Source organism: Ursus americanus, chromosome 32, assembly GCF_024610735.1.
Source record: "Ursus americanus isolate L20-20 chromosome 32, mUrsAme1.1.p, whole genome shotgun sequence".
Classification (NCBI taxonomy): Eukaryota; Metazoa; Chordata; class Mammalia; order Carnivora; family Ursidae; genus Ursus; species Ursus americanus.
In genome coordinates, this window is record NC_142158.1 from 28,856,244 (window position 1) to 28,996,475 (window position 140,232).

At 47.0% G+C, this 140,232-nt stretch overlaps 6 protein-coding genes and 4 pseudogenes across 14 annotated transcripts; 6 read left to right on the top strand and 4 right to left on the bottom strand.

Moving 5' to 3' along the window:
• Positions 1–3,685: 3,685 nt before the first annotated feature.
• On the bottom strand, positions 3,686–3,928 carry SMIM40 (small integral membrane protein 40). Its single transcript, XM_045795727.1, has one exon. It carries the CDS (start codon positions 3,926–3,928, stop codon positions 3,686–3,688), a length of 243 nt encoding a protein of 80 aa, XP_045651683.1.
• A 35,970-nt stretch (positions 3,929–39,898) lies between these two features.
• LOC123790920 (diphthine methyl ester synthase pseudogene) lies at positions 39,899–50,284 on the bottom strand (annotated as a pseudogene). Its single transcript, XR_015722628.1, has 2 exons — positions 49,894–50,284; positions 39,899–43,362 (listed from the first exon to the last, which is right to left on the bottom strand). The product of XR_015722628.1 is annotated as a diphthine methyl ester synthase pseudogene (transcript).
• KIFC1 (kinesin family member C1) lies at positions 50,283–62,114 on the top strand. 3 transcript variants are annotated; one of them, XM_045795507.2, is made up of 11 exons: positions 50,283–50,546; positions 54,799–54,939; positions 55,108–55,207; positions 55,892–55,945; positions 56,063–56,113; positions 56,318–56,715; positions 57,380–58,159; positions 58,806–59,096; positions 59,196–59,269; positions 59,417–59,492; positions 62,026–62,114. In XM_045795507.2, the coding sequence occupies exons 1-11, from the start codon at positions 50,535–50,537 to the stop codon at positions 62,068–62,070; spliced, it is 2,022 nt and encodes a 673-aa protein (XP_045651463.1). In that variant the 5' UTR covers positions 50,283–50,534; the 3' UTR covers positions 62,071–62,114. The 3 variants fall into 3 exon arrangements, with proteins under 3 accessions (XP_045651463.1, XP_087714267.1, XP_087714266.1); XM_087858141.1 differs by having other exon boundaries at positions 54,802–54,939; XM_087858140.1 differs by having other exon boundaries at positions 50,391–50,546; positions 56,321–56,715.
• A 1,272-nt stretch (positions 62,115–63,386) lies between these two features.
• On the top strand, positions 63,387–68,445 carry PHF1 (PHD finger protein 1). 5 transcript variants are annotated; one of them, XM_045795500.2, is made up of 15 exons: positions 63,387–63,516; positions 64,235–64,409; positions 64,502–64,583; positions 64,694–64,789; positions 65,222–65,322; positions 65,421–65,569; positions 65,751–65,846; positions 66,020–66,088; positions 66,226–66,349; positions 66,461–66,528; positions 66,692–66,796; positions 66,920–67,109; positions 67,199–67,293; positions 67,565–67,645; positions 67,807–68,445. In XM_045795500.2, the coding sequence occupies exons 2-15, from the start codon at positions 64,251–64,253 to the stop codon at positions 68,093–68,095; spliced, it is 1,704 nt and encodes a 567-aa protein (XP_045651456.1). In that variant the 5' UTR covers positions 63,387–63,516; positions 64,235–64,250; the 3' UTR covers positions 68,096–68,445. The 5 variants fall into 5 exon arrangements, with proteins under 5 accessions (XP_045651456.1, XP_045651457.1, XP_045651458.1 ...); XM_045795501.2 differs by having other exon boundaries at positions 67,568–67,645; XM_045795502.2 differs by lacking the exon at positions 67,565–67,645.
• A 91-nt stretch (positions 68,446–68,536) lies between these two features.
• Positions 68,537–70,133, bottom strand: CUTA (cutA divalent cation tolerance homolog). 2 transcript variants are annotated; one of them, XM_045795506.2, is made up of 6 exons: positions 70,030–70,133; positions 69,428–69,636; positions 69,197–69,256; positions 69,043–69,088; positions 68,878–68,927; positions 68,537–68,764 (listed from the first exon to the last, which is right to left on the bottom strand). In XM_045795506.2, exons 2-6 carry the CDS (start codon positions 69,607–69,609, stop codon positions 68,638–68,640), a joined length of 465 nt encoding a protein of 154 aa, XP_045651462.1. In that variant the 5' UTR covers positions 69,610–69,636; positions 70,030–70,133; the 3' UTR covers positions 68,537–68,637. The 2 variants fall into 2 exon arrangements, with proteins under 2 accessions (XP_045651462.1, XP_045651461.1); XM_045795505.2 differs by having other exon boundaries at positions 69,895–70,046.
• Positions 70,134–77,858: 7,725 nt separating this feature from the next.
• SYNGAP1 (synaptic Ras GTPase activating protein 1) lies at positions 77,859–103,714 on the top strand. The gene is made up of 16 exons (XM_045795499.2): positions 77,859–77,964; positions 84,174–84,265; positions 84,721–84,842; positions 86,631–86,784; positions 87,001–87,099; positions 88,561–89,187; positions 89,330–89,474; positions 89,701–89,845; positions 91,353–91,589; positions 91,728–91,929; positions 92,138–92,316; positions 93,428–94,502; positions 94,908–95,081; positions 96,731–96,942; positions 98,080–98,170; positions 101,778–103,714. Exons 2-16 carry the CDS (start codon positions 84,230–84,232, stop codon positions 101,922–101,924), a joined length of 3,645 nt encoding a protein of 1,214 aa, XP_045651455.2. The 5' UTR covers positions 77,859–77,964; positions 84,174–84,229; the 3' UTR covers positions 101,925–103,714.
• An 835-nt stretch (positions 103,715–104,549) lies between these two features.
• ZBTB9 (zinc finger and BTB domain containing 9) lies at positions 104,550–107,510 on the top strand. Its single transcript, XM_045795497.2, has 2 exons — positions 104,550–104,821; positions 105,008–107,510. The coding sequence occupies exon 2, from the start codon at positions 105,090–105,092 to the stop codon at positions 106,512–106,514; it is 1,425 nt and encodes a 474-aa protein (XP_045651453.2). The 5' UTR covers positions 104,550–104,821; positions 105,008–105,089; the 3' UTR covers positions 106,515–107,510.
• Positions 107,511–107,642: 132 nt separating this feature from the next.
• On the top strand, positions 107,643–110,301 carry LOC148107342 (pancreatic progenitor cell differentiation and proliferation factor pseudogene; annotated as a pseudogene).
• Positions 110,302–121,587: 11,286 nt separating this feature from the next.
• Positions 121,588–122,163, top strand: LOC123791047 (SRA stem-loop-interacting RNA-binding protein, mitochondrial pseudogene; annotated as a pseudogene).
• A 14,340-nt stretch (positions 122,164–136,503) lies between these two features.
• LOC123791046 (large ribosomal subunit protein eL29-like) lies at positions 136,504–137,190 on the bottom strand (annotated as a pseudogene).
• Positions 137,191–140,232: the final 3,042 nt, after the last annotated feature.

Here is a 140,232-nt window from a genome sequence, read left to right on the forward strand (position 1 = left end):
AAAAAAAAAAGTATGCAGGCATTCCTCATTTTATTGTGCTTCACAGATATTGTGGTGGTGTTTTTTTGTTTTTGTTTTTTTTTTTAAATAAATTGAAGGTTTGTGTTGAGCAAATCTTTTGGCAGCATTTTTCTTTCTTTTTTTTAAATTTTATTTTTAATCTCTACATCCAACGTGGGACTCAAACTTACAATCCCCAATATCAAGAGTTGTATGCTCTACAGACTAAATCAGCCAGGTGCCCCTATTGGCACCATTGTTCTAACAGCATTTGCTCATTTTGTGTCTCTGTGTCACATTTTCATAAGAACTGCAATATTTCAAACTTTTTCATTATTTTTACATTGGTTATGGTGATCTGTGATCAGTGGTTTTTGATGTTACTATTGTCATTGTTTTGGGGTACCACAAATGACACCCATATAAGACAGTGAACTTAATAAATACTGTGTGTTCTCACTGGCCCACCTACCAACTGTTCCCCCATCTCTCTCACTCTCCTCAGCCTCCCCAATTCTCTGAGACACAACAGTATTGAAATTAGGTCAATTAATAACTCTACAATGGCCTCTAAGTGTTCAAGTGAAAGGAAGAGTCACCTGTCTCTCACTTTAAATCAAAAGCTAGAAATGATTAAGCTTATTGAGGAAAGCAAGTAGAAAGCTGACACAGGCTGAAAGCTAGGCCTCTTGTGCCAAGCAGTCAGGCTGTGAATGCAAAGGAAAAGTTCTTGAAGGAAATTAAAAGTGCCTCTCCAGTGAATACATGAATGATAAGAAAAACAGCCTTGTTGCTGATATGGAGGAAGCTTGAGTAGTCTGGATAAAAGATCAAACCAGCCACAACATTCCCTTAAGCCACAGCCAAACTCACAGAGGCCCTAACTGTTCTCAATTCTATGAAGGCTGAGAGAGATGAGGAAGCTTCAGAAGAAAAGTTTGAGGCTTACAGTGGTTGGTTCATGAGGTATAAAGAAAGAAGCCATCCTTATAAAAGTGCAAGGTAAAGCAGCAGGTGCTGATGTAGAAGATACAGCAAGTTCTCTAGAAGATCTAGCTGAGATAATTAAAGCGCCACACTAAACAACAGATTTTCAGTGTAGATGAAACAGTCTTATATTGGAAGAAGATACTATCTAGGACTTTCATAGCTAGAGAGGAGAAGTCAGTGCCTGGCTTCAAGCTTCAGATGACAGGCTTACTTTCTTGTTAAGGGCTCATGCAGCTGGGAACTTTAAGTTAAAGCCATTGCTCACTTGCCATTCCAAAAATCCTAGAGGCCTTAAGAGTTATGCTAAATCTACTCTGCCTGTGCTCTATAAATAACAACAAAGCCTAGATGATAGCATATCTCTTGACAACATAGTTTACTGTTAAGATCTACTGCTCAGAAAGAAAGATTCCTTTCTGTTACCGCTCACTGAAAAAGCATTTGGTCACCCAAGAGCTCTGATGAAGATGTACAATGAGATTAATATTGTTTTCATGCCTGCTAAACACAGCATCCATACTGCAGACTATGGATCAAGGAGTATTTTGACGTTTTATGTCTTACTATTTAACAATACATTTCATAAGGCTGTCGCTGGCATACATAGTGATTCTCCTAATAGCTCTGGGGGAAATAAATTGAAAACTTTCTGGAAAGGATTCATCAGTGTAATTGCCATTAAGAACATTTGTGATTCAGAGGGCAAGGTCAAAATATCAACATTAAGAAGAGTTTTGAAGAAGTTGATACCAAACTTCATGGATGACTTTGAGGAGTTCAAGACATCAGTGGAGGAAATAACCACAGATGTTGTAGAAATGGCTAGAGAACTAGAATCAGAAATGGAGCCTCAAGATGGGACTGAATTGACTGCAATCTCAAGATTAAACTTCAACAGATGAGGAGCTACTTCTTATGGGTGAGCGAAAGAAGTGTTTTTGTGAGATGAAATCTCCTGGTGAAGATGCTATTAAGATTATTGAAATGACAGCAAGGGATTTAGAATATTACATAAACTTAGTTGACAAGGTAGCAGCAGGGTTTGAGAGGATTGACTCTTAATTTTGAAAGTTCTGTGGGTAAAATACTATCAAACAGCATTGCAAGCTACAGAAAAATCATTTGTGAAAGGAATAGTCAATTGATGCGACAGGCCTCCTTGTTATCTTATTTTAAGAAATTGACACAGCCATCCCAACTTTCAGCAACCACCACCCTGATCAGTCAGCAGCCATCAGCATCTAGGAAAGACCATTCACCAGCAAAAACTTTTGAAAGCTCATATGATGCTTGGCATCTTTTAGCAATAAAATATTTTTATTTTATTTTTTATATTTTGAGAGAGAGAGAGAGAGTGTGTGTGTGTGTGTGTGTGTGTGTGTGTGTGTGTGTGACTGGGCGGGGAGGGGCAAAGGGAGAGGGGGAGAGAGAATGCCAGGCAGTCTCCACACCTAGCGCAGAGCCCAACGTGGGGCTCGATTTCATAACCTAAGCAGAAATCAAGAGTCAGATGCTTAACCGACTGCCCCACAATAAAGTATTTTTAAATTAAGGTATGTACATTGGTTTTTTTAGACATAATGCTATTGCACACTTAATAGACTATAGTTCTGTAAGCATAACTTTTATAAGCACTGGGAAACCAAAAAAGTTCCTTTGACTTGCTTTATTTCAACATTTGCTTTATTGTGGTGTCTGGAATTGAAACAGCAAATCTCCGAGGTATGCCTGTGGTTGTCAATCATGAAATCTTACCTTGTCTTAAACAAAGAAACACATACTGGGGTGCCTGGGTGGCTCAGTCAGTTAAGCATCTGTCTTGGGCCCAGGTCAATATCTGGGCTCCCTGCTCAGTGGGAAGTCTGCTTCTCCCACTCCCTTTCCCTCTGCCCCTCCCTGCAGCTCGTACTTTCCCTCTCACTCTCTCTCAAATAAATAAATAAAATCTTAAAAAAAAAAAAGAAAAGAAACACAAAGCCTATTTCTTTCATCAAGGTACCATAAACACCCCCTCTCCTAGCTCACTAAAAGTGTACTTTTAATTTTTAACCATTTTAAAAATGTGTGCAATCTTTATGCCATTTAATCAGTTCTGTTCTCATAATAATTATAATGATAGCACAGAAGACAATTTTTTAAAAACGTTGCTGTCTGTGGTCACAAGAAAGAAAAATACTTTTCATCTCAATTAAAAAAAATATATATATATTATATGCAGGGAAGTATGACAGATTGGTCAATAAAAGACTTTCACGTATAAAAGCCTAAAATTGTGGGGAAGTGAACTGGTAATAGGTTTTCAAGGAGAAAAGAGAGTCATGAAAGAAGGAAAGGATAATCCCAATTGTTAGAGGAGTTTATCGATTTTTAAATGGGTAGTGGTGAGTATCCAGTCACTCTGATATTACCATTCCCCTGGACATTCAAAGGGTGATCTGTTTTATTTTTGTTTTCAATATGTCAGAAATTACATCCTTGAAACAATTTTAATTTATGATGAAAAATTTTAGATGGTTACTTAAAAATATATGAGAAGTACAAACTTTTTCAAAATTATTTTCCAGAGTATAGGTACAAAAAATTTAAGACAGCTGCTCTAAGCTATCCCAGTGTCCCCTCCACAGCCCCCAGCAGTCCCATTTCCCTCCCCTCTCACCTCTGTAGCAGGGGAAGAGAATGTTTATAGGAAAGGTGGTCACAATTCCAGCTCCTCCTCCTTCTGAGGTGTTCTCAGGAGCCAGTCCCCAAACTTTGCCCATGGCAGCAGCCACAGCAGCTTACAAACAGCCTCCAGTGTCAGTAGTGTGAGGATGAGGGCCAGGAAGGTAATGAAGACCTTGTCCAAGGCCCGGCGCAGGGGACTCCTCGGAGGACAGGGACCGTGGGCAAATGCCAGGAACACATCCTCCTCATCCACATCGCCTTCCTCCTCCGCCATACTAACTCATAGTCTGACAGCTGACTGGATCAGGGAGGCTGGGGTGGAAGCCCTTGCTCAGCAACACCAGGATTAAAGGGCATGGCAGCAGCAAGTCCTGCACCTGCCGGCTTGACCCTAATTCCCCCACCACAGACAGAGAAAGGAGAGTCTTCTGAGCCTTTGAAACAATCAGATAATCATCCAGAGCAATGTGAATGGTCTGGACTAAATGATTCATAAAGTCTGTCCGCCTTTACTATAACTGGGACCTGGCAGCTGAAGGCCCAGCACGGAGACATGCAAACTGGAACTGCTCGAGTCATTCTAGGTCTCTAGCCTCAGGGCCCAACGTCTTGGGGCCCTGCAGATAGAGGGTGAGCAAGCAGAGCTAGTATGCTACCGTGAGCCGCTGTCAGCCTATTCCAGCTTTACAGTGGGTGGTGAGAAAAGGCCTAGCCTAGGGGAAGGGCTCCCCTAACCCAGGTGGGTGTGGAAGGGCAGCGGCGGGCTGGAGGTTGCGCGGGACTACTTCTCCCCCCAAGTCTGGGGGTCGCTGAGCAGGCGGCGCTGAAACCCACACCGCTCACTTCCTAATTTCTGGGCTCTGCGTTCCAGAGGACAGGTATAATTGGACCGCAGGAGTCCAAGGGGAGGGCTATAGCAAGAAAGATCGTGATTGGTCAGTGGAGCCAGCGTGAGTAATTGGGACTTAAGTTTTGGGGCAATCATGAGGGAGAGTGAGGGGTCCTGAGAAAGAGTTGTTGGTTGGGAATGTCGTCCGGGAGCTTGTCGTTGGGCAAGGGCTGAAGGCCATTTCTTGGCCCTGTTCCCCAGGCACAGGCTGAAACGTCCATGATTGAAATCGAAGCCCATGTGGAGCTCTGCGGACCTCCTGGGATAAGAGGGGCAGTGGGGGATAGGGTAGCCAGCCGAGGAAGCAGTGTGTGCTAGTGGACCTCATACCTGGAGCCTTTGGGGTCTCTTACCTACCTTAATAGGAAGACCTTATTCACCCCCCAAAAGGTACCAACGATGTCACAATTTTGTTCGGAGTCAACTTTTGTTATTGTTTGCTGTTGCCACAAGCGGGTTGCCTTAAGAGTCAAAAAACCTGGATGGGGTCAGACTCATTACTTATGAGGTGTGTTAAATTTTTGTTTACTATGTGCTGCTGAAGCCAGCACGTGTGTTAAATTAATTAAACAAAGAGGCCATTAGACTGAGGTGGTGCTAATGGCGTGGTGACCTACATTAGCAAATCAAAATCTAAGCCTGTAAATTCCTTAATGTTAGGAAATCAAAACGCTGAGATCAATCATGGCCAACTAGGCTTTAAGCTAAACAGCCAGCCAAATAATTGTCTTCCTTTGCTTCTGTGCTTCATCCGTGTAAGTCTTTCCCCTGGCTCCTGTCTACAGAGCATGCCTAAGCACTTCTAGTTTGGTGCTTCCCCATTCAAATCCATTTTTCCTCAAATAAACGCTTAAAAATTTTAATATGCCTCAGTTTATCTGTTGTCTGTCTGTGAGTGTGACCTTGGGGAAGTCACCTGACCTTTCTGTAGTTGTATATTTTTTAATAAAATTGATAAATCTCTTGCCTCACAGAATTGTTATAAGGGGCAAATGACATAGGTTTTGTTTGTTTGTTTTCATTTTTTTGTAAATTGTGATGTGTTATGTTAATATAATGTACTAATTTCTGATACCCTCGCTTATGTCTCAGGCAAGTTACAATAAGGCTCTACAAACACCTGTATCTTTCCTCCCACATGGTAGGTTCGGCACCAAGGTCCCGTGTAATGTATATTCATGGGATTTTGTGTTTCAATTTTGAAATGATTTCAGGTTTACAGAAAACATTTAAGAAAGTTATCAAGAACTCTAGTATCCAGGGGCACCTGGGTGCTCAGTCTGTTAAGCATCTGACTTTTGATTTCCGCCCAGGTCATGATCTCAGGGTCATGAGATCGAGCCTCATTTTGGGCTCAGTGCTCAGCATGGAGTCTGCTTGAGATTCTTTCCCCTCCCTCTCCCTCTGCTTCTCCCCCCGATCCTGAGAGCTCAATCTCTCTCTCAAGAAAATAAATAAAATCTTTTTAAAAAATACAAAGAGCACAGGCTTTTCATTTCTGCAATGTCCCTCAACCCAATTGCCACATAAGGGCAAGAGAAAAACGATGTTGTGTCCTTTTCAGTGCATCACATCAGGAAGTGCAGGTGAACCCATCTCCCTCCTATGCTACCAACCCAGTTTGGCAGGTTTCTCCTCCATAAAGTCACCACTTGTCTCTTCGTAATTCCTAAGTATCTGCAACATCATCAGATCTCCATCTATCTGCCTTAGCATCATCCATCGATAACCCCCATGGGAATAGGCACCATGATAATGTTTATTAAATACTGATTTTTAATGCCATAATTTCTTCTTCAGCTTTTAGTCAACAACCTGTTATAAAAGAGAGCATTCCCTTTTCCGTAATTTATTCATTTTTTGATATCCTATGGACTCATGGATTCCTATCTTACTCAATAAACTGTAATCCATTACTATCATATTTATTGTCTGGGCCTGTGGATTTCTTTTTTACTTAATGAATTATAATCGGTTACTATCATTATTATTTTGATGCACAAATTATCCCAAATTTGGCAAATGAAAGAGCCCTTCAAGCTGGATCCCATGTCCTTTTGAAATGTCCTCAACATTATTTGAGCACTTCCTTACTTTCTCTACAAGAGGTTATCCATGCTTTCAATTTGTGCTTTTCCTGCCTCAGCCCAGGAATCAACCATGTCTTTTTCTGGCTTCTTCTAAAAGGATGGTACTTGGAAACCAAGATCTGGGTACTAGATGTCCTCATTGCTACAGGGATGCCATTGTTTCTAGGCCCCATCCACAAACCAAGCAAGGAAATATATGAACATATATATGTGTGTGTGTGTGTGTGCGTGCCAAAACACACACACGCACACACACACACACACACACACACACACACACACACACACTGTTCCAGATACCATTGCAGCCTAACATACCCAAAACTTAGTGGTATAAAACAACCATTTTATTATGCTTGTGGAATGCTGTCAGGAATTCAGAAGAACACAATAAGGATAGCTCGCCTTTCTCAGTGATGCCTGGATCCTCAGCTGGGAAGACTTACAGACTGGGGGTGACTTAACCACTGACGTGGAATCATCTGGAGACATCTTCTGGCAGTTGATGCTAGTTGTCAGCTGGATCTCTGCTGGAGCTGTTGGCCAGAACACTTACACAAGTCCTCTCCATGTAGCCTGGGCTTCTTCAGCATGGTTACCTTGGAGTAGTTAGAATTCTTGCATGGCCCTCATGGCTCTGAAAGGACGTGTTGCAGTGAAAAGGACAGAGGGTACATCACTTTTTAGATCTAGCCTCAGAAATCATGCAGCATGACTTCATTGCATTTTATTGGTTACAAGAGAGTCACAAAGCTATTCAAATTTATAGGGAGGAGATATAGATCTCATAAATCCACCTCTTGGAATGTGTGAAGAGAGTTTAAGAGAGAGTGGGGAGTGAATAAGAGGAGAACAAGAGCACAGCCAGTTCTTTCAAAGAATGTTGCCCTAAAGGGAAGGAGAGAAATGCAGCATAATGTAGAAGGAGATGTGGCATCAAGAGGAAGGATTTTTTTTAATTGGTATATTCTGGTATTTTTATATGCTCATAGGAAAGACTAAGTAGGGAGGGAGGAGACAAGGGGGTAAAGTCGTAATTGTAGTAGTGGTAGGAGTGGTATCCTTGAGTGAGAGGGCCTGAGGTTCAGTGCATAAGTAGAGCAGGTGACCTTGGATAGACACTTAGATTTGGTGCCTGGAGGGAAGACAGAGTCTAGGGGCAGAAATGTAGGTGGGTAGGGAGATGTAGTGTGAGGTGGAGAAAGCTCTCTTCTGTTGCTTCTGTTTTTCAGTGAACTAAGAAGTAACATAATCAGCTGGGCACCAGGGGGTTGATTCACCAGGGAGAGAAAAGAAGCTGTAGACATTTGCAGGGTCCCAGTGCAAGAGTAAAAATGGAGGCTTACATATCATAGGTCTAAATTTTTTAAAGCCATTAATCAGGCTTATGGACTGTTAAGTATGTTCTGTACTCATACCTTGACAAAGGTACCCTCATAACAAAATTTTAAAAATATGTGTGAAGCAACACAATTAAAAGAACATCAAAATGACTACATTTAATTATTATTACATGTGTCTAGGTATCCTATTTGTGGATCACATTTGGTTGGACGAGTAAAAAAGATATGTATTATTTACAAATTAATAAAATATGTTATTTTTAAAATAATTTATTTATTTTAGAGAGAGAGATCAGGGGAGGGGCAGAAGGAGAGGGAGAGAGAATCTCAAGCAGAATCCCCACTGAGCCCAGAGCCCAACATGGAGCTTGATCTCACAACTCTGAGATCATGACCCGAGCTGAAACCAAGAGTTGGACACAGCCGACTGAGCCACCCAGGCACCCCTAAAATATATATATTATAAAATGAATTTTAGGGGCACCTGGGTGGCTTAGTCATTAAAGCATCTGCCTCTGCCTCAGGTCATGATATCCCTCCTTCTCCCCCCCCCCCACCCCCTGCAGCTCACCCTGCTTGAGCTCTCTTGCTTGCTCTCACTCTTCTCTCTCTCAAATAAATAAATAAAATCTTTAAATAAATAAAATGAATTTATTTATCTTTATTTTAGCAAAGTCTCTATGTTGTTATAATCAAGATTTTCACTTTATCTGTGTTCTATTTGTGGCAATGGGTTAAAGAATTTAAAAGTCAGGGGGCGCCTGGGTGGCACAGCGGTTAAGCGTCTGCCTTCAGCTCAGGGAGTGGTCCCAGCGTTATGGGATCGAGCCCCACATCGGGCTCATCCGCTATGAGCCTGCTTCTTCCTCTCCCACTCCCCCTGCTTGTGTTCCCTCTCTAGCTGGCTGTCTCTATCTCTGTCGAATAAATAAATAAAATCTTTAAAAAAAAAGAATTTAAAAGTTAAATGCAACTGTATTCAAATTTTACATTATTTGAATATATTTCCATACAGATGTAAAATGAAATTAATGTAAGATTAAAATTATACTCATGCTTTCAAATATTATTTTTCTAATGTTTAAATCATCTATTCAAACTAAGTATAAAATGCTGGTACTGACACAAAAATAGACACTAGTTCAATGGAACAGAACAGAAAACCCAGAAATGGACCCACAACTATACGTTCAACTAATCTTCAACAAAGCAGGAAAGAATATCCAATGGAAAAAAGACAACCTCTTCAACAAATCGTGTTGGGACAACTGGACAGCAACATGCAGAAGAATGAAACAACTACTTTCTTACATTATACACAAGAATAAATTCAAAATGGATGAAAGACCTAAATGTGAGACAGGAAACCATCAAAATCCTAGAGGAGAGCACAGGGAATAACCTCTTTGACCTCGGCCTGAGCAGCTTCTTACTAGACACATCATTGGAGGCAAGGGTAACAAAAGCAAAAATGAACTATTGGAACTACATCAAGATAAAAAGCTCTGCACAGTGAAGAAAATAATCAACAAAGCTAAAAGTCAACCTACAGAATGGGAGAAGATATTTGTAAATGACACATCTGATAAAGGGTTAATATCAAAAATCTATAAAGAACTTATCAAACTCAACACCCAACAGAAAATCTAGTCAAGAAATAGGCAGAAGACATGAACAGACATCTTTCCAAAGAGGACATACAAATGGCTAACAGATACATGAAAAGATGCTCGACATCACTCACCAGCAGGGAAATAGAAATCAAAATCATGATGAGATAACACCTCACACCTGTCAGAATGGCTAAAATTAACAACACAGGAAACAACAGATGTTGTTGAGGATGTGGAGAAAGGGGAACCCTCTTTCACTGTCATTGAGAATGCAAACTAGTGCAGCCATTCTGGAGGACAGTATGTAGGTTCCTCAAAGAGTTAAAAATAGAACTACCCTGTGATCCAGCAATTGCACTGCTAGATATTTACCCAAAGGATACAAAAATATGGATTCCAAGAGGTACATGCACTCTGATATTTATAGCAGCATTATCAACAATAGCCAAACTGTGGAGAAGACCAAATGTCCATTGACTGTTGAGTGGATAAAAGAAGATGTGGTACCTATATATACAATGGAATATTACTCAGATAACAGAATGAAATCTTGGCAAAAATGATGAGATGACACTTTTTTTTTTAACAATGGATTTTTTTAAAGATTTATTATTATTTTTTTTTGACAGAGAGAGAGAGAGACAGCCAGCAAGAGAGGGAATACAGGCAGGGGGAGTGGGAGAGGAAGAAGCAGGCTCCCAGTGGAGGAGCCTGATGTGGGGCTCGATCCCAGAACTCCAGGATCACGCCCTGAGCCGAAGGCAGACACTTAATGACTGAGGCACCCAGGCGCCCCAACAATGGACTTTTATTAATGGTAAATTACAATATATGCCCTTTCCCATCTCCCACCTTCACTCTGCCTAGCTCATCCAAATTAACAAGAAAAGGAGCAAATATTCAGTAATATACCAACAGCAGTATTACTCTTTTTAAAGATTTCATGTGCCAGTAATTTTATTTTTTTTAAGATTTATTTATTTATTTCAGAGAGAGAGAGAGAGAGAGCTCTCACAAAGTGGGGTGGGGAGTGGAGGGGCAGAAGGAGATGGAGTGAATCCTCAAGCAGACTCCCTGCTAAGGGCAGAGCCTGACCCAGGGCTCATCCCAGGACCCTGCGATCATGACCTCAGCCAAAATAAAAAGTCGGATGCTTAACCAACTGAGCCACCCAGGCACCCCAATGTACCAGTAATTTTAAAGGGCCACAATATACTTCAGATTTTGCTGGCAAATATTTCTGGATTTCATGATAAGTCTTTCCAACATTTGTGGGGCCCGAATGGAATACGATCTTCCATTGTATGGCTCTGGCTTCGTGGTATCAGTTAGGTGGTATTCTTAAGTCACTGATCTTACCTAGGTCATCTTTACATTCCAACACAGGAAATACCTGTTTCTCACGTCTCAAGAAAAATGGAAATAAATCATCTACAGGAGCTGCACTGAAGCAAGTATCATTCAAAATAATGTAATATCCACATCCAGGGAATGAGGCTGCATGATATAATTCCTAAAGCTTATGAAAGCTTGGTGGAAGAGACTAGCATTGAGTCCTTAATCAACACCCAGTTTCTGAATTTCTTTTCTCTTGTAAAACCTGTCTAAGACCTTCTTTACTTCATTCTTGTCCAGATCGTGGGTTTTCTTGGCCCCGACATTGCCATCCACACTGGGACCCTGAGGTTTCACAGTTGGCTGCACAAACAGGGACGTATTCTGGGCTTTGGAGCCTTCTCAGTTAGAGGAGGAGGCAGAGGCAATCGCACACATGCCCCAGAGCCCCAGGAAGGGGTTCAATGTGCGCACGAAGGACAAAGAAGTCACCCGCCCAGTGGCCAGCCGGGCGCCACACCAGGAGCCAAGCCCATGACAGGGCACACTGGGGTAAGGACATCAAGGCTGCCAGCCCTAAAGGAGGGTGGCTGGAGCAGCCTGGGACTTAGCCTGGGATGTCACTTCTAAGATCGAGTTATAAAAGACATGATTTTCATCTTGCTGGCACTCTATTGCTGGCTTTGATGAAGCAAGCTGCCATGTTGGAGAGGCCCATATGGCAAAAAATTGAGGGTGGCCTCCGGACAACAGCCAACAAGAAACTGATGGCCTGAGTCCAACAACCTTTAAGGAACGAAATCTTGCCAACAACTGCTGGAGTGAGCTTAGAAGCAGGTCCTTCCCTAGATGAGCCTTCAGATGAGATCACTCGCAACACCTTGATTGCAGTTTTGTGAGATACCCTGAAGCAGTGGATCTAGCTAAGCTTCTCCCAGATTTCTGCTCCCCAGAACCCATGAGATAAGTATGTGTGCTGTTTGGGGCCACTAGGTTTTGGGGTAATTTCTTTTACAGTAGTTAATAACTAATACACTGTGCCAGAACTAAGTGTCAGCCCTTAATAACAGAGAAACTCATATATCTTTTGCAAACTTTTCCTTTCGTGTTATGACATGTGGGGACCTCTTAAATGTGGAGCTCAAGCCAGAGTCCCTTCTTGTGTGGGTATAAAGACAGTGCTAGGATTAGTCCAAATTTTTTGCTTGCACGTTTTCCTCATGAATTTAAAGAACTACGAAGAGTATAAAAATTCTGATGTCTTAAAAATCTTGACATTTTTAAGATTTTATTTATTTATTTGTCAGAGAGAGAAAGGGAGAACACAAATGGGGGAGCCACAGGCAGAGGGAGAAATAAGCTTCCCACAGAGCAAGGAGCCTGATCAAGGAGACTTGATCCCAGGACCCTGGGATCATGACCTGAGCCGAAGGCAGATGCTTAACTGACTGAGCCACCCAGGCGTCCCAACAAAATATATATTTTTTAATTAGTTCCTTTTAATTTTTTTTAACCAAAACATTCTAAAAGTTTCAATTTTTCTTCTGGATTCAGCCATTAGCAGTAGCACAAACTGATGAAAATCACATAAGTATATTATAAAATTTGATAATTATTAAATATTAATATAAAATGTTATCTAAAATGCATCCGTTAATGAGTTTTCAACTAGTTCATGTATCATTGAATCATGTTGCTGGAATGAGGCAGGATTAATTATCAATTCCTTTTCTATTTTTTCTTTTTCATCAGAGTAAGGGCTGAGAGTCCTTATTCACATAAATAAGTAAAAGGGAATGGAAATACTTTTATTATAGCAATAACACTCACTTCTTTGAACTCCTTCTGAATTATATGTCAAAAATCACATAATGAACCATCATTAAAAGTATTTTTAATGATATTCAAGCTGACAACTCAATTATATTCTCTTTTAATTTTGTTGAAAGCAAAGAATTGGAAACCACCTGACTTGCTAACGGATTCATTACTCAATCATTAAAGTCATTTTCTTTCAAAAACAATATTCCAAATATCCTAAATTGTACTTTTTTTGACAACCCAGATGTTTTCACATTTCCTCACCTTGAAAGAATGGCATATAAGCAATGGAAAAGAGGAGGAGGGAAAAGAGACTCGGCAGAACAGTTCTCAGGCAAATCATTTCTAAGGAAAAGGACATATAGCAATAGAGAACGCAAAAATGGGTACCTTCATAACTGGCCATGCCCTCATACCCCTTGTAAGGTCTTTGTGTACTCCTTGGGTTTCGAACACTCTCAGGTGAAGGGCACTGGAGTAGGGAAATGCAATATGATTGTCAGACAGCACGGAGGTCTACTTGAGGCTTACAATAAATTCAGAGTGAGATCAGCCAGCATGGTCGTGTGGTTTTCATTCCCTCTGGCTATGTCCAGCCACATGAGTACAGTGGCAGAGCTGGCAGAGTTAGAGCTTTGCCAAGAATGCCAGGAAAGAAAAAAGTAGCAAAGGAGTCCAGGCCATATGCAAAAGTAACATCAGAATTATTGGTGGAGGCCAGACAGGAGAGAAGTGCCAAAATTTCCAGTTATTTTGATGGTTTTTTTTTTTAAACTAAACTCTATTCAACATAGGGCTCAAAATCATGATCCCGAGATCAATAGTTGCATGCTCTACTGACTGAGCCACACAGGCACCCCTAAAATTTCTAGCTCCTAAGGATGAGATCTCCTGGGGCACCTGAGTGGCTCATTCAGTTAAGCATCTGCCTTCCGCTCAGGCCATGATGTCTAGGTGCTGGGATCAAGCCCTGCATCAGGCTTCCTGCTCAGCAGGGAGTCTGCTTTTCTCTCTCTCTCCCCCTCTGCCCCTCTCCACCACTCCTTCTCTCTCTCTCTTTCAAACAAATAAATAAAATCTTAAAAAAAAAAAAAAGATGAGATCTCCTAGGAGTGTAAAGTGAGAAGAGAAGAGGGTCCACGACCAAGCTTTGGACAGCTCCTGTATTTAATGTCAAGGTAGAAAAGGCAATGGTGATCAAAGGCAATCAGAGAGGTGAGGGGGGCATCAGGAAGGTGTTGGGTCACATAGGCTAAAGAACAAATGTCCCAAGAAAGTGGAAGTCCATTTGTCATCTGTTGCTGGAAACCAAACACAAGGAGGTTTGCAAAGTCCATTGGATTTGGTTATATGGAAGTCATTGGCAGAATTTAAAGAGAGTAAGAGGCAGAAGCCCAACCGGAGTAGGTTGTGGGAAATGAGTGGGAGGTGGGATATGGAAGCAGTCAATACTAACAACACTTACTGGGATGTGAAAAGGAGGAGGACAATAGAGTTTTCTTTATTGTTGTCTTTTGTTTTCACTATAATATTTATTATACTTTATAATATTTTTTTGTTGATTTTCTCTTCTTTATCTGTGTCTCTCCTTTCTCAAAACTGGAATCGAGGGCGGGAACCAACCCTGTCTTGTCCAGGCTGTGCAGTATACAGGATACTTGGAAATATTTTTTAATGGATTAATGAGTGAACCAATGCTAAATTAAAGGTTTACAAAAGTAGTCCTTCTCAAAACAAAGGTATATCTTGATCCAAGGACAAATTCTAGCTTCGTTTCTTTCAATACAAAGGCAATTTTAAGCTCTTTTGGTTAAATCTTGAGAATTGGACATTCAAGTTGATTTCTCCTCATGCCCCAAACCTCCCTAAGGTGAAGGAATAAAAAAGGCAACCTTTTAGGAATTGGAAAGCTGATAGAGCTGAGAGAAGAGTGTTAACTGACTTTGTCAACCTGGGAAAACAAAACCCTGTTGTAAGAGCAGTAGCTGTAGGTCACAAGACACAAGCTGATTTCTGAGGCAGAACTTGGGGAAGATACAGGAACAGAGGCCCCCGTTCCCTTTGAAAGCAAAGATACAATGGGAAGATGGATTAAAAGGTTTTAAAGAAGCAGTTAGTTCTCCCCACAGTTGGTAACCAGGCAACCTCCTAGGCCAGCACATCATGCTGGGGGAAGATCGGGGAAAGCCAAGCCACACAGATTCTGGCCTTGGGGACACCAGGCCCAACTGAGAGCCGAGGTGAAGTCCCATGCCAAGCACAGGGGCCTTTAGTAAAGTCCACATCCCTAGCAACGAACCCTTCAGCTCCCTTTTCTCAGCTGCTTCCCAGAAGATTGGCAATCTCCTTTTACCCCATGTTAGTCTGATTCTCTAAGGAAACTGAGCCCCTCAAGAAAAAATACCTACAGATTTTGACATTTGGGGATTCTTCAAATTTTTAAAAAATCTGGGTTCTCCTATAGTGAAGGTTACTAGTTCCCACCAAGGCCCTGAACCCAATTTTGATTTGCATTTTTTGAATTCATTTTTTAAAAATTTTCTTAAAAAGGGCCACAAGAACTGTACAAGTTTCAGGGCTCTCCAAACCTGGATCTACCAGAGATAGCGTGTCTTTATACACAAGCATGTATTCATACATATTCTTTAAGAACACATAAATGGTAGTGTATCATACTCATTCTCTGCCTTGCTTTTTTATACTTAATATCTTTATGTAAGATTATTTATTTATTTATTTATTTATTTATTTATTTGACACAGACAGAGAGAGAGCACAAACAGGGGGAGTGGCAGAGGGAGAGGGAGAAGCAGACTCCTTGATGAGCAGGGAGCCTGACTCCAAATCCGGGCTTGATCCCAGGACCCCAAGATCATGACCTGAGCCGAAGACAGGCACTTAACCGATTGAGCCACCCAGGCACCCCTTTCCTTAATATCTTGATATCAATATTTACAGAGCTTCTTCCTTTTTAATTATTGTGTTACATTCTATTGGAGGGATAAACAGTATATTATTTAACCATTAATTTATTGATGAATAATTAAGTTATTTCCAATATTTTACCAATACACACAATGCTGCAGTGAATATTCTTGCACATAATTCATAGTAAGAGTGACTCTCCATGCAGATATTCAGGTGAGTCCTTGTTTATAATAGTGCTCCCTTTGATTCTCAAAAATGTCCAGTGGAACTATATGGCTTAGAATTGTTAGCTCGAAGAATGTGTAAATATTTAATTCTGATAGATATTGTAAAATTGCCGTCTGGAAGTTTGCACCAGTGAACCCTCCCATCAACAATGTGTGATAGTACCATTCCCTTCTTCCATTCCTGCCAACTGAATATGCTATCTTTTTTTTTTTTTTTGGCTATCAAACTTTTTTATCTTTGTCTATCTGATGGGCAAAAAATAGTATGTCATTGTTATTTTAATTTACATTTCATCAGTTATGAGTGAAATTTGAGCATGTTTCTATTTCAATCAAATGGTTCAAAAACCATTTGGATTTCCTTTCCTATAGTTTATGCCCTTTACCCAGTTTTGATTGATTGTCAGTAGTTTTCTTATTGATTTGAAAGAGCTTTTTATATATTGGAGAATGCTGCCTATTGTTTAGAAATAGTAGAAAAGCTGGAAGTAACAATATATAGATACCTTATTTTAAACCCATGTTCCTCAAACTGGCTTACACACATCCCAGGAAATCCCTGTCCGTGTGGCAGGGAACAGAGTAGATAATGTTTAATAGCATCAGGTCTGGAGCCAGAATACCTGGGTTCACATCTCAGCTCTGTCTCTTGCTAACTGGGTGACTTTGGAAAAATCTTTTAAATGTCTTTGACTCAATTAGCTATCTATGAAACTAGGATAATAATAATCTCTTCCTCACAAGGTTGGAGTCAAAGAGCCTACGCCAAGAAAAGATAGCTCAGAAGACCAAAACAAACAATAATATTTGTCCTATTATTTGGTTTCTTAATAATAATCCTAAGGACATTGTTTTTGAGGAAACTCCATACTGTTTTCCAGAGTGGCTGCACCAGTTTCCATTCCCACCAACAGTGCAGGAAGGCTCCCCTTTCCCCCACATCCTTGCCAACATCTGTTGTTTCTTGTGTTGTTGATTTTAGCTATTCTGACTAGTAAGTAAAATAAGTCAGTTAGATAAAGATTAAATACCATATGATTTCACTCCTAGGTGGAATGTAAGAAACAAAACAAATGGGCATAAGGGAAAAAAAGAGAGAGAGAGAGACAAACCAAGAAACAGACCCTTAACTACAGAGAACAAACTGATGGTTACCAAAGGAGAGATGGGTGAGGGGATGGATTAAATAGGTGATGGGGATTAAGGAGGGCATTCATTGTGATAAGCACCAGGTATTGTATGGAGATTTTGAATCAGTAAATTGTATACCTAAAATTAATATTACACTGTGTGTTAACTGATTGGAATTTAAGTAAAAACTTTAAAAAATTAAAAAAAATCCTAAGGACACAAATTTAAAGAAAAGTCATATGGGACACCTGACTGGCCCAGTTGGTAGAACATGTGACTCTTGATCTTGGGGTTGTGAGTTAGAGCCCCCTGCTGAGGGTAGAGATTACTTAAAAATAAAAGCTTAAAAAAAATAAAGAACAAAAGCCTGGAAATACCAGCTCACAGTGTGCCCATCCCCATCCCCCCTCGCAGGGGACAGGGAGACTCTACCCAAACAGGGTTGCCTGAGTATCGGCGTGGCAGGCCCCTCCCCCAGAAGGCTGGCTGAAAAATCAAGAAGCCCACATCCCTAAGGTCCCTATAAAACAAGTGCACACTGCATGGGTCCTGGTCAATAATTTGGGCTCTGGACAACCCCGCAACCTCTCCTCATCAGAATGACGAGAAGGAGAAATCCCCCCAGCAAAGAAAAGATAATGAGTCTGTGGCCTCTGCCACAGAACTACTGGATATGGATATAACCAAATTATCAGAAATGGAATTCAAAGTAACAATGGTCAAGATGATGTGAAGACTTGAAAAAAATATTAACGAAAATATTAACGAGAATATAGAATCTGCAAGGGCAGAAATGAGAGTGAATCTGGCAGAAATTAAAAATACTATGAATCAAATGCAGTCAAAACTAGATGCTCTGACCACCAGGGTGAATGAGGCAGAAGAACGAATCAGCAAATTGGAGGATGGGTTAGTAGAAGAGAAAGCTAAAACAGAAACTTGGCTCAAAAAAATCCAATCTCAAGAACGCAGGTTACAGGAGATTACTGACTCAATGAAACGTTCCAATGTCAGAATCATCAGCATCCCCGAGGGGGTGGAGAAAAACAGAGGTCGAGAAAAGATATTTGAACAAATTGTAGCTGAAAACTTCCCTAATCTAGCAAAGGAAACAAGCATTCATGTCCAAGAGGCAGAGAGGACCCCTCCCAAGCTCAACCACGACAAACCTACACCACATCATGTCATAGTGCAATTGGCAAATATTAGATCCAAGGATACAGTATTGAAAGCGGCCAGGGCAAAGAAATTTCTCACGTACCAAGGCAAAGGTATCAGAATTACATCAGACCTGTCTACACAAACCTGGAATGAGAGAAAGGGTGGGGGGGGCATTTTTAAAGGTCTTTCAGAGAAAAACATGCAGCCAAGGATCCTTTATCCAGCAAGGCTGTCATTCAGAATTGATGGGAAGATAAAGACCTTCCAGAATCGCCAGTCACTGACCAATTTCGTAACCACAAAACCAGCCCTACAGGAGATATTAAGGGGGGGGTTCTATAAAAGTAAAAAGGCCCCAAGAGTGAGACAGAACAGAAAGTCACAATCTATAGAAACAGACTCCAGGCAACATGGCATCATTAAAATCATATCTCTCAATATTCAGTCTCAATGTAAATGGCCTTAAATGTTCCCATAAAACGCCACAGTGTTGCAGATTGGATAAAAAGACATGACCCATCCATTTGCTATCTACAAGAGACTCATTTTGAATCTAAAGATACTTCCAGACTGAAACTAAAGGGATGGAATACCATCTTTCATGCCAATGGACCTCAAAAGAAAGCTGGGGTAGCAATTCTCATATCAGACAGATTGGATTTTAAACTAAAGACTATAGTTAGAGATACAGAAGGGCACTATATTATTCTTAAAGGATGTATCCAACAAGTGGATATGACAATTATAAATATATATGCCCCCAACAGGGGAGCAGCAAGATACACAAGCCAACTCTTAACCAGAATAAAGAGACATATAGATAAAAATATGTTAATAGTAGAGGACCTCAACACTCCACTATCAGCAATAGATAGATCACCTTAGCAGAAAATCAACAAAGAAACAAGAGCTGTGAATGCCATACTAGACGAGTTGGACCTCATAGATATATATAGAACACTACACCCCAGAACAAAAGAATACTCATTCTATTCTAACGTACATGGAACATTCTCCAGAATAGACCATGTTCTGGGACACAAAACAGGTCTCAACCGATACCAAAAGACTGAAATTATTCCCTGCATATTCTCAGACCATGATGCTTTGAAATTGGAACTCAATCACAAGGAAAAATTTGGAAGAAATTCAAACACTTGGAGACTAAGAACCATCCTGCTCAAGAATGATTCGATAAACCAGGAAATCAAAAATCAATTTAAACAATTTATGGAGACCAACGAGAATGAAAACACAACAATCCAAAACCTATGGGACACTGCAAAGGCAGTCCTAAGGGGGAAATACATAGCCATCCAAGCGTCACTCAAAAGAATAGAAAAATCTAAAATGCAGTTTTTTTTAAAGATTTTATTTATTTACTTAACAGAGAAAGAGAGACAGCCAGCGAGAGAGGGAACACAAGCAAGGGGAGTGGGAGAAGAAGAAGCAGACTCCCAGCAGAGGAGCCTAATGAGGGGCTCGATCCCAGAACGCTGGGATCACGCCCTGAGCCGAAGGCAGACGCCTAACGACTGAGCCACCCAGGCGCCCCTAAAATGCAGTTTTTATATTCTCACCTCAAGAAGCTGGAACAGCAACAGAAGAACAGACCTAATCCATGCACGAGAAAGCAGTTGATCAATATTAGAGCAGAGATCAATGAATTAGAAACCAGGAGCACAGTAGAGCAGATCAACAGAACTAGAAGCTGGTTCTTTGAAAGAATAAATAAAATAGACAAACCACTGGCAAGACTTATCCAAAAGAATAGAGAAAGGACCCAAATTAATAAAATTATGAATGAAAAGGGAGAGGTCACAAGCAACAGCAATGAAATAGGAAGGATTATTAGAAACTTTTATCAACAGCTTTATGCCAATAAATTAAGCAACCTGGAAGAGATGGAGGCCTTCCTGGAAACCTATAAACTACCAAGAAGGAATTGATTTTTTAAACAGACTGATTAATTATGAAGAGATTGAAACAGTGATTAAAAACCTTCCAAAAAACAAAACACCAGGGCCTGATGGATTCCCCAGGGAATTCTACCAAACATTCAAAGAAGAAATAATACCTATTCTCCTGAAGCTATTTCAAAAAATAGGAACAGAAGGAAAACTACCAAACTCATTCTATGAGGCCAATATTACCTTGATCCCCAAACAAGGCAAAGACCCCATCAAAAAGGAGAATTAGAGACTGATTTCCCTGATGAATATGGATGCCAAAATTCTCAACAAGATCCTAGCTAACAGGTTCCAATAGTACATTAAAAGGATTATCCATCATGACCAAGTGGGATTCATCCCTGGGATGCAAGGGTGGTTCAACATCCACAAATCTATCAGTGTGATAGATAATATCAACAAGAAAAATACCAAAAATCATATGATCCTCTCAATAGATGCAGAAAAAGCATTTGACAAAATACGGCATCCTTTCCTGATTAAAACCCTACAGAGTGTAGGGATAGAGGGTACATTCCTCAATCTCATAAAAACCATCTATGAAAAGCCTACAGCAAATATCATTCTCAATGGGGAGAAGCTGGAAGCCTTTCCCTTAAGATCAGGAACACGACAAGGATGCCCACTCTCTCCGTTATTATTCAACATAGTACTAGAAGTCCTTGCAACAGCAATCTGACAACAAAAAGGGATAAAAGGTATCCAAAGAAGACTTCTTCCAAAGAGGAAGTCAAACTGTCTCTCCGCAGATGACATGATACTCTATATGGAAAACCCAAAAGAATCTACCCCCAAACTACTAGAAGTTATAGAGCAATTCAGTAATGTGGCAGGATACAAAATCAATGCTCAGAAATCAGTTGCATCTCTATACACGAACAATGAGACTGAAGAAAGAGAAATTAGGGAATCCATCCAATTTACAATAGCACCAAAAATCATACGTTATCTTGGAATTAACTTAACCAGAGATGTAAAGGATCTATATTCTAGAAACTACAAATCACTCTTGAAAGACACTGAAGAAGACACAAAAAGATGGAAAAATATTCCATGCTCATGGATCAGAAGAATTAACATAGTTAAAATGTCCATGCTACCCAGAGCAATCTACACTTTCAATGCTATCCTGATCAAAATACCAAGGACATTTTTCAAAGAACTGGAACAAACAGCCCTTAAATTTGTGTGGAACCAGAAAAAGCCACAAATCGCCAAGGAAGTGTCGAAAAGGAAAAACAAAGCTGGGGGTATCACAATGCCAGATTTCAAGCTATACTACAAAGCTGTGATCACAAACACAGCATGGTACTGGCACAAAAACAGACACATAGACCAGTGGAACAGAATAGAGAACCCAGAAATGGACCCTCGGCTCTTTGGGCAACTAATCTTTGACAAAGCAGGAAAAAACATGCAGTGGAAAAAAGAGTCTCTTCAATAAATGGTGCTGGGAAAATTGGACAGCTACATGCAAAAGAATGAAACTTGACCACTATCTCACACCATACACAAAAATAAACTCCAAATGGATGAAAGACCTCGATGTGAGACAGGAATCCATCAAAATCCTAGAAGAGAGCATAGGCAGCAACCTCTACAACATCAGCCACAGCAACGTTTTTCATGACACATCTCCAAAGGCAAGAGAAACAAAAGAGAAAATGAAGTTGTGGGACTTCATCAAGATAAAAAGCTTCTGCACATCCAAGGAAACAGTAAAAAAAAACAAAAAACAAAAAACAAAGAGGCAACCCACGGAATGCGAGAAGATATTTGCAAATGACACTACAGATAAAAGACTGGTATCCAAGATCTACAAAGAACTTCTCAAACTCAATACACGTGAAACAAATAATGAAATCAAAAAATGGGCAGAAGATATGAACAGACACTCTTCCAATGAGGACATACAAATGGCTAACAGACACATGAAAAATGTTCAAAATCATTAGCCATCAGGGAAATTCAAATCAAAGCCACACTAAGATACCACCTTATGCCGGTTAGAGTGGCAAAAATTGACAAGGCAAGAAACAACAATTATTGGAGAGGATGTGGAGAAAGGGGATCCCTCCTACATTGTTGGTACAGCCAGTCTGGAAAACAGTGTGGAGGTCCCTTAAAAAGTTAAAAATTGAGCTACCCTATGATCCAGCCATTGCACTACTGGGTATTTACCCCAAAGATACAGATGTAGTGAAGAGAAGGGCCATATGCACCCCAATGTTCATAGCAGCATTGTCCACAACAGCTAAATTGTGGAAGGAGCAGAGATGCCCTTCAACAGATGACTGGATTAAGAAGATGTGGTCCATATATACAGTGGAATATTACTCAGCTATCAAAAAGAACAATTTCTCAACATTTGCTACAACATGGACGGCACTGGAGGAGATAATGCTAAGTGAAATAAGTCAAGCAGAGAAAGACAATTACCATATGGTTTCTCTCATCTATGGAACATAAGAACTAGGAAGATTGGTGGGAGAAGAAAGGGATAAAGAAAGGGGGGGTTATCAGAAGGGGGAATGAAGCATGAGAGACAATGGACTCTGAGAAACAAACTGAGGGCTTCAGAGGGGAGGGGAGTGGGGGAATGGGATAGGCCGGTGATGGGTAGTAAGGAGGGCACGTATTGCATGGTGCACTGGGTGTTATACGCAACTAATGAATCATCGAACTTTACATCAAAAACCAGGGATGTACTGTATGGTGACTAACATAATAAAAAATATTATTATAAAAAAATAAAGAAAGAACTGTCATGCAAATTATGAACTAGAATCCAACTGGCACAGATAACTTTTTTTTTTCTTCAGCTGTTGTTTATTGACACACAGTTAGTTTCTATTAGCAACAGGCCTGGAGGGGGCCGCAGTAGTAAGGAAAACGGAAGGTAGGGGGTGGAGGGTAGGAACAGAAGTGCACCATGCACCACAAGGTAGGAGGGGAGAAGCTAGTAAGGGGCTGAGCCAATCCCGTTAAACTGGAACCACTGCCTATGCTGCTACTCTTGCTGGTTGTCTCCCAACCGAGCCCAGATAACTTCTTTTTTTTTTTTAAAGATTTTATTTATTTATTTGACAGAGATAGACAGCCATCGAGAGAGGGAACGCAAGCAGGGGGAGTGGGAGAGGAAGAAGCAGGCTCATAGCGGAGGAGCCTGATGTGGGGCTCGATCTCATAATGCCAGGATCACACCCTGAGCCGAAGGCAGACGCTTAACCGCTGTGCCACCCAGGCGCCCCTAGTCCAGATAACTTCTTAACAGACTTTATCAGTTAACTAATTGCTCTGATCTGATTTCTGCCACTACAGATTTTTTAAAATAGTTTTTCTCGATGCATCTGTCTAGGGGTTTATTGATGTTAATGATCTTTTTGAAAGCCCTGCTTCAGGTTTCATTGTTTTTTTCTCTACAGTTCTTCTGTTCTCAATTTTATTGATTTCTGCTCTTACTTATGTCCTTCCTCCTTCGCTTTGGATTTAATTTGCTCTTTTTTTCAAATTTCTGGTTTCTTAAAGTGGAAGTTTAGATTACTGATTTGAAAATTTTCTTGTTTTCTAGTTTGTTTAAACTTCCATTTAAGCACTGCTTTGGCGGTATCCACGAATTTTGATGATGTTGCTTTTCATTTTTATTCAATTCAAATTATTCTCTAATTTTCCTTGTGATTTCCTCTTTGACCCGTGGGTTATTTAGAAGTGTGCTGTTTGGGGCGCCTGGGTGGCACAGTCGTTAAGCGTCTGCCTTCACTCAGGGCGTGATCCCGGCGTTATGGAATCGAGCCCCACATCAGGCTCCTCCGCTGGGAGCCTGCTTCTTCCTCTCCCACTCCCCCTGCTTGTGTTCCCTCTCTTGCTGGCTGCCTCTCTCTCTGTCAAATAAATTAATAAAATCTTAAAAAAAGTGTGCTGTTTAATTTGCAAATATTTGGGAGATTTTCCAAATATCATTCTGTTATTGATTTCTAATTTAATTCGGTTGTGATGAGAGATCATACTTTTTATGATTTCAATTAATTTAAATTTGGTGAGCTTATTTTATGGCCCAGAATGAGATCTATCTTGATAAATGTTCCATGTATTCTTGAAAAGAATGTTGTTTTTCTAAAAAAAAAAAAAAGAATGTTGTTTTTCTGTTGTTGAGTGGAATATTCCCTAAATGTCAATCAGATCAAATTTATTGATGGTGTGTTCAGGCCTTTATATCTTTGCTGATTTTCTGTCTAGTTGTCTTATCAATTTCTGGGACAGGAATTGAAGTCTCCAACTATAACTATGAATATACCTATTTTGCCTATCACTTCTAGAAGTCTATAATATATTTTGAAGCTGTGTTCAATGCATGAACATTTAGGAATGTTATGTCTTCATGAATTGATTCCTTTATTTTTAGGTCCCCTCTTTATCCCTGGTAATATTCCTTATTGTGAAGTCTAATTTGTCTGGTATTAATATAGCCCTTCTGCTTTCTTTTGATTAGTGCTTGCATAGTATACCTTTTTGTATCCTTCTATTTTTAGCTTAAATATGGCTTTACATTTGATGTGTTTCTAGTAGAGAGCATATAATTTGGGTCTTGCTTTCATTTGTGCAACATAGTTCCAAAGTAAAATAGGTAGCCATTAGAGTGAGAGAAAATATTCACAATACATATAGGCAACAAAAGGCCAATAAGAAAAAAGGTGATGAATTTCTACAAATCAATAAGAAAAAGATAGAAAACACAATAGAAAAGTGAGCAAAAAACTTGGAGGGACATTTCATGAAACTGATATTTGATGGCCAATAAACTTAGAAAAAAGTACTTAACTTCATTAGTCATCAGAGAAATTCTAATTAAATAAAGTGCAATACCACTATGTATCCCCAGAAGGGCTAAAATGAAGAAGATTAACAATAGCAAGAGTTGACAAGGATGTGGAACAACTGGAGCTCTCATACACTACTGGTGTAAGTGTAAAATTTGTACAACTACTTTGGAAAATAATCTGGCAGCATCCAAATTGAAAAAAATAGATAGATGATAGATAGATAGATAGATAGATAGATAGATAGATAGATAGATAGATATCTTCTATGGCTAAACAATTCCACTCTTAGATACAAATGGCCAACAAAAACATGTATATAATGTCTACCAAAAACATTTACTAAAATGTTCATAGTATCACCACTCATGGTAGCTCCATATTGGAAACTATACAGGTGCCATTTATAGTAGAATGGATAAATTATAGTATATTCTCACAATGGGACATTATAGGAATGAGAATGAACTACAATGGGACAAAACAACATGGATGAATCTCATTGACATAATGTTGAATGAGACAAGTCAGACACAAAAGATGATGTACTGCGTGACTCCATTTATATAAAATACAAAATGGTCAACATTAATCTATATGTTAGAATCAGGAAAGGATTACCCTTGTGGGTAGTGATTGAAAGGGGTATACGAGGCCATCCCATAAGGTAATATTCTGAAATATCCTGTTTCTCTTGAGGGTAGTTGCAAGGCTGTGTTCACTTCGTGAAAAATATCAAGTTGTATATTTATGATATGTACACTTTGGGTATGCATGTTATACTTCAATAAAAAATTTTCAGTGAAGAAACTGAAAAACAAAAAGCCAAATAAATTTTACGAGCCTTTCAACAAAAAACAACAGACCACTGACCCTTACATTCACCTCCCTTCCTGTTTAGATTCCTAGTCTTTATTTTATTTATCGGTTTATTTGGGCATTAATTTCATAATTTTATTGTTTTTTTATCAAAGTTATTCATGCATACAGCTTAAATACTTCTACAAGGCTTGTTATGGAAAACAATACCCACCCCATCCCTGGCCTTATCTGCCACCTCTCATTCCCACCATCAGTCCAACATTGTTCATTTTGGTTAGATGGATAGTCACTATTTATCTATTATGACTGTGCAAGTGTTTCTTACTGCGTAAACTCTCATTTTCCCTTGACCTAATAATTGCCTTTTTGTATATTTATTTCTATGTTCTTTCCATGAATTCAATGCCCAAATATCCCCCAGTGCATATTTCTTCTCAATTTCTTCAAACACATTAAGTAGTCTGTCACTCTTCTGAACGAAACTCCCGTCTGACACCTCCAATGGGTACTGGCTGCCCTCCAGTCCTTGGGGTTTCCCTAAACTGTCTTCCTAGGAATTCTTTCCCTCCTCTCTTGTGGTGGATCCCCTGTTCCATACATATCAGGTCTTCTTTTTTATTTATCTCTTTGTTGTAGTAGAGCATATCCTCTAAAAGTTTCCTGAAAAAAAGGTGCATGGGAAGTAAATGCTTTGAGATCTTGCATGTCTGAAAAATGCATTTAGAACAGTAGACTGGAAAAAAAAAAATTCCCTCAGAAATTTGAAAGCATTGGGGTGCCTGGGTGGCTCAGTTGGTTAAGTGTTTGCCTTTGGCTCAGGTCATGATCCCAGAGTCCTGGGATTGAGCCCCACATGGGGCTCCCTGCTTAGCAGGGAGTCTCCTTCTCCCTCTGCCCCTCACCCTGCTTGTGTTCTCTCTCTCGTTCTCTCTATCAAATAAATAAATAGAATCTTTAAAAAAAAAAAGAAATTTGAAGGCATTGCTTCACTGTGATTTAGCTTCCAGTGGACAACATTCTGGCACTTGATCCTTTGCATAAAACCTGTTTTGTTTTCTGTAGAAGTTTTTAGGATCTCCCCTTTGTCCTCACTAGTGAAATTTTAAAATGATATAGCTCTGTAACTGGCATATTTTCCTTCAATATGTTGGGCACCTTCACTCTAGAAACTCATGTCTATCAGTTCTGGGAGATTTTCTTAAATTATTTCTTTGATGATATCCTTCCAAGTGTTCTCTCTAGACTGTCTTTATACAATTCCCCAGATCATATATTGGACCTCTTGGACTGCCTGAATTTTTTGTTTTTTGTCTAATTTTTCATATTGTTTTCTTTTTATTCTACTTTCTGGGGGATGTCATTGACTTTATCTTTCATATCTTCTTTTTCTTTTTTTATCTTCTTTTTGTCTATCTTCTATATTATGTTTTTCATTTCTGCTATCACATTTTTTTTTATTTTCAAGAGCTTTTTTTGTTTTCTGAATATTATTTTTTATAGTCTTCTATTCTTATTTCATGAATCTAATTTCTTAATTCTCTTGAAGATATTAATAATAGATTTTTGGGTAAGTTTTCTTCCCCCTTTTTAGTCTCTGTTTCCTCCAAGTTATTTTATTTTTGTTTTGTTTCATTTCCATATTTCAAGAGAGAATTTTTTCTTAAATTTCTGGCCATCCTTGACTGTTTATATTTAGAAGGGGACACTACAAAGCTGATTAGAAGTTCTATTCAATTTGCATGGGTGTTTTCAATTTTGATGTGATTGTCTTAGTTTGGGTTTTCTCAAAAGAGACCCTGGACATGTATTCTAAGGGAAGTACTCAGTGGAAGCACAGGTAGGGGAGCAAGGAAGTAAGACAAGAAAGAGAAGGCAGCCATAATGCTAGCTATAACTGAGAATGACAAAGGCTTAATCCTATGGAGAAATTCTGAAAAAATGGTGTAAAACACACACCTCAGAATTATTGCAAGCAAGGATAAGGGATATTTATCCTTGGGGGTATTTATACAACAAATCCTGACAGTCATTGGTTGAGAGTCACTCTTGGTGGGAGGTTATTAAATCCCTAGCACTTCCAGCCTGCCATATGCCTAAGCAGAGTAGCTTTCCCTGGCTTTGGACAGAGACCACAGGCCAAGAGACTCAGATGCTGGCATTTGGAAGTCAGCAGGAGTACACTGAAGTGGAACTGCCCAGGGGATATGGGGGGGGGGTAGTGACCTAGCTGGGCTATTACTTGGATACACCCATCTGCATTTTTAGGCCTTTTCTTTTGTCCTTGTCATATTTTTTAGACAACCTCTTGTCTGGAGGGTTCCAGTATAGCTGCCAGAGTACTGTGAGCTAAGTGGGGGGAAAGGCTGTGAATGTCAACTTTCAGTGGGAAACTCTAAACTTTCACACCCTCCTATTTTAGGATGATACCCTTGCTGTCTGGTGTCCTCCAGCCCAGAGACTCTCTACTTGGTAACTTCCAGGATATCAATTCTCAGACTTCTACTAATTTGGGAGGAGTAGTCACATACTTGGTCTCAGAGGAGAGGTATTTGGGGTTCAGCTGCTTCTTAAGTGGACTTCCAGCTAAACATTCTGCTTTTGGCCCCATACTCACCTCCATAGGTGACTGTGTCCTTTTGCAGCTTCCGTGATGTAAATTTAGTTGCTGCTCTGCTTTCCATAGCTCTTTCTAGTCTACTAAATTAGTTACTACTTGCTTTTCAGCTTTCCAGTTTCCAACATTTTGTTGCTATTGTCTCCTTCTCTATTCTCTTTGCTGTGTGATTTTGATCATTAAAAAGAATTCCTTAGCAGAATTCCTTCTGTGTCCTTTTATAACCTACTAATTTATTACAGACATGTGTGACATTTTACCTCAATTGCCTGGGAGAACTCTACTCCAGTAACTTCTTAGGAAGAGATTGTCATGACAAAGTTGTGTGAGTAACAGGGCATCTTGTCTGGCTGGTGCAGATGTGTTCCCCTCCTGCTTTCTGACTTCGTTGCTTTAGAAGCTTGAGAGCACTGATTGACATTTTGCTTTGTATCTACAAGAAAGAGAAAGAGATAATGTGATGTCTGCTCACCATCACCACAAGCCCCAGTACAAATTTGAGTGCCAGTGGTTCATAGGCCCCAGCTCATCAGCGGAAGGAGCTGTTTCCTGAGAGATATCAGGGACTCCAGACATAAGTCCCACTACTGTAGGTCTTATTGTCCCAGTTTGTCACAAACCGCAGCATTAATGTGGTGCTCTGAGGATTGGCTGATGTCATTTTCTGTAGAATATCAGTTGTAGTAACAGCAAAGCTTCCTTAGCAGCTTTAAAAACTATGAGCATTGAACCAGAATAGGAGAGGAGGAACATGGCAGACACTTCATGGTGGCTACAACTGATGTTTACAAACACACGTAAGGCTTCTTGTGGTCTCATGTAAAAACACCAAGGGAGGGAATTTTCTGCCGGACTGGCTGATGCAGGTTGAGACCTATGGTGGTCTGCTGCATTGGTGACCCCTAATGGATGCCTCCCAATATTCACAACATTGTGTAGTCCCCTCTCCTTGAATCTGTGCTGGCCCTGTCACATGATATAACCAATAGGGTACAGTGGATGTGACTATGACCCCGTTCTGAGCCTAAGCCTAAAGAAACCCTGGTAGTTTCCATTTTTCCTCTCTTGGGAACTTTGAGTCTCTAGGTAAGAAGTCTGTCTACTGTGCTGGAGTGACTGTGTGGAAAGGCCACATGGAGAGGGAGGGGCCCTGAGATTTCACAATAAAGAACTGAAGAAGCCAGCAACAATGAGAATTGAGGCCTCAGATGTATGACCCCAGTTGAGCAATTGCAGTCATCCTCTGGCCACTCGAGACCTCCAAACTGAGGCTCGAGACATGTAAATGAAGAAGCCTTCATGGACATTCCAGCTCCAGCAGACACCACATGAATCAGAAGCAAGCTACGACCTGCCGGAATTCCTGACCCACTGCATTGTGAAAAACAATAAAATGCTTACTATTTTAAGACACCAAGTTTTGGTGCTGTTTGTTATGCATCAATAGATAACCAAACTGAGCCAGAAGAACTCTGGGTTCTTGATGTTTGAGGGACTTCCCTTACCCACCAAGACATTTAGACTGTGTTCAAAAGAGTTAAACGTGCAGGGTAGCTAAAAGCATGGACTGGTCTGGAAGAAAATATGCATTTTAGAATTTTTTTTAATCTCTAAAAAAATACTAATCTAGGCATTGTTTTCTAATGGGAAATGTCCCAAACATTACCGCCAGATTGGATGGCTTTTTGACCCATCCCAGTACAAACTCCCTCTAATACATGGCAAAGGAGCTGGGGCCTTTCTCTCCACTTGTGATATTTTTTAGCAGTGGCTTAAATCTGACGGCTTTAGTTTAAAGCCAGGTTAAGTAAATTCACTTTCATACTTGTTTTAAAAATAAACTCCTGTAAGAGAGAAAATGCTCATCTTTATAGAATCCTCCCCATGTGGTGCTGGCACTTTCTCTTAAGCGGTAACTTAATGTAAGGAAAGGATGATGGGGTTAGAAATCACAGGGGATAGGGTTTGAATCCCACCTCTTTCATGTTTTAGCTGCGAGGCTTTGGAGAAGTTATTCAACCTCTTTCAGTCTGTTCCCTTGTCATTAAAAAGTAGAATGCTAATACCTACCTTGAAGGATTGCTTTGTGAATAAAATGAGGTAATGTGTATGAAAGTACATAACATATTGCTGGGCATATGGTTAAGATTCAAAAATATCTTGACTTCATTTTGCTGCATTCAGAGGTTATTGGAGCCAGGATTATGGCTCAAGGAAGTTGAAAGAGGAGCCAGAGGGTTAGACAGCTCAGTGGCAGTTTGGTTAGGTCACCATTACTGCCTTCTCTTCTCTCTATTGCCATTGACATAGATCCTAGAGGTAAAAGATCTTCAAAATAGTAACCAATCATCCTATCTTTCCTGTAACCCCCGTCCCTATTCTCATCACAGAAAACAACGGTTCTGGTTTTATCTCAAGAAAGGAATGATAATAGTTAACACCAATTATACATGAGTCAATTTTTTTTTTTTGCTTTGGGGTTTTAAAAGCCAGATTTGTGGCATCAGAAAACAGTTTTGAAAGAATAATTGGAGGGGCGTCTGGGTGGCTTAGTCTGTTAAGCGTCTGCCTTTGGCTCAGGTCATGATCCCAGAGTCTTGGGATCAAGCCCTGCATTGGACTCCCTGCTCAGCAGGGAGTCTGCTTCTCCCTCTTCTTCTGCCCCTCCTCCCTGCTTGTGTGCTCTCTCTCGCAAGCATGCTCTCTCTCTCAAATAAATAAATAAAATCTTTTAAAAAAGAAAGAATAATTGGAGAGTTGATTTTTTTCAACATAGTCACACATGCATACACACATACTGACACGTGTTCATGTCCACACTCAAAGAGCTGGACAAAATTTCACTGGACTTCAGAGTAGGGAAGTCAAGTAGAGCAGGGAGCTGGAATGAGTTTCACCATTGGCTTAGATCCTTAGAAACTATTAATGTGTTTTTCTCTTTGCCCTTAGCAAGGAAATGAACTCCTCCTTATTTGATTATGGCATCAATATGCTTGTGAGGAGATTCAGACTGTTTCAGAAGGAATACTGAGAGAGGAAAAGAGGGCAACCTGGGTGGCTTAGTCAGTTGAGTATCCAGCTCTTGATTTCAGCTCAGGTCATGATCTCAGGGATTGGGATGGAGCCCCATGTGTCTTGGGCTCTGTGCTCATCAGGGACTCTGCCTCTCCCCTTGCTCTATCTCTCTAAGATAAATAAATAAATCTTTTTTTAAAAAAAGAAAAGAGGAGCACCTGGGTGGCTCAGTTGGTTAAGCGTCCAGACTCTTGGTTTCTGCCCAGGTCATGATCTCATGGTCATGGGATTGAGCCCTGCCTTGGGCTCTGCGCTCAGTGTGGAGTCTGCTTCAGATTCTTTCTCCCTTGCCCTCTGCCCCTTCTTGTTTCTAAAAAAAAAAAAAAAAAAAGGAAAGAAAGAGAAAAAGAAAAAAAAAGAGAGAAAGAAAGAAAGAAAAGAGCCCATATGCATTGAAATTCAAAATAGGATTTTTCAGCAAGACAATAGGGCTTGAAAACTAGACTTTGTGAGAGAGAAATGATTTTCTATATTCACTTAGCTCCTCTTTAAGATCAAGATCCAAACCTAGATTCAAATTTCTACCAGAGGAGGGGCTAATTTAGTCTATTGTCTTTGATTTCCTCATCTACCCATGATGATGATGAGTACAGCTACATCAAAGGATTGTTTCCAAAAGGAACTCTGTCTTCTGAAGTAGCAACTAGAGTCAGGAAGCCAAGGATATGATATGAAAGGAAAAAAGAGAAGCCTGCCATTTCCTGTCTTGGACATTGAAAAAGATAGCTGGGAGGTGAGAGTGAGATAAGAATTAAAGAGGTTTAAGTTGGAACTGGGGAAATAGCTTCATAAATATCCAGAAAATAGAAGAAATCATTGAGGTTGGCACAAACTGGTGCCCAATTTGATAAGTGGGCAAAGCAGGGTGAACTGTCAGAGAGATAGGGTCTAATTTGTAATTCTAGTCCTTCCCCAGCGATGAGTATTCAGTTGAGAGCGATGGGCCCGCCTTGGGGCCATGGTGTGGCAGGAAGATGGCAAATGGGAAATGGAGGCATGTAGTTTGGACAGCTTGGGTCAGGGGATGGATGGGAAACATATTGGACATCAAGGGGTCCACTGGGCTTTGCAGAGCTACGGGAGGTTGAGTCAGCCAGAGAGTACCAGTGAGATCAGACCTAGCCAAAAGAGACATGTGAGACACTCTAAGTGCTGACTTCAGCCAAAGGCCAGCAGGTTAAACATGACCAAGTGCATATTGGCCCATAAATCAGAGAAACCAAAGGACACACTGAGAGCATGAAGATCCGTTCTCCCCTTATACCTATCCTGAGGAGATCACTTAAGCTTCATCTCTCTCTCCATGCACCCCCAACAGCTACTTGGCAAGAAGTCTGGGAGGAGGGAAGACCTCTGAGAGATAGGAGACTCTGAGCATTTTTACTTAGAGACTGAAAAGTATCTGAACAGCCTGTTTATTCTATGGTATTGCACGAAACAACTCCAGCTTTTAATGCTGCCCAGTAGATGAAAGTTGTAAGAAAGACCACATTACTTAAAGATAAACTATTTCTCCACATCCCTAAGTTGTGGTGTAAGATAATTGATCCTATTAAAGAGCTTAGACATTGGTGGAGCCCTCAAAATGGTCTGCAATAGTCAGTTTTTGGTGTGTAACAAACAGCTCCAAGATCTCAATGGCTTACAACAACAACCATCTATTTTTAGGCTTTTGGTGGTAGAAGTTGGCTATGGTTTCGCTTATCCAAGTTGGGCTTAACAGGGAGTGGTAGAACTTCAGGCTCCTGGTTATGTTCAGTTATTTAATCTGAGGCCCAAGCTGAAGGGGCACTGGATATCTGGAATTTGCTTTTCTCTTGACATATCACAGGGATGTAAGAGGCCAAGCCAAATCACAAAAGCACATTTTTAAGATTTTTAAAAATTTTTAAATTTATTTAACAGCACAAGCAGGGGTAGCAGGCAGAAGAAGAGGGAGAAGCAGGCTCACTGAGCAGGGAGCCTGATGTGGGGCTCGATCCCAGGACCACGGGATCATGACCTGAGCCAAAGACAGATGCTTAATGACTGAGCCACACAGGCACCCCAAAAGCACATTTTTAAAAAAGATTTTATTTATTTATTTGTCAGAGAGAGAGCACAAGCAGAAGGAGTGGCAGGCAGAGGGAGAAGCAGGGCCCCACTGAGCAAGGAGCCCAACGCGGGACTTGATGCCAGGACCCTGGGATCATGATGTGAGCCAAAGGCAGATGCTTAACTGACCCAGGCGTCCCAACACAAAAGCACATTTAAAGTATCTGCTTGTATCATGTCTTATGACATTCTATTGGCCCAAGAAAGTCACATAGCAAAGGGCATGAATGTATACTTAAATAAAGAGGAAGCAAAAAATGGGGAATAACAATCCAAACCACCACAAGACCACCATCACTTGCCCATTCCTCACCCCCTCCCCAAACAACAATATTCCCAAACTGATTTAGGAAGTATGGGAGTAAAGTTTCCCTTGTGCAAAGAGTATCAGTGGAGCATCACAAAGGTCCCAAAAAGTCAGCATACCAGGCATGACAGAGCAAGATGAGGAAAGCCTAGGTCTTGGAGGATATAGTTGAAGGTCTTTAGCAGACACCTACCTCTAGAACTTTTTGTAATATGAAACGATTTAATGTCCATATTGTTAGCTGAGATTTCTGTCAATTGTACCTGAGTGCATCCAAACTGACACTGGACTCTTATTAGCCCTATTTTTCCATGAGGCCTAGAGAAGTAAGTACTGGAGGTTGGATTTGAACCCAAGATTTGTCTACAGAGCACGTGCTTTTACTTTACTATGATACCTTGCCTTCCTAGTCTTGTGTGAGTCTGAAGTCTCTAACATACATGTCAGCTGATGCAAAGGATAATGCAGTTAAATGCCTCCATGGTGAAAAAGCAGAAAATCTGGGCATGGTAAAAAATACCAACATGGCTTTTGTCTGACCCTGTAGCCCTACAGCTCAGAGAAGAGTCAGGACCAGGCATCAGAGGCTACTCAGATATAGGACTCTACTCAGATAGAGGGCTAGTCCTGGGGTTTGCCTGAGTTTTATGCAGAGAGAGATGTTATATGATGGTGACCCCACTCAACAATTTAATCAACCTACACATTTAAAACAAGCCCTCTCAAGCACCTGCTCCCTTCATCCCCCTGTTCTTCTTTGAAATGACGAAAAGGAAATTTGGCAACTAGCAGTCCAAAGTTATCAATCTTCAAATCTATTCTATAGATCCAGATTTATGGATTACATGGAAATAGCTGTCTAGGTATTATATCCCACACAGGAGGTGTTCAGCAGGTTTACTGAATGAACGAACAAACTACAATCTAGGATCAGGTCTTGATAACCCTCACTGCAAGTCTAGAGGTCTGTTGGCCAGTATATTTAGAGTAATTGAAGCTCAGAGGGCTAGCTGATGCTAGTCAAAGTCATGTGAGACAGATCAGCCTGGATACCCAGGATATCGTGTCTTTCCAGTGAGTAGATTTCTCATACCTCTGTCCAAGGCAATTCCTACTACTAACATAAATATATATGAATAAATATGATAGTCACTGAGCATGAATCAGAGGGACATGGTGAGTGAGGTTTCCCTAGCTCCCCACAGAAGACATTGAGCCATCTCTGCCTTGAGAGGATGTGGGAAATTTGAAAGTGTAATCTAATTTCTCAGGTTTGGATGCAATTTTGTCACACAGTGCAAAATATATATATTATATAAAATTAAAATAATTATATGAACTTAAACTGATATTTTTAAGGACTCCTCCTCCTATTAAGAGAAATCTTCCCCTGTCCAAGCCCCAATCTCTCATCTGTGAGAGTATCTTTAGGGTCTTCCCCATGACCCTACATAGCACTTGGCTCTCAGGTGGCATGATGACTGTCCAGGGTTGTTGTTGTTGTTTTTTATCTATTTATTTGTCTGAGAGAGAGTGTGTATAAGCAGAGGGAGCAGCAGGCAGAAGGAGAAGGAGAATCAGGCTCCCTGCTGAACAAGGAGCCCAATAAGGGACTCGATCCCAGGATCCCCAGATCATGACCTAAGCCGAAGGCAGATGCTTAACTGACTGAGCCACCCAGGTGCCCCGAATGTCCAGGGTTTTAACAGACCTCCAGTGATGATGGGATCCCTGGTGCTGACACATCCGTGCCATCACTATCTTTTTATACTGGGCTTCTGCACAGAGGGACCAGGATGGGGCATCCGCCTCCACCCACAGGCCTCTGCTTCCACAGCTGGGGCTGTATGGTCTTTCTTAGTTCTTATCTTTTACTTGCTCTGAAGCAGAAGGCCTTCTTAGGGAGCTTGAATTTGCCCATATCTAAGGATAGCTTGATTCATGCCCCATTTTGCGGCTATTTCTTTTATTCAGTCACACAACCAGTCAACAAATATTGATGGCCAACTTTGTGCCATCAGTGTGCTAACTAGTGGTTAACAAAAGATTAGGTCCCTGCCCTCATGCAGCTTGTGGCCCAGCTGAAAATATTAACATTTAGTAAGACATTACAATGCACATGAAGTGAGTTATGATAGAGGCAATAAAATGTGCTATGAGAAGTATGAACAGGGACAGCTAATTTAGGGCAATGCAGTAAAGAGCTCGCTAAGGATGAGAACTGAAGGATGAGTAGAAATTAGCCCAGTAAAAAAGTGGGGGGGGGCTTAAAAAACATTTTTTTTTTTTAATTAGAGGCACCTGGCTGGCTCAGTCAGTAGAGCATGTGACTCTTGATCTCCAGGTCATGAGCATAATTCCCACCTTGGGCGTAGAGCTTACTTAAAAAAAAAAAATTAAAGAGTGGGCGGCTGAGGGGCTCACTGTTTGGTATAAGTTGTTTCTGATGGTAGAAGAAATGCTCCGGAGGTGCCTGGGTGGCTCAGTCAGTGAACCGTCTGCCTTTGGCTCAGGTCATTATCCCAGGGTCCTGGGATTGAGCCCCACCTTGGGCTCCCTGCTTAGTGGGGAGTCTGCTTCTTCCTCTCCTCCTGCCCCTCACCCCGCTCATGCTATCTCTCTCTCTGTCAAATAAATAAATAAAATCTTTTTAAAAAAATGCTCCATGAAACTGTTACTTGGATACAGAGTTATAACCAACATTAAAACAAAAACAACATACACTTTCCCAGAGAAGAGAAAGAGTATATGAGTATATTTTCAAACTATTTTATACTAATATAACTAGGTTAACAACATTAGACAAAGACAGTCTAAGACAGGAAAACTATAGGCTAATCTCAGTGACATACATAGTTGGGAAAATCCTAAACAAGATTTTCATAAGTCGAGGCACCTGGGTGGCTCAATCAGTTAAGCATCTGCCTTTGGCTCAGGTCATGATCCTGGGGTCCTGGGATTGAGCCTGGTGCGTCTCCCTCTCCTTGCTCAGCGGGGAGCCTCCTTCTCCCTCTCCCTCTGCCCTTCCCCTTGCTCGCTCTCTCTGGCTATCTCTCTCAAATAAATAAAATCTTTTTTAAAAAGAAAATATTTTCATAAATCTAATCAAGCTGTGGTGTGTGTGTGCTACTAATCTGACAATAAAAAAGGGGGGAAACCCATAAATAATTATTGTATTGTTTATAGGGATTTTATTGTCTACATAGAAAACCCAACGCATTATTAGAATTGATAGAAAAGCTTAGAAATGGTACTGGATATGAGATTAATATGCAAAACAATTGGTTTTCTTTAAACAAGAAGCTGATAGTAGGAAAATATAGTTTTATAAAAGCCCTTTTATATTTACAATAAAGATTTTAAGATAACTAGGAATAAACTGAACAAAAATGTTCAAGAAAGTTCTGGAAAAATTATAGCATTTATTGAAAGGTGCTAAAGAAGACCTAAATAAGCAAAGAGACACACTATGTTTATGGATGAGAAGATTTAATATTACAATGATGGCAACTGTCTCTGAATTAATCTATAAATCTAATGCAATTCTAATAAAAATCCCTAGTAACAGTTTTTCTGGATTGCACGAGCTGATTCTAAAATTTGTATGGATGAATAAAGGGCCAAGAACAACTAAGATAACAAGTTTGAAGATTTGCCTTACCATATATCAGAATTATGGCAATTATTTAGGAATTAAGATAATCTGGTATTGATACAGGGATAAACTCATAGAGCAGTGGAGCAGAATAGAAAGCTTAAAGATAATAATCATGCATAGATACTGACATAGGTACGCTGTCCTTGTTCTGTGGATCGGATTGAGCATTCAACAAATTGCACTGAAACAACTGGTTATCCATATGAAAAATAAAATAAAAATAGATTTCTACCTCATTCCATACAGAAAAAGGAGACCCAAATGGATTGAAGTCCTAAATGTGAAAAGCAAAACTTTTAAACTTTCAGAGAAAAATATAGGACAGTAAATTATTGGGATAAAATAGAATTTCTGAAATAAAATCCTTGAAAAGCACAAGCCCAAAGGGAAAAGATTGATGTTTGTCTCTGTTAAAATTGAAAACTTCTGGGGCACCTGGCTGGCTCAGTCAGAAGAATATGCGACTCCTGATTTTGGGGTCGTGAGTTTGAGCCTCACATTGGGTGTAGAGATTATTTAAGGGGCGCCTGGGTGGCTCAGTCATTAAGCATGTGCCTTCAGCTCAGGTCATGATCCCAGGGTCCTGGGGCTCCCTGCCCAGCGGGAAGCCTGCTTCTCCCTCTCCCTCTCCCCCTGTTTGTGTTCCCTCTCTCTCTGTCAAATAAATAAATAAAATCTTTTTTAAAAATAAAAATAAAGTCTTTTTTGGAACAAATAAATAAAAGTCATTATATGTTACAAATTAACAACAAAGCATTTATTACCCTGAGAAAGGGTAACAGAATAGCCAAACAATAAGATTATGAGGGAGACTTTTTATTGGTTACCTTTTTAAAATTTTTTAAAAATTTTAAAAAGATTTTATTTAGTTCTTTGACAGCACGAGAGAGCACAAGCAGGGGGAGTGGCAGAGAGAGGGAGAAGCAGGCTCTCTGCTGAGCAGGGAGCCCTACGAGGGGCTCGATCCCAGGACCCTGGGATCGGGCCCTGAGCTGAAGGCAGACACTTAACCGACTGAGCCACCCAGGCGCCCCATGGTTACCTTTTTTAAAAAGGAAAATTCACATAGTGTAGAGTACATTTTAAAGTGTACAGTTCTGAGGTATTTAGCATATTCACAATGTTATGTGACTACTACCTTTCTCTAGTTTCCAAAGCTTTTTCATCACCCCATAAGACTACTCCATATCCATTAAGTAATCACTCCATATTCCCCCAACTTCATCCCCTGGTAACCTCTAATCTGCTTTCTATCTCTGGATTTGCCTATTTGCCTGTAGACTGCATATATCTTATGAAAAGGAATCACATGTGGGCGCCTGGGTGGCTCAATGAGTTGAGCCTCTGACTCTGGCTCGGGTCATGATCTCAGCAGGGTGTCTGCTTGTCCCTCTCCCTCTGCCTTTCCCCCTGCTCATGCACTCTCTCTCTAGCCCCCAAATAAATACATAAAATCTTTAAAAAAGAAAGAAAGAAAGAAAGAAAGAAAGAAAGAAAGAAAGAAAGAAAGAAAGAAAGAAAGAAGAAAGAAAGAAAAAAGAGGAACCACGCAGGAGCACCTGGGTGCTCAGTCGGTTAAGCCTCCCACTCTTGGTTTTGGCTCAGGTCATGATCTCAGGGTCTTGAGATTGCCCGGCACTGGGCTCCCTGCTCACTGGGGAGTCTACCTCCCTTCTCTCTCTCCCTCTGCTCCTCTCCCTGTGCATGCTCTCAGTCTCTTTCTAAGATAAATAAATCTTAAAAAAAAAAAAAAGGAATCACGCAACATGCGATCTTTTGTGTCTGGCTTCTTATATTTAACATAATGTTTTCGGGGTTCATCAAAGTAGCATGTATCAGTACTACATTCCTTTTTATGGCTGAATACTTACTATTTCATTCTACCTATATATCATAATTTGTTTATCCGTTCATCAGTTGATGGACATTTGGGCTGTTTCTACCTTTTGACTATTATAAACAGTGCTGCTATAAACATTGTACAGTTTTCTGTGTGGACACATGCTTTTATTTCTCAGGTAAAATTGCTGGTTCATACACAAAACTGGACCCTACTTAAAGTGCTAAGGACAGATTCTAGTCAGTAGAATACTGTTGCGGTAAGGAAAAGAGGCCAGCATAAGTGAAACTCAACTCTGATTTATTTATTTTTTTTTAAAGATTATTTATTTATTTATTTGACAGAGGGAGACCGCCAGCGAGAGAGGGAACACAAGCAGGGGGAGTGGGAGAGGAAGAAGCAGGCTCCTAGCAGAGGAGCCTGATGTGGGGCTCGATCCCAGAACGCGGGGATCACGCCCTGAGCCGAAGGCAGACGCCTAACAACTGCGCCACCCAGGCGCCCCTCAACTCTGATTTAGACAGACGTCACTGGGCATTTAAAAGGGAGAATGAGGGAACAGGGAGTAGGGGCGAGTGGGGACTTTGTTGAATGGAAGAGAAGAATTACAAAAAGCAGGAAGCGGGGTGGTTGGTCCACGTGACATTCATTTGGGTTTATTAACTGGGGCTTGTCCAAGTTAGGCTCCTACCCTCCCCCAGTGGTTGGGAGGCAGGAACTTACCTTCAGGCATTGGCTAGAACAAACAGTAAGTTCTTTTGGCAGCCTTGAGTTTTCTCAGGCAGGCACTCTAAGTGGGGCAAGGGTCATCCGAGGGATGTGGCCTTGAGCTGTTAGAAATGGTGCTGGGATGGAGTGCCTGGGTGGCTCAGCCATTAAGCATCTGCCTTCGGCTCAGGGCATGATCCCGGTGTTCTGGGATCGAGCCCTGCGTCAGGCTCCTCCGCTGGGAGCCTGCTTCTTCCTCTCCCACTCCCCTGCTTGTGTTCCCTCTCTCGCTGGCTGTCTCTCTCTCCGTCAAATAAATAAAATCTTTAAAAAGAAAAGAAAAGAAATGGTGCTGGCATTTAAGTCTTTATAGGGCTAGATGGAAAGGGCTTAGAGGAACCTGGCTGGAATTTGGTCAGTCATATGGTAATTCTGTCTTTAACTTCTGAAAGAACCATGGTATCTTTGTGTGCCTTTTGAAATACATGTGAATATATTGCTATTCCAAAAATTAAATTAGTAACAAAAAGCACATTAGAGGAGACATCATATATAGGCTTATAACCAAGAAGAATTACTATCTAGAATTTGTGGAGAACTTCCTCAAATCAAGATGGAAAAAGACAATAAACCCAACAGAAAAAGTGAAAATAGTATGAAAGACAATTCCTCAAAGAAGAAACAAAAACTGCCAATTAAAATAACAATGAGACAACATTTTACATCCATCAAATTAGCAAAGATGAGTCTGATAATAGCAAATGTTGGTGACTCTATGGGGCAATAGGGACCCTCTTTTTTTTTTTTTAAGATTTTATGTATTTAGGGGCACCTGGGGCTCAGTCATTGAGCGTCTGCCTTCAGCTCAGGGCGTGATCCCGGAGTCCTGGGATCGAGCCCCACATCAGGCTCCTCCGCTGGGAGCCTGCTTCTTCCTCTCCCACTCCCCCTGCCTGTGCTCCCTCTCTCGCTGGCTGTCTGTCAAATAAATACATAAAATCTTTAATAAAAAAAAAGATTTTATGTATTTATTTGAGAGAGACAGTGAGCAGGAGAGAGAGGGATCACAAGCGGGGTGCGAGGGGTGGGGATGGAGAAGCAGACTCTCCGCTGAGCAGGGAGCCCGACATGGGGCTCATCGCAGGACTCTGGGATCATGACCTGAGCCGAAGGCAGAAACTTAACCGACTCAGTCACTCAGGTGCCCCGCAGTTTTGAGGAATTTAAAAAAGCTTTGTAGCTGGATTTGCCCTGGAGCAGTCTGGCCATGTGGACGTGGACAGCACACTGGACCATTTAAGCCATGATGACAGAAAAACATACGTAAGGCCTTCTTCTTCTTCTTTTTTTAAGATTTTATTTTTAAGTTATACTCTACACCCAACCTAGGGCTTGAACTCACAACCTTGAGATCAAGAGCCACCTACCCTACAAACTGAGCCAGTCAGGCACCTTTTTAAAGGCCTTCTTCATAAAGAGGGTATAATAGGCAGCTGGCTGGCTCAGTCTGTAGAGCTAGCAGCACTTGATGTTGGGGTCGTGAGTTCAAGTCCCAGGTTGGGTGTAGAGATTACTTAAAAATAAAGTCTTAAAAAAGAAGAGAAAATATAAGGTCAGATATGAATTTTTCTTTGAAGAATGGAAGCCTGTTTTTAATTAGCAAAGGGCTCACTAACTAGATTTGGAAAACTTCAAAAAGTTAAATACAAATCTCAAAGTGAATGCATTTTTACATTGCACTCACTGCTCTCAAGATTCTGGCATCCAAAGGGAAGAGAATGCATACCACTGCGCACGCGGTGCTGAGGCTGCCACACCCACGATCTCTCAGTTCTTCTCATTGTCTATCTGTTCACCTATCTGTATCCCTCCCTGGGTGAGAACTTCCAAAAAGGCAGGGACGGGGGCGCCTAGGTGGCTCAGTCGGTTAAGTGACTGCCTTCAGCTCCATCCTGGGGTCCTGGGATCGAGCCCTGAGTTGGGCTCTCCTCTCCCTCTGCCCTTCCCCCTGCTCATACTCGCGCCTGCGCTCTCTCTCTCAAATAAATAAAATCTTTAAAAAACAACAAAAAAGCAGGCACCGTGTCTGTCCTGTCTCTTCTGTGTGTCCAGCATCCAGCAGTGTGGCACGTGCACAGCTGTGTCCCTGGCTCCGTGCCACAGCTGGCCCACAATAAAGGCTTCTTTTTTGGGGTTTTGTTTTAATTGCTGAGGCAGCCGCTTTCTTCTTGTTTATACTTATTAGATAAACCAAAAGAACTGTTCAGTTTGTTATATGAACATGTGTAGAGGCATATATGACTGAAATTAACCATCTAACAATATAAAATGTCTATGTTCAGAGTCCATCAACGCTTCGGGATTCTGAGCTATTTTCTAGAATGGAAAACCGACTTAGCATCTCCATCTCCAGCAGATGCATGCTGTCTCCTGTGATAATTAAGGAATGCGATGGTCCTCCCAAGTCCAGAGTACATGTTTGCTGCAAGTGCTGGCTGCAATTTTCTGGTCTTCAGTTCCAACCCTGGCTAAGCTAACACAGTGTCTCCTTGGTGACTACTGATCCTTCTCCTCGTATTCTTTGATTTCTGAACAATCTCTAGAAGTTGCTGCAACACTGCTTGGTTGTCATTCATATACCAAGGAGATCTTCCTTTCTTTAACGAGACTTTCCAGAGACTGCTCCTTTACTTCGGTGTCTAGTAAGCACAGTGTGTGCATGCTGTTCCTTCTGTTCTTCACTTTGTTGAAGAGGCTTTCTGGTCTCCAAGTGTCTGTCCAAAAAACAATAGAAATTGTCTCTCCAAATTTATACAGCTGTAAACTACAGCAGCCTACAGCATTTATTATGGAAGCATTTTGAATAACTTGATAAGAGATTCCCAGTTTTGTTGCTCTCAGAATAAGAGCACTGTATGTTGTCGTCCCAAAGGGATCATCAACATCATTGATATCAGTGTCCTTCAAAATATTATCTACTTCTTGTGCCACTTCTTCTCTATGAGCAAGAATCAATTTTCTTCCATTAAACTCTTCCAGGACTTCATTCTTCCCTTCTGTCAAGTTAAGTGTCTGCCTTCAGCTCCAGTTATGATCCTGTGGTCTTACAACTTCTGGACCCTTGGACGTTGATGTTCTTGGCATTACCCAGGCCCAAGGTGACCTGGTAAAGCATTTCAAAGTCCAGGGGGAGGGAGACCACTAACTGCTGCCTTTCTGAAGAAGCAAATACTGATCAGAGTTCCTCTTACACTGAATTTGCATCCTGCATAAAAATGAAGCAAGACATTAAGTGTAGTAACACATTTTTTTTCTTTTATAACTAATTCTTCTGAGGAGCACTGACCAAAGAAAGGAAGATGGTTTCTTAGACCTACTTTAAAGCGTGTATCTTCCCTGGATTTTTGACATTGCTTTTCAGAGCCATAATGGACCTTAGCCGGGGAGTGGCTGTCTCCCAGGAGGCCTGTCCGTGCAGATGGAGGGTGTGGTGGTGGTGAGTGATGCCTCCTTGGCAACTGGGACTGGAGACTGGAGAGGGAGGTCTTCCACTCTCAGGGCAGGGATCATGTGCATTCACCCCCTTTTTACTTAGCATCTTTCATTTCCCATCAAAGAAATGACAGTAAAATATAGAAAGCCGCACTTCCTTCTTCTAGCCCAATCTCTACCCTACTTATGTGACCAGTTATTTCCCAGTCTGGATAGGAAAAGTTCACCATTATGAGACACTCTCTAGGATGTTCATTCAGTATGGTTTGTAGTAGTGGAATTTTGTGATCCGGACACATGGTGAAAAAGAACATTCCTGTAGCAGTTTGAGATGGAGCCTAGATGGTGCCTGGCCTCTGAAAGTGCCCCATGCCCAGTGTCACATGAGCATTCTCAGTCCCCATCGTGCTTCCCCTGCTATTCCAAATCTGTGCTGTTAGCTGTGTTTGGATGGTCTGGGAGAGCAGGGAGAAGAACGAGATGGCAAATGAGAATCCAGCCATCTGTTTGCAGTTAATGTAAGGAGCTCTCTTATCACTCTGAGAACTGGAAAGTCACCAGGGGAATAATTACCACATGGACTAAAAATCTCTATTATTCTTTGGGTAGAAAAATGCAAATAGGAATTTTCCAGTGTTCCCCATCTAATCTTTGTGTCCTCAAAAACATCTCAACGGATATCATGAGGCAGAGGGTGGGGGGTGGAGGGGGGCGGGGGGGGGGAGATTTAATCCTCCATCTCAGGGAAACCTTTTTAAAATAATTTTTTCATACCTAGGTGTCATAACCATTTTACATGACATTTGAAAACATAGTGAAAAGTTTTGCATTTTTATTATTTTTCTCTACTCTTTTTCTTATGCATCCTCTTTTTTCCCAAACACAATATTGAATGTAGTGTATATGCAAGGGGGTGGACTTCTTCATGTACCTTACATCCGAAATGCTTTCCTTTGTGGGGGGATCCAGAATCAGTGATGTGTTTTTGAAAGCTAATGTGCTATAATAACTTTTTTTTTTTTTTTTACTCAAATAACTCACAAGGAGGGAAACTCTAGATCTGGACTCTAACTTGGCAAGATAATATGCAGATATGATTATAACAAAATCGGCAAGGTCTCAAACAGGGGCTATCAATATAAGGTTGATGTGCAAATGTAACTTCATATGACAAATATAATTTTAACTTGAACAAACACAATTTGCTATAACAAATAGTCTGACAAATGCAATTTCCTATAATAAAAAAAAAACACCCTTAAATTTTAGGTTATGATTTCTGGAGTCAGAAGTAGCCTATCACAGAAGCTACCTGATTTTATCACTCTCTTATTTACTTATTTATTTATTTATTTTAATTTTATTTTACTTAAATTCAATTAATTAACATACAGCGTATCATCAGTTTCAGAGTTACTCATCATTTGCTTATAACACCCAGTGCTCGTTACATCAAGTGCCCTCCTTAATGTCCATCACCCAGTTACCCCATCCCCCCACCCACCTCCCCTCCAGCAACCCTCAGTTAGTTTCCTATAGTTAAGAGTCTCTTATGGTTTGTCTCCCTCTCTGACTTCATCTTATTTTATTTTCCGCTTCCCTCCCCTATGATCCTCTGTGTTCTTAAATTCCGCATTTATCCCACTTTTTAAAATGAAATGGAAAACAAATACAAAATAAAATGAAATAATAGTTAAATTCTTTGACTAGAGACAGCATGCCTAAAACTAATTTTGAAAAAGCTTCTTCCCCTTGGCCAGATATTGGTCTGTTGTAACCTGGCGTCTACCTTGACACCTACTGTCTGTACCTATATCTGTGCTTCTACCTGTAGCCAAGCTGCACTGAAAGACCTCACGTCAACGAAGTTCTTTTCTTACAACACTTCCCATTAGACATCACTGTCACTTGTAACTGATTTGAACCAAGGTTGAATTACTTTTAAAACTTATCATTTATTTTTATGCCACACCTGTTACTGTAGAGTCTTCAAATGATATGGCCGTGTGTTTTAAAATTCGTCTCTTCAATTGGCTCTAAGTTCCCAGAGGGCGGGGCTAGGTCAGTTTGGGCTCAGGGTTGAATCACTGGCAACAGCACACATAGAAGATGCACTGCCCCCATATATACATCATATGTAATATAGATATGTTATTAGAAACATATGCAAATTAAATTCACATCATGTAATACAGTCTTGTCATCTTCTACTTAGTAATCATCCACTGGCAGAGGGGCTTGGCTGGCTCAGTTGGTGGAGCGTGTGACTCTTGATCTCAAGGATGTGAGTTCAAGCCTCACATTGGGTGTGAAGCCTACTTAAAAATTTTTAAAAAATTAAAAAAAAATCATCCACTGGCGGAAATTTTGGTTGTTTGCAGCACTTGACTTTTGTAAATTGCTGTGCACATTTCTGGTTATTTCCTTAAACTAAACTCTTAAATTGGAGTGTTACTGTAAGAGGTGTCAGTGCTTTCTAGTTTCCTAAACTTCTAGGAGAGAAGTACCAATTTAATACTCCCAGCAATAATGTATGGGGGTACCATTTCGACACATATTTCATTTTTCTCATTTTCTTTTCATTCTTTTTATCTTACTGTGTACGGTATTCGTATGGTACGAAATGTAAAAGTACTCCCCCCTTCCCTGTCACACTTTGAATTGCCTGGTCTTCACTTCCTGCTCAGCTCAGACGATATGGGGGTTTTTCTCCCACTCCAAATACTTCTTTCCCCGGAGGACAAAAGGCTGACAGTGCACCTCAGACCTACTGTAGTTATGTTCTTCTACAATGGGCTACTCAAACCTTGGTGCCTGAAAAAACACCCACTGTCACTTGTGGATTTGGGGCAAGTGTCCTGGAATAGGGCTCCTCCTCTGCTGTGTTTTCAGGAGTGTGTAAGGGCCCCTGGAGAGCTCTTCTGTACCCTTTCCCCTAGAGCCTGTAGACAAGGATCCCCGTAGTGCTGGAATGCTCTGGGAAAAACTGGAGGCCTTCCTCTCCAGAATAAACCACAAAACCTACTCCTCCCCATGACTTCCTGTGGAAATGAGTGGGTCTCCCCCTCACAGGACTGGTAACTATCTATGCCTTGGTTGTGTTACCAAATAACACCCTGGGATAAAGGGAGAACAATTTCGGGGAAATCAACCACCTCTGGCTGGGTCCTCTCAGACGCACAGAACTAGACCCATCCTTTGGGACCTCAGCTCCTGGCCTGTAACCACATTTCTACTCCTGTCAAGATGGAAGCTGCTCTTTCTGCACGCTTATTTATCTTGCTGCTTGTAGCCGAGATGAGCTCTTCCTCTGGAAATCTTTCTTCAACTCCCCACTTCTGAGAAAGGTGATCTGACAGCACTTGTCTTCCTTTTACCATATGGTAATATTTTATTGTCTGTCTCCCCTTCATTCCCAAACTGGAAGCTCTGAGAGGAAAGAGATTATGTGTGTCTTCATCAAAGCCTAGCGCAGTGCATGACCTGAGTGGGCACTTCAGAAATGTTGAATGAATTGTAATTGAAAACTGAAGGACCTATTAAACCTTTTCATAATAGTTTTAAGAAATGAAGTTCACCTTTTAAAGTGTACAAATCAGTGGGTTTTAGCGTAGTTGCAGAATTGTTCAATCATCACTCTACTCTGAGGCCAAGGTCTGAGGATCAAGGTAGTGACAACCAATTTTGTGGGCGAAGGTCAGAGGCAGAATACTTGCAAGGGTCAGGGCCTAAGTAATACACTTCCCAGGAGAGTGAACACAAGAATTTGCTGGGGTAGGACGGGAGGATGAAGGGTTGACATCTTTCAGACAATCCAGGTAACTTTACTGTGTACCTTGCCATCTGTGGAGAGGTTTGCAAAGGGCTGGGCAAGAAAAAACGAACTTGCCAGACAAGCCAGAAAGAGAAGCAGAGGGAGGAAGGGATGAAGGTTTCAGGAATGTGATTTCCAAGGTAAGAAATCTCCCCAGTTTGCAGGAGGAAATCTCAGAGGAGGAGTAAAGGACCGCCAAGGGCGGTCCCGCTCAGCCTGCTCCTGAGATGAGCAGATGGGTGAGACTCTACCAGGACTAGGCATGGAGAACTCTCATCGTCCCCCTTGGCCCAACACCAAGGTCGTGGAGAGAACTGACATCTTTACAATAGCAAGTCTTTCTCTGTAAGCACATAGTATGTCTTTCCATTAATTTAGATTTTCTTCAATAGCTTTCAGTAAAGCTTTATCATTTTATCCACAAAGGCCTGCACACCTATTGTTAAATTTATCTGTTGCTATTGCAGATGGTATACTATTAAAATGTTTATCGCAACCTAATATAAAGTGCACAAATCAAGTGTCCACCTTGACTTTTATATACGTATATGTTCATGTAACCAAATGGCAAATATTTTTAAAGATTTATTTATTTATTTATTTGAGAGAGAGAAGGCATGCGTGCAGGGAGGGCAGAGGGAGAGGGAGAGAGGAAATCTTAAGTAGATTCCCCACTGAGTGCGGGGACCAATGTGGGGCTCGACCTCACAACCCTGAGATCATGACCTGAGCTGAAATCAGAAGTCGGATACTTAACTGACTAAGCCACCCAGGCACCCCTCAAATGGCAAACATTTTTAAAAGTTATACTCTCTGATTGTTGCTGCTGCTAGAAATGCAATCAATTTTGTCTATTGATTTTTGCTGTATTGACTTTATACCCAGCAACCTTGCTAAATTCACTTACCAATTCTATCTCAATTTTCTTTTGGAGTTGCTACACACACAATTTCATCCACAAATACGGATATTCTTGGTTTTTTCCAATCCTTATATATTTGTTCCTGTTGTTTATTGGACTGGCTAAACTTCCATTATTTCATTGACTAGGGCTATTGAGAGCAAGCAGCCTTGGCTTGTTTCTCATCTTAAGATAAATACTTTCAACATTTCACCATGATTGTGAGGTGTGCTGCAGGATTTTTGAGGATGTCCTTTATCAGGTTATGGGGTGGTCTTTAATATCAACAGATGTTTAATATTTTGAGTAGTTTTTATGCATCAATTGACATGAATAAACTGTTTCCCCTTTAATGTACAAACGGGTCCATATTTCCTCTAGTCTAACATTTGTTTTAACTTTGAGAAATGTCTTTTGCTGAATGTTTCTTCTCAGTTCTCCCTCTACCTGTCCATTAAGTGTTGGTCTTCTTGTTTCCTCCCTCACTCCTCTTCTCTCTCTCTTCTTTTCAAGCTCCTGCTTTTTGTAGGTTTCGTAAGCTATCAAAGGTTGGGGGATGACCACCCGGTTTTCCAGACACTGGGTCTCCCCACAGTCTGCTCCCTCCACAACCAGATTTGAATTCAAGTTAAAGCACTGGATTAGAAGACAGGTGGCTTGAGTTCCAGTTCCATCAATCTCCAAAAATGCACCGAGACAGATTCCCCCCATCAGTCTCATCAATAAAATCCCTGTCCCACCTTCAGGTTGGCTGGAAACTCCAACGAATAAATGCAGTAGAACCACTCTGCAAAGTACTCACAGGTAAGGGTTTGATGTCTTTGACACTAAGATTGTTAGAGGTAGTGTGAAGTAACATATAGCTTGGGGGGCGCCTGGGTGGCTCAGTCGTTAAGTGTCTGCCTTCGGCTCAGGTCATGATCCCAGGGTTCTGGGATTGAGCCACGCACCCCAAACCCGGCTCCCTGCTCAGCGGGAAGCCTGCTTCTCCCACTCCCACTCCCCCTGCTTGTGTTCCCTCTCTCGCTGTCTGTCAAATAAATACATAAAATCTTTTTTAAAAAAGAAAGAAAGTTGCAACCTTAAAACACAAAACAAAACATATAGCTTGGATTTTAAAGCTAATGGAATCTAGATCCACTCCCAGTCAGCAGTGGGACCTTGCGCTTGTATCTTAACCTTTCCAAACCTGCCTCCTTCGCCCAGCTTGCAGATAAAAGAGGCAAAACACCCGACACACAGTAGAGCTCAGTGAATTTAGCGATTAAAAGAGATAATGCACGTGCAGACAGCCTGAAAAGCATAAAATACTCCATAAATGTAAGCAGTATACCGTCCGTGGGTTGGAGGCTCCGAAGGCCCTAAGCCACCTCCCCAGCACCAGTATCAGCGCCCAGGTACTTAGTAGGTACGGTGATGAAGGGGACTGCAGAGAAAACTCGAATCCCCACTGTCGGGCTTCCAGGAGGGCCAAGCTGTACCCAAGGTCCCTAAGTTTGGTGAAAAATGCCCAAATGACCAGGGAAGGGGCAGAACGCCACTCTCACATTCGCGGGAGGGCTCCTGCTCCCACTCTCCGGGAGCTTTACCGGGAGTACAACTGCGGAGAGGCGCCGCTCCACCAAACGCAATCACGACGATCCGATCGGAGGTAACGAGTGCTCTCCCTGCTGCAGTCGCTAGGTGGGGCCCGTCGCTTCCGTCCCCCTAAACAGGTCCCCGTTTGCGCACGCGTGATTCCTACCCTCCGGCACTCCCACCCCCACACCAGCTTCGTCCGTGCGGCGCGTTCCAGGCATTTTCTGACGTAAGGCGCTGCAGCTGGGAGCCGAGCGGAAGTGCAGCGCGACTACTGCTGCAAGACGGGTGGGTGAGAGAGGTGGAAGTGGAGCCGGAAGTGTGACTAACCAGCCTGCCTCCCCGACGCCGGCGAAGCAGGAAGGAGAAGGTGCAGGCCTGGCGGGGTGTGGCCCCGGGAGGCGGAGGGCTCTGCGATTGGCCCTCGGCTGTGGCGACGGCGACGATTGGCCCTTGCGTGCGGAGGGAGGTGAGAAGGGTGGCGGCGGTTGGAATTCAAAAGTGGCGGGTGTGGCACCGAGGTGGTAGCCACCGCAGCCCGGAGCGCGCGTGCTTTGTGTCGCGGGCCGGCGAGAGAACGCGGGTCCCGGGAGCCCCGGCGCGGTGTCCTCTTCCACTGTGCTCCCCTGGCGCGTGTGGCACGGAACTGGACATGGAGCCGCAGGTGAGTAGAAGCCGCGTCGGGTCTCCTGTCCCCGATGCTGACGAGCCCCCGGCCGGCCTCGGTCCTGCATGCTTGGAGGGCGAAAATCCGTGCGTCCTCACGGAGTGGACAGGAGGGAGGGAGAGGGCGGGGAGCAGCCCCAGGAAGTCGGAGTGCATGTCCGCCCGCCCTTCCCCAATTTCAGGAGTCCCCATACACCCTTCCTCGCTTTCATGTCTCCAGGATTTCCCATTTCGAATTCTTAGGCTTGTCTGACTCGTACCCACTTCTCCATTCCTGCCGACGATGGCAGTATGTGATTGAGAAGGGAGAGTTCTGAGATTCCGTCTACCGCTGGGGAAATGGAGCTTGAGGCCAAATCCCCGCTGATGATCTTTCCAGTTCTCTCGTTGCCGTCGCTTTGGAGTGCAGAAAGGGTATAGAGAGATTGGGGTAATCTGCACGGAAGAACTCCTCATTCTCTCTTCTTCTCCAGGTTTTACAGAGGTCTCTGCTCCCTGAGACTGGTTTGACTTAGTTTCTTCTCTTATCGGCGCCTTACTGCACCCCACAACCATCTGCAGCCTCCCCTCTGTAGTGGAGAGAGATGTGTGACAGCGAGAGTGTATTGACTTTTGGTGCCAGAAAAAGGCTCCTGTCTGGATCCTCTATTTACTAGTATTTCACATTCAGATTTACCTAAAGCGTGTTTCAATCTGAAGAGATGGTCTTTGTATCCTGACAGCTAAAAAGCAGATCAGTATGATTGTGACAGTGAAAAATAGTAGAAGCCTTCTCACATTTACTGAGCACCTACTATGTACCAGGCTCAGTTGTAGATACTTGGGATGCAACAATAAACACAATTAATCCCTGTCATCTCTATAGATGCCATTCTATGAGAAGCTGCTGTTGTATGGGGAGACGGGAAGTATATCATAAGTTATATAACTCTGTTCTTTGTGCACATTTCTGCAGGCAGCAGGAAAAATAATGCCACCTTCTTTTTTTTTTCTTCCCCTTTTTATTTGTATAGAAGCCAGTGTCCTGGATATATCACAGTTTAAGTATTCCCCCACCGTGGACATCCAATTTCATTCCTTTAAAAATGTATTGAGTCCTGCCATGTAGCAGACATTATACTGGTTTTATAGTTGTGAACAAAACAGATATGTTCTTTTGATGCTCACAATCTAATGTAAGGAAAGACAATAAACCAATAAACTAAAATTTAAAAAAAAACAGGGCATCAAATTGTTCCAGAGTTTTCTCTATAGGGATGCACTGTAAACATCCTTGAATATATCCCGTTGTATCTGGAATCTTTCCATGTTGTTTCTTACAACTTCATGTGAATCTGCAATGAGTTTTAAATGAAAAGTTTAATTAAAAAACAAAAGAATAGGGGCACCTGGGTGGCTCATTCGGTTAAGCGAACTCTTGGCTTTGGCTCAGGTCATGATCTCATGGGTCATGAGATCAAGCCCTGCATAGGGCTCTGCACTCAGCAGGGAGTCTGCTTAAGATTCCCTCCCTCTGCCTGTCCTCCTACTCGAGTGCACTCCCTCTCTCAAATAAAACAAGTAAATCTTTTAAAAAATAAATAAATAAAACAAGTAAATCTTTAAAAAAAAGAAAAAGAAAAACCCAGCCCTTCCTCCTGTTCTCTTGGTTGTTGGAACTGTGGCAGGCATCTTGGAATCAGCCTGGACTCCTCCATCTCCCTCACTGACTGCCCTCTACTTCCCCTTGCCAGGCCAGCTCCTAGTCAGACCAATACTTGGTTTCCAGTAACCCAGCCCCTCCTCTTCATCCCCACTGCCTGCCCTCTCTCAGACGGATTTCTACTTAGCCCTCAAGCTCCTAAAACAGCCCCTCTCTGCTGAGTTCCATGAAAATTAAGCTCTATGCATTCTTTATATCTAATGAATTAACTTCTCTCATGCATCTAGAACAGTAAGAGGTGTATACATCCTTGGGAGAATTGAGAAAATGGATCATTTTTTTGTAGAGCTTAATTCTTTTGTGGTACTCCAGTTTGGAAAGTCTGCCCTAAAAAGTAAGCTCTGGGAGGTCAGGGATTTTGTTCATTACTCTCACCCCAGCTTCTAGAACAGTGTCTGGTACAGAGCAATCTTGCAACAAATCTTAGTGCAACAAATCCTTGTTGGATGAAGGAAGAAAGGAATTCTCTCTGCCTGTCATACCCCTTATCTACTCCCATTCATTCTTCACATTGCTTCACATGACCTTTTTGGTACACATCTAGTCTATATTATTCTCCTGACAAAATCATCAGGGTCCCTCTTGCCTTCAGTAAACGCTCGACTCCTTATCATGGCATGCCGACTGCCACAGTCCTTTCCCTTCATCTCCCCACTTTCTGTGCACTCTCCATGTGTCAGCTAAACAGAACAACTTGGCATTCCTTGCATGCACCCCTCCTTGCTTTCTGCCTGGGATGTTCTTCCTTGGCCCAAGCCCCCTGACTAACTCTTTCTCATCATCAAGGTTTTGCCTTAGAAGACCTTTTGGAAGTGTTCTCTGACACTCTTCCCATTTGAACTACATGCTTATCCCTTCCTTGGGACACTTTTTATGAGAGCATTCAGTAAATGCTTCTCTTCCCCATTTTCCATGAGTATTTTGAAGGCAGGGATCATATCTTTTACTCCCAAACCCAGATCATTTTCTGGCACATAATAGTTGGCACTAAGTAAATATCGAATGAATGAAGTAAGCCAAAGAGCAGAGAGACTGGCCCTGGAATTAAAAGTTGCCTGTAGTGAAGATCAGAAGTTGATCTGTCTACACAGTGCTCTCCTAATGGTGGGATCAGAGTAGGGTTTACATAGGAAGGACCTGGTTTTAGCACGGAGAAGTTCTGTGTCCTCAGAAACTCGTTAGTTCCGGGCAAATTAAATGGTTGGTCACCCTAGACAGGAGTAGCTGTGGAGTGGACATAATCTCCAGGCACCAAATTGAGGTACTTAGGAGAGGATCTCTCTTTCCCACTGCCCCCACCCCTCACCTGTACTTTGGTGGTCTCCAAACTGGGTCATGCTGCTTCTTAGTCTTCTCCATGCAAGTCAGCCTCCTTACAACTATTTTTTATAAATAGGCTCTTTTGTATATTTTTCACATGCCTGATCAGGAACTGTATCTGGTTTTCCACATATACGAGGATAAAACCTAAACTCCTCCTTAGCCTGGCATCAAAGCCCTGCAGGTCAATATAGTCTAGCAGTTAAACACATGGCGTCCAGAACCAGACTGTCTAGATTCTAACCACAGCTCTGCCTTTTACTCACTGATGACCTTAGACAAGCTATTTTACCTCTCAGTGCCTTCCTCCCTCCTCTGCGAATTGAGGCTAATAACAGCACCTCCTCAGTGGGCTGCTGTAAGGATTAAGTTGATAACGGAAGCACTTAAAACAAATTCTAAAATGTTACCCACTTGAGGCATCTGGGTGGCTCAGTCTGTTGAGCATCAGACTCTTGATTTTGGCTCAGGTCATGATCTCAGGGTCATCAGATCGAGTCCCATGTGGGGCTCAGGCTGGGTGTGGAATCTGTGTAAGATTCTCTCTCTCCCTCTCAAAAGAAGTTTTTTTTTTTTTTTTTTTTTTAATAAGTAAAATGTTACCTGCTCCTCCCATGTAGTCTTCAGCCTTAGCTATCTTCCACTCTCTCTCTTATTTATGATTCTCCATTCTAGCCGAAAGTGCCTGTTGGTTTCCCAGTCAAATCATGTGTATGTTTGAGGTTTTGCCTTCTGAGAAATTGTCCGTTTCTCTGTGCTTGTTTAAGCACTACCCTTGGGGCGCCTGGGTGCCTCAGTTGGGTAAGTGTCTGATTTTGGCTCAGGTCATGATCCCAAGGTCCTGGGATCGAGCCCCTTATCAGGCTCCTTGCTCAGCGGGGAGCCTGCTTCTCCCTCTTCCTCTCTCTGCTGGTCCCCCTGCTTGTGTGCATTCTCTCTCTCAAATAAATTAATAAAATATTTAAAAAAAAATAAGTACTACCCTTAAAGTTAGCTGAAGTTCAGCATCTGTCCACCTTTTCCCTTAGAGCTTTCTCCCACCTTTGCATTATGTCCCACTTCTCTCTGTGCCTTCTGGGGGCACATCAACTGTGGGCCCCGGTTTATATACAAGAGGTACTCAGTCAGTGCTTGTTGGTGGTTGAGAATTAGGCTAGGGGACCAAGAAGGGGAGTTCTTGGGACATTTGGGTTCCAGGGTGTTGTCTGAAGGGTCTCTCTTTTCCCAGCAGAGGTCCGCCTTGTTGGAAGTGAGGGGGAACATAGAGCTGAAGAGACCCCTGGTCAAGGCTCCTTCTCGGCTGCCTCTCCCAGGAACCAGGTGTAAGAGGGGGCCTGACCAGATGGAGGATGCCTTAGAGCCCGAAAAGGTGAGCTGGGTTTGGAAAAGCTTTACATGTACGTGTGTAGTGTGTGTGTGTGTGTGTGTGTGTGTGAGAGAGAGAGAGAGAGACAGACAGACAGACAGACGGAGAAAGAGAGTGTATGTCTAAACCAATCAGGGAGAGTAAATGGACCCTATTCTTGTCTATCTCCAGAAAAGGACACGAGGACTGGACACAGTGACCAAACTTGCCACATCCCACCCCAGGGCACCAGCCCTCACTGCAAGGTCACAGCCACAAGGCCAGACAACAGGTGGGTTCTAGCAGTGAGCAGAAACCAAGGGCATGGAAGTCCAGTGCTTTTCAACTCACTTATTCTTCTCTTTCAATTTGTTTATTTTGAATAGGTAATAGGTTTCACTTGTTTCAAAATTCCAAAGGCACAAGGGGCAGCTGGGTGGCTGGGTGGGTTAAGCATCTGACTCTTGATTTTACCTCAAGTCATGATCTCAGGATCATGAGATCGAGCCCCACTATGGGTGCGGAGCCTGCTTGGGATTCTCTCTTCCTCTCCCTCTGCCCCCCCCCCTCCAAATTCCAAAGGCACAAAAGTCATTATACAGTCTTACCCCTGTCCCCCAGCCACCCAGTTCTCCTCCCCAGGGGTGTTCTGTCCCTTCCAGGGGCATTCTGTGGGGGCTCAAGCAAATCCGGACATGTTCTCCAACATTTTTTTTATGTAAATGGTAGCACACTTGACACATGGTTCTGCCCCCTGCTCGTTTTGCTTATCTAGGTCCAACTTATTTCTTGGGGTCGGGAGTAATTTCTGGTCCAGGGAAGTATATCTTCAGAAGCTGGCCAGATTTCAGGGAAGAGGGAAGTTATCTTATTTCTAATCCTCAGAAAAAAAAAACGACTCTGTGCCTGGCCCAGCCAGAGTTCATGCCACCCTGAGACTGACTGTGCTACTTTTTCCTCTCTCATCTCCCGACAGCTCCAAAAGTTCCCAAGAAGACAGGACCCCGATGTTCCACAGCTCTTGTCACAGGTACTAGTGCTTCAGGGCTGGGGCTGAGAAGAGATTTGGGATATGTGTAAAGGGAGCTGATGGAGGTGGAAGGACACTGGTGCTGTGATTCCTTATGTCAACTCCCCGATTCTCTAGTTTTGAAGAATCAGAAACCAGGCCCTGCTATTCCCGCCCAAAAGCCTGGAGGTAGGTGACAAGCATAACCATTGGGTGAGAGGCTGGGATAGGGAAGAGAGGAGGTGGGGAGTACCCAAAAAAATCCATTTGGTTCCCTTGCTGTCTGGAGGGGAAAGAGATGTAGCAGCAGGTGTGGAGGCCTTAAAGGCTAGGATGGAGGAGAGATAGAAAGCCACGACCTCCCTGACTTTGTCCTTGCCATGTCCATCTTAGCAGCTGCCCCTCCCATGCTGGGAGGGAAGAAACCCACCAAACGTCCAGCCTGGGACTTAAAGGGTCAGTTATGTGACCTAAATGCTGAGCTGAAATGCTGCCGCGAGAGGACTCAGACATTGAACCAGGAGAACCAACAACTGCAGGACCAACTCAAGGAGGCCCAGCAACAGGCCAGGGCCCTGGGGGCAGAGTGCAGGACACTGGAAGGGGAGTTGGCCAAGGTGCAGGCCCAGGCCGAGCAGGGCCAGCAGGAGTTGGGAAACCTCCGGGCCCGTGTCCTGGAGCTGGAAGAACAGCTGGGCACACAGGAGAGCTTGGTGCAAGAGCTCCAGAAAGAACAACTGGGATTGCAGGAGGAGCGAAGGGGGCTGGCCGCCCGGCTGGAGGAACAAGAGGTAAGGGCCACCTTTCTCACCAAATGCCAACCCTCCCTCTGGGTTACCCTGAAGTCTCTTTGGGCTCGGTGTCCTTGGCCACCTCTCTGCAGCAGTATTCCTCTGTCCTTCTCCACCCCTGTCCACTCCTGACTGCGTCTTGCTTCTGCCCTATTTCTCCCTATCCTGTCTGCTTTCATAGTGTCCCCCACCCCCAATCTGTTTCCCCTAGTCCTCCATTTCCTCCTCTGTCTCTTTCCTGATCAAAGATCCCCACGGATTTTTTTTTCTCAGTTTTCTCTTCTTCTCAACTCCATTTGACTCCTTGGTGAGCACCAACTAGATGGAATTACTTGCAGTTTCTCAAATGATTCAATCTTCTCTTCAGGGCATTTTGCATATGCACTTCCTTTTTTGTAGAACGTTCTTTCTGTTCTCCGTCTTTTCCTTGGTTTATTCCGATACTTTAGGGTGTCAGCTTAGCTATCATTGTCCTTGTGCCCATTTTGGCTGTTCCCATAGCACTCCCTAACCTGGCACCATGATTCCTATTTTCTTACTCTTTTCTTAGCAGACTGTGAAGTCCTTGGGGACAGGGGCCACCCTCCCTCCACTCCGCACTTCGTCATGACTTGCCCTTATTCTTCACTGTGTCTCACCTCTGTGTCCATTCCGTCCCGGACAGAGGAGCCTGCAGGCATCGGAAACAGCTCTGTCAGGCAGCCGAGCGGAGGTGGCCTCTCTGCGCCAGGAGGCTACAACCCAGGCGGCCTTACTGGCGGAGCAAGGAGAACGTCTCCATGGGCTAGAGATGGAGCGCCGGCGACTACACAACCAGCTACAGGAGCTCAAAGGCAATATCCGTGTGTTCTGCCGGGTCCGCCCTGTCCTTCCAGGGGAGCCCACCCCATCCCCGGGCTTCCTCCTGTTTCCCTCTGGCCCTGGCGGGCCCTCCGATCCTCCAGCACGCCTCAGCATCTCCCGGTCTGACGAGCGTCGCGGGACCCTGAGTGGGGCACCAGCCCCCACCACCCGCCACGACTTCTCCTTTGACCGGGTATTCCCACCAGGGAGTGGGCAGGACAAAGTGTTCGAGGAGATTGCCATGCTTGTCCAGTCAGCCCTGGATGGCTACCCAGTATGCATCTTTGCCTATGGCCAGACAGGCAGTGGCAAGACCTTCACGATGGAGGGTGGGCCTGGGGGAGACCCCCAGGTGGAGGGCCTGATCCCTCGGGCCCTGCGGCACCTCTTCTCCGTGGCCCAGGAGCTGGGCGGCCAGGGCTGGACCTACAGCTTTGTGGCAAGCTACGTAGAGATCTATAATGAGACTGTCCGAGACCTGCTGGCCACAGGGACCCGGAAGGGCCAGGGCGGTGAGTGTGAGATTCGCCGGGCAGGGCCAGGGAGTGAGGAGCTTACTGTCACCAATGCCCGATATGTTCCTGTCTCCTGTGAGAAAGAGGTAAGCACCGAGGGGCACTGCGACTGGAGAATGGGGAGGAGCAGACAGGGTGGCAGAGGATGTGCGTGGATGAGGGAGGGAACAGGAGAGCGTGGAAGGGTGGGGGAAGCATAGGTTACGTGGGTGGGTCACCACATCAGTTTTGGCCCGTGGGCTGTAAGGTAGATCTGTCTGCCTTAGGGAACTAGCAGTGGAATGACACACGGGCCGAGGGCTTCCTGGCCCCTGCCCGCTGCATCTCAGGGCCTATTTCCTACTACTCCCCTTGCTCAGCTCACTCTAGCCATGCTGGCCTCCTGGCTGTTCCCCAGCCATCTCGTCACATTCTCCAATCAGGGCCTTTGCCTGACTGTTCCTCTCCTGGAACGGCTTGCTCCCTCCCTGCCTTCAGAGTTTAAGGCCAGTGCTGTCCCTGGCCATCCTGTCTGAAAGTGTAACCCTCACCCTACCTTCACACGCTCCTTATTGTTCTATTTTCTCCTCGGTACTCTCAGCCATAACTGTATGTTATGCTTAGTCATTCTCTCTCTTCACTGGCTAGAAAGAAATCTTCAAGAGGGCAGGTGCTGACTCTGGTTCATTGGTACCGACATAGCTGTGTGCTGACTCCCTGCCTGCTTTTGCCCCTTGCTACTCCCGTCTTCAGGTGGAGGCCCTGCTCCATCTGGCCCGCCAGAACCGGGCAGTGGCCCGCACGTCCCAGAACGAGCGATCATCACGCAGTCACAGTGTGTTCCAGCTACAGATCTGTGGGGAGCACGCTGGACGAGGCCTGCAGTGTGGGGCCCCCCTCAGCCTGGTGGACCTGGCTGGGAGCGAGCGGCTAGACCCTGGCTTAGCCCTTGGCCCTGGGGAACGGGAACGCCTTCGGGAAACACAAGCCATTAACAGCAGCCTGTCTACCCTGGGGCTGGTCATCATGGCCTTGAGCAACAAGGTGGGAATGGGGATGGGGGCCGGTGGGACCTGGGGTAGGTTGAGGCTGCTCATGCTGAACCTTGTCCTACCTAATCACCTATCTCCCTCAACTCTCTAGGAGTCCCACGTTCCTTACCGGAACAGCAAGCTCACCTACCTGCTGCAGAACTCTCTGGGTGGCAGCGCTAAGATGTGAGTGAAAGGGACAGACAGACAGAGGGGGTTGGTGGAGACTGTGAGGCTGGCGTCAGGGGCGGGAAAGGGGCAACAGTGGGAACCTGGTGCAGGGTCCGCCCAGCCACTAATGCTGGGGTTTGGCCCCCTCTCCTCTCTCCACAGGCTCATGTTCGTGAACATTTCCCCCCTAGAAGAGAACGTCTCCGAGTCCCTCAACTCCCTACGCTTTGCCTCCAAGGTGCAGTTACCACCAAGCCCAGGCCCCGTCAGGACCCCTGGGTGGTTGTAGGTCTCTCCATTCTGACCCTTTAGGGGCCCATTTAGTCCTTTAGGCCAAGGGCACATTTATCTGGAAAGGATTTTGCCAGGCATTGGGGCGATACCTCTCTGGATCCATTTTTAGCTATTGGGTCTTGGGGTAGTTAAGAGGTCAAAACTATATAAAAGCTATAGACAACGAATGAAGTTTTACCACCGCCCCGTGCACCCCATTCTCCCCACCTGCCCTGGTAGAGGTAGTCATTTTTAACATTTACCATTTTACTTATCCTTTCAGTGTTTCTTCTTGCAAATATAAGCAATATGCAGGTGCTTATTCCCTTCCTTCTTATATAGAAGACATCTCTCTTTTCATATATATATGTTGTTCTGTACTTTGTTCTGCTTAACAAGACATCCCTAAGATTACTCCCCACCAGCACACAGAGATCCCATTATTTTTATGTCTGCCCAGGGCTCCGTGGTGTGGCTGCACCAAAGTTTATCCACCAGTTCCCTCTACTGGACACTTGGATTGTTTCCACCCTTTTTTCTGTTACAAACAAGACCGTGTTGACTAACCTTGTACATATATGTCATTTGTATTTGTTTAGTTATATCTAACTGTGTAGGGAGAGATTCCTGGCAATGGGATTGCTGGATCAAAAGAGACTTAGATGCGGGCGCTTGGGTGGCTCAGTCGGTTAAGCATCTAACTCTTGATTTCAGCTCAGGTCATGATCTCAGGGTCATGAGATCAAACCCCACGTCTCGTGGAGCCCATTTAAGATTCTCTCTCTCCCTGCCTGTCCCATGGGTGCACATGCTCTCTCTCTCAAAAAAAGAGAGTAGTGTGAAGTCAGGCTCCAAAACCCACTTAAACATTAAGTGGAGGGAAGGCCATGCCATGAATTTTCTAGGAGACTAATGCTCCTTCCACTAAAGTGTCTTTACGGCCTGTCTGTGGAGGGTAATTTTTTTCTCTGGCTGCTCCTTTCTTGAGGGTATAGCCCTATGATAGGTTCTGGCTTTATTCAGCATCTCCGGTCAGGTGTGCCCTTCTGCTGTACCCGGGCTTCCCTGCAATGAGCATTGGTTGCCGCCAAGGAAGTAGTCCATTCCCTTGGTACCCCACCCTGGGCTTCTGCTTTGATCGGGATTCCCCTTGCTATCTTGCAAGTTCAATTAAAGTTGTATCAACATCATTAACAGCCAACAGTATAAATGCTTTAGTATCCTAAAGTTATCGCGTTATTAAATTTCACTTGATTGTCTCAGAAATGGCTTTAATATATTAGGCTTTTCCCAATAGGGATCAAAGCAAGAGCCACCCATTTCATCTTGTTGAAATGTCTCTTAAATTTCTTTTAATCTGTAATGATCTCACCCCTTTTGTGGTATTTATTTGTTGAAGAAATAGGGTCATTTGTCCTATAGAATATACCATATTCTGGATTTTGGCTGGTTGCTTCCTCCTCCTTCCAAACTTTTTGTTATCTAGTAGATTTAGGGGCTTGATTAGATTTGAATCAGACTTATGTTTCTTGACAAGAAAACTTAGATGGTACTTTCTATTACATCAGGAGGCACCTAATATCTAATTGTTTTACTTTTAATGAAATAAAAATCAATCATGGGATTTGGGTGTTACCAGCTTGTTACCATTTGAAAACTCCCTATTGACCTAGTGATTTCACTTAGTGATTTTATCGAACAATGATCGTACCTAGATCTATTATTAGGGAGTTTAATTTTCTCAGTCACTTTACATTTTTAGTCTTGTTTTTTCTATAAAGAACTTTCCCTTGCCATATATTTGGTAACTCTGAAATCCAGTCTATATAGGAAAGGCAGGGTAAATGCTAGATTCTTTATCAATTTTCAGTATTAGAAGTTGGTATCTTAGCAACTTCCAAAGGTGACCATGTGTTTTTGTCTGGGGCGTGTCATTTTACAGATGCTTATGGATTTGATATATATCCTTTGTAGTCATTATTCTTTCTGATGCTCAAATTGCCCCATCTTTGGCCAGTGGGAGCTCCTTTAAGTTAGCTCCTGTGTCGTTTAGACAGGACCCAGTAGTCTTTATTCTAGATTCATCTTGTACATATCCTGCCTAGACTTGGGATCATTTGTTTTTGAAGGAGCGTTGGTTCTTAAATGAGTATTGTTCATGTTTTATCTAGCTTATTAACCAGTAAGCTGTGGGAGGGATTGGAGTGTCTGGGCCACAGTACTGCTGGAAATAGACTCCGTCGCTCCATCTCTCTCTGCTCTCTGCTCCTATGGCTGCCATTCCTTCTCAGTTGCTCTTTACTTTCTCCAGACCTGGTGTGGTTAGTGGGCACAGAGCTAACCTTTACTGAGACCAGCCTGAACCTGTCTTAAGAGCCCTTGTTTCAGTATTTTCTGAGGGCAGCCCCAGTATTGGGGGTGGGAGGCGATCTTGGAGAAAACTGTTATTTTGTTTACTCAGAAAACGTTTTTATCCTGTCTAAACCCTCTGCCCGCAGGTGAACCAGTGTGTTATTGGTACGGCCCAGGCCAACAGGAAATGAAGACAGATCCAGATCCTCTGAGTGTGTTTGGGGGGTGGGGTGGGGGGGCTGAGGGATGCTTTATGGGGGGGTGGGGCGCTGTGTGACCTGGGTCTATCAAATAAAGAACAGTTTTTTTTTTTCTTTAAATAAAGGTTTTATTAGCGATGGCCCATTATCTGTAAAAATGGGAACTGCGGATCTGTGTACTCTGCCAAGTATTTGTTTTGCAGAGCAAGGGCTTCAGGCCATCTCTTGGAGTCTAGGTGCCCTAAGCCTCCCTATCAGGCCATCTCCTGGAGTCTAGGTGACCTAAGCCTCCCTTCACCCCCCTCCCGCGTTGTCCGCCTCCAGGAGATGTGCCCCCCTAGCCAACCACCGTCACTAGTCTGCCGCCGGCCACCCAGCCCCACTAGGGAACGCTCCTCTGGTGGGTGTGGGAGGGTGGGAACCCGAGCCCAGGGGCGGGGCCGACGCGCCCTCCCACAAACTGCTGGCTCTTCCTCCCGCCCTTTCCCTCTCTTCCCGTTCGAACCGCCAGGGCCGGCCCGCCCGCTGCCCATTGGCTGGCTCTCGGCGGCGTTACCGCCTCGCTACTAGCTCTCCGGGCCCTTGCACCCGCCCTGGAAGCGCTGGGCGGGACGCACGCCCGCTGACTCGCTGGCGCCAACCGCTAACGGCCACCGCCCCATAAAGGAGGGGCTCAATCCTCCCAGGTGCCGCGCGCGGGAGGGGTCACGCGTGCGCAGAAGCGCGGCGGCGGTGGGGGGGAACTTGCCATGGGGAGGGCGGGGCCGGGGGCAAAGGCGGGAGGAGGGCGGGGCACTCCAGGGAGGAGGGCGTGGTGGGGGCGACGGGAAGGGTGAATGGAGGGCGGGGTCGTGAACTGGGGCCGGGGGGCGGGACTTGGAGTGACCATGGAGGTTGGGGGGGCAGTTAACGGATGTGGCATGGGGCGGGGGCCAGGCTGGAGGCCTGCTGCCGGGAAGGGGGGATTCCCTCCTGCCCCGAGGGCGGGTCTCCCTCCGAGGAAGGGGCTGCGGGAATTCCTTCTCCCTCCGGGTCTTGACTTTCCACCCGCCCCAGCCGCGGAGAGGCCACCACTCACTCTCTCGGCGCCCTCCAGGCGCTTTGGAGGTGAGGGAGGTGGGGTGAGGTGGTGCCCGCCCCCCCACCGGCTCCTCCTTCCCCCCAGTCCTCCCCTCCCACCACCCTCCCCCCCGAGCCGGTTTGTCCCTCCCCTCCCCTCCCCTCCTTCCCCCCGCCGCCTCCTCCTGCCGCTGCCGCTGCTTTGGCTGCTGCGTCATACGCCCCAGAGCTGCCGGGACGGAGGGGCTGGGCCTGGGGACCCCCCGGCCCTTGCCTGCCCGCCCTCCGACGCCCAGACGTGCCCTCCCCGCGCGGGGGGTTCGCCTCGATCTCCCACGTCTGCCTCTGCCCGGCTCCCGGCGGCCCCAGCTGTCACTGGTAAGGAGGCGGCGGGAGGCGCCCGTGGGGGGGCAGGGAGCCGGGGGTCGGCGCGCAGGGCGCGGGCGGGAGAGCCTCGCCGCCCAGGCATCGGTTCGGGCTGGGCCGACTCAAGTCCCCTCTCGGACTCGCCGTCATGGGGAGTAGAGACCGGGACTGGGACACGCCCCCCTCCCGGGGCACTCAGGGAAGTTATCTAACCCGGGGGCAGGGAGCCCCGTATTTGAGGGTGACCTGACATAACCTGGCGTCAGGATGATTGTTCTGAATGAGACACGCGGGCTCGGGGAGGCAGCCGTTTCTATTCTGGAAAACATTTCCAGAAAAGCTCCCAAAACACATATCTGGGTAGCAGAGCACCCCAATTATGACACCTCTGAAGAGGAGGAGGTGACAGCAGAAACTGAGTGGTAACCTTTGCTTCTGCAACCATCATTTCTCCTAAAACCTCGAGGCCAGGATATAGTATCCCAGGGGAGTTCTGGAAGCTGGGAAACTAGAGAACTAGGTTGGGGGGTGGGGGGTGTTAGGGAGAGGAGAGCCAGTCACCAGAGTTGGAAAAGCAGGAGTCAAGAAGCTTGGGAGGGGTGCTGTGTGGTTTCCTATCCAGGTGTCTCAGATTTGGAGACTGGGAGCACAGCTGCTTGAATCCTTGAGGCAAAGAAAAATGGGGAGTTTCTCAACATTCATAACCTTCTCCCATCCCACTTCTGGCTAGGCCCCCCCAGGATGCAATGGCACAGCCCCCCCGGCTGAGCCGCTCTGGTGCCCCCCCACTTTGGGACCCAGCCTCCCCTGCTTCCACCTCAGGCCCCAGGCCTCGGCTTTGGGAGGGTCAAGATGTGCTGGCCAGGTGGACGGATGGGCTGCTATACTTGGGGACCATCAAGAAGGTAAGGCATTTGACCTCTGACCTGTTACCTTTCCCCCGTTCTCCTTATGTAGTTCTGATTCCTGTTTCATCCCGTGTGCTCATCCATTCCAGGTGGACAGTGCTCGGGAGGTCTGTCTGGTCCAGTTTGAGGACGATTCCCAGTTTCTGGTTCTATGGAAAGACATTAGCCCCGGTGAGACCCTAGAGGCCCAAGCGTGTGCATGCCATGGAAAGCAGAAACCTGGCATGGGGGATGGAAAGGGGGCCTAAGGACAGGCCCCGCAACACTGTGTTCCCCCACAGCTGCCCTCCCCGGGGAGGAACTTCTCTGCTGTGTCTGTCGCTCTGAGACTGTGGTCCCTGGGAACCGGCTGGTCAGCTGTGAGAAGTGTCGCCACGGTGAGAGGGCGGGACACTTGAATGGTCTAGCTTGCCCTAAGCCTTCCAGGCTGCCTCTCAAGTCTTCCTTCCACCACTGGTCCTCATGCCACATGTCCTGGCTGAGTCCCCAAGCCACTGCTCCAGCCAGTCTCAACTCTGTAACCTCACTCCCTTCGAGCACAGGGAGAAACAGCCATGGAATGGGGGAGGTGTGAACTTTGTAGACAGGATGGTTCAGATACACCCTTTTCTAACTGTAAGACCTTGGGCAAATCCCCAAACCCCTAGGAGCCTGTCCCCTCACCTGTAAAATAAGGGTAATTCACCCACTACAGCCCGATCATGGTCAAGGATGAAATGAGGTGGCCAAGACTCCTCCTATCCCAGTGGCTAGCACACACAGGTATGCAGTGCAGTAAGTGGCCTACCATCAATATTATTGTTATTAAGCTTATCACCAGGACTGCCACGTTCCAAGGGCCCCAGCCCCTGGAGAAGGAGAGGGCACATCCTGGGTCTGCCGCCAGTGTGTCTTCGCTATTGCCACCAAGGTAAATCACTTTCCTGTGGGAGCCTCCCATCCACAGCCTCTCCCAAGCCTTTCCGCCCCTCCCTCCCCTGAGGCAGCTTGCCTGTTCCCTCTCTGCAGAGGGGGGGTGCACTGAAGAAGGGCCCCTATGCCCGGGCCATGCTGGGCATGAAGCTGTCCCTGCCATATGGACTAAAGGGGCTAGACTGGGATGCTGGACATCTGAGCAACCGGCAGCAGAGCTACTGTTACTGTGGTGGCCCTGGGGAGTGAGTAATGACGACTGGGGGGACTGGGGGGCGGCAGGGGTTAGGGAATGACTGATGGAGTGGGGGAAGGGATCCCAGGGAATGGAGGAGAAAGAACAGGACGAGGGGAGTGCTGAAGAGGGCTGGGGCCATTCGGGTGGGGACAGTGTCTGGGGGTCACTCGTCCTGTGCTGCCTCGCAGGTGGAACCTGAAAATGCTGCAGTGCCGGAGCTGCCTGCAGTGGTTCCATGAGGCCTGCACCCAGTGTCTGAGCAAGCCCCTCCTCTACGGGGACAGGTGAGACGGAGCCCTCTGGCTCTGCTCCCCACAGTCCCCCACGCCGCCTCAGAGCCCCGGCCTCCGAAGCTTGCCTCCCCTGCGCGCCCCATCCTTGCTGGTGAGTCCTCCGTAGCCTGGTATCGTTTCTTTGTATAAGGTGTGTACTCTCTCTCCCTCTTGCCCACTTCCAGGTTCTATGAGTTCGAATGCTGTGTGTGTCGGGGGGGCCCTGAGAAGGTCAGGAGGCTACAGCTTCGCTGGTGAGCTGGCATGACCTCAGCATAGATCCTCTCTCAGCACCCCCAGGATTTTACCCTATGTGCCCAAACTTCCCACCTCAGGACTCTCTAGGCTTTTGTAATGCTGCCACAACCTTGACAACTCAATATTTCTCCAGGGTGGATGTGGCCCATCTTGTCCTCTATCACCTCAGCGTTTGCTGTAAGAAAAAATACTTTGATTTTGACCGTGAGATCCTCCCCTTCACCTCTGAGAATTGGGACAGTTTGCTCCTCGGCGAGGTAAGGAGTGATGAAGCTTTGGGGGTGAGGGTGGAACAGAGAAGTATAAAGCAGGAGGGAAGGGAGAGGGACCACTGCTCCCCTGACCCCGTTTTCTTTCCCCTTCCCCAGCTCTCAGACACTCCCAAGGGAGAACGTTCTTCCAAACTCCTCTCTGCTCTCAACAGCCACAAGGACCGGTGAGTTGGAGGGCGGCTCAGAAAAAGATGCAGATATGGAAGACTGGGAGGGAAGGGGCTGCAACCCATCTGGGAAGGTCATCTCTGAAAAGGACTGAGTAATGGCATCAGAGGGGCCCTGTATTACTGCACTGACCCTGTATCATTTCTCTCCTCACCCCAGTTTCATTTCAGGGAGGGAGATTAAGAAGAGGAAATGCTTGTTTGGTCTCCATGCTCGGATCCCTCCCCCTGTGGAGCCCCTTACTGGAGATGGAGCCCCCACCAGGTCACTGGTCCAGGGAGGATGGGGAAATTCTCAGGGTATTAATGGGGGAGGCATACGTATGGAGATGGGGAGGTCTTTGGGGTGTCCGGGAGGGGGCTGGGGGGATAAGGAGGCCTCTTACAGCTTCCCTTCAGGGCAGGGCCCTGGGGGAGGGGTCTCACGTCCCCTGGGGAAGCGCCGGAGGCCGGAGCCAGAGCCCCTGAGGAGGAGGCAGAAGGGGAAAATGGAGGAGCTGGGGCCACCCTCAGCAGTGCGCAATCAGCCCGAGCCCCAGGAGCAAAGGGAGCGGGCTCGTCTGCAGAGGGCACTGCAGGTACAGGGGCAGGGGGATCCCCATGGAGCCAAATGGTGGTGTGGGAAGGAATCAAGGATTATCTCTCAGTCCTTTGCTCCTTCTTCTAGGCCTCAGTGTCTCCACCACCCTCCAGCCCTAACCAGAGTTACCAGGGCAGCAGCGGCTACAACTTCCGGCCCACAGACGCCCGCTGCCTGCCCAGGTCAGTGCTCCTTCATCCTCCAACCAGTTATGTACCCCTGGAATTTCTCCTCCCATTGTCTACATCCTCTGGACTTTCTTACCCAGAATTATTTTCCATCTCCCCCTTGGCTACTCACTTCTTATCCTAGAGAGACTTCCAGTACCAATGTCTGATCCCTAGTATTCTGGGGATGGGGATTCCTTGGGGCTGTTTGAGCTCTGCTCTTCTCAGTGGGAGAGGGTCCTGTTCCCCTGCTTCAGGTCCTGACTTTCCCCCTCCCCAACCCCAGCAGTCCCATCCGGATGTTCGCTTCCTTCCACCCCTCTGCCAGCACCGCAGGGACCTCTGGGGATGGTGAACCCCCAGACAGGTGAGATTCTTCCCCTTTACCTGTGCCACCCCTCTTCACGTCTGTGCTCTTAAGTTCTTCAGTCTCTAACCTCATTTCTCTGTGCCTCTGATCCACATGTGAGCTCCATTTTTAGTCAGTCCTTATCTGCATCTGGACTCACAATTGCCTTCTCTTCCTAGGTCACCCCTGGAACTTCACATTGGTTTCCCCACAGACATCCCTAAAAGTGCCCCCCACTCGATGACTGCCTCATCTTCCTCAGTCCCAGCCCCCTCCCCAGGTCTTCCTAGACGCTCAGCACCCTCTTCTCCCCTGTGCCGTAGTTTGTCTCCTGGGACTGGGGGAGGAGTCCGAGGTGGGGTTGGCTACCTGTCCCGAGGGGACCCTGTTCGGGTCCTTGCTCGGAGAGTACGGCCTGATGGTTCTGTGCAGTACCTGGTTGAGTGGGGAGGTGGGGGCATCTTCTGAATAGCCTGCCTCTGCCTACCTCCCCATTCACACACACCGGCACTTTCATACCCTGACCTCTGACCTCACCTACAGCTGGGATGTACCTGGGGAAGTAGGGGGGTAGTTCTCTCTACTGCCCAGGCTGGAATCCAGGTGGGGGGCTGGGGAAGAGGCTCTCTCTTCTCTACTCCCCTCCTGATTCCTGACCCTTCCCCCATCCCTCTTCCCATTTCCTTTGATGTTATTTTGTTACAGCTTTTTAAATATTTTTAAAATTATTTAACCCCTGGGGATGGAGACTGGGGGGGGATGATAAAGGATCCCAGACTCTGTATGATTGAAATAAAGGTAAATAAACAAATCTAGAAGCCCTGGGTCATTCTGGAAGAACACAGGGACTAGAAGCACTTCTAATCTTCTCAACCAAATTCACATACATGACAAGGAAAAAGGCAAAAGGCAGAGAAAACCAAAGACAGGATTTATTAGGGGCCCAGTCATCACCTGGAAGTCAGAGGGCACTGAAGTATACAAAGGGAACATGTCAGAAACAGGGCTCATCACGGTGGGACTGTGCTGGAGTCGGAAATGGACTCTGTAACCTGGCGTACCCAGTGCAGGTATGGGGAGTTCCCCTGCTCCACAGGCAATGCAATCACCTCAGCCACTTCGTAAGGGTGCACAGAACTGTGAAAACATGGGGGGATCACTCAAAGATCTACCTAAAGGAGCCTACCCCCTCAGACTGCCCAGCAGGTGCCACCCCACACCCTCACTGCTACCCATGTCAAAGTTCTCACCGAACAAAATCTGTCAAAGCTGGAACCAAGGAACTTTGGGTTTTAATCATCTAAGAAGCAAAGACAAACATGACTGAATCGAGGAGTGGGGTTGATTTCAGGATCTCAGATGAGGGAACAGGGTCAGGGAATTGAGGTTTCATTGGATGGGGAAATGTTTCTCACCATCAGCACCTCACTGTCCTCCTCAATCTTTCCTTTCCACTCATAGCTGAAAAGGTCAGGGAGAGAGTGTTGAGGGAGCAAAGATTGCCCTCAAGGAAAAGCACTGCCAATCAGCCCCTAGAGTTAGGTTAACCCCCCAACTCCTATGACTCACATGGATGTAATCTGAGGGATGAGGTTAACGCAGGCTGCCAGGCGCTTCTCCACCACAGCCCTGAAGGTGAAGAGAAAGCCCCATTAAGAAGGCCCCATGACCCGGAGTTTTGCACTGGCAGCCCAGAGCCAGGGTTCCTCGGGCAGGAAGCTGAGGAGTGCACTCTTCTCTCCCACCCCCAACTCTCTCCCGTCATGATCCTCCTTCCTCGCTCCACACTGAGGTCCCCACCTGGCGATCTCCTTGGCGACCTTCTCGTTGGGGCAGGTGACAAAGGCTGCAGAGACCGAGCCGGGAACATAGCCGGAGGTCGAGGCGGGCGAGGGCTGGGACGGGGGGCTTCCTGAAGCCATGGACAGCAGAGCTCGGGGAAGCAAGAGAAGGCGGGAGGCCACAGGCAGCAGCGCCGGCATCCAAAGAAGCGACAGGAGCAGAGCGGACTGAGAGCACGAAATGAATAGGGTGTCACCCCGCAAATACCCGAGGAAATTGCATCTCGGGAACCCTTGGATAAAGACAGGCTCTGCTTTCCCTCTTCTGCACCCCGAAGGGAAAGGTCCCTGAAGCTGGGAGAGAAACTTGGGAAATCAAGGCGGACTCGGTTTTCGCCCCCTCCTCAGGAGCCAACCTCTAGGATTTTTGGGTGCGGGTGGTGGTCGAGGCTTCGGGAACCGGAAGGGGCGGGGCCGGCCACTCACCCCTCCGCCGAGCAGGATTGCGGGAGCCCGCACCCCCCTCATGCAGCCTACTGTGGTTGAGTAGGGATGAATATCAAAAACCGCACGTAAAGCCGAGAAGGGACCCCAAACCTAGGAAGAGCGGCCTCTTCTTACCTGGGCAGCACCCACGTGATAAGAAAACAGCACATACCACGTGACAGTAGAAGCAGGCCCGCGAACCTCCAGAGCCAGCCAATCCTGGCCCTCACATGGGCCAGTTTGCCCCGCCTCCCGTCGGGGGAGGAGCGAAAGGGAATTTAGCCAATCGAGAGCCGAATCTGCGGACGTGCACGGAAATGGCACTCTTGTTTCCGTGTAAACCGGAAACGGCCAATTGCCGGCTGAGGAGAGCCGCAGCGGCGTTCCACTGTCACGTGAGGGGGCCGGTCTCCCTCCGGCGGCTGTACCTCAATGAGCTGCGCCAAGAGGCCAATCGCAGGCCAGCCCCGCAGGCCACGTGATGAGAGAGCTGGAGCTAGAAAGGGGGGGGTGCTGCAGACCCCGCTGACTCGATGCGACGGGTTGTGGAGTGGGGAATCATACTTAAACCCCAGAATGTACCCAGTTACAGCCCCTACACTGTTCCCGAGACCTTGAGGAGTGGGAGGGTCTGAGAAGATTGAACCTCAGGGGGTAAAGAGAGCGCCCCCTGCCTCTTTGGTTAGGACTGACATATGCCTAGGTTGGGTAATGAACAAGGATAATTTGAGAAGCCAGCTGTCCCTGGGCAGGGGATAGTGATTAGGCAGAGATGGGCACAGCAAGACGATGGCTAGGTGGGGAAAGATGCATTTTAAAAGGACAGAGTGAGACCCTGTAAATGGGATAGAGAGTGATGAAAATGGGGCTGAGGGCAATTCAGCCTTCTTAATTGAAACCCCAAAGGTCGAGACAGACTCGTGAATGGAGGGGGAGGGGAGAGGGGAGAGAGATGGCTTCAGGTTGGGGATGTGGAGGACACCAGGAAGTAGTGATGGTCCTTTTGTCCCTTACCCACCTCCTATTTAACTCTCCAGGACTGGTATACCTCTGAGTCTTGGGTCTCCTTCCCTTAACCCATCCCCCTAGGAGCCAGGACCTGTCCTACATAACTTCCCTGGGGCCCAAGCACATTCAGTGACCCAAAAATGGAGAGAGGGGCCAATGAGAGGAGAGAGAGGTGGGAGGAGGCAGCAGAGAAAAGGCTCTTGCCACTCCCCCTACCCAGTATTCCCCCTCCTTTCAAGGTTTGGGGTCTCTGGTCTGCTGGGTGGGCGTGACTGGGCGTTTTATCAGAGTTCTCTCATACCTGTGTCTCTGGGGATGGGGTCGCCCTGAGATCTGTCTTTGGGTTTGGAGTTTGTTTCTCAGCTAGATCTCTGTAGGGCCTTTCAGTATTTGCAGTGGGATCTTTCTCGGGACCGAGTTTCCTTTTTGTTTTGGGAGTTTCTGTGACCTCCGTCTCTCTCTGAGGTCTTTCAAAGTCTTCTTTATGAGTTTGGGTCTCTGCATTCTACATCTCTGAGCTACATGAGTGTCTCTCCCTGTCCCTCTCCCTTCTCCCCATCCTCAACCCCCAGGTCTGGAGTTTCTCTATCTCTTGACTTATCAGTCTCTGAGTCTGCAGTTTCTTTTCTCTGAGATGTAAGTCTGGGGTCTGGTATCTCTCTCTGGATCTGAGTCCTCTAAGAGCTAATTCTAGGTCTGGGTTTTTTCTAAATCTGGATCTCATCGTGTTCTTTGACTCTAGGTCTCTGATCTTGGTTCCTGAAATCACCATCTGATTCTGGAGTCTAAGATTTCTGTGGCTGTGGAGAACCTTTTTGAAACTGGACACTCATATTTTGACCTCTGACCCTTCTCTCAATGGGGGATCTGGGGTCTTTTTTTTTTTTTTTCTGAGATTGGGGTCTCTTTTCCTCTAGATTTTGGGTTTGTGCCTCAGATTAACCCCCCACCCCCAGGGTGGGCAGCAAGGTATCTTTCTTTGTGGGTCTGGGGTCTCTTCAGTCTCATGATCTGAGGTCTACATCTTTAGAACTGCCCTATCTCTCAGTCTGGTGTGTTTTTGAGTCAGGGGTCTCTCTCCCTAGTTCTCACTGAGTAGGGGTGGGGGCTGCAGAGTCTCTCTCTCCTCCTCCTCCAGCTTTCTCCTCTCTCGCTCGCTCCCCCGCCCCCCTCTCTCTCTCTCTCTCTCTCTCTCTCTCCCGGCTGCCGCTGCTGCCGTTGGCTCCTATTCTCCTCCTCCTCCTCCTCTCTCCTCCTCTCCGCTCCTCTCCGCTCCTCTCTCCTCCTCTCTCCTCCTCCTCCTCCTCCACCTCCTCCTCCTTCTCCCCCTCTCTCTCCCCCTCTTTCTCTCTTCTCTTTCTCCCCCGTCCCCCCCCCGCCCCCTCCCCCCCAGGCCTGATGAGCAGGTCTCGCGCCTCCATCCATCGGGGGAGCATCCCCGCGATGTCCTATGCCCCCTTCAGAGGTACGGTGGGGAGGGGAGGGGGAGGGCCAGTTGGGGGGGGGCAAGAGGGGGAGGGGCAGGGGTGGGGGGGGAGCAGAGCCGGGGCCAGGGAGGGGAGCAGCTGAAATGGAGGGAGAGAGAGGAGGACCGGGAAGGCAGGAATGGGAGCGATGGGGAAGGAGGGATTGGAGGCCAGAAGATAGGGGTAGATAGGGGCCGGAGGGGCCAGGAAACAGGCTTTGAAGGGGGCTGAGGGGAAAATGATGAAGGGGAAAGAGATTGCCAGAAAGGGTAGGAAGATAGAGGGATAGGGTTGGGGGAAGAGGTGCAGAAATAATTTGGAGGTGGGAGCTGAGAGATGAGGAAAATATTAAGGAAATAGAAGGACAGTCTTAGGAGAGGGGCTAGGAGGGGGCAATGAAAACATAGGGGTGAAAAGAGAAGCAAAGAAGATGGGGGGGTAGAATACGGTGAAGGGGCTCAGAGAATGGTAGGGGGTTGAAAAAGAGAAGAGGATGGAGGGAGAGAAGAAGGGGCCAGATGGAGAGAGAGGGAGGCAGTGGGGGGTGGGGGGAATGGAGGGTCCAGATGGAGGGAAGAGAGGAGAGAGGGAATGGGCTGGGGGAGGAGAGACCAGGGCAGGGGGAGGGCCAAATTATGTGTGTGTTTATTGAAGGGGGGAGGGGGCAATAGAAGTAAGACTGAGTGATGGAAGTAGAGGGCAGGTTAGGACCCTGCCCCAGACTCTGACCCTCCTTAAGGCCTTTGACCAGTGAAATGTAACCCCTGGGGTCCTATCCGCCCCCTTCACTTCACCACTTTTTACCCCCCTCCCCCACCTCCAATCCCTATTACCATTCTCCCTCCCTCCTCTGGTGTCCATCACCTATATCTTTCCCCCCATATGGTGTCCGTTCCTTATATGAGTCCCCCTTCTGTGCTTCCCTTATATCAGTTCTTTCTTTGGTCCATTCTCTCTCCCTCTCTTCTATCTGGTAGCTCCCTTATATCTCTACCGCGTCTTCACCTGTCCTTCATGACCCCCTTGTCTTAGTACCCCTGATAGGTGCACCTCATTTCTTCTGCCCCATGTCCACTTGGGCTCTTCTGGTATATTCCCTTGTCCCTAGGGATTTACTCTCATTTCTGCCTTCTTTTCTCTTGATCCATCCCTATGATTTGTCCCACAGCCCGTCCTCTATCCCTACCCCATTCCCTGTCTTGTCACTGCAAGTCTGTGCCTACCCGCTTTCCCCTAACACCTCAGCTCTTACCACCCATTCCTCTTTTCTTGTCTCCTCTACTTCCTGGGGTGTTGGAGATTTGGGTGCAAAGATGCAGGTTTTGATGGTTGGAACGGGACCTAGAAGACATCCCCATCTGAGCCTTGTGGGACTTCTTTTCCTAGTAAAATTTTCCCTTTTCTCAGCTGTGTTTGTCTGTCTCTTGCATCTGCCTCCCAGAATCATCCTTACTTAAGTCTAGACAATATGTGTGTGTGGGGTGTGTGTTTCCAGAGTTGCTTCTAAGCTAAGTTCCCTGCGGCCTTCCTTGCTCCCAGGAGGAAGGTGTCCCCTGAACTCTAACCTGTCTCCCTGTGGCCACAGCCTGAACCAGCCCCTCCCGGAATGATTAGATGTATCAACAGATTTCTCCTCTGGGAGTCCTCAGAGTCTGAGTGCAGTGGGCATGTTGCCTGCGGTGCGTGCAGTCTCAGAGCCTAGGAACTGATGATCTCTGTATCTAGAGGGTATCAGATAGAATCTCTGGGATGGCATTGAGATAGTGAAAGTCTTAAAGTATTGGGTTTTCTAAATATCTGTATTCTAGGGGTTCATCTCTGACTCTGATCTGCAGGTTGGGTAAATTTGAAGAACATGTTTGTAGACAGAAAGGGGCTAGATTTTTCAAAACTTTCCTACTCAGGGTATTAGAATGAAGCTTAACGACCAGTTCTTTTCCTGCACTATACCCATGATTAATTATCTTGTAAAGGTGACAGAATTAGATTTTTCTTCTTCTAAATTGTTTCTCACTGTGATACCTTAAACTTATTTTCTATCACTTTGATGTTACCAATTTGATTTCTTTCTGTCTTCCATAGTGCTTGTTCCCTGTGTCCCTTTGATGGTGTGTGGCACTGGGATTTAAAGGAGACAGTTGGCAGGGGTAGGGGCATGGGAAGAAGAGCTAAGTTGGGTAAGATGCCCCTGGGGGCATCTCCGAGCATGGGCAACGCTTGGTCTACTGTTTGTCCCCATCCCCAGCTTGAGCTTTTGGAGGAACCCCTTCCGTCCCAGGTCTGGATCTTCCGTTTTTCCTTCCTCTCTTTCTTCCCCAAGCTCCTCACTGTGCCTTGGAGAGGTTCCTCACATGTGGATCTGGCTTCCATCCTGTCCATGGAGACTAGGTGAAGAGAGGGGGCAGTATCGAATCTTTGATCTCTGGGCATGGAGTGGGAGAAGAGATCAATTCAGTCTCTGTTCATTCAAACAAAGTCATGTTTCCTACCTCCTCACTCTCCAGCCCCTCCCAGAGCCAGGTGTTGACAAGACCTATCTTCCCCCTACCACCAGAAGAACCAGAACTTTCCCCAGAGTTGATCAGGGTTGGGCTAGAGGAGGAGGGAGATGAGAATAGAGGAGAGGCAGGAGGAGAGGACTTTGTGAACAGGTAAGCTCCCTCACTTCCTCTCTTTTCCAGATGTTTAGCTCTCAGAATTTCATGCCCAAATGTTCCTACACCCCCGGCTCCATCCTTCTTTCCCACAGCTGTGTAGCTTTTTCCTCTCACTCTCTTACAGCTGGGGGAACCACCTTCCCTCCAAGTCCTTGTCTTCTTCAGTTATTTGGATGCCCTCCCTCCTCCCAGTCCCCTGCCACCACCATCTCTGTGTACTTCTCTTCTGCCGGTTCTGCTGTACCCTCCATCTTTTCATGTTTTGGGTATGGATGAAGAGCACCGCCACCTTTCTCTGCCTCTGAATGTGCACCCTCTCTGTCATGATATAATCCCCCTCCCTGAACCGCCCGTCTGTATTTCTTTCCTGCAGTTTACAGAGCCCCCATGTGATGTGATTTCCCCTCCCCTCTTTCCTCCCAGATATACAGGCGTATCTTCTGTTCCCTTAAATAAGTTACCATGTGCCTCACCCCCGTCTGTGGCGGGTGGGGTCTCATTCTCCTACTTTGTGGACTCTCTTCTTGCCATTTTGGGCCTCTGTCTCCTAAGTGCATAGAACCTCCCTTACCATTTCTGTGTGTCTCTGTCCCCCAGATGTACGGGGACCCCCTATGCACCGAACCCAATACGTTCATTCCCCATATGATCGTCCTGGTTGGAACCCACGGTTCTGCATCATCTCGGGGAACCAGCTTCTCATGCTGGATGAGGACGAGGTGAGCAGAGTGGGAAGGTTGGGGAAAGACCTCTGGGTAGCATGGGAGAATGTGGAGAGAAAGATGAGGAGAATCCTCATTAGTGAAGGGGTGAGAGACACAGAGAAAGCAAAGAAGAGAGAAACATTTGCAAGCAGTCGGAGGAGGGTGGCCATTGAGATTTGGATTGCGATGTGCAAAAGTGCAAGCATCCTCTCACCTTGGCCAGGGGGTCTTTCAGGGCCACGTGCAGTACTGGGGAGGAGATGCGGTTCTGAAGACTTGGGGGTGGCTCCTGTTGTGGCCCTGCCCACATTGTGGGATAGGTTACGCTGGGAAAGGGAAACTGAAGGGCTTGAAGAAAGGGTGGCAAGAAATGGGCATTGCTTTGAAGGGATCACCTCCCAAGTGGTCCTCGGGAACCCTTTCCTGTTCTTCCCCCACCCCAGCAAGACCCATCCCTCACCACTCCCAGGCCTGCCCCTATGATATGAGGAGTGGGAACTGAGGGAAACCGGGACTGGTGGGGGCCGGAGGGTACTGGGAGAGATGACAGAAGTCAGTGAATCTTGGTGTGGATGGTGGTGAAGACTGGGAAGTTGCCCGAGGTCAGGGTTTAGAGAGACCAGGAGGGCTTTCACCAGGGACACCAATCTGGAAAGAATATAAGGGAGGAGATGCCTGGGGAATGAGGGGAACTGGAAGTAGGGGACATTTTCTAAAGAAGTGGGAGTGGGAGAGGGGCAGGGACTAGCCAGAGTGTGGGAAGTGGGGGCCATGCAGGGCCATTAGAGTCAAGCGAGTATGGGTTCTGACTAGGCACTGGGTCAGCAGTGGAGGACCCATCAGAGGAAACAGAGGGTGCAGATATGAAAGGTGGATGCCCAGAGGTGTGATTCAGGGAGTGGGGGTGATTTGGGGGACCAGCTTTAGAGAGGTAGCCTTGGAGACTAGTGAGGTGGTGAGAGGTGCTCCTGCCACTGTTGGGGAGGGTGTGGTGAGGCAGGGATAGAACTGTTTGGGGTTAACCAGGGTTTGGAGGGACCTGAGGGTCAAGGAAGAGTGTGGACAGGCTGGCTAGAGCTTTCAGGTCACAGAGTGAAGTCCAGGTGTCTAGGAGAGGACATGGTGACTTTAAAGGAAGAAGTGGTTCAGGATTGGGGGGCATTTGAGTGATTCACTAGTGCTCACTGGTCTTGACCAGGCTGGGGTCTGTAGAGTCAACTGGGGGAACTGGAACCAATAAGAGTGGGGACTGTTGTGAGGATTGAGAGGTGGGATAATGAAGGAATGACAGAGCTGGGCACAAGTCCAGGGGACCGGAGGCCAGAAAGCTGAGGGGCAACCCAAGTGGCCAGAGTCTGGAGTGGGAAGGGTGTGGGGGTGGGATGGGTAGGTGAGCAGTGTGTAGGGCACAGGGGGCTGGAAGTAGGTGGGCTGTGGGCCTGGAGCTAGGGACTAGCAAGGTAGGGTGGTTCTTGTAGGGGTGGAGAAGATTGGAGGATTCCAGTTGGGGATGAGGCTCTGGGAGAGGGAATGGCTCAAAAGAAGGAGGCAAGTGAAAGAGGTTGAGTGGGGGGCAAGGGAAGGAGATGAAGGGTGGGGGAGGTGACCAGGCCCTTTGAGGGGGGCGGGGAGGTTGGGTCCCAGTCTGGCCGAAAGCCGGGCCGTGGGAGGGAGACAAGCTGTAGATCCTGATTATAAATGCAGCTTCTGCTACCCCCGTGACAGGCACGGAGGGAGGGAAGGTGGTGAGGGAGGTGGGAGGTTGGGAGGAAAGCGGGGAGAATGGAGGAACTGAAGGTCAAGGGGAAAGGGGATTACCAGAGTAGCAGACTCCTGCGGGGTTTCAGGAAGAGCTGAGTCGGGTTCGGGAGAATTTCCCTGAGGGTGTTTCAAAAGAAATGGAGGGAGGAAAGAGGAGGATGGGACGGGAGGGAAAGGAGGGAGAGAGACTTGGAGAGAGAGGAGAAGGAGAAACCGACTCATCCCGAGACACTTAAAGAGTGTCCAGGAGTAGGGGCCGAAGGTGGGCAGGCCCGGTGGAGAGGGAGGTTCATCCTTCCTTCGTGGGGGAGGGAAAGAGGAGGGACGGCCTGGGCCAGTGAGGTCTGACACACCCCCGCATCCCCTAGATACACCCCCTTCTGATCCGGGACCGGAGGAGCGAGTCCAGTCGCAACAAACTGCTGAGACGCACGGTCTCCGTGCCGGTGGAGGGGCGGCCCCACGGCGAGCATGGTACGGCGGCCGAGCAGGCTCTCGTGCCCCGGACAGTGGCGGGGAGAGGGCTGAAGGTGGCCGGGGCTGCAGGGGAGGGGGAGTCGGGGAAATGAGGGAGCTGTCAGGGGGTGGGAGGAGGAGGAGGAGACACAGTCTCTTATCCTGCGAGTGGGAGCCTGGAAGGAGAAGGCGCCCTCCTCTGGGATCTGGAGCGGGACTGGGGCTGTGGGTGAGAGGCCCCAGTGGTCTTTGCTCTGTTTCGCTCCTTTCTCCTCTCCAGCAGCGAAGTTTGCCTGTTTTCCTGGTGCTTGTAAAAATAGTCTCCTTAGATCTTTAGCTTCCTGTCCGAGCGTTCCTGCCCCTGCCCCTCCCAGCCCTTGGTCTGGGATCGTGGAGAGAATGACCTAGTTCCTGCCCTCCCCCCAGACCTCTGCCCCACCCCCACGCTCCTGGTTCCTCTTCCAGACCTTCTGGCCTGTGGGCCCTCCCTCCCTCTTTTCTTGCCCCCTTTTCTCTTCTCTTCAACTGCTTCTATTTTCTGCAATTCTGTCACCCTCTTTCCCTTTCCTCTCCAATTTCTCTTCTTTTCCCCAGCCCTCTTGATTCCTCTGTCGCACCCCTCTGCTCCCGGTGGAACTTCATCAGACCCCCATCATCTCCTTTCTGTCTGTCTGTAGAGCTATCTGCTCAGTCTGTCTCTCCAACTCTCTCCCTCTCTCCATCTGTCTCTTCCCCTCCCTCCCTCTCTCTGCCCCCCCTCCACCCCCCTCTTTAGTCATTTAAAAAAAGATTTTTGTCTTCCTGAGAAGTTCGCTTAAAAGGTTTCCATGGGAACAGTGAGGGGAGATGAAGGCAGAGAACAGAGATCTGCAGCCAAGGTGCAGAGAGACACCCTCAGCCCCCAGAAACCCCCTTGTCACTGCTCCCTACCACTGCATTCCCCTTCCAGGACTAGGGATCCAGTTCCTGCATCCCCCCAACCCCAGTGACCCCTTTCTTCCATCAGCAGCCCCTTCCCTCAGGGATCCAGGTTCCCAGTTTCTCTTCCTCAAAGAGATCCAGTAGCCTGTCTCCATCCCTTAGCTCCCTATATATAGCCCTCTTCTGATAGGCCCAGGTCTCACTGCCCTTGGGGGCCAGCTCTGGGACCCTGGGGTGGGTGGGTGGGCAGGGATTGTGTCATTGTCATGGAAGCCTCTAACCATGGGGGTGTGTGGATAGCACATTTCTGTGAGGCAAAGCCAGGTGGTGGTGGTGGTGGTGGTGGTGGTAGTGGTGTGTAAAGAGAATGTGTGTGATGTCTGTCACATCTGTGTGTGTGTATGTGTGTGTGTGTGAGTCATGTCCATGTCTGGGAAAGATTTGTGTGTGTGCACATGTGCATACCTGTATGTCCAGGCCAGAATGGTCACATGCGCACCGAGCATGTTTATCATATGTGAGGTGGTTGATACCTTTGCCCACATAATTTCCATGTTTCTCCTTGTCCTGAGTCCTCAGGGTCTGGGGTCTCTGGTGTGGGTCTCCTGTGGGTTTTGGGTGGGGGCACCCGTGTGTGTTTGGAGTTGGGGATGGTGTGTGGAGGTGGTTGTGTTGGGGGTTCAATAGGGGCTGGAAGGGGGTCCTGGAGTAGATCTAGTTGGGGGGAGGGTCTAGTGAAAGAGTTGATAGCTGGTGAACGTTTGGGGTTTTCAGGGGGACGTGGAATGTGTAAAGGGCATGGAGGATATGCAGGGACACAGGGATCTTTAGGGGCTTGGGGGCCTGGGTCCGCGAAGGTGTGTGCTGAAGCTGTGGACGCTGGAGCCCAGGAGAGGTCGCCGGACCTTCGAGGGGCATTGGAATCCAGGGCTCCTCCTCTGCTGGGTGGAGCCGCGGCCCCTAGTTCCCTCCGCGGTTTTGGTGGGGGGTCCTGCTCGGGAGGGGATGGTGGGAGGCCCGGTTGGTTTTGGGGGTCCCCTCGCCCCCCTCCCCCGTCTCTCTCGCGCTGTCTCCGGGCGACGGGGCTCGTGACAGAGGCGGCCACGGCAGCAGCGGTCGCCTAGCAACGGCGGCGGGGCCCGGGCAACGGCGGCAGCGGCGGGAGCGGCGGCGGAGGGAGCCGTTCCCGCGGCCGTCACCGCGCGGCCGTCCCGGCCGTCCCGGGCCCCGCCGCCGCCCCCAACGCGCCGGGCGGCGCGAGCCGGGCCGCGCCGCCCCCTCTCCCGCCGCACCCCGCCCCTCCCCCGCGCAGGGGCGGGGCCCCTCCCCCACCGGGGACACCCCCGACCCCCCCCAGGGGGCGGTGCGAGGTAAGGGCGGGGCCGGGCGGACGAAAAGCGCGCGTGGGGGCGGGGGCGCGCGTGTGCGTGGGCGCGGGGAGGGGGGTGGGGAAGCCGCGGCGGCGGCGGCGGCGGCGGCAGCTGCTGCTCCCTCCGCATGTTCTCGCTGCATCTTCCGAGTGGGGGGAGTTATGGTAACTGGAGGGGGACAGCGGAGGTGGGGGGTCGGGGACCGGCCTCCGGGGGGCCAGGGTCGCGAGCACGCGGGGGAGGCCGGTGTGGGGTGGTCTCGGAGCCCCTTGGTGGAGACGTGTGTCCCGTGTGTCCGTGTATGTGTGCGTGTCCATGCTCTTGTCCCCCGTGTGTCGATGCCATGTGTACCCGGGGCCCAGTTCCTCGTGCACACATGTGCAGCCAGCTGTGTGCAAGCCTGTCCTGTCATCGCGCCTCTGTCCGGTTCCTGTCTAGGAGGCTGCTGGGCCGGCCACTGGCCATACTGGTACATGTCACCTCTGACCCTGGGCTTGCATGTCCCTGGCTGGGGCTCACCTCCCGTCAGTCTGCTGTGTGTAGGGATGTGTGGCAGCATGAGCAAGATTTTCTCTGTCCCTGGTGGCAGGTGTGTGTCTTTGCATGTGTTCCATCATTGGCCTGGGTATCTGTGTCAATCCCAGCACGGGTGTCCAGGGCGTGTCTGGATGTGGGTGGTGTGCAAGTGGGGGAAGGGAGTGAGTGTGTGTGAGTGGGCTTCTTGGAATCCTACTATGTGTGAAACACCTTTGGGCTGGCAGGTGTGAGCCCCTGGTCTGTCTGGGAGTGGGAACAGAAAAGGTAAAAAGGAAAGGAGTGGAGAGAAAGTGGAAAAGTGGGGAGAAAGGAGGTGAAGAAGAATGAGGGAGGTTTGGCTAGGAGAAAAGGAATAGCTGGAGAATGGGAATGTAGGAGATATTTGAGCCAGATTGAGGAGAAAAGAGGATAAGAGAGCTTAAGATGAGGAACTGGATGGAGATGGAGGGAGAAGGGGTCTGGGAGCTGGGGAGGAGGAGTGGGGAGAGCAGAGAAGCCTGTTAGGAAAGCTGTCTGAGAGGAGAAAGGGGCTGACGAGAGAGGGCACTGGTTCATGTAGGCTGTACAGGACCAGGCTTAGTTGGATGAGGGATGGCCACTCAGGCATGGAGGCTGGCTCATGGTGAGGCCTGTCACTGCAGGGACTGTCATTAGAGCTTCCTGTCCCCAGCACAGAGTTTTGCCCCCCATTTCTCTGCTCCGTCCAACTCTGTTCCTCACCCTGCTCTGGCAGCCTCCCTCCTTGGCTCCCCTCAAGAGCTGCCAGCTGGGTATGACAAGGAAGAAAGGCCAAAGGGAAGGTTAGGGATTTGGCGGATTGGAGGGCAGGGGGAGATTCTGGGGGTGATGGCAAGATTAGAGAGGTTGGAGAGGCAGGAGTCCAAGCCCTTGCTGTGTGTGTGTGTGAGAGTGCAATTGTGTGTGTACACAGGGTGTGGACATGTGTGGGTGTGTGCACAATGCCTGTGTTACGGGTGTGTGTAGGTGGCTGTTATGTGTGTGCTTGCGTGTATACATCGTGCAGGAATGGGACGTGGAGACCTGGGATCACAGTGTGCGCTGACCAGGTTCGCTCTGTGTGTGTACACGGGTATGTGCCGTGTTTTCTGTACATGCATGTGCGTGCAGCACTCATAACAGAATGTTCTGTGTTTCTGTCACTCTTTTTTTCCTACGTGTTTTTCTTTCTTGTGGTAGTGAAAGTCTTTGTAAGCATTTGTGTATGTGGCCTCCATGTACCTGTGACTTACGTGTGAGTTCATGGATTTTAGTTCCTGGTAACACGTGTAAGGTTATATCCAAGAGCCAAGTAAACCAGTTAGCAGATTTGTTCTCTGACAATTCTTTAGTTCCAAAGCAAATTTTAGTGGATTTAAAGTTAGTCTTTGTGCCTTTATTAGAGGAGCTTTGCATATAAAAGTAGTGGCTGAGTTTGGTTCTCTGGACCGGGAGTGAGGCAGTCATACCTAAGAAATGCAGAGACTAAGAAGAAGATACCCTGACCCCTTAGATGCATCGTTGAATGTGTCCTAGAAGGGTAATTGATTCGTTTTTTTCCTCGTTTTCATCTCCTTGGGAGAGCAATCATGGATGCCTGCGTCGGAGTCAGAGAAAAGCTGGGGGAGAAGAAGGGGTTGTCCTGAGATGGAATGGATGTGGTCATACTTCTTATGTGTATGAAGGATGTTTGTGTTTTTGGGGTACCAGGATACCTTGCTGTGGTTGGGATCACAGCATACTTAAGCATGTATCTTAGAGGTTAAACCGACTTCGTGTGTGTGTGTGTGTGTGTGTGCGCGTGTGTGTGTGTGTTAGGCTTAAACGTCCATTCCTGTAATGTGCTGCCCACATGATTGTCCAAGGGACTGGGGCCACACGTCCACACCAGCAGCTCTCATGTGGGTGTCTAGGTCGAAATGTGTACTCCCTTGTTGCAGTGTTCACATATGTCTAAGCATGTATCCCGTGGGGTATGTGGGCCTCAGGGTCTCAGAATGTGGATATGTGGCACCCCCCCCTGCCGGGCTCACAGTTGTCTCTATGTCTCATAAGCACCTAGATCCCTATTTTTTTGTGGTTATATACACATACCGCCACAGTTCAGTGTACGTTTCTGTGCTCTACACACTGTTCCCAAGGGTCTGGCAAGGGTTCCTGTGTCATGGGGCCCATATTTTTGTGGGCAGACCTTCTAACACCTGGGTTTTAGAGGCAAAGGGAAGCTGGAGACTGATTCTAGGGCAGGTTGCTGGTGATTTGCAATTCTGGAAGCAGACAGTGAAAATGTAGCAGTGGTCCTCCCTTGTTCTGGAACCTAGAGAGTTAACAGGCAGCTCTTCCGGTCCACCCCTTTCCCAGCCTGTAGCTTCTTGTTGCCCTGGAGATGATAGCCCCGCCCCTGATGCAGCACCTGCCCCCCCATTGGCTGCAGTGGTGACTGTGGGGCTGAGGGGGGAGCCCAGGCCTGGGCAGCCATTCTGGAGCTGGAGCCGGAGCTTGGCATCCCCCCACTTTCATTCTCCTCTAGCCCCTTGGTCCCTCTAAATTCCCTGGCAGCAGAGCCTCAGCTTCCCTCCTTGAGCTGCCATCCCTCTAGACTCTTGGCAGTCCAAGCTTCATCCGCATTCTCTTCCCCTCCTCCTCTTCTCCCTACCCTCACTTGGGAGTCCCCTGAACCTCCACTGCTCATCCTCCCCGCTCCCTGCCCACTCCCCTGCATTATCCTCTTTTTTTCTCCCCCCTCCTTCCCTTCTGAGCCCCTGCCTCTGCAGTGCACGTGGAACTGGCCCCTTCTCCCCTCCCCCCCATCTGCCCCTTCCTTGGATTTTTTGTCCCCAGACTTCTTCCCCTGCCACTCCTCACAGGTCTCTTCTAAGACTTCCCCCTCCAGACCAGGGAGGGGGTCATGGGAGGCAGCCCTGGCTCTTCAGACAGACAGGGGTTCCAGGAGAGGGGAGCAGGTGAAAGATGTGCCCAGCTGAGGGGAGAGGAAAGCCTTCCTATGGGCAATGACCTTTAACCCAACCTCCCCCCCAGCTAGCCCCTTCCTGGGGGGGTGGGCACCAAGGACCTAGCTTCCGTGGATCTTTGGTGTCCTTTTATCACTGGGGTTTTACTGACCCTCTCAGCCATGCCCTTCTGCTGACTGCCAGTCCCAGTCATGGGCCTAAGGCCTCCCACCCCATCCCCCTCTGGGGGCTCCGGCTCGGGTTCTTTACCCCCTCCTTCCCGCCGCCAGCCTCTCAGCCGCCGCTGCTCTTCCTGCTGCTTTCCGGGGGGTAGGTGAGGCTGGAGCTGAGGGGCAGAGGGAGGTGGGCGAGCGGGCTGGGGTCAGAAGTGGACACCTGGGCTAACAGGGACCCCTCCCAACCTCCTTTCTGGCTCTTTTCCCCTTTCCAGAATACCACTTGGGTCGCTCGAGGAGGAAGAGCGTCCCAGGGGGGAAGCAGTACAGCATGGAGGCCGCCCCCGCTGCGCCCTTCCGGCCCTCGGTGAGTGAAGGCGCCCGCCAGATGTGGCTCAGCTGGGCCCCCTCCCCTCCAGCCCCAGCTGGAGCTCCAGCATTCCGAGAAAGGGGGCAGGAGGGAGAGAGAGTGAGAGAGTGCGTCCGCTTGCCTCTCCCCACCTCTTTGGTTTCCCCCTCCTTGGCTCTGTCCCCCTGCTTCTCAGACTAGCCCTCCCACCTTTTCCAAGCTGGTGTGTGTGTGTGTGTGTGTGTGTGTGTGTGTGTGCGCGCGCGCGGCGCGCATCCGTGCGTGCTTGCACCCGTTGGGAGCAAAGGAAGACAAATTGGTAGCAGGGCTCCTATCTCCATTTCCTCACCTCTAGAGACTTCCCTTTTCCCCCATCCCACTTTCATCCAGGGACTCTTTACCAGCTGAGGTGTGAGTAGGTAGAACTGACCCTGCCCCAACCCACCCATATCCCCATTTCCCCCCCACCTCAGCAAGGCTTCCTGAGCCGGAGGTTAAAAAGCTCCATCAAACGCACGAAGTCACAACCCAAACTTGACCGGACCAGCAGCTTTCGCCAGATCCTGCCTCGCTTCCGAAGTGCTGACCATGACAGGTACAGGGGCTAGAGTGGGTGGGATGAGTTGGATGCAATATAGGGGGTTCTTGGGTGAGATTGGAGGAGAGGGGGTTTTTTGGGTGCAGAGAATGAAGGCCCTGAATTGACTGAGGGATGTTTTGGGCCAGGGCACAGAATGGAGAAGAGGCAGCAGCAGGAGAGGGGCAGGGTGCAGGGAGAGGACAAGCAGAGAGGCAGGAAGGGGAATGAAGGTGAGGCCAAGGAGGGACTCTTCTGGCCAACAGAAGGATAGGCTCCAGCCCAGGACTGAAGGAGCTGTACAGGACAGAGAAGGAATAGTGGAGCCTGGAAGGAACATTGAAGGAATCCAGGGAAGGGGGTAGTGGTTTGGTAGGAGAGGGAGCAGTGTGACCTAGGGAGAAGGGTGTGAGGGGATGGCAGCAGGGTGGAGTGGGGCTGGGGCTGGCAGATAATAATGGAGGAGGGAAGGGGAGGCTGGCACAAGTATACAGGTGGACAGAACGGGGAGGGGAAGCTCTAGGGTTAATCATGGACTGAAGTATCAGGAAGAAGCCCTCAGAGAATTTCAGGGGGTACTGTCTCTGAGGCTGGGGTTGCAGGAGATCTGATATTTGCTTCTGTTGTCTGCTTCTTGGGGTCCGTCTTTGGGTTTCCCCTCACCCAATCACTCACCAGGGAGAACCCTATCCTTCCTTTTCCCCCATGTCTGGCCGCCCCCAGGATTGGGCAGGTAGGGAGGTTGGGATAGGTGAGTCACACCTTCCCCTGCCCCCCTCCCATGTCACCAGAGCTGGATTTGGGCCTGGCGGGGGGGGGGGGGGTGAGGGCATGGTATTCCTGGCCGCGGGGGCGGGGGGGGGGCCGGGGGAGCGTCGCGCTGACGGCAAAGGAGCCCAAGATGACGGGGCTGCTATAAATAGCTTCATGGAGGCTCCCACACCCGAGCTCCCCCTCCCGCTTTCCTACTGCTCTCCACTCTTCCTCCCCTAGCCATCTCCAGCCGCTCACTATCCCATCCCTCTGTATTGTGTGGCCCCTCATCCATTCCCTCAGCCCCGTTTACCTACCTTCTGCTGTCTGGTGCAGTCCCTGCTTGTCCCCCCATCTCTGTTCCCACGCCCTTCTTTCCGGCTGCTCCTCCTCATCTTCTCCCATCCTCTGTCTTTCTGCACGTGGCTTTGCCTCCACCTGCTCCCTCCTGCCCTACCTCCCCCTCTTCCCCAGGCCCCATTTTCCACCTCTTCTCACGTCTCTGCCCACAGCTTTCTCCTATTTCTTGTGACTTACCCTCCCTCTTTCTCCTGATTCTGATAAAACTTGTCCTCTTCTTGGATTCATTCATTCTTTGAATCATTAAATGTTTCTTAGGTACTAGCTCTGTGCCAGGCCCAAACAAACATCTTCTTTGTACTTCTGGTTCTTTAAAAGACTTCCATTTTTTTGCCCCTTATATTGAGGTTCTGGTTTCAGCTAGAAGTCCCACCTAGAAGTGGCCCAGGCCCACCTGTTATCTTTTCTTTTTTTCCCTACGATGGTCTATTTCTGGGTTGAGATATTTCCAGGTGTCCCCAGTCCTCACAACCCCTTAGGTGTGAATTGGGGGGTAGGGGCTACTTAAAGGGTCCTGGCTTCTCTCACTTTGCTCATGTCCTTCCCTAAGGATAGGCCAGCTTTCTTTCTGTCTGTGTCTGTTTGGGAAGGGAGTTCAGGAGGCTCCTTCCCCAGGTCTCTATCCTAGAGCTGGCCCCTGGGTGTGTAAGAAAAGTGAGGCCCTGACCCTGTGCTCTGACCCTTCCTTGCCAGGGCCCGGCTGATGCAGAGCTTCAAGGAGTCACACTCGCATGAGTCCTTGCTGAGCCCTAGCAGTGCGGCCGAAGCCTTGGAGCTCAACTTGGATGAAGATTCCATTATCAAGCCAGTGCATAGCTCCATCCTGGGCCAGGAGTTCTGTTTTGAGGTATTGAGTCTAGTGGACTGGGGAGGGCAGGCGTGATGGAGGGTGAGGGCACAGAGGCCTGGAGAAAGTGGCACAGGTGGGGATGGTAAGGGAACAGAAACCTCCAGGGCTGGGGGAGGAGGGTAGGCCAGGGAGGAAGACATGGCGATGGGGTCTCAGGTGTTTAGGAATCACCTCCCCTCTGGAGCCCCATCTCAACCCCCCACCTCTCTCTAGGTAACAACGTCTTCAGGAACAAAATGTTTTGCCTGTCGTTCCGCGGCCGAACGGGACAAATGGATCGAGAACCTACAGCGGGCAGTAAAACCCAACAAGGTATCGGGAGTAGAGGAGACACAGACAGCATGGGCAAGGCAAAGGTCAAGCCACAGGGGAAGCTGGGGGCCTAGGGGGCAAGGTGAGCTAAAGGGAAGGGAGGCTTGGGGAGGAGGGGACCTGGATGAGCAGGAGGTGACCTCCACTTTTCTCTGAGTCCCCATTTCTTTTACCATTCTTTCTGCCTCATGGTCTGTTACCATAGAAGTCATAGACTTAGAGCGTTGATCCATCTTCCTTGGAGGCAAGCAGTGCCCCACCAGCACCCTGACATCTAGCTGGACATCTAGCCCCTGCTTGCTGCGTCTCTGCAAGACTCTTATGGTTGTCAGTTAGCCAAGCCTGTAGACCTTAGTTTTCTCTCCATAAAGCTGGTGGGAATGGGGTTTATATGGCAATTAGATGATCTCAAAAGTCCTTCTGGCTCAGAAATTCTACGAGCCTGTGTTCTTCCCAAGGCTTCTATTTCTCAGGAGAAATGCTCCCAGTTCCATTAGCTCTTCTCGAATCCCAGGTTCCAGTGAGCTCACAGTCCTGGCAACCCTCCTCTGGGGGAATCCCTTGTTTCTCATTGTCCATAACTAGACCCAAGAGGCTGGATGCAGTCTGACCTGCGCAAAGTCTGAACACCGTGTTCTCTTCATGCGGTGGCATCCCCTGAGCTTGACTAGGACCTTGTGGTCCGCTGCATCCCCTAGGCCCTTTCGCACTAACTCTGCATATAGCGTCATCTATCCCGTATTTATGCAACTCACTTTTTTTGTTTTTGCAATCTCTGATTGTCTTTGGAGGACTCCCCAACTCTCCCCTTCAAATTCCACCTTATTATTTTGGGTTTATTCTTCAAGCTTCTGAAATTTTTCCTGGTGCTGATTCTGTTGTCTGTCGGATGAGCCGCTCTCTGTATTAGTTGTCTAGGGCTGTTCGAACAGCTTACTACAAACTGGGTCGCTTAAAACGAGAGAACTTGATGCTTCTACGGTTTTGGAGACCAAAAGTCCAAAATGAAGGTGTTGGCAGAACCTTGCTCCCTCTGAAGCTCTAGGAAGAATCCTTCCCTGCCTCTTTTTGTTTTTCTCATTTTTTCTTCCTTGCCTCTTGATAGCTTCTTGACTTATGGCTGCATCTGTCTGATTTCTGCCTCTGTGTGCCTCCGATTTCTAAATCTCCCTCTGCATACAGAAATGAGGCATGGGATTTAGGGCCCGCTCTAATCCAGGATGAATACATCTTAATATGAGTAGATCGGCAAGGACCCTTTCCCAACGAAGGCCGCATTCATAGGTTCCGAGTGGACGTGAATTTTGGAGGGGTGGGACACTGTTCAACCCGGTACACATCTTCTCAGCCTTATGATTGCAGTCTTAGAAACCCTGTCTTGTTTTCTCACTGCCTCTCCCCTCTTGGTGTCTCTGTCTCTCTCTCCCTTCCCCTTTATCTGCCGCGCCCACCCCACCACAGGACAACAGCCGCCGGGTGGACAACGTGTTGAAGCTGTGGATCATAGAGGCTCGGGAGCTGCCCCCCAAGAAGCGGTACTACTGCGAGCTCTGCCTGGACGACATGCTGTACGCGCGCACCACCTCCAAGCCCCGCTCGGCCTCAGGGGACACCGTCTTCTGGGGCGAGCACTTCGAGTTTAACAACCTGCCGGCTGTCCGCGCCCTGCGGCTACATCTGTACCGTGACTCAGACAAAAAGCGCAAGAAGGACAAGGCGGGCTATGTTGGCCTGGTGACTGTGCCCGTGGCCACCCTCGCTGGGCGCCACTTCACAGAGCAGTGGTACCCCGTCACCCTGCCGACGGGCAGTGGGGGCTCCGGGGGGATGGGGGGCTCAGGAGGAGGCGGGGGCTCGGGGAGTGGCTCAGGGGGCAAGGGCAAAGGAGGCTGCCCGGCTGTGCGGCTGAAAGCGCGTTACCAGACGATGAGTATCCTGCCCATGGAGCTGTATAAGGAGTTTGCAGAGTATGTCACCAACCACTATCGGATGCTGTGTGCAGTACTGGAGCCCGCCCTGAATGTCAAGGGCAAGGAGGAGGTGGCCAGTGCACTGGTTCACATTCTGCAGAGTACGGGCAAGGCCAAGGTGAGTGCTGTGCCCTCAGGAATAGGTGACCCGGGAGTGGGCACTTGCTGGGGAGGGGGGCATAGTAAGGATAGGGCACTTCTGTCTTCAGAATGAGCTTGGGTTGTACAGAGGCTGACCCTTGGATTTTCCCGGGCCTCAGGACTTCCTTTCAGACATGGCCATGTCTGAGGTGGACCGGTTCATGGAACGGGAGCACCTCATATTCCGCGAGAACACGCTCGCCACTAAAGCCATAGAAGAGTACATGAGACTGATTGGTCAGAAATACCTCAAGGACGCCATTGGTATGGCCCACCCTCAGGTCTTCTTCCCAAACCTACCAGATGCACATCCCAGCCCTAAACCTGGCTACTCCAGACCCCAAGCCACCCTTCCTCAGCTTGATGCTTCCAAGCCTAGAGTCCCCGGACTTCAGCCTCCAAACATGGGATTCCGAGATTCCCCAACCCAGGCAGCCCCCATCCCTGCCCTTGGCAAGCGTGACCACCCTCTGTTGTGCCCCCACCCCAGGGGAATTCATCCGTGCTCTGTATGAGTCTGAGGAGAACTGCGAGGTGGACCCCATCAAGTGCACGGCGTCCAGCCTGGCAGAGCATCAGGCCAACCTGCGGATGTGCTGTGAGTTGGCCCTGTGCAAGGTGGTCAACTCCCACTGGTGAGACTGGGAACGCTGGGTGGGGGCCGGGGCCGGGGTCGTGTGTTCATCTGTTCATCCATCTGTCCATCTGCAAAAAGGACCGAGTACTGGTTACGGGCAAAGTGGTGTGCTGGGGGCTGTAAAGCAAACAGAGAGGAATGAGGCCTGGCCCTCCCCTTAGAGGGCCTCACCCGGAACGAATAGGGACAGAGTAGATACCCGGAAAGCCACAGAACAGTTGTTGTATGTGTGAAGTGCCAAGTGAAGGTTCCGCCGGGAAACAAGGTCAGAGAAGGCAGAGCCTTGATTGGGATAAGCAGGGAAGGCTTCACGGAGGAGGTGTCCCCGGGGCTGGGCTTTGAAGACTGGGTTGGGTTCTGATAGGCGGATGTGGTGGCAAAGGAGACATTGTAGGAGAAGGCTGTGAGACGGGCGCATGTTTGAAGGTGAGCGGCCCAGGAGCTTTCGGGGGCCAGCAGTTAGCTTGGGTTTAATGGAGCCCGTGGCTCATAATGGAGACTGGAAGAAGAGGTCCAAACAGGGGGGGTTGGAGTTAGAATCTGGAAGTCCTCAGCTGCCAGGCTAAGGAGATTGAGTTCACTGGTAGGTCATGGGATGCCATTAGCAGTGCTGGTGCCAGGAAGTATCACAATTGAGAAGATTAATCCTTAAGTGGTGTGTACAGGGAGTGACTGGAGTAGGGAGAGCAAAGTGCAGGCTAGTTGTAGGTGATTGTTGTTGGATAAGATGTGGATCAGGATGGTGGCAGGGAGGGGAGAAGGGGGCCCCCGATGTGAAGGCCCCTCGGAGGAAGGGATCAGCTGGAGTTGTCAACTGACTAGGAAGAAGGGAGCTTGTCTGTGGGGAGTCAAGGATGACTCAAGAGGCCATGAGGCTGGTGTTTGAGACCTGTGGCCTCATTGACAGAACCAGGGAAGTCAGGAGGAGGAGCTTGTTGGAGGTGTGGGGGCGATGGTGAGCTCTCTTTTACACTACACGAGTTAGAGTTTAAGGTGTCAATGGGACACTGAAGTGGAACGGGGGGGTGGGGGAGTGAGCGCTGAGCCATTGCAGGGAGTGGGGATCACGCAGGGGCACCTCCATCCCCATTTCCCTGGAATCCAGAAGAGTTGGGGGGTCCGAGCTCCCTGTACCTCAAGTGACCCTCCATCTCTCTCCCATCTCTGTCTCTCCCTGGTGTCTGTTTTTCTTCTACTCCTCTCCTTGTCTCTCTCATACACCCTCCGTCTCTCTCCCGCATGTCTCTCTCCCCTCACCTTCTCTCCCCCTCCATTTCTCTCTCCCTGATCTGTCTGTTCCCTCTGCCATAGGCCTCTTCTTCCAGCAGCCTCCCGTCTTCCTGCTGCAGTCCCTCCCTCCCTGTCTCTCCCCGACTCTGTTTCCACACCCTCACCTCCTACCACCCCCCTCAGCATGTTCCCTGGAAGCTGAGGGTCTCTGGGGCTCAGTCCCGGTCTCTCTCTTTCTTTCTCTCTCTCTCTGTCTCCCTGCCCCTTCCCCTCAGCGTGTTCCCGAGGGAGCTGAAGGAGGTGTTTGCATCTTGGCGACTGCGCTGCGCAGAGCGGGGCCGGGAGGACATCGCTGACAGGCTGATCAGCGCCTCGCTCTTCTTGCGCTTCCTCTGCCCAGCCATCATGTCGCCCAGTCTCTTTGGGCTCATGCAGGAGTACCCAGATGAGCAGACCTCACGAACCCTAACCCTCATCGCCAAGGTCATCCAAAACCTGGCCAACTTTTCCAAGTGAGGGAAGCCTCAGGCAGGGGAAGGGTGGGGCTGGGGGTGGGCACGAAGGATCTCCCGAGTCCCAAGAGACCCTGAGACGGGTGGGCCTGAGGCCTTCTGTGTGTGTGACCTCTACCTTCTGGATGCCTTGGCTAGGTTTACCTCAAAGGAGGACTTTCTGGGATTCATGAATGAGTTTCTGGAGCTGGAGTGGGGTTCCATGCAGCAGTTCCTGTATGAGATCTCCAACCTGGACACACTGACCAACAGTAGTAGCTTTGAGGGTTACATCGACTTGGGCCGAGAGCTCTCCACACTTCATGCCCTGCTCTGGGAGGTGCTGCCCCAGCTCAGTAAGGTCAGCAGACGCCCCTCTGCCCCCTCCTGAGATGTCTCCAAAGGCTCCTGTGGCCTGAGAGACCAGCCCCTGCACACATTTTTCTCCCTTCCCTGCCCCCAGGTGTGTCTCTACCACTTCCCCAGTTCAGACACCCGTCCCCCTGCACCCTCTGGGACCCTCTTAGAGCTGGGCGCTTAGCCCCCAGGTAACAGCCTCATCCTTCCAGGAAGCCCTCCTGAAGCTGGGCCCACTGCCCCGGCTCCTCAACGACATCAGCACCGCTCTGAGGAACCCCAACATCCAAAGGCAGCCAAGCCGTCAGAGTGAGCGGCCCCGGCCTCAGCCTGTGGTGCTGCGGGGCCCATCAGCTGAGATGCAGGGCTACATGATGCGGGACCTCAACAGGTGAGTATCTGGGACCCCTACACCTGTGCCCTAGGAGTCCCTACTTTTCTGTTCCGGATATACTTCACTGGGCCCCTGTGCATCTCTCTAGGGCTTGAAAGAAAGGAAAAAGAGGCAGGGTCTCAGAGAAAATGGCAAGGAGACAGGTTAGGCTGAGAGCCCTTTAAGGCCAGAGGGAGCAGGAATCTCCGAGCCCCGGGAAGCGTGCGGAGGCTCCTCTGACTCCAGCTTGTTGTAAGCCTGGGGCTTCCTGCTGCAAGCTCTGATTTGCCTGGTCCCTCACTGGCCCATGCCTGTCCTAGAGCCGAGGTTCAGCCAGACATGTTGGACTAGCCGTGTAGTATCCAAACACTGAACCGACACTGTACTGGTTGGTAAATAAGCGCTACCCCAGCCCCCCACCGGAACCGAGCAGAGCTCAGTCACGATCCAGCACGGGAGAAGTAACATGGGGACCCTAGCAGGGCCTCCTGAGCTCCAACATCCGTTCCAGTGTGGCGGCCTCGGCTGCTCCTTCTCTGCTGACCGCCCTGCTTGTCCCTCTGCTCTGGTCTCCCTCCATGACACCATACCCATCCCACCATTCCCGCCTCTCCTTCGATGTGTCCATGCCTTCTGCCCACCTCTCTCCTTCTCTCTATCTGTGCTTGCCCCTCTTCCCATCTCTCTCCAGCTCCATCGACCTTCAGTCCTTCATGGCTCGAGGCCTCAACAGGTGAGGGGCTCTCCCCTCCCCCGCCCCCCTCTCCTCTCCTCTCTGCTCCCCTCTCCCATGCCAGTGGCCTTCACCTTCCTCCTCTCCTCTTCTCCTCCATGCACCCTCATCTCCTCCATATCTGCCCGGACCTGCCCCTCATCCCTCCTCTTGGTGCCCCCATCTCCCCTCCTCTGGGCCTCAATCCCTTCCTGGAGGGGCCTTTTCCTTTCCTTTTTCCCACGTATCCCCTCCCATGCTCCCTGCCAGCCCTCTCCAGAGCTTCCACCACCAGCTCCCCGCCCTTCCCTGCGGGTCCCACTTCTCACCCCGAGGCCTGTGCCAGACCACAGCAGGCTCAGTTGCCAGGGGCCTCGGCCTCACCTCCTGCCTGTATGCCCCTTTCCCTTCCCACAGCTCTATGGACATGGCTCGCCTCCCTTCCCCAACCAAGGAAAAGCCACCCCCACCACCCCCTGGTGGGGGTAAAGACCTGTTCTATGTAAGCCGTCCACCCCTGGCCCGTTCCTCGCCAGCATACTGCACGAGCAGCTCGGACATCACAGAGCCAGAGCAGAAGATGCTGAGTGTCAACAAGAGTGTCTCCATGCTGGATTTGCAGGGCGACGGGCCCGGCGGCCGCCTCAACAGCAGCAGTGTGTCCAACCTGGCGGCTGTTGGGGACCTGCTGCACTCGAGCCAGGCTTCCCTGACCGCGGCCTTGGGGCTGCGGCCTGCGCCTGCTGGACGCCTCTCCCAGGGGAGTGGCTCGTCCATTACAGCGGCTGGCATGCGCCTCAGCCAGATGGGTGTCACCACGGACGGTGTCCCTGCCCAGCAACTGCGCATCCCCCTCTCCTTCCAGAACCCTCTCTTCCACATGGCTGCTGATGGGCCAGGTCCCCCAGGGGGCCATGGAGGGGGTGGTGGTCACGGCCCACCTTCCTCCCATCACCACCATCACCACCATCACCACCACCGAGGTGGAGAGCCCCCAGGGGACACCTTTGCCCCGTTCCATGGCTATAGCAAGAGCGAGGACCTCTCCTCAGGGGTCCCCAAGCCCCCTGCCGCTTCCATCCTTCACAGCCACAGCTACAGTGATGAGTTTGGACCCTCTGGCACTGACTTCACCCGTCGGCAGCTCTCACTCCAGGACAACCTGCAGCACATGCTGTCCCCTCCCCAGATCACCATTGGTCCCCAGAGGCCTGCCCCCTCAGGGCCCGGAGGTGGGAGCGGCGGTGGGGGCAGTGGCGGGGGTGGCGGGGGTCAACCGCCTCCATTGCAGAGGGGCAAGTCTCAGCAGTTGACGGTCAGCGCTGCCCAGAAACCCCGGCCATCCAGTGGGAATCTGTTGCAGTCACCGGAGCCGAGTTATGGCCCTGCCCGTCCACGGCAACAGAGCCTCAGCAAAGAGGGCAGCATTGGGGGCAGCGGGGGCAGCGGTGGCGGAGGGGGTGCGGGGCTCAAGCCCTCCATCACCAAGCAGGTATGTGAGGGTGGGAGGAAGGCCAAATGGGTGAAGAACAGGGAGGGAAGGAGGAAATGGTTTGGGGAGGTAGGGGCAGAATAGTCTGGGGTCTGAAGTTATAATTTTCTCACCTCCTTTCATTCATTAAACAAACTGTATATAGAGTCCCTGCTACGTGTCATGTCCTGTTCTAGGCACTGTGGGTTTGACAGTGAACGCCACACAAACATTGCCCTCGTGGAGCTCACCTCTCCAGAGGAGAGACGTGAGAAATCATTAAATAGCATTCACAAGGGCATCAGCACCAGAGCAGGGGAACAAGACTGGGATGGTCATCTCCTCCGGCAGCACTCTCTCCTCCTAAATCCACCCTGCCTTCTCCCACCTTTCCTCTCTCTTCACCCCCACCTGGCCCCATCCCAGCATTCTCAGGCGCCATCCACGCTGAACCCCACCATGCCAGCCTCCGAGCGGACGGTGGCCTGGGTCTCCAACATGCCTCACCTGTCAGCTGACATCGAGAGTGCCCACATCGAGCGAGAAGAGTACAAGCTCAAGGAGTACTCTAAGTCGATGGATGAGAGCCGCCTGGACAGGGTACGCTGGGCCCCTGACCTGCCCATTACCCACAAGGGAAGCCTCTAGACGCTTCTCAGGGAAGCACCCGGGGTCAAGTAGTTACAGTGGAAAGAAGAAACAAAAACCCGATCCCCTTTCTTGAGAAGCCTTCAGTCTTCTAGGGGAGGCTGGGCACACACAGTCGGTTGGAAAACTAACTTCCAACTTTATTTTGTGGCTTATACGCATCATAGACTGTTTGCAGAGAAATATTCTTTGTTAAAACTTATTTCCCAGGGAGAACATAAGCCCTGGCTCCTAGGACGACTCCGGAAAGGGAGGGCTGCTCTACCAGCAGTGGGAGCTGCTAAACTGGGTGGGGGGCAAAGGGGTTGCAGTTGTACTACAAATGATGTCCAGCTTAGCCAGGCATTGTCCCACCGGCATAGGTGACAGAGGGTTGGTGTTGGAAATTGGTACGTATTGGCCCATGTGTGGAAAGACCAAACTCTCAGCTGGAGCAGAAGACAGCAAGAGTTCAGGGGCACACACAGATAACTTAGCAGAAAGTTCCTTGGGGAAGCTGTTGCTCCAAGGACTCTGAAGAAGAGAGTGGCTGTAGGATTAGGTTAATGTAAAGACTGTAGGACCCCAACTTGGGGGAGAAGAGAGAGGTTTCTTGGGAGCTGTGGTCTTTGAGCATAGGAAAATGTTGTGCCTGACCTAGATGGACTTGGTGGAGCAAGTTCCACGAGAGAATTAAGCCCTAAGCCCTAATGCCCCAAGGTAGTCCCCTTAGGTAATAAGTAACATCTGTCCTTTGTGTCTACAATGGGGTTGATTATGTATGTATCCTCTTTGGAGAATGAAAAAATACTCTCTCAAATCATTTTTTCTGTTCTATGGCTCAGATGACATATTTTTGTTGAGGAAGTCTCTAGACTAGGACCATCCAGTAGAATTTTCTGCAGTAATGAGAGATGTTCTATGATTGACACCATCCAGTATGGTAACCACTGGCCACATGTGGCTGATGCAATTGAGGAATTAAATGTTTAGCTTTTATTTACATTTTAAATAACCACACGTAGCTAGTGGCTACTGTACTGGATAGCACACAGCTCTAGGGTCTAGAGCCAATAGGGCAGATAAAAATGACTCTCCTGTGCCCTTCTAGTCCCAGAATTCTGGGATCATTATCAACAGAGAGGCAGTCCTGGATTCTCAGGCTGGACTTGTTTGAAGCCCAGACCCGCGATCCCATATAACCTCTCCTTATCCATTGTCTTTTCTTCCTGGCTCTTCCCCATGTGCTCTGGTTGGATTAAGGAATCACTTTAATCTTTAATTTCTGGGTACGGTCACTCAAGGTGTGTCCTTGAATCTGTCTAGGTTCTTGTGTGGGTCCTCATGTGTCCAGATTTACATGTGAGGGCAGGTATATACTTCTCAGGGTATAGGAGCATACGACCTTGGTCCATTTTAAAGCAGCCTTAGTTAGCTCCATAGTAGGGCCTTCTCAAAAGCCACCATGTCTGGTATGATCAGCAGGCAGGGAAAGGGCTGGACAAGGCAGTTGGGATGTCCCTCCCCATGCAGTGGCTGCACAGTAGGCCGGGACAGAGACTGGGTGGTGGGGTTGGGGTGAGGCACCCCTCACAGTGCGGGGTCGTGTGCCCGGCGGGCAGGTGAAGGAGTATGAGGAGGAGATCCACTCACTGAAGGAGCGGCTGCACATGTCCAACCGGAAGCTAGAGGAGTATGAGCGGAGGCTGCTGTCCCAGGAAGAGCAGACCAGCAAAATCTTGATGCAGTATCAGGCCCGACTGGAGCAGAGTGAGAAGAGGCTAAGGCAGCAACAGGTGGAGAAGGATTCGCAGATCAAGAGCATCATTGGCAGGTGAGGGGCGGCCTGGGGAGGGGTAGCAAGGGAGAGCCTGAGGCTGAAGAGAGCCAGTGAGCTCCCCCTCCAGCCTCCTGCCCCAAACTCAGGACACCATGAGGAAAGCCCACGACCCTGATCCCAGAGATTGCCACTCACTCACCAATCACCAGATGGGAAGAAACTTCTTGCCTAGTGTATAAATGTCCCTGTTCCAAATCCTAACTTCTCTTCTGACAGAGTAACTTCTGGAGCCCTTGGAAAATGTGCCTGTTACCGTCCATCACTAAGTGTCTGGCACCAGCCTGGGCTGGGACTCCCCACTGGTTATTCTCAATCCAGCCTGTGATGTTCTCCCCAAACCCACGCAGAGATCCCTAGCCAGAGTAGCTCCTAACCATCCCTGTCCTGGGTAAACTCTCCAGCCCCGAAAAGATGTTCTGTTAGAAAGTGATGACCCTTCTTTCAGCGTGTGCACATTTTCAATTGCTCTGCCAAGCCCTGGCCTCCAAAGAAGGTGTCTTGGCAAGGGGGTCAGCTATCCTGAGAAGTGGATGGGATCTTAGGCCCCACTCGAACCAGAGCCAGTTCAGTTTTGATCCACTCTGAATGTAGCTTTGAGTAAGATTAATTAGAAGAAAAAGGCTTGAGTTGAAACTTATTTTGAAACACTGCTCTAATGGATATCCTTGATGAGAAATCACCTTGAGAATCTCCATCAAAGGCAGGGAGGTGGTGGGAATGATGACCGTAGGTACCCCTCTTGGGCTAGGGGTATCCCAGGGGAGGCACTGGAGGTGCCCTAGGTTCAGTGAGGCGGAATGGGACATAGAAGCCAGGCCTTAAGCCACAGAGGGGCTGTGGGAGGGCACTGTCCTGAATGGGAGGTTGGAGGGCCGGGGGGGGGGGTGTCTGGGTGGTAGAGGTCTTTGAGGCCCCCAAAATTGTCCTTAGCAGGGAGATGTGAGGGTCCCAGAGAGGAAGGTTAATACAGGGAGTCTTTTGGGTCCTAATAATGGAAGGATTCTGAGAGCAGAGGAGAAGGACGCCCGAGGCTTTTCCAGAGAGCTACAGGGGTTCCCCAGGATCAGGAGTTTCACCGGCAGGCTCCAAGCCCGTGCCCGCCACTAACCCCACTGAAGCCCGTCCCTTCAGGCTGATGCTGGTGGAGGAGGAGCTGCGCCGGGACCACCCCGCCATGCCTGAGCCGCTGCCCGAACCCAAGAAGAGGCTGCTCGACGCTCAGGTGGAAATTACAATGTCATTTATCTTCTCCGTGTCCCATCCCCATCCATCCCACTGTCCTTCGTGCACTCACTGCACCAGCCACCCAGCCCCATCGCCATCTGTCTCCCACTGTCCTCTGTTTGTCCACTGGCTGCTCCTGGCAGCCCCCCCAGTGACCCCATCTTCATCCCATCGTCTGTGCCTTTGTCACTCCTGGCAGTGTCAGCCCCACCCCTGTGCCTTCCTGCCCTGTCTTTCCCACTCCTGTCTGGGTCTTGGAACATCCGCCAGAACCTCAGTCTCTCTGCCCCCAGAGCCCACCCAGTTCCTGGCACCCCTGCCCTGTCTGTGCCTGCCCCTGTTCACATCAGGAAATTCAGCTTCCTCTGAGCCCTTCTTGGGCCAGAAGGGCTAGAGGCTATAGTTTGCTGGAATAGAGCACAGGGCAGTATGAGTTCTAGCTTCTCAGGCTCTGAATGGCCCCCATCACCACTGTTCTCTTGGCTCCCCAATTTTCCTGTTTCCTGGGCAGCTCCTCTTCTGACTCTTTAGCTCTTGAAGGTCCCTCCCACCCCATAAACTCTCCTTCCCTCAGTATTTAAATCCAGGGAACGCCTCTGGCCTGTCCCTCCCTCTGGTCCTCACACCTGTCCAGCTCTCCAGCTGCCCTCCCTCTCTCCTCAGCCAGCTTTTAGGACCTCCCTCCTGCACTCTTACCCCTTGCTCTCCCCAATTCTGCTCACTTTCCCACCCACGCTCCTCCTTCCTTTGCTCTGACCGCCAGGCTTCCCCACCACTACCGCCAAGGCTCCTGACCCCATGACCCCACTCTCTCCCCCTGCAGCTCCTCATCAGGTAATTCTCCTGGTTCCGCTTTGACCACGGGCGGAGGACACAGGGGGAGGTGACTCCGGACCACTGCAGGTTGGTCGTGAAGCCCACTCCCCTCTGACTCTCTGGAGCCTCTCCCCACCCCCCCCCTCACTGCTGCCCTCCACACCCGAGAACCTCCACAGACCCTACCCTCCTGACACCTCCTGCACAGACCCATCTGACCAAAGAGAGCACTTCCTGCTGCTCCCGGAACTGTTCAGTGACACCCTGCCAACACCAAGCATTTTACCCTGGACAGGTCCAGCACATCCCCACATCTCCTTCGACAGAACCCACCGCCCAGCCTCCTCTCAGTCCTCTTCCTCTGCCTCTCCAGTGTATGTCTGTCACCCCCCATTTCACCAGAGCGTCCTTGGGAGTTGGGACGTTGGGGGTGGGTTTTGTTAAGGGGTGGCAGTGATGATGGGTTAGGGGACCCTGGCTAGAGGGGCTGTGCTGACTGCAGCAGGTAGGTGGGGTTTCCTCTTCCTTCCCTAACCTCAGTTCTCCACCCCTCCTTCCACCCCTCACCTTTTCCTCTCTCTTCCTCCCTTCCATCTATGAGGTAGAAGGCATCTGCAGCTCCTGTTGGGCCCCACTGGGTGGGAATTAGGAATGGGTAAGCTAACTCAGGAGGACTTTGGGAAGGGGCACTGGAAAGAATGCCATTCAGGATGTCAGGACACTAGGCAGGGTGAGTGGAACAAGAAGGAACAAAAAAGGAGCCTTGACAGATGTTAGGACACAGACTGGCCCATGTGGCGTGGGAGTTGGAAATGGGGTGAGCCGTCTTCCTAGATAAGATCATGGGCTCAGTAGCCATGTGGATTCCCAGGCAGAGATGCCAGGAACAGCATGTTAAATAATCTCTCTTCTTGTCAGAGCTCACTCCCCCTCTCCCGCCACCCAGTGGCCTTGCTGGACGCACAGTCCTACCTAAAAACCAGTAAATGGGAACCTGTCAGCCACTGACATCATTTCTGAGGTGCTTTTCTGTGGGATTGAGCTGCAGTGGGCAGTGGCTCCTCACACTGTAATTTTAACTCTGCCTGCCCAGCCTCTGTGTCAAAGTGGTTAGTGATCTGTAAACAGATGCTAAAAGGCACCAGGGGACCTCACCATTTAAAGGACTCCTGCAGTGAATTCTTTTGTAAAATGAATAATGGCACCCTCATTTATCTACTTTCTAAATTTGGGTCCATGGGGGTGTAGGGGGCATGCCTATGTTCTGTCGCCAGCAGACAAGCAGAGAGGAGGGAATCTGAGGTCCCCTTCCCTGCCCTCCTGCCATATTCAGGATCCCCCACCATACGTAATTTCCTCTCTTGCTGACTTGGGGAAAGTGTGTGAGATGCTCAGCAGGCTAAGGGGGAGGCTTGGCTTAAGGCTGGGGTTTTCGTGACCTTCTCAGAGGTGAGCTCTTTGATTGGGAAGGGAGAGCTGATCCAGGAGCCTCGACTTGGAATGTTTTTGTATCCTACAAAGATAAGGTTACATGTAACGGGCCTCAATGCCCCCTGGCCTGGGAAAAAATTAGGACACTTTCTAAATCACTTTTAGGCATTGGCCCCTCTGCAATGCAGCCATTGGCTTAGAAATTAATTTTGTGCCTGTATTTTAAAAAGCCAAGTGAGCGACCAGAAGTGTAGTATAGGTGGCTTTCTTCTCTCCCAGCAGAGGAACAGAAGCAGAGCCGAGGGCAGGAGGCAGGAGGCAGAAGCTAGCTGGTCCAGGGGTGGGAGTAGGGTCTGGTACCCCTCTCCCAATAACTGGGATCCCAGGGAGAGGGGTTGAAAGGAACATGGGAGTGGAAAGGAATGAAGCAGTTCTGCTTCCTGGGGACACAGAGATGGGGGCATGCTGTGCCTCTGCAGACGCTCCTAGTCATTTCTGCCTTTAGCACAAGAGAGAGGCAGCCCTCCCACAATGTTTTTACCGTCCCCCATCACTTCCCTGAATCCTTTGTCCCCCCACCCCCCAGTACAGTTAAACCTCTCTAATTTGGAATGTTATATTCAATAAGATGACCACTCTGAACAAGTGACAAAACTGAATGGCAGTGTCTATTTAATGAAATGCATGTCTTCAAAATACATACAGTAAGTAGGACTCGAAGAACAAGGCTTTTCCACTCGAGGCCCTCAGGGAGCATGTGTTAATGAATAGAGAGGATTCAAAAGTCTGTTGGCTGGTACCCTCCTACAGACGCGTTTCCACTATTAATTTGCTTAGCATACCCTTTCTTCAGAGCTAAAGGAAAACTCAAGCCCAGTTTTTGTTCAAATTATGAAAAAAGTCCAAATCCATGGGGGTTTGGATTAATGAGGTTTTGCTGTACTGCCTCCCCTTGTTCCCTCAACACAAAGTTCCTACCTCGGACTGGGGGTGGGCTGGGAGGGGGTTCCAAGAGAGGAGGAGGGAGGCTGGGTAGGGGAAGATACAAGGGATTAGGTTGGGGGTGAGATAGGAACTTGTTTCTTCTGAACTGGTTTCCTGGTATGACTCCCTGGGTTGAAGGCCCATTAGGAGTCAGGGGGTGAGATTCTCTTCTCCCTGATCCCAGAAGATGTAACTTCTACTGCAGGTGAGAAATAAAACAGGAGGATGGGGGTGGGGGGTTGTCCTGGGGGCAGGGAGGGGGACATGGTTTATGGAGCGGGCTGGTTAGGGGGGGACATGGCTAAGGGGGCTGGCACCCAGGCCCCCGCGAAGCGTCTCAATAAGTCCGCGCTCTCCTCTTTGGTGTCTTGCAGGAGAGGCAGCTTCCCCCCTTGGGTCCAACAAACCCGCGTGTGACGCTGGCCCCACCTTGGAACGGCCTGGCCCCCCCAGCACCGCCCCCCCCACCCCGGCTGCAGATCACCGAGAACGGCGAGTTCCGAAACACCGCAGACCACTAGCCCACCCAGCATCACAGACCTTCTTCTCCCTCCCCATGCACCCCACCCTGGAACAGCACCCACCACCAGGACTGGATGTCGCCGAGGGACAGCGGGATTGCCTCCCTGAATGCCTCCTTGGGGGGCACCAATCCCCCACCCCCACTGCACCATTTCCAGGGGGGAAGAGTGGGGACCCTTAGCTGTCCCCTTTTCCTTCCTGTTGGGGTGCTGCCCCCTGTGACCCCCCCAGGGACCCTTGCCCCAGGACACCACCTACCCCACACAGACCCCTTCACTCCGGGGTGCTATCCCCATCCTCTGCCTCATCGTTCCCCTGAGCACTGGGGGACAGACCCTCACCCCCACCCTGGGGGTGTGGCACCTCCAAACTTTCAACTTCAGGGTGATTTTTTAGCAGTAACCAGAGCTGACAATCTAACTCCCCTCCACCGCCCCATTTTGGCCTCCCCTGTCCCCCTTGTTATGGGGAGGGGACCCCGGGTGAGGGGGCCCTATTACCCCTTGATTTCTCAGGAGCGTCTGGGGGGGCTCAGCACGCACAAACTCCTTCTCCTCCTACTACTCTTAAATTTACTCCCTCCCCACCCAGAACCCAGATGGGGTGGAGGGGCCACCGGGGCAGGGAGGGGGCGGCAAGGGGGGAATGGGAGTCGTCTCCCCTTCCTCCCACACCTGATCTGCTCTTGGCTGGTCCCAGAGCGGGGTGAGGGGGCTTATGCCCCCCCCTCCCCCAGTGTGTTGGGTGGGGTGGAATTGAGGTTAGGGTGAGGGGTTAGGGTCTAGGAGGGTGTGTGTGTTAGGGAGGACAGACTAGTTGATCTGCCCTACCCTGACACACACAGCCCCCCTTGCCCCTCCCCTCTCTCTTCTTGGTCTCTACTCCCAGGGGGAGGGGGGAACTTACTCTAGGAAAAGCCATGTCTCTCTCCCCCAGGGTGGGGGGACCTGTGTTGGAGGAGGGGTGTTGGGGGCCCCCTTCCATGACTCTGTCCCCCTGGGGGAGGTAGGACAGGGCTGGGCTTCCCTCTCATCCTCCCCCCTCCCCAATCTCCCTCCACCTCCCTCCCTCCCGCCAGCTCCACAATTTTTCGGTGTTTCTCTGTACATAGCTCTCTGGCGGGATAGGGGAGGTAGGATGGATGGGGTTTAGGGTGGGTAGGTCATGGGAGGGGAGAAGCCCCTCCTTGGCACCCCCTCTTCCCTGACTGCTGTCCCCTACCCAGCCTTGCCCCCTCATCCCTTCTTGCGTTTGGTATTGAGACTCTTTCCAGACTTCACCCTTCTTTCTTTTGTATGGACAGTTCCCCTTCAGTCCCATCCCCCTACACACATACACCCAGCCGGGGCCAAATTTATACTTATATAAAAGTTGTAAATATGTGAAATTTTATCCCTGTGCCCTTTTCCTTGCTTTCCCAACCTCAGACCCTACCCCTGGACCCCCTTTCCTCCTCTCTTTGGCTGTTGTAATTATCTGGGGTTTGTACTGTACATATTGGGGGTGTGTGTGTGTGGGCTGGGGGCAACCCCTCTGTACAGAGCTTCCTGGCCCCCTCCCCCCCCAGGCTTCCCTCCCCCTCCATCACCCTAAGGGTAGGGAGAGGCTCTTCCTACCTGTTTTATTTTGTTTTCTCGTTCTCCCTCCCCACCTTATCCCACCCCACTCCCAGCCTTCTCTGTCCTCCACCACTATCCCTTTTTCTCCACTCCCAGCCCCATTTCCTTTTTTTCTGGAGTGTGTGGTGAAACAGAAAAATCATGTTTAATAAACGGAGATTGTTCTTTTATCGCTGTGCTGACTTTCCTAAGCTGGGACCTTCGGACGGACCAGCAGGGTCCTGCTTTTTGACAGGAAGCTGACAGCCTGGGAGAAACTATATCCCTGCGTGATGCCAGAGTCTCCGCCAGAATATCATTCTCCCACCCAGCGACGAGATTTATTCTGTTTTCGAGCAGGGGTTGTGCACTGGCCAAGCTTACCCAATCTAGCTCTCCCCTCACCACTGCTCCCCTTAACCCGAATGAGTAAAGAGGCCAGGGAACAGAAACATTATCTGATTAAGAAATTCCAAGTATATATCTACAGACACACATATACATATATATTTAGTAATTACCTAGAAATAGGGTTTATTTAATTGCTGGTTAAAATGCTCCGCAGGGAATGCAGGAAAGAACTTGGTTCCTTAGCAAATCTTGAGTTCTAATCCCAGGCCCGTCACTTGCCAGCCTCGGTTTCCCCGGAGGAAACAGCACGGCAACACCTACCTTGCAGGGCTGGGGGAGGGTACAAGGTGATGTGGACAATGGCTGGCCCACACAATAGGTGCCCACTTAATCTCGCCTTCTCAGCACCTAGCAGGGGGAGGGCGCTACATTTAATCACCCGCAGGGCTAACGGGTTGCCCCCTCCTTCCGGGCTATGGTCTCTTGAGGCCTGGGTCGCCGTCCTCCCGCAGGGGCGGCCACCCCATCCGCCGCCGCGCGGGGGCCAGAGACCTCCAACCAGCTCGGCCTTCTCGCTCGCGCAACCAATCAACACGAGGCTTGTAGGCTACCGCCTTCCGATTGGCTGCGGCTCTGGCACCGCCCACCGCACCTGGCGTTGGCGTCCGGCGGGAAGGCGGTGGCTTCCGGCCCGGGATTGAGCGGTGTCCGCAGAAGCGTTCCGAGCCTTTGCCGCGTGTGTACCGGCGGGGGCGTGGCGGCGGGAAGGGCCTGCCGGCCGGCGCTCCCGCTCTCCCGGCGGCCGCGGCTTCCCGGGAGCCGGGCCCTCTGGGCACCGTGAGAAGGAGTGGAGCGGCAGGCGGGAGCGGTCCGGGGCCGGCGAGGTCGGGCGCGTGGCTCGAAGGACCTCCTCATCTTCCTCCACAGGCCCTGGAAGTGAAACCCCGGTTGGTCTTTTGTTGTGGCTGTCTAGTATTTCTTTTTTCGGTGGGGGCGTGCGCGGGGCTGATCTGCGGAAACCACTACTGACTGAAAAGTTTCCACAGGGTGGGATGGGGGAGGCGGGTGTTGTGTGAGGAGACGTGGTTGCCCTTATCCAGAGCTTCTGTGACCCCCGTGTCTTTCCTCCACAGCCTTCATCCCGCGGGGGGTGCGCCCCCAGCCCCTCATCTCCAGTATTCGATCCCCTGGGATCTGTCTTTCTGAGGCGGCCATATGGATACCTCGACGCCAATGCCCGCCGTCCCCCCCTCCCCGACCTGCAACCCTGCCCCACGGACAATCCAGATCGAGTTCCCGCAGCATAGCTCGGTGCTGCTGGAAGCCCTGAACCGCCACAGGCTAGAGGGAAAGTTCTGTGATGTGTCCCTCTTGGTGCAGGGCCGGGAACTTAGGGCTCACAAAGCAGTGTTGGCTGCTGCCTCTCCTTACTTCCATGACAAACTTCTTCTGGGGGATGCGCCACGTCTCACTCTGCCCAGCGTCATTGAAGCCGATGCCTTCGAGGGGCTGCTCCAGCTCATTTATTCAGGGCGCCTCCGTCTGCCACTGGATGCTCTCCCTGCCCACCTCCTCGTGGCCAGTGGCCTCCAGATGTGGCAAGTAGTAGATCAGTGCTCAGAGATTCTTAGAGAACTAGAAACCTCAGGTGGTGGAATTTCAACCCGTGGGGCGACCTCTTACCACACACTTCTTTCCACCACATCCTCTCCAGGGGGCTGGTGCATTCGCTCTTCCCCTTTCCAGACCCCAGTGCAGTCTTCCACCTCTACCGAGAGCCCCGTTTTAGGGGAGGGGAGTGAACTGGGAGATGTGTTACAGATTCAAGTTGAAGAAGAGGAGGAGGAGGAGGAGGAAGAAGAAGAAGAAGATGAGGAGGAGGACCAGGGGTCAGCAGCACCCTCTCAGACACCTCAGCCTCAGAGAGTATCAGGGGCTTTTCCCTGTCCTCATGGATCCCACCCACTGCCCATATCCACTACTCCCCGCAGGGTTCCAGAGGGTGAGAGTGCACCACTTGAGTCACCTGCTGCTCATACTGCACTGCCCCCCAAAGTCTTCTACATTAAGCAGGAACCCTCTGAGCCTAAAGAAGAGATATCAGGAGGTGGAACTCAGTCTGGAGGAACAAAGGAGGAGACCAAAGTGTTTCCTGGAGGGGACACCGAAGGGAATGGAGAGCTAGGCTTCTTGCTGCCCCCAGGAGCAGGGGCAACGTATGGAGGAGGAGGAGGAGGTCCATCCTGGAAACCAGTGGATCTTCATGGGAATGAAATCCTGTCAGGGGGTGGGGGACCTGGCGGTGCAGGACAGGCTGTGCATGGGCCTGTCAAGTTAGGAGGTACACCCCCTGCAGATGGAAAACGCTTTGGTTGTTTGTGTGGGAAGCGGTTTGCAGTGAAGCCAAAGCGTGACCGGCACATCATGCTGACCTTCAGCCTTCGGCCCTTTGGCTGTGGTATCTGTAATAAGCGCTTCAAGCTGAAGCACCATCTGACAGAGCACATGAAGACCCATGCTGGAGCCCTGCATGCCTGCCCCCATTGTGGCCGTCGGTTCCGAGTTCATGCCTGTTTCCTTCGCCATCGAGACCTATGCAAGGGCCAGGGTTGGGCCACTGCTCACTGGACTTACAACTGACTGCTGAGGCTGCACACTAATTTCTAGGATAAGAAAGCCACTGCTGCTGATTTATACTTTCCCCTCATAACCATTGCACCCCTTTCCTGGATCTTGTAATCATGCCAAGAAAATAGATCTATTCTGGATATCTTGTTCTTAGTGTGGGTGTCAACCTGGCAGTTTTGGGAACTCAGATTTCTCATCTCCAGGTTTTTGCTAACCACCCCATAGGAAGCCAGTTTACAGGGCATACATAAATTGATCACTTCCCCATAATAGACCTTTCATAAAGGAAACTAGATTTCAGATTAGAAGTTTGGTGAGAGAAGAGTTAGAGCAAAAAGATGTAATGATAAACGTTTCAATTGGTCTCCATGAGGTGTTAAAGGAGCTGGTCTCCATTGTAGGGATGTTTGATTCCAAGGTCTAATAATTCAGATAATAATAAACTCTATGCTCTCCTCTCCCTTGTCATTGCTGAAATGATTTAGGCAGAGTTCTTTTTAAGTACTCTTAAGAGTACTTTATTCTGTTCGATCTTTCCAGAAGACTGTCAGATCGTAACTTGCTCTGCACCTTCCCAACACTTCTGTTTTTAATGTTGTAGTTGAGCACTTTAACAAATTGAGCATTCCATGTGTTATTCTTTGAACCCTCTTTTTAATAGAGGGTATTCCCTCAACAGCCTGTGCCTCTTGTTTACCTTTGTCCACCACTGATCACCCATATGTTGATTGCAGTGACTGGAATGTGACCAGTGAACTCAGGAGATGGCCACTGACCTAAGACGCTCTCAGGGTAGCACCTCTCTTGAACAAGTGGCTGTTGTCAGAGGCTGAGACAGCATATACAGAAGGCTGAAGAGTAACTGTACAGTAGGACCACACCCCCTTCCTTTCCATCCCACTTACACATGATAGGCCCTTTGTTGAGAGATAGAAAAGTAGATACTGGAATGGGGAGATTGTCACAGGTTACTTAATTGCTTCAAATAAACTTTGCCCTGAAACCTAAGCTGACAATGGACTGGATTGAGTAATTTACGTGGGAGAGACAGCATGAAAACAGTTGCAAAGACTTGGATGTGCTCCTTATGTGGCAGGGTTATGTTGATGGGGGAAGAATGGGATGGTTTCACACTGGTGCAGAGAACTCTGTCGTGGACATCAGTGGGCCAGGTTCTAGGCCCTGACCTGCCACTAAATGATCTCAGGTAAGTTACCTTATGTTTCAGAGTATGAACTGGTTTTTGTTTTTTTGTGGGGTGGTATGTATCTCCTAACTGGTTCTCTGTCTTTATTTTTAAAGAAGTTGGTTCACATGATCTTTACCTATAATCTTCCCTGACTTTATTTATAATGTATGTTTGGTTGTTTGGTTTGTTCTACAAACATTTAGTGCAGTGCACTGTGCTAGACCCTTATACTCTGACCTCAAAAAGTTCACAGCTACTACCAAAGCTAGATAAATAATGGCAATGTGGTATGATAAGTCCATCTTAGTGGGCAGTACAGGGTACTGTAGTGGCATAAAGGAAACCAAGAGAAGGCCTTATACATCAGCGAAGATTTCACAAAGATGGCTGTGTACCAGTTTATGGCAACAATGTGGGCGGCTTAGTTGAAGTTTTAACTAGGGCCAGGGTTGATAGCTTTCCCCAAAGCATGTTCCTTAAAAGTTATTAGGTGTGGTACCCAGAAGAGGCTGAAAATGGGACTTTAGGGCTGAGAAGGTAAATTCTAGCTGTGATCTGTCAGCCTCTCTAAAGAGCCATGCCATGGTACCATCCCCATGGTAAGGACTGTGAACACATTGGGAAAGGGGTCAGGGAGAGAGTGTCCAAATCCCACCCACCTGCCGTTCTTTTGGCACATGTTCTGCCGGTGGCTACAGACATGTCTCAGAGATGTTACAGGTTCAGTTCCAGACCACTGCAACAGAGCAAGTCAAATGAATTTTTTAGCTTCTCAGTGCATATAAAAGTTACGTTTTTACAATAGCCTATTAAGTGTGCAGTGGCATTATGTCGAAAGAAAATGTATATACCACAGGGCACCTGGGTGGTTTAGTTGGTTAAGCGTCTGACTCTTGATGTCAGCTCAGGTCTTTGATCTCAGGGTCGTGAGTTCAAGCCCTGCATTTAGCTCCACACGGCATGGAGTCTACTTAAAAAAAAAAAAGTACGTACCTTAAAAAAATACTTCATTGCTAAAAAATGATCATCTGAGCTTTCACCAAGTAGTAATCCTAGATCACCATAACAAATACATTAATAATGAAAAAGTTTGAAATATTCCAGGATTTACCAAAATGTGATGCAGAGACACAAAGAGAGCAAATACTGTTGGAAAAATGGTGCCAATAGACCTGCTCCAAACCTTCAATTGCAGACCTTCAATAGACTTGCTGTAAACCTTTAGTTTGTAAACAAACAAACACAACCAAAACAAAACCCTGCAGTATCTGCAAAGTGCATTGAAGGGAAGCACAATAAAATGAGATGTGCCTGTCTACCCATTGAGCAGGATCCTTTGGTTGCAAGCAAGGGAAGCTGGCCCTGACTAACCTTATCAAAACAGGAATCTATGGAAGTATGTGGGCTCCTGAAATGGAAGGAAGGGATGAAGGACCAGCCTTTGGAAGGATAAGACCTGGGTAAGGATAAGCTTTGGGGGTCCAGGGAACAGAAACTCCTGGGGAATCTTTTCTGGTTATGTTTTGTGATGATGATCCAGTCATCCTTATTACTTGTGTTACTTATCTCAAGATAAAATTTCCCAGGAGAGGGGCACCTGGGTGGCTCAGTCACTTGAGAGTCTGACACTTGGTTTCGGCTCAGGTCATGATCTCAGGGTCGTGAGATCAAATCCCACATCGGGCTCAGCGTGGAGTCTGCTTGAGATTCTCTCCCTCTCCCTCTGTCTCAGGTCTGCCCTCTGGCCAGAGCACCCTAATCATATATTCCATCAAGGCAACAAAGTGGGTATGTAATCCTTAAGGGGAAATTGAAGTCCTGGGATAGAAGAGTGGAGAATGGTGCTAGCCATCCCACAGGAACAGAGGCCCACCCCAGACAATCACCACATGTTGCCCATTTTGGGATCCTTATAGCCTCAGATACACCTGGCACTTAATAGGTGCTCAAGAAATGGTGAACCTGCCCAACCAATACCTCTGCCCTCTGAACTCAAGGCAGAATCCTTCCCTCTCCTTAATCCCCATAGCATTTTGTTATTTCTACTGTAAGCCCATTAAAATACCATGTTAGAGTTTTGGTTTTGTTTTGAAGCATTAGGAATTACACAGAAAACAAGTTCCATTATGAAAGATCTGGATTTACACCTGGTGCCCCACCTCAGTCGTGGAGCGCCTTCTGCAGTCTCCTCTGCAAATGGGCTCTGTGATCTAGGTTTCCGTACACCCAGGCCTGTGAGGGGTCGTGCAGAGGTTCCCACCAGCCCAAAAACAACAGTATGGTAGCCATCCCCTCCAGTGGCTTGCTTATGGCCACACACGCTATTGCCCACGCCGCCTGGGTTCCACTTGCAGTAACAGCTTCTGCGGAAGTGCAGAGTATCCTGGGGAAGCCATCCCTCACCACCCTAGTCTCCCCAGGGCCAACCCAGGTCACTGGTGGGCAAACTTCTCTTTTGGGAAGTCCATTCTCCCATTCCTGGCTACAGTGTTGGAGTCCTCAGATTGCTTGGAATCTCCCAGGCCTCCAGCAGCACAATCACCTGTGACTTGGCTCTGGAAGCAGCCTGGTGGCCAGCCTGTCAAAGCCAGCACCCAGCCCCAGTCTTGAGTGGCCATCACCAGCTACCAGGCTTCAGGAGGTGCTAGGCTCATCAGAGTTCCACCCCGCCCCATAGACTAGGCAGGTTGCAGCAAACAGAAGCAGTTGGGTTCTTTTATAACAAAACAGCAAAACACCAAAAAGGAAGTTGAGAGAACCCCACTCTTTATTATCCAAGCCACACACAAGCCTTCCTGACACCTGTAACCATATGCATTGCATGAAGTAGAAGATAAACTCCAAGCAGCCGGTTTAAAAAAAAATTTTTTTTAAACAAATTTGGAAGTGTACCTCTCTGCCTCTGTCCTTTCCTCCTTATAGTGGAAGAGATGTCACTCCTGACTAAGGCTGGCCCCCTTCACAGAGCCCTTGCTCTTTTAATTATCCCCTCTGTCCAGCATCTTCACTCTGGAGTTCCTCGTTCACACATAATCGTGCTCACAGGTCTGTAAGAGTTAATACATGTAAAATGCTTAGAACGGTGCCTTGCCTCAGTAAACTCAATTAATGTTAGCTGTTATTATGAGTGAGACTGTTAGTTCCCCACACCTTTACTGGGTTCAGTGTTCTCGGATTGGGTCACATATATGAAAGGAAAAATATTTTCAACTAAAGGGGAAGTGAGGCATACTCATTGGTATTCTTACCTTTCTCATAAATGCTAGAGTTCTTCAGGGGTCTTTTCACCCTCTTCTAACTTTATACACTCCTAGGTGATTTTTATCCACTTTTCTGAATAAAACCATTTAAATACTGATGACCCTTAATTTTATATCTCCAATTTTCCTGACCCCCAGACCCACTTAGATTTCCTCCTTCTTTCCTTCCTTCAACAGCAGGGCCTGTTGGGGCGCCTTAATGGCTCGGTTGTTTAAGGGTTTGACTCTGCATCTCAGCTCAGGTCTTGATCTCAGGGTTGTGAGTTCAAACCCTGCATTGGGTTCCAGGCTGAGCATGGAACTACTTAAAAACAAAAAAACCCAATAGGGTCTGCTGTGTACCCGGCACTGGTGAGAAGACCAGGACTGTAACTTTAAGAGACAGACATATAAACCGGCTATGTAGTACTTCATAGACATCTCAAGCTCAATGTGTCGAAAATGCTGTACCCCATCTCTAGCCAGCTGCTCCATTGTTTCTGGATTTAGTGAAAGTTCCACCATCCACCCAAATGCCCAAGACTGCAAGCTGGGAGTGTTCCTGGGCATGTATCTCACCTCCAATACCTGTCCTACCAATGCTACCTCCTCAATATTTCAAACGGATGCATTCTTTCATTCCCACTACTGTTACTGCAGCCTCCTGACTGGTTGTCTTCTGTCCTGCTTCCCTCTATGTCTCATTCCACACACTGTGGCCAGAGTGATCTTTCTAAAGCATGAAGTACTGTTTCCCTAGCTCTCCGGCTTAAACCTTTCCTTTGCTCCCTCCCGCTCTTCAATGAAGTCCAAAGACCATCTCCCAGTTACTGCACTTGCCGCTCATGTCTCCTTTGGGCCTCTGCTTTTTTTGCTCCTCATGCTCATCTCTGCCTAGAATCGTTACCTACCTAGAAATAGTCTTCAGTGGGCTAATTCCTACTCTCTTCAGATATCAGCTGAAGCATCGCTTCCTTTAGAAAGCTGACCGTTAGGCCAAGGTAGGACCTCTGCTATGCGCTCTAGTAGCTCTAGTAGCTCTTATTTCTCTGTGTCAGGAAAATTCCTTGGCATTCCCTTTACTCAGTAGGTATTTGCCAACTACCCACTATTACCCATTATATGTGGGTGCTGTTTTAGGCATGCTGGACAATGCTTGCCTTCATAAGATTACATTCTAGTGCTGTAAGGAAAATAAACCAGGTCATAAGGTAGAACATAACAGAAAAAGAAGGCATACTGTACACATTGATTTGGTATCCAAAGGAGAAGATCCAGACATGCAAAGTAGGGCAGGGCAGATGATTCCAGTACAGTGTTTAGCAGATGCAAAGGCCAAGAAAGAAAATGAGAATGGTATGTGTGACCAGGAAACCAGTGGACTTGGGGAAGAATGAGATGTCGTCTTAGTCTATTGGGGCTGCTGTAACAATACCATAGACTAGGTGGCTTATAAACAACAGAAATTTATTTCTCACAGTTCTGGAGACTGGGAAGTCCAAGATCAAGCACTGACAGATTGAGCGTCGTGAGGACCTGCTTCCTGGTTCATAGACGGTCACCTTCTTACCATGTCCTCACATGGTTGAAAGAGATAGGAAGCTCTCTGGAGTCTCTGTAAGGGCACTAATCCCATTCATGGGGCTCTACCTTCGTGTGGCTCAAAGCCACACCTCCTAATACTATCACAGTGGGGGATAGGATTTCAATGTATGAACTTTGGGGGAACACAAACATTTAGTCCATTGCAGATGTGATTGAAGAGGTAGGCTGGGGCTGGGTTCTATAGAGCCTTTCAGATCGTATTAAGGCATTTGGATTTCATTCAAAATGCAATGGGAAGGCAATAAAGAGTTTAAAGTAGGGGAGCAATGATCTTTTAACATTTTAAAGAGATTCCTCTTGCTACAGAGGGAATATTGAATCATTAGGGGGCAAGAGTGGAAACAGGGAAATAAATTAGACTATTTCAGTCGGGCAGACAAGAGATGGATAAAAGCAGCAGATATGGAGAGAAGTAGATGGATTAAAGCTATTACATTTGGAGGTAGGACTGACACAGGACATTATAACAGATTAATATAGAGATTGAGGGAAAGTAAAAAATCAAGGAAGACTGCTAGAGTTTTGGCTTGAGTAATTGAATAAGAGACCATTTACTGAGTGGAAGACAGGAGTAGAAGAACTTGAGAGTGGATCAAGGGTTTTATTTGAATGGCTAGAAGCAGCTGGCTGTACTTGTACAGTGTTTTTCTACACCAGGGGTTAGCAAACTCATGTTATAAAAGATCAGATAGTAATATTGAGCTTTGCATGTCAAGAAGCAAAATCAAGGATATTATATAAGTGCATAAAAATTAAATTTCCACAATTTTTTGTTGACAAAACTCAAAGTATAATGATTGAGAACAATTTTTTTTTTCTGTAATACAGGTCTGCTGCTTAATTGGGGTACAAATTTAGTGTTCCCTGTCATCAAAACCAATTGCAAATGTTTATTTGTTAATGCTGATCTGTAATGAGATTTTACGTATTTCATCTTTGAAAATGTCTTCATACAGATAGTACTGCCAAATACTGATATTAATCCAATACCATGTAATTTTAATTGAGCATATTCATCACCTGAAAGGCATTTATGGAATTCTTTTATATTCTTCCCTTGATACTTGCCTTTTATCATGTCATTACATTGTGGATTAATCACATCCAGATGAAGGTTAGGTGGAAACTCCTCAATTGCACAATTAAATGAAATACAGAAATTTTCTCTGCACTTGTATTGAGGTTTGAAAAACACTGCTGGAACTGTAGTTTGAGCTCAAAAAATATATATGCTGCAAGTCCATGTGGGGATGGAGATCTTGCTTTTTGTCTTAACTTCTGATAGTACAGGAAGTGTATACAGCAGCTTGACGTTACCTGCGATTCAACAACTTTGATGATTTTGCTGCAGTATATGTGTCGTATATTGGCACTGCTTTGCCTTGTAATTTTAGATTGATTCATTAGGAAACATCACCATGTCTGCAGCAAGTGTCCACCGATGGATGAATGGATAAACAAAATGTGATATTTACATACAATAGAATGTTAGTCAGCCTTAAAAAGTTAGGAGATCCTGACGCGTGCTGCAACATGGGTGAACCTTGAAGACAATATGCTAATGAAATAAGCTAGTCACAAAAGGAAAGATACTGTTTGATTCCATTTCTATGTGGGATTTAGAACAGCCAACAACATAGAGACAGGAAGTAGAATGGTGGTGGCCAGGGGCGGAGGAGAGGGGGAAATGGAGAGTTGTTGTTTCATGGGTACCAAGTTTCAATTTGGGAAGATGATAGAGGTTCTGCAGATGGATGGTGGTGATGGCTGCGCAGCAGTGTGAACGTACTTGTTGCCTCTGAACTGTACGATTGAAAATGGTTTAAATGGTAAGCCTTATGTTAACTATATTTTACCACAATTTAAAAAAGAACAAGTAAAGGAACCATGAATGAACAATGACTCTAAGCATTGGGCATCAGTGGCTGCAAACACCACAAAAAAGAAACAACCAGACCTTATGGAAAACACCACCACCGCCTATGAATTAGTCTGGCCCGAAATATTGAACTGAATGTGATCAAACCTCAAAATATAACTACTGAATCACAGGAAATGCAGAGGGCAGGGAAACATGTTAAACCATGCCACAGTGAGGTAGTCAGCAACATTGAGACTTCAAGAAATTCTAAGGAACAAACACACCCCATTTTCTTCACCAAAATAATTGTAAAAGGACAAAAGGGAGGGAAGGAAACCTGTAGTTTAAAAGATTTTATTTTTTTTTTAAGTTTATTTATTTTTTTAGTAATCTCTACACCCAACATGGGGCTCGAGGTTCAAGAAAGGCACACTTCCAATGGAACCACCCAGGCACCCCCTAAAAGATTTTATGTTATTTTTTAAAGATTTTATTTATTTAAGAGAGAGAGATAGTGACAGAGAGAGAGAGCGCGCACAAGCAGATGGGAGAGGGAGAGGCAGGCTCCCCGCTAAGCCAGGAGCCTGGCATGGGCTCCATCCCAGGACCCTGGGATCATGATCTGACCCGAAGGCAGACGCTTAACTGACTGAGCCACCCAGGCAGACCCCCACAAAAGATTTTAAAAGACATGTTCACTGGGGTGCCTGGGTGGCTCAGTCAGTTAAGCGGCCAACTCTTAATTTTGGCTCAGCTCATGATCTCAGAGTCCTGAGATGGAGCCCTGCATCCGCTCTGTGCTCAGCAGGGAGTCTGCTTGATATTCTCTCTCTCTCTCTCTCTCCTTCCACCCCTCCCCCTCCCCGCTTGTGCTCTCTCTCTCAAATAAATAAATAAATAAACCAAGCATAGTGTGCAGACCTTATCTGGATCATTGTTTTTAAAAAAGATTAAAAAAAACAACTATGGCCCTTATGAGACAGCTGGGGACTCAACCACTGACTGGGCATTTGATGATACTAGGAGTTACTGTTAAAGTTTTTAGTTGTGATAAGGGTATTGTGGTTAAGGTTAAAAAGAAGGGGCCTTGTCTTTTGATGGCATTTGTTATTTATGGGTAGATAAATTTATCCATAGTTATGGATTGAATAAAAATATGAAATATACACATATATGAGTTCTAGAGAATTGTATAAATTAAATTATAATTTGTGTATACATAGTCAATTTTTTAAAAGATTGAGAAATAAGTTTGGGAATAGATACACACTTTAAGGATGTCTGATCAGAAATTTTATAAAGACTTTTTAAAGGTTTTATTAATTAATTTATTTGAGAGAGAGAGCATGAGCAGGGTAAGGAGCGGGGGGGGTGGTGGAGTGGAAAGGATCTCAGGCAAACTCCATGTTGAGTGTGGAGCCCCATATGGGACTCGATCCCACCGCCCTGAGATCATGACCTGAGCCAAAACCAGGAGTCAGACACCCAAATAACTGAGCCACCTAGGTGCCCCCAGAAATTTTATATTATAAACACATTCTGGTTTGTGTGCTGGTCCAAGTTAATAAAACATTCTGCTCGACTATTAAAATCATCAATTGCTCTATGTATAGATGTAGAAAGATCTCCAATATGCTTTGTTAAGTGAAAAAGGCAAAGTGCAGAACAGTTATATGTAATATGCTATGTTTCGTATGAGAGACAGTGAGGGTGGGGAGGAAATAAGAAAGGTGTATTTGCTTATATTTGCAAAAAGAAGCCCTACTAGAACAGACAAGAAAACAATAAAAATGGGAAAGAAGTTGAGGGAAGGACAGAAAGAAGACTACGTGTACTTTAATATTCCTCTATGTGTACTTTGAATCACATAATTCCACTACCTAATCAAAAAATAAGAGAAATTTTGGGGATGCCTCGGTGGCTCATTCAGTTAAGTGTCTGCCTTCAGCTCGGGTCATGATGTCAGGGTCCTGGGATCAAATCCTGCATGGGGCTGCTTGCTCAGCAGGGAGCCGGCTTCTTCCTTTGCCTGCTGTTCCCCCCACTTGTGCTCTCTCTCTCTGACAAATAAATTAAATCTTTTAAAAAAAGAAAAGAAAAGAAATTTAAAATATTATTTTAATTTGAGAATAAATAAATCGAACCATATCATCTTGGCACCATAATCACAGAAAGAAAGGATTCCGAAGACTACAACCCTAAAGGGGATGTACTCTAAGGACAAAAAAACTCCAGCTATAATTTTATTTTATTTTATTTATTTATTTATTTATTTATTTATTTATTTATTTATTAAAAGATTTTATTTATTTATGTGACAGAGAGACAGCCAGCGAGAGAGGGAACACAGCAGGGGAGAGGGAGAGGAAGAAGCAGGCTCTCAGCCGAGGAGCCCGATATGGGGCTCGATCCTGGAACGCCAGGATCACGCCCTGAGCCGAAGGCAGACGCTTAACGACTGCACTACCCAGGCGCCCCTATTTTATTTTTTAAAAAGATTTAATTTATTTGACACAGAGAGAGACAGCGAGAGAGGGAACACAAGCAGAGGGAGAGGGAGAAGCAGGCTTCCCGCTGAACAGGGAGCCTGACTCGAGGCTCAGTCCCAGGACTCTGGGATCATGACCTGAGTCGAAGGCAGATGCTTAATGACTGAGCCACCCAGGTGCCCCTCCAGCTATAATTTTAAACTTTTATTTTTGTTTATTTATTTTTAAAGGTTGTAATTTTTTTTTTAAGTAGTCTCCATGCCCAATGCGGGGCTTGAACCCACCAACCCTGAGATGAAGTCATGTGCTCTACCGACTGAGCCAGCCAGGCACCCCCTACAGTTTAAACTTTAAGTCCTTAAATATTAAACTCTCTTAAATTTTAAACTTCTTTCAGAAGTTCTATTGTTTGTGGTATTATCAGTAATGGAATTTTGAAAATATGTTTTTTTCTTATAAATAGGTTAAAGGACACAAGTAATTATATTAATAATGTAAATAAGTTTTAGTATAAAAGAAAAGATATTGTATCACCAAAGAAACTAAGTGAAAACGTAATAATGTGAAAAATGAAAAATCAGAATGAACTCATGAGTTTTCAAATATGTGTTTTTCTGTTTCTGTCCATGGAAACGGATTAGAAGCAATGAGCAACCCTAGTGCCTTTGTTGTGATCTCTAATACCATTCCCCATTAAAGCAAAGCATGGCCTTGTACAGCACAGGGAATATAATAAATAATATTGTAGCAACTTTGTATGGTGACAGATGGTAATAGACTTATTGTGGTGACCATTTCGTAATGTATATAAATATTGAATCACTTTGTTGTACACTTAAAATGGATACAATATTCTATGTCAACTATTCTTCAACTTAAAAATTTTTTAAAGGGTAACAATGGAAAACAAAAGAAACAAACAAAAAACAAAGCATGGTTTATTTAAGAAACTGCTGGGTCCAGGTTTAAAGCCAACATTTTTCAAGGTGTGCCTGGGATATGTTTTTATGTTAAAAACAAGAAAGTGGGGCACCTGGGTGGCTCAGTCATTAAGCGTCTGCCATCAGCTCAGGGCGTGATTCCGGGGTCCTGGGATCGGTCCTGGGATCGTGCCCCGCATTGGGCTCCCTGATGGGAGCCTGCTTCTTCCTCTCCCACTCCCCCTGCTTGTGTTCCCCCTCTCGCTAGCTGTCTGTCAAGTAAATAAATAAAATCTTAAAAAAAAAAAAAAACCAACCCAAGAAAGCTATAGAAGTGGGATGCCTGGGTGGCTCAGTCAGTCGAGTGTCCAACTCTTGATCTCAGCTCAGGTCTTGTTACCCAGGTTGTGAGTTCAAGTCCCACGTTGGGCTCCACACTGGGCATGGAGCCCACTTAAAAAAAAAAAAAAAAAAGCAAGCAAGAAAGAAAGCAAGCTGTAGAAGAAAATGTCATAACAAAAGGACCCTGAAGCCCATATGAAGGTGCCCCTACTGAACAAAGTTATGACATTCTGAACAACTAAAAGAATGATTGTATTGAACACACTGAATCGATGATAATTCATTATTTTGTGATGCTACCCAAAATGAGAGTACTCAAGGAGTCTAATTTTTACCATTTAAGGCAACTATTAAAACAATGGAGATTACTTTCTAGTTTCAAGAGGGAAAGTATTAACTGTAAATCGGGGGATCATCTGTCACCACCCTAATCTAGGGGTTCAATCTCAGCATCGCTAATGGTTAATCATAGGTGTCTTCTAATGGGATGCAGCATTAACCATACGACAATATGATAACTATATGACTTTATTATTCCTAGTACCTTTTATCCGAGTTCAGGCATCCCTCAGGATTTTTAGGAACCCATTCCGAAAAACATGTTGAATAGTGAATTTTTAGGTAGTGGGAGTCTGTAAGTCATTACTTTATTTTATTTTTGTATGTCATTATTTTATTTTATTTAAATTCAATTAATTAACATATAATGTGTTATTAGTTTCAGAGGTAGAGTTCAGAATTCATCGTTGTGTATAACACCCAGTGCTCATTACATCCCGTGCCCTCCTTAATGCCCATCACCCAGTTACCCAGTCCCCCAACCCCCTCCTCTCCAGCAACCTTCAGTTTGTTTCCTATGGTTAAGACTCTCCCTTTCTGATTTCGTCTTGTTTTATTTTTCCCTCCCTGTATGTCATTATTTTGAATGAAAAAAATAATAATGTATTTCCAGCATGTCTAAAAACCCCAACCAATTTCCCTCAGTGCTTAAAACACTCTAGAAAAAATATATAACAATTAAGCAGGTTTTTCTGCTTAATGTAAAGCCTTTAAAACACCAGTTACTTAATTGTTTAACACTTAATTAACTCATTAATGAGTTTATTTGTGCAGTAACATAGATACAATGTTGTCCTCTTAACTTCAACAATTGCATATTGTAATGTAAATGAACAGTGAAATGATATGTTAAAGACACATAATGGAGGCAAATAACACTCAGCAACAGTGAAATAAACAAGGCAAGTTTTTAAATGTGGTTACTGAAATTGCAGTGTCTCCTGAGTGAGGTTGGAGATGAGAAGGGAGATAGGAAGGTTGTAGTCACTGTTGGTGTTTAGCGGTGGATGAAGGTGAACCAGAATGAGCTCGAGAAGGAGTGAAACAGTAAATGTCTAGGGTTTATCCATGTCCAGGTCCAAGAAGCTGGCGGGTAATCAGCTTTCCTTGGCAATGAGTCTCACAAGGGAATGGTCATGAATTGTCTTCTGAAAGTATTGACAAAGCATGACAGGAACTAAAAATGGACAAGTATTACATTTCCTTAGATTGTGTTATGCAGCTTCTGATAACCCTAGACTGTGCTGGAAATTGCATTTTTTTTTAAAGATTTTATTTATTTATTTATTTGACAGAGAGAGACAGCCAGCGAGAGAGGGAACACAAGCAGGGGGAGTGGGAGAGGAAGAAGCAGGCTCATAGCGGAGGAGCCTGATGTGGGGCTCGATCCCATAACACCGGGATCACGCCCTGAGCCGAAGGCAGACGCTTAACCGCTGTGCCACCCAGGTGCCCCGGGAAATTGCATTTTTTAAAAAGATGTTTTTATTTATTTTAGAAGGGAGAGAAAGAGAATGGGGGGAGGGGCAGAGGGAGAGAGAGAATGCCAAGCAGACGCCCCCCATGAGAACGAGCCTGATGTGGGGCTTGATCTCACAACCCTGAGATCATTGCTCGAGCCAAAATCAAGAGTTGGTTGCTTAACTGACTGACTCACCCAGGTGCCCTGGAAATTGCATTTTTGAATGTGATTTTTCTGCTCTTGTCATGATCATGCTCTCTTATACGCAACAGTGATCATTCTGTCTCCATGATCTAAAATTTCCTTTAGTGGTGCCCGCCTGACTCGGTTGGAAGAACATATGAATCTTAACCTCGGGATTGTGAGTTCAGGTCCCACGTTGGGTGTAGGGATTACTTAAATAAATAAAAACTTTAAAAAACAAATAAAATTTCCTTTAAAGATTTGTTGTCAAGTATTAGTCTGCTACAGCTGCAATTACAAAATACCACTGGCTGTGTGGCTTAAATGACAGCTATTTCTTTTCTCACAGTTCTGGAGACTGGAAGTTCAAGATCGAGATGATGCCAGCAGTTTCGTTTTTCCTGAGGCCTTTCTCCTCTGCCACCATTCTCACTGCTTTCCTCACATGGTCTTTCTTTGTGCAAGGGCACTTCTGATATCTCTCTTCTGATCAGGACACCAATCATATTGGGTTAAGCCTTCACTCTTATGATCTCATTTAGCCTTAATTATTTCTTTAAAGACCTTATCTCCAAATACAGTTACATTGAACATCCGGGCATCAACCTAAGAAGTTGGGGGTGGGGACACAGTTCAGTCCGTAACACTGCTCTTCCTCCAGCTTAGTTCCCTCCAGCATTATTCCCTCCAGCGGAATGTGTTCCTTGAAGGAGCGTGGTAAAGCTCTCCACAATGAACAACACTTCAATCATTTGTCTTTATTTTCTCTCACATGGGAAATAAGGTATTCACAGGAAATGGAAGCACATGCATGGCCATGCATATATCTCTTTATGCTTTCACCTCTTAATACACTTTATCACTTCCAAAATACATGTTTCTCTAGTCCCTTTTTTTAAAACTTAAAATTTTTAAGACTTTATTTTTAAGTAATCTCTACATCCAGCATGGGGCTCAAACTCATGACCCTGAGATAAAGAGTCCCATGCTCTACTGACTGAGCCAGCCAGGCGCCCCTCTCTAGTCTCTTAAGTTCACCTGCTTTCTTCAGTTTCTCCACTCGAGTCAATTTCATTTTCTAATGGGGGGAGTGGATATAGAAAATGCATAACATCAGACTGTCCCTCCTTGCCCCAATGCCACACTGTCTTAAAGATTACTGTATCTTCACAGTGTCTTGATATCTATTAGTGTAGGATCTCCGACTTTGTTCTTCTACTTCAAGATTATATTTGCTATCCTTTGCAATTCCATGTACATTTTAGGGTCCATTTGACATTTTTCACAAAATACCCGCTGGGGTTTTGCCTGTGATTACATTGAATCTATTGATCAACTTAGGAAGAACTGATATCTTTATTGAAACTTCCAATCTATGAATATTATATAACCTTACATTTATTCAGTCTTTACTGATCTCCATAATAATTTTCATCGTAAAATACACACAGTAAAGATGGTGGCTTTGGCAGCGAGGGGCACTAGGGCTCTGCGACAAGGACTAGACCCCTGCGGCTTTTGTCAGAAAAAGTCCTTGGCCTTGAGTGAACTGAGAGAACACTTTGCACAGTTCGGCCATGTATAAAAGTGCACTGTACCTTTTGACAAAGAGACTGGATTTCACAGAGGTATGGACTGGACTCAGTTTTCTTCAGAACTTAAGAATGCACTACAACAAGAAAATTGTATTATTGATGGAGCAAAGCTCCACATTCAAGCTCAAAGACCGAAAGTTTTACAAGGGGATCAAATATCTGATGAAAGATTTTTGAGACTATTACTACCGATTAAATAGACAAAATTGAGAAACATACACATAATACTTAGCATTTTAACTATTGTAAAGTAACGCAGTAGTATGAAGTACGTCCAAGATGCAGGGAAACCATCACCACTATCAAGTTCCAGGATGTTTTTAAAATTGTTTTTGAAAAATTTTTATTTAAATTTAATTAGCCAACATATAGTACATCATTAGTTTCAGATGTAAAGTTCAGTAATTCATCAGTTGCGTATAACACCCAATGCTCGTCACATCACGTGCCGTGTTTAATTCCTGTCACCCAGTTACCACATCCCCCCACCCACCTCCCCTCCAGCAACCCTCAGCTTGTTTCCTGTAATTAAGAGTCTCTCATGGTTTGTCTCCCTCTCTGATTTCTTCCCCTTTAGTTCCAGAACTTTTTCATTACCCCAAGCAAAAACCCTGTACCCATTAAGCAGTTACTCTCCATTCTTCTTTCCACACAGCTGATCTGCTTTCTGTCTATGGATTTATCTAGTCTAAATATTTCATGTAAATGGAATCATGCAATATATAGCTTTTTGTGTCTGGCTTCTTTCCCTTAGGATGTTTTCAAGGGTCATCCATGTTGTAGAATGTATTGATATTTCATACATTTTTATGTCTGAATATTTCATTGTATGACTGTATTATATTTTGTATATCCATTCATCCATTGATGAACATTTGGGTGGCTTCCGCCTTTCGGCTATTGTGAATAATGATACTAGGAACACTGGTGAACAAAAATCTGTTTGAATCCTGGTTTTCAGTTCTTTTGACTGTGTACCCAGAAGTGGAATTGCTGGATCCTATGGTAATTCTATGTTTAACTTCTTGAGGAACTGCTCTTCTGTTTCCACAACAGCAGCACCATTTTACATTTCCACCAGCACTTTGCCCATTTTTAAGTTGAGTTGTTTATCTTTTGATTGTTGAGTTGTAAGAGTTCTTTACATATTCTGGATAGTAGACCCTTTATGTATATATTTGGCAAATATTTTCTCCCATTCTATGATATATATATACATATATATATATATATATATATATTTTAAGATTTTATTTATTCATGAGAGACAGAGAGAGAGGCAGAGTCAGAGGGAGAAACAGGGACCCCGATGCAGGACTTCATCCCAGGACCCTGGGATCATGACCCGAGCTGAAGGCAGACACTTAACCGACTAAGCCACCCAGGTGCCCCTGATATATATATTTTTTGCAAGTATTTTTTCCCATTCTATGGGTTGTCTTTTCACTCTCTTGATAGTGTCCTTTGATGCACAAAAGTTTTAAATTTTGATGAAGTCCAGTTTATCTATTTTTTGTCTTTTGTTGCTTGTGCCTTCAGTATCGTATTTCAGAAACCATTGCTAAATGCACAGTTATGAAGACTTCTCCCTGAGTTTTCTAAGAGTTTTATAGTTTTAGGTCTTTGATCTGTTTTGAGTTAATGTTTGTGTACTGTATAGGGTAAGGTTCCAGATTCAGTACTCTGCATGTAGGTTGTCTAATGTCCTTTCATTTCAGCCTGAAGAGGTCCCTTTAGCATTTCTAACAGAGCAGATCTACTAGCAAAGAACTCCATCAACTTTTATCTGGGAATGTCTTAATTCCTTCCATAGTCTTGAAGGATTCATTTTGCTGAATGTAAAATTCATGGGTGACAGGTTGTTTTTTTTCCCCTGCTCTTTAATTATGTCATTGCACTGCCTCTGGCCTCCATGGTTTCTGATTAAAAATCAGCTATTAATAGTTATTGATTATCCCTTGCACATTATGATTTGCTTCTCTCTTGCTGCTTTCAAGATGCTTTATCTTTGCTTTCAGCAATTTGATTGTGTCTCAATGTGGATCTCTTTGAGTTTATCCTACTTGAAGTTTGTTGAGCCTCTTGGATGTGTAGTATCATGTCTTTTTCAAATTTGAGGGGTCAGCCATTAATTCTTCGAATATTCTTTCTGCCCCTTTCTCTCCTCTACTTCTTGGGACTCCTATTATGCGTCTGTTAGTAAGCTTGATGGTGTCTCACAGGTCTCTTAGGCTCTGTTCACTTTCCTCATATTTTTTCTTCTGCCCTCAGACTGGATAATTTCATTTCACCTATTCTTGATTCTTTTCTCTGCTCAAATCAGCTGTTGAAATCTCTAGTGGATTTTTCATTTCAGTTATTGTACATTTCAGCTCTGGAATTCCTATTTGCTTCCTTTTATCATTTCTATCTCTTTATTGACGTCCACCTTTTCTACCCCTGTGAGTGAGCCATACTTTCTTGTTTCTTTGCATGCTTCATAATTTTTTGTTGAAAACTGGACATCTTGAATATTATGGAAAAAAGGAAAAGAAAAGGAAAGGAAATTACTCTCTAGGTCTCTCCAGATAGGCTCTGGGTTGCAATAACTCCTTCAGTACTTAACTAGGCCATTTACATCTCTTTCTTGGCCTTCACTTCCTACCTGCACTGAGGCTAAGGACCAGCCAGAGATGAATGCTTATGCTCTTCTCAGGTCTTTTCCGAGCATACATTCTGCCCTGGACATGTGTGTGGATTTCGAGCTTCCCCAGTACACATGAGAGCATTTCAAGACCCCTGGTCTCCCCCAAATCTCCCTGGCTTTTCCTCCCAGGTTTTTATTGTGTCTATTGTTTGCTCCAACAGCTATATTTGCCCCAGGGGGCAGCAGCTTATTCATTTGTCTTTCAATATCTTCAAAGAATGTTCTCTGCATAAGCTACTCTGCCCTCATAGAATTTTGAAATAGGGAAACAAAGGTAAGACCCTTATGTCAGTCCTTCAGGAAAACTCTAGTCAGGCCAAAACAGACTAACATAATTCCTTGGGAACAAAGTCCATTCTGTTCCCTCTGGAACCAGGTACACACACTGGGAATACAATATGCCATCTTTGAGACTGGCACCATGCCAGGGAGAGAGTGGGCAAGACTAAATGAAAACACCCCAAAATTCTCTTGCCTTGTTACAGTGGCTTTTTTCCTGGTTAAGCATTCACTTGGTTGCTGTAAGCCTTTCACTACCTTCCAGAGTTCTATAAGGTTGATTCTGACAGGGTTTTTTGGTGTTTCTGGGGGAGAGCTTGCTTTCCCCGGAGGTTCCCACTCCATTTTTACTTGTGTCACTCTCAAAGATGTTTTGAACTTTTAATTTTAGCAATCTTGTACATCTCTTGTCAGATATTTTTCTGGGTATTTTATGTAATTATAAATGTTTGTTTTTTTTTTTTTTAATCTTATTTTCGGGGCACCTGAGTGGCTCAGTTGGTTAAGTGTCTGACTCTTGGTTTGGGCTCAGGTCATGATCTCAGAGTCCTAAGATGGAGCCCCAGGTCAGACTCCGTGCACAGGGAAGAGTCTGCTGGAGATTTTCTCCTTCTCCCTCTGAACCTCCCTCTGCTCATGCTTTTTCTCTCTCTTTTTCTCTAAAATAATAAATAAATACGTCTGTAAAAAATATATCTCATTTTCTGATTGGATGTTACTAGTATATAAAAGTTCAATGTATTTTTAAATATTCAGGGATCATACTGAATTTACCTATTAATTCTAATAGTTTCTGTATGGATTCTTTTGGATTTCCTATGTCATCTGTGAATGACAGGGTTTTCTTTTTTCCAATCCTTTAATTTATTTTTTCTTGCCTTATTATGAAGGTTAGAACCTCTAATACAATGTTACATTGATGTGGTGATGGTGAGCATTCTAGTTTCAAATCTGATCCTATGGGGAAAACTTTCAGTATCTCACTATTGACTATGATGTTTGCTGAAAAAAAATTTTAGACCCTCATTTTAGGTTCTTCTAAGTGCCATTGGTATACTGAATGAAGAAAATGACAGGCTCAAGCTAACTAACCACAAACTCAGGAAGGGTGTGAGAGCCAGAATGTCACTATGACAGTATTGTAAAAGACATGCATATCCTGCAGCTAGAGGGAGGATTGAGCTGAGAACCAAGCACAGGACTTGACTGCAACAATAGCAGAATTATAGAGAAGGCTTAATTCACAACCCTATTAAGACTCCTATATCAGGGGCACCTGAGTGTCTCAGCTGGTCAAGAGTCCAACTCTTGATTTTAGCTCAGGTCATGATCTTAGGGTTGTGAGATCGAGCCCTGCATCAAACCCTCCTCTGACCTCCACACTGGGCATGGAACATGCTTGAGATTCTCTCTCTCCTTCTCCTTCTGCCTTCCCCTCTTTTTGGTATTTTTCATCTTTTTGTCTATCTGTTTCAGTCTGGATATTTTCTATTAACCCATTTTTTCTGATAACTAATCTCTCTTCAGCTGTGTCCATTTTCCTGTCAAATCTGTTGTTATTTCACTTACTGTATTTTTATAGTCTAGATTTTTACATTCTACATTTTACATTCCCACTTTATTTATTTTTATAGATTCTAATCCTCCTGAAAACTCTCCATTGTGTCATGTTTTTTCTTGAACATAGATCAGCTATTTTTTCTTTCTTTCTTTCTTTCTTTCTTTCTTTCTTTCTTTCTTTCTTTCTTTCTTCTTTCTTCTTCTTTTTTTTTAAGATTTTATTTATTTATTTGACAGAGAGAGACAGCCAGCGAGAGAGGGAACACAAGCAGGGGGAGTGGGAGAGGGAGAAGCAGGCTCCCAGCGGAGGAGTCTGATGTGGGGCTCGATCCCAGAACGCTGGGATCACGCCCTGAGCCGAAGGCAGACGCTTAACCACGAGCCACCCAGGCGCCCCATAAATCAGCTATTTTAAAATCTTCATCTGAAATCCAAATATCTGGATCACCTAAGAATCTGTTCCTATTGACTTTTTTTCTTGGCCCCATTTCTTGGTATGCCTGGTACTTTTTTTTTTTTTAAGATTTTATTTATTTAGAGACAGAGTGCGAGCAGGGGGAGGGGCTGAGGGAGAGGGAGAGAAAGAATCCCAAGCCGATTGTGAGCCCCGTACAGAGCCCATTGTGGGGCTTGAGCCCATGACCCCAAGATCATGGCCCTAGCCAAAACCGAGTAGGCCGCTCAACCAACTGAGCCATCCAAGTGCCCCACGTGTGGTATGTTTTTATTCAGTGCTGAACATTTTGTATGAAAAATCGTAGAGACGCTGGATGAGGTTATCTTTCTGCAGAGAAAACTTATTTTACTTTAAGATTTTGTTTATTTATTTGACAGAGAGAGAGCACAAGCAGGGGAAGTGGCAGGCAGAGGGAGAGGGAGAAGCAGGCTTCCCGCAGAGCAGGGAGCCCCATGCGGGCCTCAATCCCAGGACCCCAGGATCATGACCTGAGCTGAACGCAGAGGCTTGACTGACTGAACCACCCAGGTGCCCCTGGAGAAGACTTACTTTAGCTTCTCTAGGCAGGAAGTTAGGGGTATGACAGATTAATTCAATCAGGAATTGAGCTACTCTGTGGCTGGTGTGCTCTGTAGGCTTTATCTATTTCTGATCTCTGGTTTTCCATTACTTCTAGGATTTAGACCTTATTTAACTGACAACCTGGGGTTTATAAGGAACTCTCCTCCTTAATTGGCCTGAACTCCATGTTTTACGCTCCAAACACCATGAGACAACCAAGAGCTCTATTTAGATTGTCATCCTCTTGGCATATGCTTTCCTCTCAGCTCCCCAGCCTCCTACTGTGCTGCTTGCAAAGAGGCAAATGTTTCATGAGGAAAGTTCATTTTTTAGGACTCTCCTCTCCAGGATTTTGGCCCCTCAAGTCCTGGTTGTCTTGGGAGTTCCCTCATCCCCATGAGATCATTGAGGGAGCTGCTGAGCTCCTTGGCCTCTTAGTGGCCACTTTCTGACAAGCTCCTTAGCACTTCACCTTGTGCCACTTACAGACTGGCAAATACTTCTGGGTGAAGAGTTGAGTAGAATTTGGACTCACCTCAATGATTTTTCATTCTTTCTGGAAACTTGGCCCCTCAAATTCTGGCTGTCTTGGTAGCTGTCTCATGCCTTCAAATAAATTTTTTTTTTGTTTTGCTTTTATTTTTATGTAGGCTGTCTTGTTCTTGGTGACAAGCTTAGTCTGCTACTAGCCACTCCATCACAGCTGAAAGGGGTCGTCTCTTCTTCACTGGGCAGCCCTTCCTTGCTTTATTTTACGTATCACTTATGACCAATTGACATCTTTTTATGTTTGTTTGTTTATTGTCTGTCTTCCTTCATTACAATGTGAGCTTTATAAGAGCAGGGAGCTGATCCATCTTGTTCATTCCTGTGATGCTAGGACCTAAAACTGCCTAGTACATGGGAGGAGATGAATAAACAGTTTTAAATAAATAAATGTTACAGTAGCCTGACAAATGAGTTGTAAAAACATTCCTTCTCTTCTTTTTTTTCCTGAAGCTGCTTGTGTGTAAGCACAATAGCAAACTGATTGAGAGCATTCTTCCATTTATCAATTTATTAACTCTCAGCTCCAAATTCATTCTTCAGTGCTTGCTCTGCGGTAATGGACTGGACTAATTAAGCATTTCTTCCATACAGTGAGCACGATGTAGAGGGCGTAGGAGGACGGAAGGACGAAGGGAGTTTTTCTTCCTAGCTCCTATGTGCTTCATTTTGCTTTCGTTGCCCCAGCTACATGGTCTATCAACAATGGGTGTGTGTGTGTGTGTGTTGGCCAAGGCGGGGACCATCCAGGAGTGCTCCGCTCCAGCCATGTGCCCAGAGAATGCAGCTCTTCAGCTACCATGAAGTCCCAGTGGGCCCAGTGACTACTGTGTGGCTGTCCTCCCAGTGTGGATACAGTATACTCCAGGCCTCATGGCCGTGGCCGCGCCCTGACTCCCTCTGCATGCCCACCCACCAGCCTCAGCTTGCTTTAACCCAGTTATTTCCCACTTGTGGTGAACACCACATGCTCCACATGCCTCAACTGTCTCTGCGTGTCTGCCCACCAGCCTCAGCTTGCCGGCACCCCGGGGGATTGTTTCCTGCTTGGCTGGTGATTGCTGACCAGCTCTGGCCTGGGCATCCCAGAAAACTCTGCCATCCAGTGGGTTGCAACCATACCTTCTCCAGTAAGGTCTGAACCATAGGCTTGGGCACTCTCCCTCAGCTTTAGGATATTTCTTATCCTCTTTATAGTTACTAACCTACCATTGTTTCATAATTCTTTATATTAAGCTACCCTGTTTAAATTACTGTGTGGTTTCTGTCTCTTCACTGGACACAAAATAATAAAGAATTAGTACCAGGAATGGTCCCAGGAAGTAGACCCATATGGGTGGCATTTGGGCATTGGTTTGTCACCCCTGGGCTTGAGCACCGTGGTGATCTCTTTGTTGATGAGAAATGGGCTGCTAGTAACCCATAGTATGCAGTGGCGTCACAATTAATGGACTGTCATCTGCGATCGATTGTGATGAAGTGCCAACTGAGGCACATGCCTTGGGAACCCATGTGGCTGCGGCCTTTCACTGTTATGACATTAACAACAGCTATAAGGGGCGCCCAGCTGGCTCAGTCAGTGGAGTGTGCGACTCTTGATCTTGGAGTTGTGAGTTTGAGCCCCATGTTGAGTGTAGAGATTAGTTAAAAAATAAAATCTTAAAAAAGATAATGACTATAAGGACTATGGTGTGAGGGAGGCTTTTTTGAGTATACCTGAGCACTTATAAAGAGAAAATACTAGCTCAGGACTGTTAAGTCTCAGCTCAAGTCATGGAATGAGAACCAGAGAGCTTCCATGATAACCCTACAAGAGTTTTTTATTTCTCACAGTTCCAGGGCTGATATTGCTAAAAAATCAAAACCAGGATTTAATTGTGTAGGCTGCTGAATTGTAATGACTGTTGAATGAACAGTCGTGTCAAGTTTGTCATGTAAAAGTTAGGGTGTTGATCTGGAAAGAATGGGATTCTGAACCTTGAGATTGAGACATCCCAAATGAATTGAGACATCCAAATAAAACTGATCATCTCGAACTCCCAGGTCATTCTGAGCCCCCAGAGTTCGCCTTCTGGTGTCTGAAGATACTAGTTTTCCTCTACTTGAAAAACTTGTGACAGCCGACCTGAGGCAGATGCCTTGAAAGAGGATGCTCATTCCCCTCAGGACCCACCACAGCCATCCTATTTTGCCACTAGGCCCATAAATCGTGTCGGCCTTAGCATGCTCCAGGGTTACAGGAACACAACACAAGTCAGGAGAAAGTAGCCTAGGCATCAAAAGAATTGTGGGACTTTTCTAACTTATATTGGCAGTTACCTGAGAATACGTGTGGGAATGGGTTCTTAGGTTGGTAAATCAAAGCAGAAAGATCTATAACACTAGATCAGAAAAAAAAAATTTTTTTAACCACTATATCAAAAAAATTTTTTAAATTGTTTATTTACGTAAGTAATCTCTTCACCATTTTGGGGCTCGAACTCACAACCCTAAGATCAAGAGTTGCATGCTTTTCCAACTGAGCCAGCCAGACACTCCCACTATATCAAATTTTTTATATGCATATGCTTATGAATTCCAGATGTAGTATGTTAGTTTGTGTAGGTAGAAGTGCCTCTAACTTCTTATTTGGTTGGTTGACTGAAACTTGAACTCAATATTCCAGTTTAATGAGGTTTAATAAGCTCAAGATGCCAGAGCTTTTCTGGTATGATGTGAAGGAGGAAATCCAGATGTGCAGGGAGATTGCCATGTTGGATTGGATTTATCACGTGTGACCTATCCCCTAACTATATTCTATGTGAAGGGCCAAGAAGACACCCCCTTTACTAAGGCAATGTGAAATATATTAGTGAGGGGAGCACCTCTATCCTTGAAAAGTTCTGTGGTTTCTCTCCCTTTTAGGCCAGTTATGACTGTAGGGGATGCCACTCTTAATCTGCACTTCTGATTTCAGTGAGGATGGTGGTACTATTCCATTGTAGCAGATGTCAAGTGGAAGCACTTAACCATCAACCACACGGTGGGCACCTCAACCATAAAGGGCATCAGTGGTGTTTCAGTGATCAGAATGCCTTGGCCTGCAAAGATCTTTAGTGGTAACTAATTGATCATGGTGTCCTTAGGAATGAAATAAATAATCAGCCAAGTAGAATTGCTTGATCCATGTAACAGGAAAAACTCTAGGTCTGGCAGCCAAACGCCTAACTTGAATCACTAGAGTGGAGAATGACGCTCAGTTTCCAGACTTAAATCAGTGCACAGACCCAAAGCACTTTCAAAAAGCCAGGTTCCCTTGTGAAAGGACCTTGCTCCACTGCCACAAATAAACACTCAACCTTTCTGCAAGCATTCCCAAAGGAACCCACAACTCTTTACTAGAGTGACCACGCACTGGGGAAAAGGAAATACCCAGACCTTTTAGGAATTACCAGACACTGGTGGACAAGTGATAGACAGAATCTCAGCTCAAATGTGACTCACAACAGGCCCAGTTGACCCAGTTCCCTGGTCCCTGACAGTATAATTGGAATAAGTATATTTGGCAACTGGCAGAATCCCCACATTGGCTCTTACCTGTGGGATCATTACAGGGTCATTATGGTAGGCAGGGCTAAATGGAAGCCTTTGGAACCTCCGACCTCTGCCAAGATAGTAAACCAGAAGCAACACTGCATCTCTGAGGGAAATGAAGACATTAACACTCCCATCAAAGACTTGAAAGAAGCAGGGCTAGTGATTCCTAACCCTTCCCATTTAATTCACCAGTTTGGCCTGTACAAAAGTCAAATGTAATCTTAGAAAAATGACTGTGGACTACTGTCAACTTAATCTGGTGGGACTCTGACTGCAGGTGCTGTCCAGGTGTGAGATGTAGCCATATAAGGTAGTATCTTTTACTGGACCTGTGACTCATCTAGAGGGTGTGTGTGTGTGTGTGTGTGTGTGTGTGTGTGTGTTTTGGTGTTTTTTTTTTTAAATAGGCTCCACATGGGGCTCAAACTCATGACCCTGAGATCAAGAACTGAGTTGAAATCAAGAGTTACAGGCTTAACCAACTGAGCCACCCAAGCACCCCATGTGTGATTTAAATTTATAAAACTACAGATCTTTAAAAGAATCTTCTTAAAATATTGATTTTTAATGTGATTGCATTGTGGTCTAAACATATTGTCTTATACGATGATAACCTTTGCAATTTGCTAAGACTTACTTTGTACCCTAGTACACGATCAGTGTTTGCCATTTTTATAAGTGATCCGTACATATGTGACAGGAACGTGAATTCTCTAATCGTATGCAAGATTGCTCATCTATGTGTGCTGATATAGTTCTCACTTTGCCTACCTAATCTAGACACTTCTGAGATATATGTTAAAATCACCTATTGTCATTGGGAATTATATATTTCTCCTTATATTCTGGCTTTTTTCCTTCTTATATTTATAGACTATATTATTTTGTGCATACAATTAAGAATTTTAAATTCTTCCTTGTGAATTATATCATCTATGATTTTATAGAGATCTTCATTTCTTTTTCAAAAATCATCAGGCATTTTATTTAGTTTTGATTGAAGTGTAGCTGGCACACAGTGTTACATTGGTTTCAGGTGTACGGTGGTGATTTGACGAACTTAATGTCATGCTGGCTCACTACGGGTGTAGCTACAACACTATTACAATGTCGTTGACTATATTCCCTACACCGTACCTTTCCTTCCTGTGACTTATTCATTCCATACGGAAAGACTGTTTCTCCCATTCCTCTTCACCCACTTTGCCCAGAGCCCTGCCCTCCTCCCCTTTGGCACCCTTCAGTTTGTTCTCTGTAGTTATGGGTCGGTTTCAGCTTTTTGTTTGTTTGTTTGTTTTGTCTTTTAGATTCCACCTTTGAGTGAAATCATATGGTATTTGTCTTTCTCTGACTTATTTCACTTAGTATAGTACCCTCTAGGTCCAGCCATGTTGTTGCAAATGGCAAGATGTCATTCTTTTTAATGGCGGAGTAACAGTCCACTTCTTTATCCATTCATCTCTCAGTGGACACTTGGGCTAATTCCATATCTTGGCTATTGTAAATTAAGCTGCAATAAACATAGGGGTCTATATGTCTTTTCAATTTAGTGTTTTTCTTCTCTTTTTTTTAAAGATTTATTTATTTACTTCAGAGAGAGAGAGAGAGTGCACGGGGAAGGGGCAGAGGGAGAGAGAGTCTTAAGCAGACTCCATGCTGAGCGTGGAGCTGATATGGGGCTTGATCCCAAGACCCACAAGACCATGACCTGAGCCAAAATCAAGAGTCAGAGGCTTAACCGACCGAGCCAGCCAGGTGCCCCTGTGCTACATCTTAGATAATTTTGTCAGATTTATCTTCCATTGCCCAATTTTTTTTAAAGATTTTATTTATTTGACAGAGACAGACAGCCAGCGAGACAGGGAACACAAGCAGGGGGAGTGGGAGAGGAAGAAGCAGGCTCCCAGAGGAGGAGCCTGATGTGGGGCTCGATCCCAGAACGCGAGGATCATGCCCTGAGCCGAAGGCAAATGCTTAACGACTGTGCCACCCAGGCGCCCCTGCCCAGTTTTTTTTTTTAAGATTTTATCTATTTATTTGGCAGAGAGAGAGAGCACATAAGTAGGGGAGCAGTGGAGGGGGAGGGAGAAGCAGGCTCTCCGCTGAGCAGGGAGCCTGACGTGGGGCTCAATCCCGGGTCGCTGGGACCATGACCTGAGTCGAAGGCAGACGCTTAGCCGACTGAGCCACGCAGGCGCCCCTTCCAGTGCCCAATTCTAACCTCAGCTACTTCTAATCATCTGTTTAATTTATCCATTGAGTTTATAATCATCATTTATAATCATTGATACATAACATTTTTGTAGCATTCTGTTATTACTCATGCTTTTGAGTCTTTGTTTTATGACCTCAACAGTTTTTAACATACGTACAGCTTAAAGCTTATAATTCCATTGTCTGAAGTGATCGAAGGTCTAATCCTGCTCTTTGTTATGTAGGTAAACTCTCATTCATGGTGGATTATTTCCTCGCGGGTTTTCCGGTTTCAGACTGTGAGCTTGCGCTGACGGCCTGGAGGAGCAACCTCCGCAGGCTTTCCTGGTCGGATCAATGAACTCATGTGGAAATATGTCTCAAGTTCAGGTGAAAATAAAATCACACTGAAAAGAATATCTAGAAGGGCAAGCACAGCCCACCAGGTCACGCTATATGTAAAAACAACCAACACAAATGCCCACAAGACTGAAAGGCTTAAACCATGAAACCCTGGCCAGAATCACACCAGGGGATAATATTAACCACGGTCTCTCATGTGCCAGGCCCTTTACTCGTATCTTTAACCTTCATAACAACTGCAAGGGAGATGATATTCCCATTTGGCAGAACAGAAACTGCAACAGACTCATTAATTTATAGCTAATTGGGGGACCCCAGTTAAAACCCAGGTCTGAATGATTGTAAAGGTCATGCTTTTCAAATTCACCCCATTGTTCCTCAGAACTATTACTGGGAAAAAACACCATCATTTGGACTACATGCATATTTTGTCCCAGTTCCAATTTTAATTCAGCCCAATTAAGCCCATGGATCATAAAAATGTGTTGAATAATTAATGAAAAAGGAAAAAGAATGCACGAGGCTACCAAAGAATTGCATTTTAAGTAAAGAAATTTTCGTTCTTCATTTTCTTTCATTTTTCCAATTTGGGATTTTGTTTATGTACAAAAAAGGCAATTAACAAGAAGCTTACTTATGAGAAACCCTGGAGCTCCCCCAAGCTAATAAAAATGTATCCGAGCATTCTGAGTACAACAAAGCAAGCCCGTGTAAATTTAATCTCTTCATAAGGAGTTTGCGAATGTAACTTCAACACAAACCATTTTCCATCAGTAAACCAGGACGCATTAAAGCCATTTGGTGGCAATGCATTTCAGTCGTCAGTCCTTCGTTGCCCAGGTCCAGAGAGGCCACGGCCATGAGCCTGCTCAGAATGTAGGTTTGGGGTGGGCCCCCCCTTGCCTGTCCAGCTCTTCTGAGGATCATCGTCCAGGAAGCAGCTGGGGTGTTTGGGAGTTGCCAACTGTCTTAAATACTATCAGCATAATTTACACCTAGTATTTGGAGGCAGGGGGTCTGATTTTAATCAGGTTGATTCAATTCACAACTTATTTAAAATGCTGGTCTGGGTTTCTTGATTTAATCAACTTTGAACAAAAGTTAGCGCTTGTCATTTGATAGAAATTTTATACATGGGGGCGCCTGGGTGGCACAGCGGTTAAGCGTCTGCCTTCGGCTCAGGGCGTGATCCCGGCGTTATGGGATCGAGCCCCGCATCAGGCTCCTCCACTATGAGCCTGCTTCTTCCTCTCCCACTCCCCCTGCTTGTGTTCCCTCTCTCGCTGGCTGTCTCTATCTCTGTCAAATAAATAAATAAAATATTTAAATTAAAAAAAAGAAATTTTATACAGGATCTTCACCCCTCAGATTTGGCTCTAGGTTACATTTTACTATGGGGATTTCAAAAAAATGTTAACACCATTAGACAACTAATTAAAATTAATCATTAACTTTGCAAATGTACCCAGAGAAATATGGGGTCACGGGGACGTGAACTCTGTCCAGCTAATTGGTCGGTTTTGCATTCTGACCACGTGTTTATGTTTGTCAGACTCTGTGAAAAGACCACCATTACAAAAAAAATACTGACATTATAAAAGTATTTTATTTACCTAAAAGAGCCACATCATATAATCTGGATGATTTCTTGTATGTGTTTGACTTTAACAAAACTGATTAAATGATTTTAATACTATGAAGCAATACAAATAAAATATTGTTAAAGTTGAATTTTGTAATCATCTCAACATGAAGAATCACGTTGCCTCCCTATTTGGAGCCCCTTCAAGATAAGCTTTCTTCCTCTTTCAGTTTCCACAGGCTAGAGAGTGATTTATTTCCAATGAAAATGTTCTTTCCACGTCTGCTTTAAGAAAGTCACTGCCGGGGTGCCTGGGTGGCTCAGTCATTGAGCGTCTGACTCTTGGTCTCGGCTCAGGTCATGACCTTGGGGTTGTGAGATCAAGCCCCGTGTCAGGCTCCGCGCCCAGAACGGAGTCTGCTTGAGCCTCTCTCTCGCTTTCCCTCTTCCCTCCCCCACTGTGCTCTTTTTCTCTCTCTCTTCTCTCTCTCTAACTAAAATAAATAATAAATAAATTGGAAGAAGAAGAAGAAGAAGGGAAGGAGGAAGGGGGAGGAGGAGGGGGAGGAAGGAGAAGAAGAAAGCCACTGCAAACCGCATGCGGGCGTTCACCCCAGCATCTCGGGCTGAAGGCTCCCGTGCTTGTCCCTGCACAGGCCTGGGCAAGGGTTTCTCTGAGCTCTGAACTCAGGTGACAGTAGGCCAATTGCACAAAGCACCATAAGTATCCTTCCAGAAGGCATATTCTCTACGCATCCTCTAATGTTGCCCAAGGATCCCAGCTCCCCAGATCCTGGCCAGTGCTGCACATTTCCCACCTTTCTACCTTTGGTCTCTCTAACTGGGATAAAGTAGGGATCTCATTGCCATGAATTTTTCATTTCATGTTTGTTTTTTTGACAGATCCCTTCGCAAGCTTATTTGTTCAAATAGCACAGGAGGACACCAGTCCCGTGCAGAGAGAAGCCCAGGGCTCACCCCGGTCCTCCCGTCCTCACACTGGCGGACAGAGGCCTCTGCACCGGAGCCTTTGTGGGGGCCTGGGCGCCTTCTAGAGCCTGAGCCGCAGCTGCAGCCCGGGCCTTGGTTTGAGCCTTCGTCTTGGACTTCGGGCTGCAGAGCCCTGAGACCCTTGGCAATGCGGACACGAGCAGGTTTCCCAAGCTTGGCGGAGTGATACGGCTGCCACCCTTCGGGATCTTGGGCTCGATGAGGCCCTTGACAGCCTCGGCACGTGCATGCATGGCCTTGGCGTTGCTGGCCTGCTTCTTCTTCAGGCCCTTCTTGTGCTTCTTGGCGGAGTTCGTGCTCCTCAGGAACTCAGGCTCCGCCCCCTTCAGAGAGTCATATCTTTTTAAAAAAAGATTTATTTCTTTATTATTTGAGAGAGAGCGAGGGTGGGAGAAGAGGCAGGAGGAAAGAGGGAGAGAGAGAGAGAGAGAGAGAATCTCAAGCCGACTCTGCACTGAGCACAGACCCCACACGGGGCTCGATATCAGGACCCCGAGATCATGACCTGAGTGGAAACCAAGAGTTGGCTGCTTAACTGATTAAGCCCCCAGGCGCCTGAGATTCATATCTTTGTGACCGGGGTTTCTTGGTGCCCCTTCTGTGCCATTTTTGTGCCTGGCTGTCGTTGTGTGGTTCTTAGACTTGGCCATGCGTGAACCGAAGCCTGCGGCTTCCAAAGCGCCTCCCATTTCATTTACTGTATTTATTATTTCAAGAAGTCCAATTTGGTTCTTTTTAAGATGTACCATATCAGTTTTCCTACTTTCCTGTTCCCTGCAGATATATTCAACCTATTTCTTTGCGACAGTAAACTTACTTTATCATCTGTATCACACAGTTCCATTATCTAAAGTCTTTACATGGGGCGGTCCCCAGGCCACAGGGCATCTTCATACAAATTAGAATAAGTGGCCCTTCTTCAACCACGTGTTTTTGTTTTTGTTTTGTTTTAAAACTTTATCCATTTATTTGACGAGCAGGAGAGCACAAGCAGGGGGAGGGGAGGAGGGAGAGGGAGAAGCAGGCTCTCCGCTGAGCAGGGGACATGGGGCTCAATCCCAGGACCCGGAGATCATCATCTGAGCCGAAGGCAGATGCTCAACCCACTGAGCCACCCAGGGGTCCCCAACCATGTGTTTTTTGAAAAGTTAGAAGATTATCACAAAACCTGACCAGCTCGGCCAGGGAGAACATTCCAACATGCTGGTGGCACACGCGCGCGCACACACATGCTGTCACGCACTCACACGACCCCTGGCTGCTGGGGCACTCAGCTGCTGACGGCCACACACTCCTTTGGTGCCACCCCGGCCCCCAGGTGTCAGATGTGGAGTCTGACAGTCTCAGAAATTGGGCTTCTAGGGCAGCGGGCTGGAGCCTGATTTCCTTGTTTCCCGAGTTATCTTTGACGACATGCTGGTTGTTATACTTGAAAAATTATTTGTAGGAATAATTCGGGGTGAAGGTAATTTCCCCCACAGAGCATTTGTGTTTGCTGCTTCCAGGAGCCCGGGGGGCATTGCCAGCGCTGAGCTACTCAAAGTCGAGGCTTGGGGTACCCTGGGTCACCCGGGCCAACAGAACCAGGCTGTAATCCTGGCAGGCTGGTCCACTCCTGGTTTAACCCTTAACCTGGCTTATTGGGGGGACAGGGGCCTCCCGTTAGACTTCCCACTCGGGGCTGGGTGGAGACATATTGATCCCAAGAGGCCATCCGAAGGAGAGCCCCACCCTCCGCTAGTGGGCAGAGGTCCTCGGGAAGAGAGCAGCTTCTCCTGATCCCCGTGCCCTACAGAGGCATGCTGTCCCGTCTTGTCAGCTCTTTACAGAGGCTCCTTTCAACATCTTCTCCCGCTTTTTTAGTTGTTTCAGCGGGAGGGTTGCTGGAGAGAGCTCTCCTGCTATTACCAGAGAGTCCTGTTGTTTTAATTTGCATTCCTTTGATGAGTGATGGATCCCAGCCTCGCTGGCAACAGTTCCAATTTCCTCTCCGGCCAAGTGCCCGCTCCTCCCCTGTGCCCTCTTTCCTGGCGCTTTCCTGCCTTTCTCTTGTTGATGCGAAGGTGTTCCTTAAACACGCTAGATGTTAATTCTGTGTTAATTGCATATGACATCTTTTCCTGCTGTGTTATCCAGCCGGTCAGCACCTTTCTGGCAGTCTTTACTGAACAGAAATCCTTGATTTTGATTTGGGCAAATTCAACATATTCACCCCTGGAAGGTTTGCAATGTGTCACTGTGACCCGTCATCATTCAAAGCCAGGTCTCCCAGCCTCATCTGACCTGCGTGAAGTAGAGGGGCTCCGACTTCCCTCTATTGTTCACTAAGCTTGCATTTGCACAGGCTAAGTCTGCAGCGTTGGCGACCTTGCCACATCGCTGCCTCGTTTGTTAGCTTCCAATAAAAACCCCAAGTCCCTGACGCATGTTGCTGTGAAGCCCTACCCCCCTCACCCTGGGCTCGCCAAGCTAAGTCGGAGACCTACCAGCGGAATACGGATTGCTATTATTTTTCATCTTGAGTCAGCCCACCATGCCAGGCTGCAAAGTTATTTTTGGACCCCGATTCTGTCATCCAGTGCTTTGGCTGTCCCAGTTTTTTGGGGCCACCTGAAACTTTGGTAAATATGTCATCCATGCATCCACCTGCTCACTGGCGAGAAGGTGGACTGTGAGAGGACGAAGGCCTGAGCCCTGGCCCTTGTCCCTGGAGTCCTCTTTCAGGCAGATATTGATTGATTAATTAATGATAACAGGGGTGCCTGGGTGGCGCAGTCATTAAGCGTCTGCCTTTGGCTCAGGGTGTGATCCCAGCGTTCTGGGATCGAGCCCCACATCAGGCTCCTACACTAGAAGCCTGCTTCTTCCTCTCCCACTCCCCCTGCTTGTGTTCCCTCTCTCGCTGGCTGTCTCTCTCTCTGTCAAATAAATAAATAAAATCTTTAAAAAAAATAATTAATGGTAACATTCCCCTAGAGTTCTTGAGGAGCAACTAAATGCCAGAGCCTGGGTGAAGTGCTGGGGACGCAAGGTAGCCGGTCTCTGGGCTCACACTGCCTCGGAGAAGGTGGAGACAATTAAATCTATAAATGATAACTTCCACTTGTTCCCTGCTTTTGTTCTTACAAAGAACTCCCTCACGGATTGTCACTTTTGAGACCTGTTTGGAACAGGCAGTCAGCTGTGAATAAGCGTACTTAGCCACAGACCATCCTGCGGTTCCCAAGTTCTCCTGCGGGCTTTCAGGAAATCAGCCAAGCGCTTTGCTGAAATTCCCGCTCACCGTGTCTACAGTGCTGGTCAAGTTCTGCACCCAGGACAGAGATCAGGCTTGAAGGGCTCCTCACCAGGGCACGCCGTACCCCTTTATTACTGCTTCCTAATTATTTGTTCATAATTCACTGCCAGTCTCATTTGCAGCACTTCCTGAAAGGTCTGTGAGGGCTGCTGGGGTGTAATTCATCAGGACCAGAAGATTCCAGAGATTCTTACTGTCTGCTCTGTTTATCCAGGGAGGTATTTACACTCCAGCCCAGCAATTCAGGGGGCCCTAGTAAAGCCCTCTTCTGGGTCCAGCGTACCCCCTCCACTGGTGGGAGGGGGTAATGCAAGCCTTCTCCAACTGCAGAGGGGGGGCGTTAGGGGTCCTGTCCCATTAATGGATGAGGAAATGCATTTACCAGGTCGTGACT

Bases quoted from the DNA above. Each gene is read 5' to 3' on its own strand.
- SMIM40 (XM_045795727.1), bottom strand. From the start codon at position 3,928: ATGGCGGAGGAGGAAGGCGATGTGGATGAGGAGGATGTGTTCCTGGCA.
- KIFC1 (XM_045795507.2), top strand. The intron at 55,208-55,891 runs GTGGGTTCTAGC...ATCTCCCGACAG, and splicing joins GCCACAAGGCCAGACAACAG to CTCCAAAAGTTCCCAAGAAG. The intron at 59,270-59,416 runs GTGAGTGAAAGG...CTCTCTCCACAG, and splicing joins CTGGGTGGCAGCGCTAAGAT to GCTCATGTTCGTGAACATTT.
- PHF1 (XM_045795500.2), top strand. From the start codon at position 64,251: ATGGCACAGCCCCCCCGGCTGAGCCGCTCTGGTGCCCCCCCACTTTGG. The intron at 65,570-65,750 runs GTGAGTAATGAC...GCTGCCTCGCAG, and splicing joins TACTGTGGTGGCCCTGGGGA to GTGGAACCTGAAAATGCTGC. The intron at 66,797-66,919 runs GTCACTGGTCCA...GGCCTCTTACAG, and splicing joins GGAGATGGAGCCCCCACCAG to CTTCCCTTCAGGGCAGGGCC.
- CUTA (XM_045795505.2), bottom strand. From the start codon at position 69,936: ATGAGGGGGGTGCGGGCTCCCGCAATCCTGCTCGGCGGAGGG. The intron at 69,637-69,894 runs GTGAGTGGCCGG...TCGTGCTCTCAG, and splicing joins CAATCCTGCTCGGCGGAGGG to TCCGCTCTGCTCCTGTCGCT. The intron at 68,928-69,042 runs GTGAGAAACATT...TTTGCTTCTTAG, and splicing joins AGGACAGTGAGGTGCTGATG to ATGATTAAAACCCAAAGTTC.
- SYNGAP1 (XM_045795499.2), top strand. From the start codon at position 84,230: ATGGAGGCCGCCCCCGCTGCGCCCTTCCGGCCCTCG. The intron at 84,843-86,630 runs GTACAGGGGCTA...CTTCCTTGCCAG, and splicing joins CGAAGTGCTGACCATGACAG to GGCCCGGCTGATGCAGAGCT. The intron at 91,590-91,727 runs GTGAGGGAAGCC...TGCCTTGGCTAG, and splicing joins AACCTGGCCAACTTTTCCAA to GTTTACCTCAAAGGAGGACT.
- ZBTB9 (XM_045795497.2), top strand. From the start codon at position 105,090: ATGGATACCTCGACGCCAATGCCCGCCGTCCCCCCCTCCCCGACCTGC.